The sequence below is a fragment of the Ictidomys tridecemlineatus genome, chromosome 1, assembly GCF_052094955.1.
Source record: "Ictidomys tridecemlineatus isolate mIctTri1 chromosome 1, mIctTri1.hap1, whole genome shotgun sequence".
In the NCBI taxonomy this organism is placed as follows: Eukaryota; Metazoa; Chordata; class Mammalia; order Rodentia; family Sciuridae; genus Ictidomys; species Ictidomys tridecemlineatus.
In genome coordinates, this window is record NC_135477.1 from 220690962 (window position 1) to 220812857 (window position 121896).

General features: G+C 39.5%; 1 protein-coding gene and 1 long non-coding RNA gene across 5 annotated transcripts; one reads left to right on the forward strand and one right to left on the reverse strand.

Annotated features, from left to right (window-relative positions):
* The first annotated feature begins 5958 nt into the window (after nucleotides 1-5958).
* On the forward strand, nucleotides 5959-103420 carry Ankrd55 (ankyrin repeat domain 55). Of its 3 annotated transcripts, XM_021722515.3 has the most exons (12): nucleotides 5961-6111; nucleotides 6326-6484; nucleotides 28682-28804; nucleotides 35387-35517; nucleotides 39055-39164; nucleotides 47873-47933; nucleotides 58407-58535; nucleotides 78622-78806; nucleotides 87064-87231; nucleotides 91308-91972; nucleotides 100579-100671; nucleotides 102920-103420. In XM_021722515.3, the coding sequence occupies exons 2-12, from the start codon at nucleotides 6409-6411 to the stop codon at nucleotides 103039-103041; spliced, it is 1863 nt and encodes a 620-aa protein (XP_021578190.2). In that variant the 5' UTR covers nucleotides 5961-6111; nucleotides 6326-6408; the 3' UTR covers nucleotides 103042-103420. The 3 variants fall into 3 exon arrangements, with proteins under 3 accessions (XP_040128396.2, XP_040128395.2, XP_021578190.2); XM_040272461.2 differs by lacking the exon at nucleotides 87064-87231 and having other exon boundaries at nucleotides 5960-6111; XM_040272462.2 differs by lacking the exons at nucleotides 87064-87231; nucleotides 91308-91972; nucleotides 100579-100671; nucleotides 102920-103420 and adding an exon at nucleotides 84152-85635 and having other exon boundaries at nucleotides 5959-6111.
* On the reverse strand, nucleotides 75024-98781 carry LOC144365237 (uncharacterized). 2 transcript variants are annotated; one of them, XR_013423565.1, is made up of 3 exons: nucleotides 98308-98781; nucleotides 96460-96565; nucleotides 75024-75273 (listed from the first exon to the last, which is right to left on the reverse strand). It is a non-coding gene; the product is annotated as an uncharacterized LOC144365237 (long non-coding RNA). The 2 variants fall into 2 exon arrangements; XR_013423564.1 differs by lacking the exons at nucleotides 96460-96565; nucleotides 98308-98781 and adding an exon at nucleotides 75578-78625.
* Nucleotides 103421-121896: the final 18476 nt, after the last annotated feature.

Below are 121896 nucleotides of genomic sequence, written 5' to 3' on the forward strand. Positions count from 1 at the left end.
TTGGAGGTTCCAGTCCAGGACTGTTTGGCCCTTTTACTTTTAGGTCGGTATCAAAGAAGCACATTCTGGTAGTAGACCATCATGGCATAAACCAGGCAGTCATGGCTGAGAAGCAAAAAAGAGAGACAGAGAAGAGGTTCAGAGTCACACAATTCCCTTCAAGGACATATCCTCAGTGACCTGAGGACCTCCCACTAGTCCACCCCTCTTAAGAGGGGTTCAAGGCACTGGGGGCCAAGCCTTGAACACACAGACCTTTGGGAACACTGAAGTTCCAAACTATAGCAATAGTTAGGGAAGTAGCAATTAATAACCTACCAAGCTCTTTTAGGTACCAGGTACTTTATATTTGGCAATGTGGTGGTAAATCCAATCTCAAAGAAGAAAGGAAGGGAGGGAGGGATAAAGAAAAGAACAGAACAGAAAAAGACATGTCCCTGACTTGTAGTACTTTCTATGATGTAAATCTTCCACTGAGCTGATTCTAAGCTACCAAGACTAAACCCAAGCAGGGGCACATCACCATTTGTCATCCCATTTTATCTTCACAACCACCTTTGGGGGAGCTATTATTATCTCTAGCATGTATATTAAGAGAAATATTTAGAGAGATTTATAATTTGGCCACGTGTGTGGAGCTAGAATGGTGCAGAATTCTAAGGGAAGCTTCAATACATACGACTCTGATAACATCTAGGCCCAGGACAACTCCATTTTTACTCATTAAAATAGCTGCAGAAGTTCAGGGCAGTAATATTTCCCACTCATTAGCCAATCTCCATCTCTGGCTAACTTCTGATACAGATTTGTTTTTTGAGGCCCTTTGAGGGCTTAGTTTATATTTCTGTGTTTTTACTGTTCCATAGTTAAATTGTCCCTAAAGCAGGGGAAGGGAGTGGGTAGTAAAATACCATATCGTGAATACCCTCTCTCTGTTCCCAAAAACCTAGCCAAGTTTGGGGAACAAGAGGGCAGGCCTAGATAAAAAAAAAAAAATTCAGATACATATCACAGGATTTCTCTCATGCACACTGGGAACTAGAGCAAGTTAGTGTTATCTGTAGAAAGCTACTTTTTTACATATCTACCAGGCTGGTTGCTCCTTGGGATGCTGGTCAAATTAAGCAAGCTAATGCTAATGACGTCACTGCTTCTGCAGCATAACATATAAGCCCCTCTCTTACTGGGGATGGAAGCAGAACTGAAGACACTACGGAAAGGATGCATGTCATTCATCTAGCCAGCCATCAATGGACATCAGACCTTAGGGAGAGGGGACACTGCTTGGCAAAGTATCTTGAGGGATGGAGGTGCTATCTGTCAGCCTGTTGCCACTGGCAGACTTCTTTGGGCAGTCTCCATTTCTTACAAGCTTTTCCTAATAAACCATGTTTTCCATGCTGTCTCTGGACACTTTATTTGGCTTTCCCACTACCTACACCACTGCGCTGGCACAACTGGGTTGTGACAAGACAGTAGTAAGCCTCTTTATAAAAATGAGCATAGTTTTTACCTTTGAAAAACATTCTAGCTGTTTACAACACCCAGAATAAAACAACTACCTGCAATAGTCTGGGCATTTGATAGAAATTTAGAATCTCTGGCACCCTACCCAGATCTATTAAATCAAAATATGCATCATAAGTTGGCCCCCAGCTAATATGTGCACCCATTACAATTTCAGAAGTGGAACTGGGGTTGTAGCTCAGGGGTAGAGCAGTTGCCTAACATATGTGAGGCACTGGGGTCATTTTCAGTGCATATAAATAAATGAATAAAATAAAGAGGTCCATCAACAACTAAAAATATATTTTAAAATTTTCAGAAGCATTGCTTTAACCTACAATGATCAAATTGGGGCTCTTGTATACCAAGAATGTCTCACATTGTAAGTTGTTCTTGCAGTTGGCAGGGATTGGCACTGAAGCAACAAAACATTCAATGTTATGTTCCCTTTGTGGCAGGAAGTGGTATAGTCTATGGTCACAAAAGAGAGCAACTCTTCAGAGTGAAACTTTTGCCTCCTTAGCAACTAATTTAAGCAGTCAAACAGCCACAGGCTTCTCTTCCATTAACCTCCTTGGCAACTCCATACTTTTCTTCTCTAACTCTACAAGGAACTTTGAGGAGCCAAGCTCAATTAGACTCCTCTCAAGGACTTCCTCTCAAAAAATTAATGCAAAGAAACATTCTCCTAAACACTCCAGAGGCTGCCAGGAAGGAACAGAGGGGAGGAGTGAGATCACTGGAGCCAGACCTCTATGAAGTGATAACTTAATTCAAACCGCAGAACTTCATTTGAGCTGATCATTCACAAGTTAAAAATAGAAGTAGCCAATATGTGGTCAAAGTCTGAACTTCTTAAAAACACTTCTGAGATGTTGGCAAATTCTCCATCCAGGCAGATATCTAAAAGCATGGTGGGTTGCTTTTGTTGTTCTGCTTTTTGTATTTTACCCAATCCATTGGTTTGCTGAGGAAGTGGCCACCATCCAGATGCAATTGAATGCAAATCCCCAAGGTTTCCAGCTGAGATGGGAATGTAGTAATGAAACAAATGCATTTCAGAGAAACAGAAAAGTTTGCAAAGATATCTGTTTGGGATTTTTAAACGAAGGTCAAATTATTCTGAGTTTTGACAAAAGCAAAGCCTAGCAAAAATATGAGCCTGAATATATCCAAGTATGGGAACAGGGTGAGAAATCCTTTCTGTATTTCATCTGGGCAAGGAAGCCTAGCAAACATGCAGCAACAGCATCAATTATCGACAGAGTAGAAAGATATGAAGAGGCTCATCTTTCTGCCCTGGTAAGGGAAGGGTTTCTGTATTCTTATGAGACAGGGGCAAAGGACAGATAGCTGATTATCAAAGAAAAGAAAAGAAATAGCACTTGCCCATCAACCAGTTGCTAACATCTCCAGGGGAGGGGAAGGATCCCACTTTCTAACACAAATAATTACCCCCTGGGGCTACTCTTTCCTTCCTTTTGGGCTTATGGACAGAAAGATAGGTGGTGGGGGTCCATAAAAATGCAAGACACCACCAATCCCAGGGATACCAACTATGGGTCCCCTTCCCTTCTTGGAGAAGTCTGTTTCTGTTCTATTTAAATAGAATTTGTTTTCTTGCCTTGGCATTTCTCAGGTGTTTAATCTTCAATACTTGGGAATGAGGACCCCATCCTTATCTGCAAGACCGGTATAATTTATAGAAGATGGTTATTTGGAGAATTCCCCTTAGGTCTCTGGAGACCAAGAATTTACCCAAGAATTCATGCTCCACATGCAAGGGGACAGCATGCAAGGGACTCCAGAGACCTTCTGGAGTGGTAGAAGTATTCTACATTTTGAATGTGGTTCTGGCTACACACCCTGCATTCAAAATGCACTGCAAGATACAACTAAATATTATCTTACATTGGGCTTTGGTTGGAAAGAAAGATCTCTCGGTTTGAGCCCAGGAAGTGGACTGAACAATTACCACAGTCAATTCACAAGAAGTTAGGGATGGAGTTCTTACACCACTGATTAAGACACTGTAGCTTGCCCAAATCACACTAACAAAAAACAAACTCAAGCTCATGTCTTTTCCATTCAATTTGACTATCTTTGACCCCAAAGCAGTCCTTTTACAAACATGGACATGTCTCTACATTTTAATTTGGTTTGGGTAATGATAAATGCTCATAGAAATGTAATAGTTTTGGAGATTTTTACTTATAAGTGTTGGGTGTCTCTCTCAGTTTCAATTTCCTGAAGCCACTGTAACAAATTATCACAAACTTGGTGAATTCAGACAACAGAAAAGATTTTCTCTCCCAGTTTAGGAGACCAAAAACTCAAAGCCAAGGTGTTGGCAGAGTCTCACTCCCACCAAAGGTTCTCAAGGACAGTCCTTTCCTTATCTCTTCCTGCTTCTGATGGCTACCAGTATTTCTTGGTTCATGGCTGGATCGAATCTCTGTCTCTGTGTTCCCATGGCCTCCTCTCTTCTCTATGTGTGTCTCTTGCAGGGACACTTGTCATTGGATGCAGGGTCCACCCAGAGAACTCAGGAAGGTTTTAGCTTGAGCTCTGTTTTATGCAGGTTTTGCATCACTGCGATCAAAAAACCTGACAGGAACAATTTAGAGAAGAAAAAGTTTCTTTTGGCTCACAGTCTCAGAGATTCAGTCCATGGTCAGCCGCCCCTATAGCTCTAGAAGGGAGACAAGCAGGACATCATGGTGGAAGGGAGTGGCAGAGATAAGAAGTTCAGGACATTGCAACCAGGCAGCAGAGAAAGCAAGGAGCCAGGGAGAAAAATATAAACCCCAAAGTCACAATGTCAGTGACTTTTTAGTCCAATCACGTCCTACCTGCCTACAGTAACCACTCAGTTATGCCACTCACTCAACTGGTTTAATCCACAGATTAGGTTACATCTCTGTTAGTCTAGTTATTTCTCCTCTGAATATTCTTGCATTGTCTCACACATGAACTTTGGGGGGATACCCACATACCCAAACCATAATAAACTCCTTAACTTACATGTGAGAAAACCCTTTTGCCAAATAAAGTCACATTCACCAGTTCTGAGGTTTTAAAACTGAACGTAACTTTTTGTGGACCATTCCACAAACCATGAGGTAAGACATACAAAAGGAACTTACCTATCAAAGAACACAAATGAGAAATCACATCAGTCCAGATCAAAACAAATGAGGTGAGGGTTAGGGATGTAGTTTGGAAGTAATGTGCTTGACTAGCATGGGGGATCCATCCCCAGGATCAGAAAAACAATAAATAAATAAAAGTGTATAAATAAAAGTATATATATGCAGAGAAAATGCTTTCTGATTTTATTTCCAAATTCATGCACTAATTAGTTAAGAAAACAGCTCTTTAACATTATCAGCAGCATTTATGAGAACAGCTACCATATGGCTGTTTGACACATCCAAAAATATGATTGTGTCTAGAATGTAGAGTCTGGTTCATTTAAATTTATTATATTAGGCTGGGCGCAGTGGTGCATGCCTGTAATCCCAGAGGCTCGGGAAGCTGAGACAGAAGGACTGGGAGTTCAAAGCCAGTCTCAGCAACTTAGTGAGGCACTAAGCAACTCAGTGAGACACTGTCGCTAAACAAAATACAAAATAGAGCTGGGGATGTGGCTCAGTGGTTGAATGCCCTTGAGATTAATTTCCAGTACAAAATATGTATGTGTGTGTGTGTGTGTGTGTGTGCACACACACATACATATATATATATATGCATATATATATACATATAGAGAGATATATTGATACATAGATTAGATTCGATTTGTGTTGCAAATATTAAAAACATACTTGTTATAATAAGCCAAAAAATACAGAGATTGATAAAGAGCAGGTAATTGCAATCTCCTGAGGTAATCAATATCAACAGTTTAGTATGTGTCTTTCTCAGTGTTTCTCTAAATGTATATAAACACTTATAATGCAATGAGTGGTCACTGGTTTTATAAAAACACAACCAAATAAAATATGTAATTTGTTTGCTTCATTTAACAATAGATTAGTGACATCACAAGCTGAATGTATGTAGATTTACTTACCTTCCACTTTCAATCTAAAGTATAAATGTACTGCCATTTACTCAGCTGCTCCTCAAGTGATATACATTTGAGTGATTTTTCAGGTTTTACCACGCAATGCTGCAATATACACCCTTGTGACTGCAGATTGTTTTAATTTTTGTCATCAAAAATTCTTGAGCCTAGAAACATAACATTTCCAATGCTTCTTCTAAATCCCAACGTCCCTGTCAATCAGAGACCAGTGCTGAAGGGAGCCTGAAGTCAGGTGCTAAAATGGGTAATTATTCCGCACAGCACATGGCCAGCAGACGTCTGCTACAATATTTACGTCCTATTCCATTGAGATGGCACTCTCTGCTCACATGACCCAAATGCAGTTCTCACTCCACCAGGAACACTGCCGAATGCAGTCTGCATCGGAAGCTTTGCACATGCTCTGTCTGGCCCTGTGAATCCTCACTCACCCATTGAGATTTCTGATGGTTTAAAGCTACATTCCAGCTGCTGAAGCTCTGTGACCTGCTGCGGTTTCCTGGCCTGGATCCAAGGCAGGTGGCCTCCGCAGATACTGTTTTTTTAAAAATTTGGGCTGTTTTATTGATCTGTTTGGGGAAGAGGGTGCATAATACTTACACACAAGTATAGCCAGTGAATGAGGCTGTAAGAGTAACTCTTTTCCTGGCAGGAGGAATATTAACCTATTTTCATCATTTTGCCTTGATAACAACCTGCAGCTCTGATGTATCCTCAATTCTCCAATAGGGGTCTTGGCCAGCGATACCACATCTCACTGTTGTGTTGACTGCAATGTGCGAGATGGTGTTTTCTACTCTCTAGAGACCTGGATGTTTTTTGCCACTCTGATGATGAGACAGGCTACCATGGATTTCAGCACCTCTTCTGTGTTCGATCAGCAAAAAGGTAAAATACTGCTTTAATACATTCTTTGGTTCTTAGCATCTTTAGTTTGTGGTTGCAAGGAGGGAGGTGTGTGTGTGTGTGTGTGTGTGTGTGTGTGTGTGTGTGTGTGTGTGTGTGTAGAGCATTTCACCAAGAAAACAAACCTGCTCTGAATGATCACTTCTAATTTGAAGCATTTAGAAGAAAAAAAGAAGCTTATGGTCTGTCTTATTGAAGTATTCCTACCACAAATTTTAAAAATTGGGTTTCAAGCATACTGTTTCAGATAGTGTCATCTTCATTCTGTTTTTTTTTAAAAAATCCTTAAAAAAATATGTTAGAGAAAGTAATATAAGGAGAATACATCACATCTCTCTTTCCTATCTGTTAACCTCATGTCTTATTGCTATAGCTTCATAAGCACCTTTTGATTCCCTTCAGGAACAGAGGTCACCCACACATACTTTGGGTTGATACAATATCGCCTCTGAGATTACACCCTGACTTGTCACTATGTCATTACTTGCAATGACAGAGTGTAACTTCCTTACTCATAATTTCCAGATTGGAGATAATTTTCTACATGAAAAGGTTGCTATGAAATTAACTCCCCCTTATGATAAGCATGTATGTAGCCATATGGTCTATAGAAGTCCATTTTGTATACATAGTATGCATTTATATATGTTATGTGTAATTATATATCTGTTCTATGTATGTGTAGGAAATTTCCCTTCTTTAAATTTAATAAATATAGTTTAGAATCTTTTTTAAGTATCTGATATCTAAATCCCTTTCTACAATCCCTGAGTATTCTTCAAGGTCCTAAATTCCTTTGGTGATTTCACTGTTTTTGCCACAACAGGAAATGGTGGTTTGTGAAAGCCTCATTAAGAAAAGTCATTGCTTCTTTTCCCCATTAGCTGCCCAGGCTATACTGTCTACTACCCCTCAATCTATAGCTAGATTCAGGGGTGAATTATTTGAACTCAGTGAGTATCTCAAATAATTTATATTTGGATTTCAGGGTTAACAAATGTATGTCTACATATAGTGTATTCCCAACTCATTTGAATAGTGTGTGTGTGTGTGTGTGTGTCTACATTCAAAGTGTGCTAGTTCCCATTGCGTTTGGATATAAGCACCATAGAAAAAGGGATTATTACGGCTCTGCCAACACCACCCTTTCTCCTTTGTACATTTTGTACCACTGATGGCAATCAGCAAAAGTGAAAATCTCCTTAGAACCAAAACACTCACACTGGCTAAAAAAAATGACGTTGTTGAGCCATGTAATCCAAAGTAACACAATAGGTTTATTTTTGAAAAGTAATTTGAGGAAACTGGGACTGACTGCAGAAGAGCTAGCCCTTTATTATGAATTCATGTGCTCCAGTGCAGTACCTTCTAACAGCAATGAGCTCAAAACGCAGCTAAAATATTAATTTGGAATATTTATTTTCTTATAACTTCTCATATGAGCAGTTCACAGCAATTCCTCCACCTTAGGCCTGATTGACTCCCACGAAAGTTAACCCTTTCCTTGCTATCTCTATTTCTATTTCTTAATCCTTTCTCTCTTTCTAAAGATAGGGTGAAAATAGCAGGGGCTTCTAAATCCTACAGACATAGGTCAGAATGGCAGATAGCTACTACTTCTTAGCTGTGTAATCTTGGCAAGTTACCTAACCTCTTTGGTCCTTAGTTTCCTCAACAATCAAATGAAAGAAATGATTCCTAGGTATCAGAATTGCTGTGAGGTTCTCCAATAATACATAAGAAGCCCCTGTCACATTGTCTGATGTGCAGTAAGTATTTCCAATTCATGCTGGAGCTGTTGTTACATTACCACCTCGGACAGGGAGTCTCTCAAATGCAAAATACTGTACACCTCCTGCTTCCATTTAGCAGTCCTCAGCCCTAAGTTAGTGCTAGGTGGCTAGGTTACATTAATTATTTTTTTCAGAACCCCAGGGTACCATTTAGAGCAAGCTCTAGAGTAATAATCAACAAAATGATACCTGAATAGTTTCATTATTTCATTAATCCTTCCTCTGTCTTATTTATTTTGAAAATTATACATAATACTGGATCCCTTTTGCCATATTTATACATGCACATAACATAATTTGACCAATCGCAAGTTATGAATTTTGAGTACCTTTCCTTTTCCTCCCCTCTTCCCTTCCCCATCCACTTGCTCTACTGATCTCCCTTCTATTGTTGTTATTGTTATTTTAACTAGTGCATTATAATTTCAGATACATATGTGTGTATATATATATATTATATAAATATATGCATACAACACATATATACATGAAATGAATATTATAAGAATATTACACAATAAGTAATACATACATATGTATTATTCATTGTGGTATATTTGTAATAAGCATAGCCTAATTTGGTAGATTTTATTCCCTAATAATTCCCCATGCCCTTCCCTCCTCTCTTCCTCTCAATTCCCTTCCTCTACTCTATTGAAAATTCCTTTCTATTTTCCTGAAATTTCCCCACCACCACCACTCTTCTTTTCTTTTTTCTTTCTCTTTTCATAATCCTGTACCCTCCCTCTCTCTAGCTTCTACATACAATAGAAGACAATTGACTCTTGACTTTCTGAATCTGTCTTATTTCACATAACATGGTGTTTTCCCAGCCCATCCATTGACCAGCAAAGGACATAATTCAATTCTTCTTTATAGCTTAGTAAAATTCCATTATGCATGTTATTACATGTTTTTGATATTGAGCTCTAGCCCATGTCCCGCATGGGTTACGGAACCAGGGTCACTAGGGTGAATTGGGCTGGCATGACAAACCACGCATTCACTGAAAATACCTTTTTCAGGGTGTTCCAAGATGGCTCCTCCACCTCAGCTGTAAGCGCTCACGAGGGGGGCAAGAGTAAAACAAGAGAGGCAGGCAAAAGACAGCGAGCATGCCTGGAACCCTGGTTTTTATTGGGGAGAGATGTTCAATAGAACATTCCATCCAAATAAGGTAAAAGCATAGTGTTACAAGAGAACAGGAGGGCAGCCCACTCCCAGAGCTACACTCCCCTGTCGAGCAATGGTGAAGTCCACCTGAAGTCCACCTGCTTTCACGCTGAGCAGAAGCCAGTTCCACACCTTCATTACTCAAGGCTAAGGGTACATGCTCAGCTCCTACATAGCAGCCTCCAACATTCAGCCATTGGTGGGCACCTCGGCTAATCCTTTCTCATTCTTAAAAGCTTGAAAACTCATATTCCATAGGTTCAGACCACTGAATAGATTTCAAATATTATATCATTAGGCAAACCACAGTGAAGTGACTTTCTCTGGAAAAGTTGAGTGTAGAGCTTTAGTGGAGAATTTTTCATGAATTCTTAATTTCTGAAGAATTGAAACTTTGGTGGCCCTGGGCTCACATGCAGATGTTGACAGAAGACATCTGGAAGAACCTTAGAAAGGCATGGGATCCACTGGTTTTCAAACCTGGCTGCACATAGGAATCATCTGGGGACGTTTGGAAAATGTGGATACCAGGTCCCACCATGGAGATTCCAATGTAACTGGTGAAAGGTATGGCCTGACAGATGCCCCACAGGATGTTCTGAGATGCAGCAAAGATTGAGGACCAGTCATCTGCTTCACTCCCTGACATTTCAGATGGGAGAACTGAAGCAAGAGGTTCTGGGTGGACCCTTTGAAGTAAGAATAATCATACCCCACTATTACTAACAGAGGGGACCAAGACTTTGACATTCTCCACCCAGACAACAGACCAACAGGATACTTCCTATTCATAGGCAATCTCTGACCCCCAAAACTGCTCTGGGATGGGAGTAGGCCTGGACTTGGTTCATGGTTGTCCAGAGGATGCTGGAGCAATGTGATGCAGAACAACCTGCAGGGCCCTAACAAGTGGGTTTGGTAAATTGGAATCCTGCCTGCTGCACTTTTCTGTATCTCCATTTAGCTAGAAGCATCAAGACATCTTCATGTCAGGGTCTTGGTGGCAGATTGACATTTACCTAGTTTTTTCTTAGCCCTCTTCCATTTGCAAGAACTTGAACAAACTGATCTCCTCTGCTTCAGTCTTCTGTAGAATGTGGTTGATATTATGCATCCACAGAGTTGCTGAAAGCTCAAAGATCAGGTTATCTGACAGGCCAGGGGGTCAGGGCCATGCTTCTGGCCTGCTTTATGAACTTGAGGGAATGAAGCCTGGGTCTTCAATGCTCCCCACCCCCTGTCTTGTGTTTTCTGCTTTCACCATAGCAACAGCTCTCTGTTCCCATGTGCTCTTCTTGGCTGTCTTCCCTCTCAAAGCCCACATGCAGGAAAGGACCTGTAGTAAAATCATTTACTATAGAACACAGAGGTTCTTGCTGAAGTCAACATATTATATAACTGAAGATTTTTCCATTTTAAGCTTTGCCACTACTTGTAGAAAGAAAAGCTCTGCTGTGCCTGAAGGCATCCCAGGCCTCAGAGAAACAAGGGTGGTCCCAAAGGCTAGCCCTCCATGTGGCTGAATGAGGAAGGCCAGGCCCTGCATTGGTTCTATAAGGAAACTTGTTTGATGAGGCATCATGGAGTGTTTGCAGACACCTGGGGGACTCTGGGCACCTAGTTGTTTCAATGAGAGGAAAGGTCTGTCTCCCAGCCCAGGTTGATACAGTGCTTTATGTCACAGGCTGCTATAACAAATTACTACCAGCTGGGATACTTAACACAACATAATTTTACTTTCCTATGGTTCTGGAGACTACAACTCTGAAATCAAGATATCAATAGGGTCCATACTCCTCCTAGAACATGAGGAAAGAATCTTTCCTTGCTTCAGTCTACTGTGGCCTCATCACTACAATCTCTGTCCCCATCTTCATGTGGCTTATTCTGTGTGTCTGTCTCTCCGTGTGCATGTCTCAAATTCCTTCTGCCCCAGATGATCCAGGATAAATTCCTCAAGATCTTTGAGTTAACTGCATTTGCTCTCACACCTAATGTAATTTTCATTCTTTTGCCATAAAAAGTAAGACAAAGGTCTGAGGAATTAGGACACGGACATATCTTTACAGCCAATATTTGACCCACCATGTGAAGTAAGAAGTTAACTCTTAGAAAACAACAACAACAAAAAAAGCACATAATTCTCATACCTTGATTTTAGGTAAAATCCATTCTCCTTTAAGTAAGAAGGAAAGCCATCATATAAGAGGTGGGAGGGGTAATCTATTGGTGCAGACTCTGTGCAGGCACTTTCATGGATAATTTAATGCTTAGAGATGTTTATTGAGCGTTGAGCAGAGCCAGGCTTCTGTCCTGAGGACTATACTTAGCTCAATCAGATAATCCTCGTATTCGCCCCATGGTTTTTACCACCTTTTACCCATGAGGCAGTTCATAAAGTTTGTCCTACCCAACATTACCACAGAAAAACTGCAAAGCCAGGATTCCAGCTTAAACCTGTTTGACTTCAAGGGCCATGTTCTTCCCAGCACAGTATGTTTCTTCCTCGGCCAACTATAAAGTTTAATTTAAACAAAACAAAAGACATCAACAAAAAGTCGAGTTCATGAAACATTTATTTTCACAGTCAAGCTGGTATCCCTTTGTGTTTTAGATTTTTAAAGCTCAGACACACAGATGTGCTGGTTTTAAATTCTAGACTCTCATTTTAAAAAATGGAATGGTAAACAAAAAGATGTGTACTTTGCTGAAAAAGCAAAAGTTAAAAATCACAGCATGAAAACCAGATGCCTTGAAAGGAAGAATAAGCAAATTTTTATAGTTTTGGGAAAAGAACAGAGATTAGATAGGAATACCATAGGAAGCAGGAAGGAGAGGAGCATGATTTGTTTCCAGTTGATTTCAGACTCAGAGACCCTGAATGGGAGCCTGGAATGAAACCCAGCCACAAGGAGGAGAATTTTGTGATTGGTTTTTCAGAACTGTGATTGACAGTTCAGATTCAGAAAGATTAGCTGATTTATAGTCAGATGATCTATTCCCTCTGAGTAGATGTTCAGCCTTCTCCCTCTTTTAGCTAAGAAAGAGGAGCATAGAAAAGAAGGGTCGAAGAAGAATCTTTGTTTCCAACGTTTCTGCCCACTCAAGATGAAGATTAGGTGGCGGTCTCCCGCTCCTTTCTCTGCCTCTTCCTTAGTAGAGTACCTTCTCTTTTCCCATCAACCAATACCTGGGAAAGACTGTGGCAGATCAGTCCATTCTGGATCAGTCCATTCTGGAATCTCTCCTCAGTTAGCAGCTGGGACAGGCTCGGCCTCCAATAACCTGAGTGCGCCTCTCCTTCCACCCTTCCCAGATCCTTTTAGGGACATAGAAAGAAGCTCTGGCTGAACTTTTCCAAACTCTTTAGTGTTCTAATTCTTTTAAAACTTTTTGTTTGAAAATGATTTCAAACTTACAGAAATGTAAGATTAAGAACAGTATAGAGAATACTTGGATCTCTTCTACATAGATTCACTTAATGATAACATTTTGCTCCATTTGCTTTAACATTTGCTCTATCTATGTCTGTGTACCCTCTCCCTTTCCTGTAGAATGTTTTCCCAGTAAGGAATCCAGTCTAGGATTAGATTTTACATTAGTTATCATGCCTCTTTAGTCTCTTTCAATGTGGAACATTTCTACAGACTTTCTTTGTGTTTTATGTTATCAACATTTTTTAAAATCATCGTCTCTCTCTTCTGTTAAATATCAAGTTCTTCTTTTTGAGTTTATCTGAGACTTCCTTGTTATTCAAATTGGAGTTTGCATTCCCTGCCAGAATATTGCATAGGTGATGTTGTGTCTGTCTCAATTTATCACAGAATTGTTTAAATCCTTTATAATCATCATCTGGGGATAGAGATGTTGCAGTATTAGGTGTCAACTGTTTCTAGCAGAGTTAAATATTTTTTTTCTAATTGTGAAGTTGATATAACTGTCTAGCACTACAAGAATGAATATAGTATATAAAGCCTTGTATTACCTCAACTAACAAAGGACTGTGTTCTTCCCTGCTTCTCACCAGTAAGATGGATCCATGGCAACTCATGCTTCTTACTAGGGCTGGGGAGTAATTCCCAAAGAGAAACAGATCAGGCCAAGAGTATTAACCAGAACTCAGAAGAACAACTACTCTGGTTTATTAAGCAGCTCCCATATGCTGGCTCCCATATACTGTGCTGAATTCTTCATTACTACTGCCTCATTTAATCCTTACTATAGCCTCAAAGATAGGTTCCATTTTTGGTCCATATGATGTTACATGACTTGCCCAAACCACAAAGAACAAGGGGCAAAGCTGCCATGCTAACTTGGGCTTCTGACCCTCAATCCCCCTCATATTCCCCTTCATACCAAGCTACACCTCTGGATTCTACCAGCCTACCACATCGGTCTCTTCTTGACATTTAGAATGAGAAGGGGAAAAAAAGGTGAGGTTGCTAGAGTTCTCAGCTGAGAGCCCAATTCCCTCTCTCATTTGCTCAAGCTGGGCCAGCTGTGGCCCCCCTGGTCTGGGCTTCCCTCTGCTGGGAGCTCTACCAACAGGCCTGGGCTCACTATCACAGCCTGCCTTGGGAGCAAAGAATAGCCTCAGCATTTGAGGAGGACAGTTCAGGTGACACTGGAATATGACCAGTGGATGTAAGGTGATGAGAACAGGGACCTGCAAGGTGAGGACTTGGCTTGCCAGCACAGAAGCTTCCATGAGTGGGCTCTTTATCATTCTCCTACTTAGTCTGTTCTGCACAGAGACAAGATGATGTTTCTCCAAGTAAACAAGGTCACATGAACACAGCAGTTGGTTTTTAAAAAAAGAAAAAAGTAAAAAGAATTCTTACAACCATGGCATTCTATACTTTGGTCATGGTTTCACCAACTTTACCAGACTGCATCTTTGATCTTTTGTTCACCAAGGTGAACAGGACACGGTCTGCTTTTTAAATTTATTTTTTAATCTCATTTAAAAGAAAAAAAACTGTGAGAGGGGCACCTGAAATTCACCCCAAATGGCACTTGCATCCTTCTGGTTACACAATGTTACCCTAGAGTTTGGACTATAAGTAGACTGCCTTGCAGGGACCACTGAATAAAAGAAGAGTTGAGATGGGTGCATAGGTATTTGGTTTCAGGTGGCCACAGAAGAAACCAATCTTAGGATGGATCCTGGAGGTGCTTTGCCTTAGAATAGTAGTACTTTTAAAGTTGGAAGGTAGTGAGAATATAATCCAACTCCCTCACTCTTTACAAAGGGGGATTTACAGTGCCCTGAACCGTATGGTCCTGGAACTGTCACATTACTGTGGGAGCCAGCTGTTTAACATCTCTGCTCTTTGCTTTCCTCCCCTTGTAAGTTGAGATGATGACACTACAGAGGATTGCAATAGACTAAATTAATTGATAAATACAAAGCACCTGGATCTGCACCCAGCGCGCAGTAATTGCCCACTTATAAGGATATAGGGTGGTTATAAAGAGGGTTCTAACAATCCTCTGAGGATTGATGAAGTAATGCATACAAGGTCCTTGGAACTGTGCCTTTTCCAGAGTAATCACCGAGTAAGTGCTAGTGATTATTATAAGTGACTCACTTAAGGTCGTGTGGACAAGAGAATAGCCCACCCTTCAAGCTGCCTCCTCCTCCACAATGAATTCATGGCAAAACACCCATTTTTACTTGGAAGGGGAAAAATTAGCCTGAGAAGGAAAAATCTCATCAGAAGGTAACTAATCTGCTCTGGGGTTGTGGCTCAGTGGCAGCGTGCTTGCCTAGCATGTATAAGGCACTGGGTTCGATTCTTAGCACCGCTATGTAAATAAATAAGGGTCCGTCACTATCAAAAAAAAAAAAAAGTTAATTCTGCTGGGAAGTTCATTGACTTCAGGGTATCATCACTTTCCCTCTCAGTCTCCACTCTTCTGTACTCTGAGTCTAGGATGCCTTTTAGGTCAAACTCTGCCCTCTGCCCTTGGCTCAAAAGCCAGTCCAGCTGCTAGCTTCCACCTTCCACGTGACTGCCACACACTTTTCTGAGCTTCATGCTGCTCTCATAACCTCTCTAGTTTTTAGGCTGAACCCCCTTATTTTAATTATTACAGTTTTATAATGTACTGTTTACTAGAAGAAATCTTCTTCAATATTGTTTTTGTCAATTACGTTGGATATTCTTACCTATGTTTTGAATCTCCTTTTTCTGTTTCTTTTTGCTTTTGAAATGGTAATGTAATCTCACACTTTCAAGATCTAAAACGTGTCCAATCAATACTTCACCCACTCCCCTCTTTCTAGCCACCCAGCTCCTCTATCTGGAAGAAAACCAATGTAACCAGTATTTTTTTTTTTGAGTACTGATAATCAAATACTTGACTATATTCTTTTTTCTTCTTTGAAACATACCCTTGTCCACATATTGCTACAAACAAAAGCTAATATCTTCCTGACCTCAACTTCTTCCCAAATTGTAGGGAATTCGATTGAAGTTAAGACATTAAACATAAAAGGATATGGTAATAATTAATTTTTTCTTATACTATTTAGCCTTCCTAACTAGGAAAATAGTATATATTTTCATAAATTCTATTCTTATATATCTTGCAATAAAGTTACATAGTTTTCTTTACTTGAATTATGAATATCTTAGAGGGGTATATTCCTATGTATTTTGTATTTTCATTGTAATGGGTTATTTTTCTCCTAATATTATTTAATGTAGACTGTGTACTTTTATACTTACTTTTAAATTCCAACTTTGTTAATTGTTTTAATCATATTGTATTAATTCTTTTGTTGACTCCCTTGTGCTGCCTGATGGGTAAATTCCATGAATCTCCTTATCCTTAATCTTCATTCTAAGACCCCAAGGGGATGCTGAAACCACAGACAATACCAAACCCTACCTGTACTGTTTCTTCCTATACATAGATATCTAGAGTAAAGTTTAATTTGAAGGAGTAGACTCAGCAAGAGATTACCAATGGTAAATGATAATAACATGGAACAATTATGGCAATATCCTTTAATTAAAGTTACATAAATGTGGTCTATCCTTCTCACATGCACACACTATCTCTTTCTCCCTCTGTCTCTCTCAAATATCTTAGTATACTTTCGCCTTTTCACTTAAATGTAGCACTTGATGGCTCCTCTTTGGCATATCTGAAGTGGCAGCACCAGTACTCTTGCCCTTTGGGGCCACTATTGGGTAAAATAACACTTAATAATATAAAATTTACATTATTAAGTAAAAAAAAACATTATTTGAAAACAAGCACTGAAATACAGTGACAGTCAACCTCATAAGCAAACTGGCTTCTGAGTGACAAATGAGTAGGTAGCATATAGAGAGAGCTTGGAGACACTGGTCCGAGAGATGATCCATTACCCATGTGGGACAGAATGGAACTACAAAAAAATTTGTAATGCTACTGGAAATGGGGCATAATTTAAAACTAAAAGAAATTATTTATTTCTGGAATTTTTTATTTGATATTTTCAGACTGCTGTGTACTGTGGGGAGCTGAAACTGGATAAGGGTGAACTACTGTAAATTGTTCAAATGAGGAGGGGAAGTGCTACATAGTGGGTGAGAATCCTGGCTGCAGGTCAGATGAACTGGTTTCTAGCCCCACTCTACCACTTAATAACAGTGAAACTTCCCCCCAAAAAGTAATTAAATCCTTCTTTGCTTCAATTTCCTCATTTACCAACTTCATAAAGTTGTTCAGACAAATAAATGGCCTAAGAGAAATTGTTAGGAAAGTGACTGAAACATAAGTCACCTATAAAAATTTGCGATTACTAAGTTATGATTGCTTTGATCTTGCTTCATGATTATCATATCCCACTTCTTCTTTGCTTATCTTATAATATCACTTCAAATGTGTCATATACCTTTCATTCTACATTGTTTCACTATTAGGTATGATGTTTGCAATTAGTTTGAAATAAATATACTTAATCATATTAAAGAATATAATCTATTGCTAAAAACAGCTTTTTAGGAACAGATACCAAATAGTATAAAATGCTATTATGGTCTTTGCTCATCTCATTGTGCTTTGTCCCTCTGGTATGATATATTTTATTAATGGATACCCTAAAATCAAAGTATCTTTAGTTCTGGAATAAACTCCATTTGGCCATGTTATATTGTTCTTTTAACCCAAATGAATTTGATCCAGTAGAAGTTAATTTACAACTTAGAATTTTGTGTTTTCAGATTGAATTGGCCAATAGGTGCCTTTGTGTGTGTGTGTGTGTGTGTGTGTGTGTGTGTGTGTGTGTGTGTGTTGTCTTTACCAGTTAGGCTAACCACAGAAAATAAAGTAGAAAATTTTCATTCTTCTTCTGTGTTTCAGTCTGAGAATTATTTCTTCCTCAGTCATTTGACATTTTTCTCAACATATTAAAAGAATTCACTCTTCCCCACTGTACAACCTTTCTATCATTGTCGGTAACTGTAGCTCTTCCCCTCCATTTGTATAGCCAACTCTCCACAACTATGCTCCCATCTCTGGGTTATGTGTCAAACTCATTTTTCTACAGTGAGTGTAAACTCTAGTGTGAATCCTAGTGAGGTTGCATGAAGGGCAGGTTGGATTTTATTCTATGCCTTTTATCAAGCAACAATGAAACCAAGGTGGGTACCCAGAAATTATCCCCATGTCATGAGAAGAAATTCCATTTCAGTTGCTTGTAAGCATCTTTAGGAACCCACAATACAGTCTTCAAGGAACTACTGTCAGTCTGTGACTGTAGACAGAAAGCACACTTTGGGAGATCAGTGAAATTTTAAAGAAAATTAAGAAATCCTGTCCAAACTGAAAATGCTTCACTGATGAGAGGGAGAAAAGAGAATTCAGATAGTGAGAACACCATAGAAGTCCCTCTGACAGAACACAGCTACAGTAGAGCTTCATGGACAAGGCAAAGCTCAAGAATCATAGAATGATATAGACTTGTTCAAATTTGGGCGGTTGAGCCAGCCACCTAACTTATACTTGGTTTTGTAAAATTATTTCCAGAAGACCAAGGCACTAGGGACAGTTTTATAAGCAGCACAGAGGACGGCCCAGGAGGATGCCCTTTACTACATCCAAGGAAGACCTCTTTCTCCAATTCTTTCCCAGCCCAACAGTCATTGTTCTTGCAATGATAGGTGATTCACCATTTGGCTCTCCACCCATGTTCATTAGGTACATTGATGTTCTCATTAATCATGCATGGAAACTTAGGGGTCCACTTGCTACTCAATATTAGTGTCTCTTTGAGAACTTTCCCAGGATACATTTGGCCAGAACCTGTTAACCAGGGTAGTGGAGAGGAACACACTAGATCACAAGATATCCTTCTGCTTCTGAACATCTCTGGTTATTCAGAGTCTCATTTATTCTAGTTTGTACCCACCAGAACTAGTTTTGGATCTGTAGAAAATAATCCTAAAATCTCCTTCCCGGGTTTTCAATATGTACCTGTCACGTTCCACTGAGTCTGCTTGGCTCCAAACTACATGAACCCTGCTTCTGTATCCACCTGTCACTACCACCCCAACCCCACAGTCTCCAGTTAAAATAGCAAATATGTGACTCCAACTCTTGCCCCTTCTAAAAAGCAGAAGAGGTAGGTGGAGTCATATAGTCTACTCAGAAGTTAGAAAAGGAGATTGGAGAAAGGACGGTTGACATAACACCACTCAGTTTACTTTTCAGTATCCAAAAGCCAGCTAGGCTAGCACAATCAATTTAAGATGTATACCTCCTAATTGCCAAAGAACATTCTGACACAATGCTTCAACATCAAAAATATTTCCACAAAATTTTAGTGGTTGAGAAAACTCATTTGAGTAGAACATACAGACTAAGTGGAGCAACCAATACAGTTACCCGACTCGGAATGTTCTGTAAATTAAAGACAGTCTTTTTAAGAATTGGTGTTATTAAAGTGCATTCTATACAAAGGCATTCCAGAAGTCAGAAAATCCAGAAAGTTCTCAAAGAGACACTAATATTGAGGCATCATTACTGAAGGACAACACAGACAAACTTCCTAAAACAGAAAAGTCCATTTTCAAGGCTCCTATCTGTGCAGGAGATAGACTAAAAATGGTAAAACATCCACAGGTCAGAAGAGCACCCCCAGGAACACAGGGATGCAGAGATTCAAAGAAACAGTATCACATGATAAATCTGGTTACAGAGAAAGGCCTGTGTTGGCCAGATATTACTCCTGAGATAATAATGTTGCAAGACTCTCCTCCACTCAGGATGAAATCCCTTCTTTCCCACGCCACGTCACCAAATTTGTTTTGCCTCTTTCTTCTCTCAGTTGGTAACTGCAGGAAGTTTGGAGTTATTTTCCTTTAAAATGTTGAAACAAAAAAAACTTTTTCTCTTCTTCCCCCATGACTGACAATTTATAAGAGAATGCACACTGAGGGAATGGAGAAGAAAATGTGAAATAGCAAACTGCTTCAGTTCACCAAGTCACGACAGCCTGCTGAGAGCATCTCTTTAGTGACAAAGAAGAGACAGGTGCCTATCTATATCAAAGTAGAAATGTGGATAAGCATGTTAATTAACACACTTGGAACACATACTCAGTGCCAGGCATTGCTCTCAACACTTGGTGTGAATGAACTCTTAGCCGTCTGGACGGCTCTGTGAGGCAGGCATTATTCTTATCCCATTTGACAAGAGAAGAACAGGCATAGAAAGGTTAAGCAATTTAACTGAGATCTCACAGCTAGTGGGTAAGTGGCAGTGCCAGGATTCTACCCCTGGCAGTCAAATCCCAGAGTCTGTGTCCCTAGCATTGTTCTTTTCTTTTCTTTTAAGAGAGAGAGAGAGAGAGAGAGAGAGAGAGAGAGAGAGAGAGAGAGAATTTTTTTAATTTATTTTTTAGTTTTTCGTTGGACACAACATCTTTGTATGTAGTGCTGAGGATCGAACCCGGGCTGCACGCATGCCAGGCAAGCGCGCTACCGCTTGAGCCACATCCCCAGACCCCCTAGCATTTTTCTATTGCCCCGTATGTGTGTGTGCTGCATGTCACGTGCTGTGATAAGAGTCACAGAAGGCTAATTGTGATTCAGTGGTGGCCAACTGTATCAGTGACCTTCAACTTGTTCCTGCCTGGACAGAGAGTTCCAGACTGCCTCTTAATCCTACCTAGCAGCACAGGCACCATCCTGGCTCAAAGCCCAGGTCAAGGCCCCACACAGGCTTTCCATCACCAGTGGGTGGCAATGTTGTCACACGAAGGCATCAGGGTGCAGTGAAAGCACGGCCCCCCCCCCCGCCCTCAAGGTGGAAAGGCCTCACATTCTCATGAACAGACTACTCTGGGTGGCCCTGAGAATGCCATTTCTCCACTGCCCCCACAGCATCCAGGATAATTCTACAGGAGAAAAGAGAGATTTAAATTAGGAAAATGCACAGGAAGCCATTATTTAAGTGATTCCTCCCTATCCTGCCATATTGTTCCCAGTGTTTTAATGATAAATTAGACATTTTTCTTCCCACTAGGGCATGTCATATTGCTCTTAGGGACAGGGATTCTACCACTTTTGTTCTCACACTTTTACTAGTCTATGCTAGAAGCTGAGTAAATGGATGAATGAAAAATTGTACGTTCTTTGGAGGCACTCGGCTCTATTCCAAGGAATAACCCAAGAAAGTCGTGCATCCTCTATAGTTGCCCCAAATAAATCCAGACTTCATGGGTGACTCTAGGGTAGGTTCAGTCACCCAAGGAACCACAGAATAGAATAAACAAAAGAAAGCCTCTCAAACCATCTGGATTGGACTCTTGAAATTGCATTACCCAACCTGCCCTTACATCAACCTGGCCTTTCCACAAAAGGGTCACAACTTAAGCAGAACAAGTGTCAAGCTGACCTCTAGATAACTTGGAAATAATGGGCCTAGTAATTGATGCAGTTGAGGGCTTTCCCAAGGAATTCAACAGAACCTCAGGGCAGAGCCACTATATGAAGCTCTAAAAAAGGGGCCCACGTTGGTGTAAAATCTGAGACACTCTGAAGACCCATAGCAATGCTAACAGGCTGTCATACATCTGAAAACCCAGCATTAACACTAGGCCCTTGGGATCAGGTAGAATTTATGATACACAGAAACCAGTGAGTTTTTTGATCATGAAAAATGAAGGAAAGAGATGATTTCAAGAACGTCTATCCTCCTGTTGGTAAAATTTTATAACAATTTAAAACATTTAACCAATTTAAAAAAAAACAAACTACTAGGGTACTTTTAAGGGTCAGAATTAGAAAAACAGATTTATTCCTGGTTTGAGAAATTTGTGAAATATCAAGGACTTGTTAGGTATGTATATCCTAGGCTCTGTCTCTTCTTTAAATAGTAGCATATTACTATAAAGCTAAGAAGCCACACTCCTCATTCAATATCTAAGGAAAAAAATAACTTGGTTAACTTTGATTAATATTAACAAATGCAAATTTATCATAAAGAATTTAGAAAGTATAGAAAGTTCAAAAGAATATCCAAGATAGTCTAATTTTTGATGCATGTTCTTTCAGTCTTTTATACATCATATATATATATCATATATAATTGCTTACAAAATGTAATCTACATTTTTTCACATGTGACCTTCTTCTTATTTCTTCATGTCTCTCTCATTCTCTCCACTGTCAGTCTCTCTTCCTCTGTGTACATTCTGGAATCCCTCTCTTCACCTCTCTTCTCCCCTTCCTTTTCCCTCCCCCACCCCATCTCTCTCTCTCTCTCTCTCTCTCTCTCTTTCTCTCTCTCTCTGGTCTCGACATGTTGTCCAGGCTGGACTCTAATACATAGGCTCAGGTGATCCTCCCACCTCGGCTTCCCAAGTAGTTGGGACTGCAATGTTTCAACCCACCAGCCCTGAAATCTCTCTTTATGCCCCTCAATGTCTGTTTAGCTTTCACCCAAAGAGGCGAGAGCCATCCAAAACATGCTCCATGGAAACAAAGATAGCCATATGATGAATAGGTGACAAATGGGTAGACAGTCATTGTTTAATCACATAGATCACTTGGATATCTTAAGTGCTTCTGTGACCTTCGGTGGAAAAGATTTTTTTCCTGCCCCCACTTTTTAGATTCCATAAGAACCATCAATTGACCTTCTCTTTGAACCTGCTGTTTCTACACCACCCATTCTCATTTCTCCAGAGATTCTTTGTACCATTGTCAAGGTTAGGCCTGGTTATTTGCATTGACCACATTTTTTACCCGCTGTTTCTACACAACTTCTAGGGAAGCTCCCTCATTTCCTATTTCCTAATCACTCTGTGGTTTAGAATCATATCCAGGGATAAAAGTAGCTCTGAAGTACATTCTGTTCTGCTTCTCAGGTCTTCCTTCTCCCTCCCCTGTGCTTCGCTCTGAGTTCCTACTATGCACGCTTCCTCGGTGGTCATCTAGCCATGACCGGCCATTTTCAATGACAGGAAGTTTATTACCCCTTGCAGTGACCTGGAACATTTTTTACAAAGCTGTAACAATTAAAATACCTTTCTGTCACTCACCCACTGCTATTTCTAACTGCTGAAGTTTCACAGAACAACTTAACCACAAAGCTGATTGCATAAAAGTCCTTTGAAAAACAATCCTATTTACAATAGCATCAAAAAGAATAAAATACTTTGAAATAAGCAAGCAAGGAGGCAAAAGACATACACTGGAAACTACAAAAAAAAAATTGCTGAAAGAAATTAAAGAAGTTACCAATGAATGAAAAGAACCCTATGAAAAGAACCTGAATGAGAAGACTTAATGTATTTTTTATTAAAGCATTATAGTTGCACATAGTAGTTGGGTTCATCTCAACAAAATCATACATGCATGGAATTTAAGTTCCCATTGGCCCTCTTTTCCTTCCCCTCCTCCTTCCTCCATCCTCCTTCTTTTACTGATGTTCTTTCACTCGTCTATTTATTTCTAATTGATTCTTTCTACATATTCATAAAGATGAAATTCCCTGTGGTATATTTATATATGCACATAGCATGATTTTAGACTTAATATTGTTAAGATGTCAATACTACCCAAAGCAATCTGTACATCCAATACTATTCACAATGCCCGTCATGCATTTAAAGAAGTAAAAAAAAAGTCCACCCCAAAATTCATATAAAATCTCAAAAGACCTCAAATAGCCAAAACAATTTTACAAAAAAAAAAAGTTGGAGTACTTACACTTCTTGTTTTCAAAACTTACTGCAAAGCTATACTAATCAAAACGAGTGATACTGGCATAAGCACAGGCATACAGATCAATGGTACAGAACTGCGACCTCAGAAAGAATCCCATACATCTATGGTTAACTGCTTTTCAACAAAGGCACCAAGACCACTCAGTAGGGAAAGAATAGTCTTTTCAACATATAGTGCTTGAGCAACTAGAGAGTCACATGGAAAATAACGTACTTGGGCTCTTACCTCATACCATATTTAAAAATTAACTAAAAATGGATGGAAGACTGAAACATAAGACCTAGAATTCTTAGAAGAAAGTAGAGGGGGGCAATTAAGGAAGCTGAGGCAGGAGGATAAGTTCAACACCAGCCTCAGCAACTGAGGCCCTAAGCAACTTAGTAAGACTCTGTCTAAAAATAAAAATAAAAAAGTCTGGAGATGTGGCCCAATGGTAAAGCACCTCTAGGTTTAATCCTCAGTACCAAAAAATAAAAGAAGGAGGAGGAGGAGGAGGAGGAGAAGGAAAAGGAGGAGAAGAAGAAGAAGAAGAAGGAAGAATAGGTGGAAAGCTTTGTTGACCCTGGATTTAGCAATTATTTCTTAGATATGGCACTAAAATCATGGTTATCAAAAGAAAAAATAGTCAAACTGAACTCTATGAAAATGTAAAACTTTTGTTCACCAAAAGATAACATCAACAATGTGAAAAGACATCACAGAATGGAAGAAAATACTTGTAAATCATATATCTGATAAAGTTTTAATATCCATACATATAAAGATCTCCTATAGTCGGGCATGATGGCACATGCTTGAAACAGGCGGCTCCGGAGGCTGAGGCAGGAGGATAATAAGGTCAAAGCCAGCCTCAGCAAAATCGAGGTGCTAAGCAATTCAGTGAGCCCCTGTCTCTAAATAAAAATACAAAATAGGGCTGAGGATGGATGTGGCTCAGTGGTTGAGTGCCCCTGAGTTTAATCCCCAGTACCCCCCCCCCAAAAAAAATCTCCTATAAACTCAACAACAAAAAAACAAATAATCCAATATAAAAGTAGGCAAAGGATTTGAGCAGACATTTCTCCCAAATTTAAGGGGAGATGACCAATAACACATGAAAACATATTCTACAATCATGTATACTTCATACTCATTAAGATGACTATTATCAAAAAACAAAAGCCATATACACACATAATAAAAAATATACAGAGGTGAAGACATGAGGAAATTGGAGCCCGTGTGTACCATTGGTGAGAATATAAAGTAGTGTAGCTGCTATGAAGAACAGTATGGTGGTCCCCCCCTCCCCGAAATTAAAATGGATCATCATATGATCCAGCAATTCTCTTTCTAAGTATATACCCCAATGAATTAAAAGCAATGTCTCAAAGGGACTTGAACACCTGTGTATATGGCAGCAAATTCACAATAGCCACAAGGCAAAAATAACCCAAGTGTTCATCTGCAGATAAGTGAATAAACACCATCTGGTACATACATACAGTGGAATGTTCAGCTTTGAAAGGAACGAAAATCAATATTACAACATTCCAGTGTGGATGAACCTTGCTGACATTATGCTAAGCAAAATCAGCTAACACAAAAAGACAAATATTGATGACTCTACAAATGTAAGATACCTAGAGTAGTCAAATTCACAGACTCAGAAAGTGGAATGGTGCTTTCCAAGGGCTGCGGGCAGGAAAAAGTAAGAAGTTATTGTTTAATGGGTAGAGAGTCTTGGAGACTCTCTGGAGTCAGGTGGTTGTGATGGTCACACAACAATGTGAATGTACATAATGCCACTGAACTCAACGCTTAAAAATAACTAACGTGGCATTGCCATTTTATGCTATGCATATTTTATATACCTAAAGGCTACTATCATGACCTCACAGAATAATAATAATCTCCAGAGAAAACACATTTATTTCCTTCAACTCTTTCTCATGTCACATGAAGGAAGTTCATTCATACCTCATTGTGTTCACTCTGAATGCTCTCTAGCTACCTGTAGCCCCATTTACCCTACCGATTATAAACTGCAGTATGACACTGACTGGTATCACCTTCCTCAATGTGATACCTAGACTGTCAATAATGGAGCCAGTGTTTCTTCTAGTTTATTAAAACATCACTAATTCTTATGGAGCTAACTATCCAACTAAAACCATAAGTTCCTTTCTAATGTGCCACCACTAAAACCTCTTATTGGTTGGAACTCTCTCAGTGACTAAAAAGAAAACCAAAACATACACACAAGATCATACAAATTGACTTCAGCAAAAAAAATAATAATAATTGATTGGCACATGTAAATGTTCTAGAGATGATGCCGACGTGGGATGCAGCTTGATTCAGAAGTTTAAATTATGTCACCAGGTCTCGACTCTTTTCTTCTCTTGAGCCCTGTCTATTCATCTCCTTGTTTTAGTTTTCGTTCTTCTTAGGCAGGCTTTCCATCCATAAAATGTCACCAAGTTGGTGGAACAAAGTTAGAGTGTTGTTCCCAAAAATAAGACAAATATGTTTGCTTCTGGTGGACTCTAACTGGGTTACATCCCTGTATCAGTCTCTGCCCAAGATAATGCAAATATTGAGTGGCTTTGATTCAGGTCCCATGTTTCATCCCCTGAATCCAGTCAATCCAACTGAATTAGCCCATGGGCTGAATGTGGAACAGAGCTGGTCCCCAGAGAACAATCAGGTTCAGGTTAACAGCAGGGTGAGGGAAGCTTGAGCAACAAAACCCACAGGTTCAACCACCCTTCACTGTTTTGTGTGGACTGACATATGCTACCCTCTGCTTATCCCTATTAAATATGATCTATCTAACTACTCTGGCAAGATATTTTGTGCATCCTGATTCTGCAAGGCAGCTCCACAGTGTGATGAATTTGCCTTTGCATGTGTTATTGCAATCAGTCATATGCAGGTGGTAAGTACATTAGCATATTTTACATAAGCACATTACGTATAGACTCTGAAGACCCACAGTTCTAATGTCACCTTCAGCAGCTCCTTGGCCCACCATGACGATCTTCCTTCTGAGACGATGTTGCTAGCATCTTTGGATGTGCACATATAACCAGACACCAGGCCCATCTTTATCCTTAAGTCTGGGCCCTATTTCTTGTACCCAAAGATATTGGGAGCCATGTTAATAAAAGGTCTAGACTCCTGGGAAAGTCTTTAATAATGAGTTAATGTTCTAGGCAACATATAGATTCATTATTAGCATCATCAACAAGAAATATTTTTCTCTACATGACCCAGATTTTTCATCCTGTCTAAAAAAGAGCCCTCACCCCTCAAAAAAAAAGTAGCACTAGTAGTAGCAAAGTGCATACAGTGTTTATTAAAAGCTGGATCCTATTCTAAAAGCACATAGGATTAAATATTAACTCATTATCTTCCTCACTACACCCTGATGTGATACGGAGTCATCATCATCATCATCATCTCCATTTTAAAGATAAGAAAACTAAGACCCAGAGAGGGTAACTGGACCACATTCACACAGGTAGTCAGTACAAGCAGAACTTGTATCCAAATTGGCTCCAGAATTCTCACACTTATCACAAAAGTGGCCCTCAGCCTGAACACCCCTCACCTCCCACTTCCAGCCCCCACACAAACGTACAGGTGAGTCCACTTTTGGAAAAAAAAATACCATGGAAAAATTAGAGCACTACCACCATACTTTACAAAACAGTGAATCATTTTCAGTAACAAGTTGCTCCTGGTACAGGTTAACTGGTTAAAAATCATTAGTGAATTCTTAGAAATACTGGGACAGAAACCCAAACCAAAGGTTAGAAACCCTGCCAACTAAAGATCAATTCAAACTGAAAAGCATCTCTGGTATAATGTCCACATTAGGAGAAAAATACAACTTAAAAAAAAAAAACACCTTTAATTTCACTCCAATGTTTTCTTCAGACAATGGCTATGCTTGAGGGGAAGAACATGCCTGGGAGAGAGTGCATAGGGGAGCTCAGCATAGCTTCTCACTAGGGGTCTCCTTAATAGAAAAGCTTGCTTCCCAGACCTTCCTGTGCTCCCTGGGGTCAGGTGACCCATGATTCTATTGTCACCTTTGTAGTCATTGGTTCAATCATGCACAACAGTATAATACAGGTGGTGACTCAACTCAAAGGAGATGCATACCACCCTATTTCTTCTGGAACAAACCATCTCATGAAACTCCAGGGATGACAGGAAGGGCCTTTCATGAAGGTACAACACTCAGAGATGAAACAGGGTCCCAAGGAAATGCGCCAAAAGTGAACAGGTGAATACCAGCAGGAAGCCGTTACCTAGGTCACAGCTGAAGGAGAATGAGAAGGGATGGTTGTCATGGAGCCCAGAGAGAGCTGGCTCTGCAGAGGAAGAACTCCTGGCAGGAGGGACACTGCTACTGCGAGAGGCACTGGACTGGGCAGGGGGGAGAATTGCCCTACCTCTCTGTCTCTTCTTCCATCCCCGCCCGTCTCCCCCCAGTGCCTCCCCTGGACAAGCCAGAGTGTGAGAGGTCTGGGGATAGTCAGTCCTCGGGCTGCAGAGCCAGACAGGGAAGCATTCTGAGCGCACCTAAAAGACAGAGGATGAGACGCACAATGCCTCTCTCAAAGCTGGGTAAACTGAGTCACTGAGTAGCCAAGTAACATGCTTCAGATCAAAAATGAAACACAGAGCCAACATGAGGGCCCCCTTCCCCCTCTGGTCTTCACCGATTTTGAGAAACCCGAATGCCTGGAAAGAACCACAAAATCTCAAAGAACGTCTGATCCCTCGGTTTCCTTTCCAACACACAGTGGTGTTCCACTAGCCCACCCTCCTCCAGAAGTGGTGAAGGTGCAGTGATCAGGATGACTCAGCTGCCTGCCCAGATTCACTAGAGAGGTTTAATGAATCACTCGTGTGGGTGACGACTTAGGTGGTTATTCTTTGAACAAACTCACTCCACACACTCACGGGTGTCGGTTTGATTCATAAAGGTGACTCATCTGAAGAAGTTGACCTGACCATGGTCTATCAGGCAGCGTCTAACGGAGATGTCAATGCTCTGACCGCGGTGATCCGGGAAGACCCCTCCATCCTAGAGTGCTGTGACAGCGAAGGTGAGATCTTTACACACTTTGAATCTAGGCGGTTATGTTTCATCCTTGTGAGATGATGTTTTGAGATGATTATGATTTTTAAAATTACTTGTGACAGTACACTTTGGGACTGCAGGATGTATTTATTACCTGTGGCTATGTGCAAATACTGCAATATTTCTTTTAAAAAAAAAAGGTGTTAGGAAGCTTCAAATTCTTTTACATCATCAGTTAGAATAAAGTCAGCTCATTTTTTTTTTAATTTTTTTATTTATTTTCTTTTAGCTATCGGCAGGCACAACATCTTTGTTTGTATGTGGTGCTGAGGATTAGAACCTGGGCCGCACGCATGCAGGCGAGCGCACTACCGCTTGAGCCACATCCCCAGCCCCGAGTCCGCTCGTTTATTTCCTTTATCTTCATATGAGTGAGCAAAGCAGGGAGGCCAGGCAGTTCTAACAGGGTCATGGAGAGAGTAGGTTACCTTTCGTGGCAATGGATGTTGGAAAAGTGTAACTCTTAGAGAGCAAGGACTTGGGCTTCTGGGAAGAGGGAGTGGATGTGCTTTTCCCTCTATCCTTTCTGGTAAGTACAACTAAAGACCTTGGACGTTATAAAATTGTATAAAATCAACATAAGAAAAACTCTGGAAGATGGAGAGAAAAATGACAGACTGGCTAAGACCTTGGAGCCCAAGGAATGACACGGTGGTAAGTACTCTGGGTTTCCTTTTGCCTGGTACATTCCAGAGTTGGAGTTGAAGAAACTGGCAACCCAGAAATGTCAACAGACACAGACAAAAATGTCCCAACAAAAATTTGCATTTTCTAGCCAAACCACCAGGAAAGAAACAGCTTAGGAAGACAGAAAACTTTTCAGACAATGATGGTTCTATTCCAGCCATCACCACCCCCCCCCCACACACACACCCACTGTGACCCCAGGCAACTCCCTCTAGCAATGACCTAGTGGGGAGCCTGCACCTCCACTCCCACCTGGCATTCAGATCCCCCTTCCCTTACCTGCAGTATGATGTCAGAGGGGGGCCTTGCTGAAAGTTAGGACCTCAAACAGCACCCAGCGATAATCAAGAGTCCTCTTCAGATTTCAATGGAAGCCAAGCAGGAAATCTGGGTTTATAATCCCACTTTGCCATAATGAGATGTCACCCCCTTTTCTTCCTTTCTTTGAGCAGTGTCTAAGGAAGCCTGCTAAAATAGAGTGAATCGAGAATCACATAATATCCAATAGACCAATATATGTAAATTATTTGTCCTACGAAGAAACAGAAAGATCTCAAATCAAATGAACAATCAATAAATGCCAATGAATCAAACAATGTTAAGAGGGAACTTTATACACTAAAACAGATACATATGTTAGAAAAGAGAGGAAACCTCAATCATTAATTAATCTAAGCTCTCACCACCACAAGAGCTTAGAAAAAGAAGAGCAAAATGGTTTAAACCCAAAACAAGCAGAAGGAAAAAATAACAAAGAGAAAAGCTGAAACTGAAAACAGAGAAACAGAGAAAATCAGTAAAATAAAGGACTGATTCTTTGAAAGATAAAGTTGACAAACTTCTAGCAATACTGCCAAACAAAAAGTGGAAGAAGACACAAATTACTACCTTCAGGAATGCAAAATCAGGAGATCACTTGAAACCCTGCCAGACATCTAAATGGAAGAAGGAAATACAACAAACAACTACACACATAAACTTGGCAATTTAGTTAAATGGATCAATTCCTCCAAAAATAACAAACTGGGTAGAAAAATGAAGATTGGATTTGATTAGTGCATGTTCTATGCATGTTTGGAAATATCACACTGAGCCTCATTACTATGTACAATTAATATGTGCTAACAAAATTTTCACAATAATGCAACCAGTAGAAAATTGGTGATTTGAATATTTCTTTGTAAACTCTTTAGGAAATTGAATTTACAATTTTTAATTTCCCCAAAAAGTATATCTTTAGGCCAAGATGGTCTTACTGGAGATATCTACAAACTTCTAAAGAACACTCTGCATGAATTCTACAGAATGGCTTCCAGAAAACAGAATAAGGGAACAATACAATTTGTCAGTTATATTTATGAGCTAATATTACCTTTAAATCAAAACCAGACAAAGACTGTATTTAAAAAATTCTACAGACCAATAGTTCTCATGAATGTGAATTCAAAACTCCTTAATAAAATCAGGGTAAACCAAATTCAGTAATATATGAGAAGAATTATACACAATGATGGGAAGAGGGCAGAGTTCCTAGAGCTATAAGTCTGGCTCAATGTTTATTTATTTATTTATTTATTCTTTTTTATTGGTTGTTCAAAACATTACAAAGCTCTTGACATATCATATTTCATACATTTGATTCAAGTGGGTTATGAACTCCCATTTTTACCCTGTATACAGATTGCAGAATCACATCAGTTACACATCCACATTTTTACATATTGCCATACTCGTGTCTGTTGTATTCTGCTATCTTTCCTATCCTCTACTATCCCCCCTCCCCTCCCCTCCCATCTTCTCTCTCTACCCCATCTACTGTAATTCATTTCTCTCCCTTGATTTTTTTCCCTTTCCCCTCACATCCTCTTATATGTAATTTTGTGTAACAATGAGGGTCTCCTTCCATTTCCATGCAATTTCCCTTTTCTCTTCTTTTCCCTCCCACCTCATGTCTCTGTTTAATGTTAACCTTTTCCTCTTGCTCTTCCTCCCTGCTCTGTTCTTAGTTGCTCTCATTATATCAAAGAAGACATTTGGCATTTGTTTTTTAGGGATTGGCTAGCTTCACTTAGCATAATCTGCTCTAATGCCATTCATTTCCCTGCAAATGCCATGATTTTGTCATTTTTTAGTGCTGTGTAATGCTCCATTGTGTATAAATGCCACATTTTTTTTTTTTTATCCATTCATCTATTGAAGGGCATCTGGGTTGGTTCCACAGTCTAGCTATTGTGAATTGTGCTGCTATGAACATCGATGTGGCAGTATCCCTGTAGTACGCTCTTTTAAGGTCTTCAGGGAATAGTCCGAGAAGGGCAATAGCTGGGTCAAATGGTGGTTCCATTCCCAGCTTTCCCAGGAATCTCCATACTGCTTTCCAAGTCGCTGGCTCAGTATTTAAATGTCATCGTAATCAACCAAGTTAACCAAATAAAGAAGAAAAAGCATGTATTCACTTCCATTGATACAGAAGAAGCTTTTGACAAAACTTAGTAACATTCATAATTTAAAATCTCAGAAAAATAGGAAGAGGTGAGAACTTTCTCAATATGATAAAGATTATCTACAAAGCCAGGTGTGGTTGAATGAGACCATGAACCAGCTACTCAGGAGGCTGAGGTAGGAGGATAATGGTTTCAAAGTTAGGGTGAGAAATATAGCAAGATCTTGTCTCTTATTTAAAAAAAAAAATCTACAAAAATCCCAGAGCTAATATTTTACTTTGTGGTAAAAGTCAAATGCTTTGATCCCCAAATCAGGAACAAGGCATAAATTTTCACCTCAGGCATGAATGTCCACTTTCACCTCTCAAGTCCAGCCTAGTGCAATACAAGCATCAAAAGGCAGTCCAAAAAGTTAATGAAATGAAATGAAAGACACATACATTGAAAAGAAAAATGCAACCCTCATGTATTTGTGAGGTAATTTTTATATGTTCGTTGGTTTGTGTTTTCTCTTTTGTGAATTGCTTGTATATATATATGTGTATGTGTCTGACTTTTTCTTCTCTTAGGTTGTTGAATTGTTGACTTGTTCTTTATTAACTTTAGCAAACAATCTTTTCTTGGTTTTATAAATTAAAATATCTTCTCCCAATATGTGGCCTTTTCATTTTGTTAATGGCACCTTATATAGAAGGTACCAGAATTTTCTTATGTAGAAATTTTAAATTTGAATATAATAGAATTTAATAAAATTTCCTGGGCTGAAGCTGTGGCTCAGTGGTGGAGCACTTGCTTAGCCTGTGTGAGGCACTGGGTTTCATTCTCAGCACCACATATAAATAAATGAATAAAATAAAGGTCCATCAACGTCTAAAAAAGTATTTTCCTTGCAGTTTATGATTTTTACGTCTTCTTCAGTAAAGCCTTGCCAATCTTGAGGTTAGAAAGATAAGATTCTATATTTTCTTTTAGAAATTTGTTATATTTTGCTTTTCATATTTAGTCTCTAATCCATCTGGACTATGTTAGTATATGGTATGAAGTCTGGATTTTATTTTAACTTATCCCTCTGTATCACCAGGTGGTCAGCACCATTTATTAAATAACTTTTTTCTTTCTGATTTGTATTGTCTTTTAGTCACACACTGAGTTCCTTTGTAGGTTGGAATGTTCCTGGGCTCACTTTTCTGCTCTGTTGGTCTATTCATTGTTTCAGCAATCAAAACTTTATAATAATTCTTGTCAGTGAATAAGGCAATTTCCCTCCCTTTGTTTTACTTTTAAAGTCCTGGGGATGGGGGGGGAGGGGCTTTTGTTGTTGTTGTTGTAGTTACTTTACTCTTCGAGATAAATTTTAAGATTTTTTTTTTCAGGTTTCACAAAAGCTTTGTTGAATTTTTACTGCAGTTGCACCAAATTTATAGGTTCAGTTCCATGAAATGGATATTGAGTTTTCCCTTGGTAAACACTGTATATCTTTCCATGTTTAGTTCTTCTTTTATATCATCTAATAAGTTTAATGATTTTGTCTACACATCTTGGTCTTATTCTGTGAGATCTATTCCTAAAAATCTTATTTTTTTGGTTGCTTGCTTTGTTAGTTTTCCCATTGCTTTTGTTTATAGGAATTCCTTTAATATGTTTTTAATTTTATATACAGCATCAATGATGTACTCTCTTATTTGTTCTATTTTGAGTTTGTATGTTGTTGTTTGTGTGTGTGTGTGTGTGTGTGTGTCTGTATTTTTGTATTATCAACAAGGACAGTCAGGAATGTCAACTTAAAATAAATTTTGGAGTCCATTTGGAAATGAATCTTCCATCAATTCTCTCTAAACCTCAGCGATAACTCAGTAAGATTATCTTAAAATAAGAAATGTTCAGTAATCATTCAGCTATTCATTTGTTAACATCTTCTATGCACTAGGTGTAGTGGTTGGCTCCCAGGACATAGTGATGAGCTCAAGGGATGAGGTTCCTTCCCTTTAGAACTTACAACTCAGAGGATGATTACCCCCCAAAAATGCATACTTACAAAGTGTTAAAAGAGTTATGGAAGAAAAATAAAGCATGATAAGAGCCTGTAACTTGAGACCTAGTTGGAGGGGTTCTTTAAGGAAATTTATATTTAATCTAGGATCTCAAGATAGATAGAGCTGGGTGTGGTGGTACACACCTACAATCCCAGGGACTAGAAGGGTGAGGCAGGAGGTTCACAAGTTCAAGGCCAGTCCTGGCAACTTAGTGAGACCCTGTTGCAACAAAAAATAAAAAGGACCAGAGATGTAGCTCAGTGGCAGAAAGCCCCTGGGTTTGATCCTCAATATTTGGGATAGAAATAAACAAATAAAAACATTAGCTAGACAAGGAACGTAATTTTTTGAAAATAATATTCAGGAATTCTTTAGTTTTATATACTGACTATTTCAGATTCAAAATGCTTCAATAATTTCCTTTTCAACATGTTCTTTTTTGTCCCAGTAGTTATAACTAACACTTGTTGACAGGAACAAGGGAGGAAGGGAGGGAAGAAAGGAAGCTCACCACTATTTTAAGACACAGCATTTCGTTGCTGTTTCCACCCAGCACAGATGCCTGAAAGAGTTTGGAAGGGAGAGATTTAGGAAGAAATGGGTTGCTGGATGCAATCTTTCTGTGAGAACATCCTGGGCTATTCCTGCCCTCGGGGGTCTCTGAGGGTCAAAGCTTGCAGTTCATCCAGGGAAGAATCACAATTCACCATGAATCTTGCCAAAAGTCATCTGAACAAGTCTGAGTTGGAGGAGTGCCTGTGTCTGGTGTTTGGTTTCTTCGCTTAAAGGAATGTGACGCACCTGGATTCCACCTCACTAGCTGGCTGGTTCCAACAGCCCTGCAAAGTTCATCAAAATGTGGAATTTCATCTCTGTTTTTACTCAGGAAGAAAATATACTTAAAAATCAAATACTGTTGGCTATATTGGTTCTGAAAACAGAGAAGTATTCAGTACAAGTAGATCCTTTTAGTTAAAATTTCTATAACCTAAGGCTGAGATTCCATCACTACCTTCAATAGAAGTATACCTGGCTGAAGCTGCTTTCTACACATTTCCAGATTCTGCATTGTCCAAGCCAAGTCAGGATAAACCTGCCTATTTGATTCCAAATTATGTGGATCCCTGGAACAACAATAAGTAATTTTTCTCATTGTCCTCAAATGTTTTAATCAATTATGCAAAATTACAGAAGATTGAAAAAAAAAGTCAGAAAGAATAGTTTACATAAATGTAGCAATAATCCTCTTCATCTCTCTTCAATCCCACACAGTTCAACAGCTGGGTTTGTGTTACAAAGAGCAAAACAGAGAGGCAAATAAAATATGCTCATTAATTTCATAAGTCGGACATTTTTAAAGGACGTTGAAATGTCTCATTGCAGGATGTACACCCTTGATGCATGCGGTTTCTGGACGCCAAGTGGACACGGTGAAGCTGCTTCTGAAGATGGGAGCCAACATTAATATGCAGGATGCTTATGGCCGTACAAGTTTATGCCTGGCAACCTACCTGGTATGGACTCGAGTGGGTCAAAAGGGCTGAGGAACAGGGTGTGGATTAATGCAATAGAACTTGAAGCTTTATCTTAATCATCTTCAACGTGGATATCACCACTTTGAGTTCTTTCATGGATTTAATTCATTGAGGATCCTCCAAATGTTAAGATAAAAGGAATGTTATAGAAGTAATGTCACCGCTTGAGAACATTTCTTTCTGTTTTAACAATATCAGAATCTCTCTTGGGACATTCTGGATACTTCTAAAAACAGTGTCCATAAACAACCCGGAAAAGGTGGTATTGTTTTGAAGATCCAGTTAGCATCTGTGGGGTAGGATTAATTGAGTGGAGGCTCCAGGCTAAGGAATGTGAGAACTGGGATGAATGAGGGAGTAGCAAGCAAGGGGTGTACCAGACTTATAAGGGGCAACACAGAGTTCACAGTCAGCGCTCAAGTTAGAGGCTGTGTGATGCCAATTTGAGAGATTTCCGTTCAGCATTTCCCGACATTAGAGCAAGCTTGGTTAAGACTCAATGAAAATCTCCAAACCCTCTCCTCTCAAATCCTCCCTGTGGTTCTTCTGGGAGGCCCCAGGGCTGACCTAAGTCCATGTCAAACAAGTTCTCATCACCATGCAGGGGATATCATTCTTCTTCCTCTCGGACAAGGTACCTAGGGACCTTCATCATGACCACCATCTCCTTGCATCTGCTGCCTCTTGCACTTGCTATTGCTGCCTGTTGCTGGTGATGCTTTCCCTCTGGATGAATTCCACTGAAGGTTCCCTACTTGAAATAAAACATGTCCCTTCCCCCCAACATACACCACCCCTTCCTGCCATGATCTAGCCTAGATTGCAATGATGTGTTGCCCAATTCTCAGAGGTTTTCTTCTGCACCCAATTTTTCTATGTGCATGCCCTCTTTATCTTGGAGTCACAAACAAATCTGGGAAGATTTTTTAAAGTGAGGTCCACAGATCTGTTGTGTCCACATCCCTTGGAGTGTTTTGTCAAATGCAGTTTCCTCTGGTACAACCAAGACCTCCCTGGACTCCAGGAACAGGATTATGGTGGGGAGACAGGGTCTGCACATTGAACAACTTCCTAACAATTTTTGTGTCCTCTCAAGTTTGAAAAGCACTGCTCTGTGTGTGCTAGCTGATGTCCAATATCACAGACAGATGCATGACTGTCTCCCCAGTCCCCTCTTTTCTAGCACATTCCCTAGTACGTCTCTTACTGCAGATGTTTTTGATATTTGAACTGAGGAAAATGGAAAATTTGGGTGAAGATGTCAAGACAGGGGCAGAGGTGGTATCTACAGTTGACTGCCATTAGCCTACAGAATATTGTGGGTAAAACTGTATTTGTTTGGAAATTCTAAAATTCAAAATTTCCAATTTCTTTGGCTGAGCTGCTATGCAAGGGACTGAAGGAAGGAAGTACTACCCTAGTCAGTGAATTATGAGGGGTACTCACCCTTTAAACCTAGAAAGGTGACACCTAAGGACCTATGCATGGTCTCTGTGTGACTCCCCAGGGCATGTCCTCTCCCTGGCCCTGCTGAAAGGAGGTGCCTTGGGAGTACACCATGAAGCCCACCACCCATTCCTGGCAATGTTTCAATTCAAGTATCAAAGAGAAACTTGGCAAAGTTTCAGCTCTAAACTCAGTATACAGAATACACGTATAGGTGTGTAACCTCGGACAAACCACTTCACCTCTCTTGTGCCACTTTCCTCATTTGTAAAGTGTAGCAAAATAATAACCTAAGTTTATCAGAGCTGAAGGAGAAGGTCACATGAAATCGGCACATACTAGGTACAAAACTCATTTGTTAGTTCAGAATAGTGACAAAGGTTTCAGGTATATTCAATAGTGTTCTGATTTTTTATTTTTTTAAAGGACGAAACACACACACACACACACACACACACACACACAGTTGCAGGAAATATTGCAAAATGATTTTTTTAAAAAAACTGTTTCAAATCTTCCCCCACAAAAAGATCTGCTTTTCAAAAACTGTAAATATTAGGCAACCCTAAAATTTGTCCAGCATGCCTTTCTTTTGGATCTTCTGATCTTTTTTCCTCCTTCTAATTAGAGAACTTGATGACTTAGACATTAGCCACTAAAAACAGATTGAATGTATTAGTAAACTCTGAGTCAAAACTGACGATACCAGAAAAATGTTCGCTTCTACTTAAGATTTACATAGTATTGGTCCATTCTATAGTACCATGTTCAGTATTATAACAGGACTTTGGGTATGCTTTTGTTGACAGACATTTCCCAGACTTTTCAAAACCAAAAGGTTCTTTTCTTATCATTGTCTTCCTTCTTCTTCATGCATTCATTAATATTTTGGGTTTTTATGATTCCACTATTGTGATGTTAAGGGGGAAATTCTTCAGTTATCTTTCTCGTCTAAGAAATCTTAAAGCTGAACTACACAAGAATGAAGGAAGCCAGGAAGCTTGCTTCTGAACAAAAGAGAGAGTTGTCACATTTTTTCTTCATGATAATAGTTTCATCTACTTATTAGTCTACTTATAACCCAAGTGGTTCTAGATAAATGTAAGTCTACATACTCCTCAGCATGAAGCTAACCCTGGTTATCAAAGATTTAGCTCAGTTAAAGTAATATGGAGAGAGAGAGAGAGAGAGAGAGAGAGAGAGAGGGAGGACTAGCCTAGGATGACTCCTGAGATGGGAGAGTGAGAAAATGACCCAGCTGTGTTGGCCAAGCAGGGGACAAGCATGTGATGCAGCAATACAAGTTCTCCATCTGCACAATTAGTAGACAGCAGGGAGTTCCCACAGCGTCTTTGGGAACTCACTGGTGAGTGAAACAGAAATGAGGAGCCCTTGGCAAGTGCTGAAGAGACTCCCCTATTTAGGGATTCAGGCTGTAATCATCTGAGTCCCAGCCATTGGAGTGGGATTCGGGTTAGGCTTTTGGGCACTGAGGGGGTGAGTAGAAGAAGCAAGATGCTGTCTGTGTGGTTACTAGAAAAGGAAACTGGACTAGTGGACCAAGGCCTATTTATCAGACATAGATAGACTGGGGTGCAGAATGGAGGCTGAGACTCAAAAATGGTGTAGAAGTCCAGTTGTTAGAATTGGACCATGACCTGTAAGTCAGAGCATTGGCAAGCATGATCAGGAGTCACGTCCACAGAATGAGAGCCCCAGGCTGGCTCATTACCCTCATCACATGCTGCCTGTGGCCCTAGGAACTGGTGCAACGTGAGCATATCAGTGTAACATCGGTGAATGACTCCGGAAATGGGGAGGAGGAGGCAAAGGAGAGAGTCTAGAATCAGTCTGCATCTGATGGGGTAAAGGGCAGAAAGCTTGGGAATTTTTACTTCAAGACCTTCAGATTTCTATTGAGGTGTCTAAGTTGGAGTCGTGGTCTTTAACTACTACAAGTCAAATACACCTTTAGCCAAACCAAAGAAGGGGGGAAACGTAGAGAAAGCCTGTTGGCATATGTTATGAGAGTTTGTGTTATATAATGACGTGGTTGCTCCTGCATTTCAGGGTTGGCTGGAAGGCTGTGTGAGTCTGCTCAGAAATGGTGCCAAGCACAATATTCCAGATAAAAATGGCCGTTTGCCACTGCACGCTGCCACTGCAGAGCCAGATGTGAGGTAAGCAGCCAGGTTCAGAGGACACACAAGTTGGGAGGGATCCAACTTGCCTTAGAAACTCATCTAATCATCTAATCCCTCTATCCACTCTAACTGATAATAACAAAACCCATCCTTTTTTTTTTTTTTTTAAGTTGCAACAGACAAGGGCGCAACAAAATATACCCTGGAATAATCTTCAATTCTAATTTTATTCTTTCCCCTCCTCCTCTGTTAAAACCTTTTGTTCCTTGATTTTGATTTAAGAAGATATTGCTATTTGACATCAATAGAATTCATGTTTTTATTCATTCAAAATTAGTCAGGCAATTATTAATTGAAAAACTATTTAACTGAGCACTTATTATGGACCAAAGATGGCTCTAGTCCCTCACAGACCCATAGGAAGCAAGACAGAGTCTCTGACTTTCCAGAGCCGACAGTCTATTAAAGGAATTCATTGGCATACTGATAAACAAAGGAATGAAATAATACCTAATAATGAAAGGCATGAGATAATTTCTAATAATGACAAGTGCTTTGAAGGAAGTCAAGCAGGGTAAATGAGCTCTGACTGAGCAGAAGCTTAACGTCCAAACCGAGTCTAATGCATGTACAGCAGTTGTAAGGAAGCAATGAAGCCTGAGACAGGGAGGCCAGGGGGCTAGAAGAAAGACCAGAAGTGTGTGTTCCTGGAAGCCAGATGAAGAGACAGACTTCGAAGAAAGGGGATGATGAAAAAGGCCACATTAAGACACCAAGGAAAAAGGTTTGTCTGGACCAAAGGTAGCTTTCTCATTCCTCTGTGTCTAAATGGCCTCTGTCCCCATTCTTTTGAAAGGCCCCCACAGCCACTGGCAACAGCATTTCCTACTAGGGAATAGTAACATTGTGGGCTCTTCCTTGGCCTCTGCTGTACGAAACATGCCTCTGACAGGAATCTAGCATTCCCCAGTCCTCAGCCACAGGCCAACACCACAGCCACAGGGAGTGTATTCTGCATGCCTCATCCTCCACACCAGTGTCCAGAACCAAAACCTAAGGCTCTGCAGAGCTGCAGAGAACCAGGCCTTAACCTTCCAGGCTGAGAGACAACAAGGTTCTTCATTTCAATTACTTTAACAGGAATGTAAAAAGGGCCTGGGAATTTCCAGGACTATCCCCAAGACTTGCCTGTTATTATCTTGGACTATATCCAGAAACAACAGAAACTAGGATTTACCCCAAACCCAACAAAGCAAGGAAATTTAGAGAAGAAATAGCAAGCCCAGACAGCCAACAATCAATAAATATCCAATGTAAGGAAGGGGGTGACTCTGTTTTGATTTATTTAGGGGAAAAAGATAAAAACAAGAGGGCCTTTTTAAGACAACCCACACAAATATTTAGTCACAAAATTATATCATTTTTCCAAGCATGGTCTTTAGAAAATAAGTTTAAGATCTACCTTTTAATATAATTTTGCCTTAATTTACCGCACTTACATGCCTTTCTCAGAATTATCACTTAAAATCTACTAAAATCTATTAACTATTTCTAGAAGAAAAAAGCCTACTTAATAGTACAGCTATTGTAACAAAACCCAAAACTTCAACCTTTTAACACTATGAAAATTTATTTCTCTTCTTGGACGTGTAATGGCTCTGTGTGGATGTTCTTGGATGGTGGGTTGTTTTCCTCCACATGATCAGGGACCCAAGCCTCCCCCGTCACCTGGCTCCGCATCCTCTAAGATTACAGAATACTCTCCTCTCAGTCTTTTGTGAGTGGGAAAGAGGAGTAAGGAGAAGCCTCATTTATTGCTGCAAAACCTTTAGCTGCAAACGACACAATTCACTTCTTTTCACATTTTACTAAGAAGAACAAGCCATTCAAACGTACCTGGGTGTAATGAGCTTCAGGGAATGCAGTGCCTAGCCAGGAATTGACTTTCCATCTGTAATTCTCATCTATGAAGGGGTACATGGGTTTTGGTGACAAGTTAGCTAACTCTGCCATCACCCCATTGCACATGAGGGCTGAACTAAGCCTGGTCCGTCAAAATCATATTTGAGGTTAACTAGGCCAATCAATCAGGTTCATCCTCTGCAATCACTGCAGTAATAATCCAAGTCCACTTCCTCTTTGATGGACCTCTGTGTCTGTTTCTTACAAGGACCAAAATTGCCTCTGGAAACTCCAAGATTTACATTTATATTGCTATAACTGGGAAAGCAGAATTGCAGCTTCCCCTTCTCTTAAGATTGTATCTAATGACACAGCCACCACTCTTGGATGAATTGAAGAAAAACAAAAATTCCCCGTGTGCTGATGACATAGTTATATTGTCCTAAAGGGACACTTGGTTCTGAAAGATAAAATCCAGCTTTAGTTACGATACTACCAGCTGCCTTAACTAATAAAACCCAGAAGTTGAGATTAACTATTCCAAAACCAAAATCGTTATTTCTAATAACTGTTCTCCAAAAATTAATTGAGTTAAACTCTAACAACCCCTATAGCAAATCAACCAGTTAAATTACCTACAGAACATTTGGAAACCACCTTGCCTTAAAGGAATTACATTGCTAAAAATTAGATATTTTATGGTAGTTTTGTTGAGAAATTTTATGGTCATGGTAGGTTTTAATAACATTTGCATTAAATGTTTAAAGTAGAAAGTACCCAAGCCATCCTCTCTGCAGAGCTGGCTATAGTCACCATTTGAGTATCAGCATAAACATAGAATTGTTTTCTGAGAAAAAAAAGAAATGGTACAGGACTGGGGTTGTAGCTCAATGGAAGAGCACTTACCTAGCACGTGTGAGGCACTAGCTTCGATTCTCAGTACCACATACAAATTAAAAAAAAAAAAAAAGGTTCACCAACAACTAAAATTATATACTAAAAAATAAAAGAAGAAATGGTTCAGCTTGTAGGTACTTCATAATCCTACAACCAAAATGAGGGAGGCAGAAACCTTCCACTAGGTCAAGTGAGTCTGCATGACTTTAGGCCATCTTGGCTGACCACTTAAGTGTACAAGTCTGTTCTTAATTTATGACAATAAGGAGGAGGTAGAGAAAGATGACTGGTTAATACCATGCCATGAGCAAAATTCTAAGTGCTTTCTATATTCTTCCTCATTTGATCTTTACCACTCCTCAATGCAGTAGGAAACATTTCTATCACCATTTCATAGATGAGGAAACTGAGGCAGGCACAGGAAAGCTAATGAATTGCTCACTGCATGTGTGAAGATAACCTGCCCAATGGGTATGCTGTGCTTCTGGGACTTGTTACTATGGAACTTGTAGAATTTATTATGACCATATTTTGCTAAATAAGCACTTGGCCTTATAAGAAACAGCCTTACTGGCTCATTGTCAGGACATATTTTATTCATTAAAGCATCTAAAAAATCCTATACAAGAAACCACAAGGAAAAAATATTCTACTAAAGGAGGAATTGATGTGCTTCTCCAGAGAAATGATTTTTATTATATGGACACTGAATTATGATTGTGTTTTTTTTCTATGTTTAGAATATTGAAACTCCAATTTGAGTTTCACCCCTGGCTGTAGGACTATAGATTACGTCCTTATTCTGCCCTTGTTTTCTTTTTGTCTTCTTTTTTCGATTTTCTTGTATTACTCCATGTAACTGAAAGCCACTTAAAAGCTCGTTGGGTTGAGGTCAAGGGTGACCAGGAGTCGACATTCCTCTCTTGCCAATCATTTTATCCTGAGGGATTTAATGTATCATGGCTAAACTAGCTTTATTTCCTAGAAAGTAGGCAGAATGTAACCCTTACCTTATAGGAAACCAGGGAGAAGTAACTAAGAAAAATGTACAGAAACTGCTGAACACAGCCCCCAGTACACTGCCATGTTCAGAAAGTATTGGTGATGATGAGAAGGGTGATGATATTGATGATATGGATGACAATAATGATGATGATGATGATGATGATGATGATGATGATGATGGAAAGAAATAAATACTACAGATCATCAGTAAAGAATGGAACCCTTTTAACTGCCACTCTACCGGTTCCTACCCTGACCTTCACCTTGGACTTTCACATGGTCCACAAAAAAATATGTACCTGTACATAGATCTGTGTACGTGCAGTCCCACATCCCAGTGGTATGCACACACATCGACTGCAAAAGATGTTGGAGTATTGTCTTGCCCTGGGGACATGGACTGCTGCTACATTCCAGACCCAATGAACATTAAATTCAACCATTCAACTCCCCCAAACCTCTTTTGCTTCCTTTGTCAGTGCAGATACATCTGCATTTTCCTCCTAACAGTAAGCGTGCATGGCCTTGTACAAAGTGTTTATATTGGTTTCAAAATCTGCTGACCCTTAGAATTCCAAACAGCAAGCTCCTACTTGGCACTCGCTGGAAGTTATTCAAAGGGAAGCTTCAAACTGAAGCTGCCTATAAACAAGTCAGAGGGATACTTCAATTAGCCCTCTGCCTGTAGAGGTTCTCTGATGGAAACAACCCTGTCCTAAACCAATCAGTCCCATCCATATGCTTAGCTGAATTCCACTGCAATGAAGATTGAAGCAGATACAGGGATAAGTGGTTTACAATTATGACAAGAAGGCACATTGGGTTGATAAAAGCAAAAGAGCACAGGTTTCAGATCATAAGTCCCCTTGCTGCTTTGGACACTCTGCTTTCTCAGCAGGTCCAAGTTTTCTGCCTTTCAGCTCCCCAGGACTTTTCTTGCTCCCTTGGCCTGGACATTCAGAGGGCGCCTGTGTGAAAGAGGGGGCATGATCATTAAGACAAAGCTCCAAAGAGAACAGAGTTGTGTTTGTACAATGCTGCACATGCTAGTGTTGGAAGGCAAGCAGCAATTTCCTCTGAAAGCAGCCACAGGATTCTCTGAAGGCCTTTTTCATGGTCTCTATGGTTACCAGCAGGTTCTACCACCTCCCTCCCCCCTCCCCCAGCTCCAGCAGCTCTGCCTCTTTTCAACACTCTTGAATACAACCAGAGGGAGGAAGGAAATCATTTCCTTGGGGTCCTGTTCTCTAGTTACCAAGTGATGTGCCCTAACCTGCGGCAGACCAGACGTTTCACTATAGCATGCTCTCACATCCTGCTTCAGGGGCCGGAAGGGGAGACCACTGGCATAAAAACCATTTCCCCCAATCATCCCTGGGCTAGCTAGCACCAGGGAGCCTGAGAGGCTGGCAAAACAGAAACTTTTACAGAAGTAATTGCCCATAGGATACTTCTAACTGATACCCTTACCCCTATGAATTACCTAATGGTGACCAGGGAGGACCTAGAAAAGACAAGCTAAGAGCTTTTAAAAATAGTAATCATTATAATAGAACATACAGTGGCACGTAAAAGCTATTCTAAGTGCTTTTCATAACTTAAGTCATAGCAAATTTTTAGGCATTGATACTATTTTATAGATAAGAAAATGTAGTTTTTCTCCATTTTTGCAGATAAGAAAATGTGGGCCTTAAGAGTTTGCCCAAGGTCCTTGATGGTTGTCAGGGACTAAAGATTCTGACAGGCAGGTTAAGCTGACCCCACCTCCATGCTCTTGTCACTCACATACTGAAGATCAAGCCTGCTGTCTTAGAGATCAAGAGCAGGTGGGAGTTTGAAGTGGTGCTAATGAGAGTTATGGGCAAAACTACTCCTGGTCACCATAGCACAAAATGGGAGCTCTGGGAAAACAAGACAAAGAGGTCTGCAAGCTGTCTGGTAATTACAATTGATGCGAGCAAGTTCTTGCAGATTACCTTCATAACCCAGAATAGCAAGGAAGCACCACACCTAGCTTCTGGTTCAGGCGGGATCACCAAGGCATCCTGTGGTGGCCTTAACAAGTTATGAGGGCCTCAAGTTCTTTGCTTTCATAAAGAGAGAGAGAGAGAGAGAGAGAGAGAGAGAGAGAGAGAGAGAGAGAGAGAGACTGACTTCCTCAGTAAATTTGTGTCAAGCTTTAAAGATCAATGAGTTTTAGAGACTTGGACATCAGATGGAGCCAGGCCACACAGATTAGCATATATCAATCAGGGTCATGGCAGTGAAGACAGGGGATGTTGAAAGATGGCAACTGAGGAATGTCCAATGAAAGACTATTTAACAATAACCACAAAAGATGATAATGTAACTCCTCATTCACCTCACCTCCCCCAAAAAAGCAGGAAAATGTCTCAACCACCATGACCCAAAGGGATAAGGTAAGGCTCTAAGGGACCCTCTTAGGACCCTCTAAGGGACCCTCTTTCCCTCTCTAATATCAGGGGAAATAGGATTAGCTTTCTTTCTTTTTTTTTTTTTTTTGTATGCTTGTGAGAGGTAGGTACAGGCAACTAAGTTATTTTGGTTACTAAAATATGGGTTCAGTCATACCATACAGAATCACCAATGTGAAGTTCTGCTGCAGTTGAGTCTTTTTTTTTTTAAATTTTTTTTTATTGGTTGTTCACAACATTACAAAGCTCTTGACATATCATATTTCATACATTAGATTGAAGTGGGTTATGAACTCCCAATTTTACCCCAAATGCAGATTGCATTCTTTCCTGACCAGCAGATTTATCTATCTTTGAGTCACACCCACCCCAGGAACAAAGTAATCTGGACCAGAAAATGGAGGATCTACCCTAAAGGGACATTCAACTCTTAGAGGTGTGGCTGTGGGAGAGGACTTTGATAGTGGAAAGCAACCACTAGGGGAGTGGCTTTCTCCCCCTGCGAGTGTTTCTACTGTGAAACCCAATGGGAAGTCAGAGGTGAGAGGACCTGGTTGATGCCATCCTTCAAGGTCAGCCTCAGAACAGGTCATTGCAGAGTGGAGAATGAATTTGAGAGGCAAAAAAAGAAACATCCAGGTACAGGGTTCATCCCACAACCTTTGGAGGCCCACCCAAATATGACAAGAGATCTTGCTCTGCTCACCCTCATTCTAATCTAGAGAGAGCTTGTCACCTCAATAATATCGCTCTGTGCTGGAGGAGCCAGGAAGATCCTGTCTGGCTATGGATAAAATCAGTCTGCTTGGGATTAGTGGAGGATAACCATCCTGGACCACAGCTCATCTCCTACCTTCCCCTCCAACCTCCCCCAGTACTTCAGACCAGTGGGCCCTGAGATTAAGTAATGGCCAGAGAGAGAGAGAGAGAGAGAGAGAGAGAGAGAGAGAATGGAGATTGTTACCAGTTAAGCCCTGGTCCCCATGCATAAGCAGCCATATGGGATCATTCCACCTATGTGTGGCTCTATTCTCTACACTCCTGATGTTATGCCCTCTGTTGTACACATGAGGATACAGAAGCTCAGAGGTCACTCAACAGTGAGGCCCAGAATTAAATCTCATAGCCTCTTGGCTCCCCACAAATGACCAGGATTAGACTAGATTCCAACTATAGACTTCCTATTTCACCCCCACAACAAATAACAAGAATTCCATTCCCATTTATCACATTTACTGTGAAGGCAATATGATTAGTCCATCTTTTTTCTATTGTGAGTAGCAATTTAATAGGTAGGTCTTTAGATGTCATCTAAGATGAGAGATAATAAAAATTGGATCTAGGATGAGACTAAACTGGGCTGGGTATATAGCTCAGTTGGTAAAGTCCTTGTCTTGCATGCACAAGGCCCTGGATTTGATCCCCAGCACCAAGGAAAAGAAAAAAAAAAAAGGAAAAGATAGAAAGAGACTTAACAATTTTACTTTTCAAAAAATAATTTTTTCAAAATAACTTTGAATATCTTTTATAGGCTACCCATACATTATTCTTCATCCTCTTGATGGTGTCCATTGATTAACTCATTCAGTACCTTTCTCAAGGGTTTCCAAACTTGAATGTTCCCAGAATATTCTGAACCACTTTTTAATTTTTTTATTTTTTATTATTATTTTTTAAATTTTATTTTTTTTAAAAAGCTACACATGACATTACAATGATCTTGGCAATCTGAACCACTTTTTTAAACTGTAGAAGCTAAACTTCTCCCAGATCTAGGGGGTTAGAAACCCTGTGTATAGAGTCCAGGCATCTGTGGTTTTAAAATTTTCCCCTGGTTATTCTGAAACAGGCCAAAGCTCAAACTTCAAGGGTTAAGAGTTCCAGAAATAACACTTTCTGTTTTCCAGGCATTCTTTTGATGCTTTATGCATATTAACTCATGTACTCCTCATATTGAGCTGTAAAATTGGTATTTATTGCTCCTCATCACAGAGGAAGAAGCCTATACAAAGAAGTTAATAACTTGCCTGGAGTCACTGAGCTAAATAGTGGCAGGGTTCAGGAAGGGGCAAACTAAATGCTGACTACCTCCCAGCATAATCTATGCATCTAAAAAGCATGACATATAGGTAGCCAGGAGTGAAGAAGTTTTGAAAGTCCTGGGTGAATATACGTGAAATTAATAGAATAAGCACTGGATGGTTTGGGTTCTTGAAGTGCATGCCTAGGTGACATAAAGTGGGCCTGGGGAATAAGTTGAACCTGAAGACCCATCTTCTCCATCCCCTTTCAGGGACACCAAATGGGGAGAAGGTGGGAGAAGAAGGGGGATTTGTCTCAGGTATCTTCTTACTTACTACACTTCTTTCTCTTCTCAGATAAGTGGAAAGACCCTCATCTTCATTTGGAGATTTGCAACTGTCTATATGTCTAATGTCATGTTTTTATACCAATTCTAAGAGCCCTGTGACTCTTCTCCTGAGCCCCTTCTGTTTTTCCTTCCAGACTCTTGACAGTCCTGCTGCAGCAGTCCAATCCCAGTGAGATCAATCACCAGGACAATGAGGTGAGTCACCTTCAGGCCACAGGTGGCCCATTTGCCTGCTAGGGTGGAGGGAAGGGCTTTTCTGAACCCTGGTTCTTCCTCTCACAAAGGAGGAAATGGAGCACATTTTTGTGTTCCTACTCTGAAAGGGTAGGTGTCTCCATTGTTAATTCTCAGGAGGAAATGTGGGTGTGAGTAGTTCTAACAGGGAAGGGCTTTATTGCATTAAGTACATTAGCATTAATCATATGACTGAAATTTTGTAATTTCCCTCTGGACATTGAGAAATAAATACTGCTCTCTCTCCTGTCTTCTCGAGTCCCTGAAACATAGATGATAAATGATGGCTCCAGATGTGTTCTCTCTGAGCAAAAGAGGACCGAGAGTGAGTCATTCCAGGCTACCTACTCCAGAGGCCACATAATTAATCTCAGTGATCTTGCAAAGGCAATATCATGGAAAGCTTCCCCAAAGTGGGATGCCCGCACCCCTCTGCCCTTGAGTAAAGTTCTTAAGAGATGGTGGGTCGGACACTACATAGCTGCCCTGGAACAGCTTAGGTCTTGTTATGTATCCGTAACACTTTTAAAAAGCAGCATTGATTTTCACTAGTTGGCCCAATTTAACAAGCTTCTTAAAACCAATTTAAATACCTGGTGTTTGGTGGAATTTCTTTATAAATTTGTGCTTGGTTTGGCTGCACTTCCCCCAAGAAGTTCTGGTAGTATTAAGAAGACTTTAAAACATTAAAAATGCATTTATACAAGGTGCCACACTACATTCTTTTTCAAGAAAGCCAGCTGGCCAGACAATAGGGTGGGGGTGGAGCCCCCAAGAGTTTCCTCGTGGACTGGACCTCCATCTGTTTTGAGCCTTTTGGTGAAAGGCCTCCTCCTGACCAGCATTAATGACCACAGCAAAAAGTCCCTGCTTGCAGCCTGGGTCTGAGGTTGGACGCCTCCCTGTCTCGGATCACACAACGCTTTCACTCCCCAAATGTTCAGTGGTTTGAAGCCAAACCTCAGAGGACAGAAGATTGCACTGTTTTAAACTTCTGCTTTAAAAATGAGAACCAGGGATGAGACAGTCCCCCTGATCACTCTCTGCCCATGGTATGAAAGCAGGACACTTGAGTGGTCAGCAGATCGGGAACTTCTATATCTGAGGCCAGTTACCAAACACTTCCTCCACCTCCAATCCCGGCTGTCACCTGCCTACCATGATTCTTATTTAGGAAGGTGACCAGTCATCCATACCCTAAAGCTAAAGTCCACTTACAGACTTCCAACACTGCCCACCCCTCAGTTGAACTACGGCCCCTCAGCAAGGCACAGTTCTTATTTCTCCCCACCCTGAGAGGCTCTAGGCTGGTGAACAATGATAGCAGAAGCAGATCTCTTGAAGAATACTCATTGTAATACCTTGCAGATAAAAGGTGGTAAAGTCCTTGATTTTTCCTCATGCAAAGTGGCCTCTGTGAAAAAGACTCCTCCTGCTATTACACCAGCATTTGGACTCCCCGGGTTTTAAGCTCAGAGAGCAGCAGCCTCAAAAGAAACACTTTCTTTTCGATGTCACAGCTTCCTCTTCAGACTTTGTCACAGCAGGTCTGAAACCCGTCTAAAACCAAGTGTTAATGCTTGCCTGTGTTTTTCATAATATGTATGTATTTAATACACAGTTATCCCTCTGTATCCATGGGGGATTAGTTCCTGGACCCCCTTATGATTCCAAAACCTAAAGATGCTCAAATCCCTTATATTGAATGGTGTAGGCGGTGCAGTGGCACATAGCTATAAACCCAGCAACTCTGTAATTTGAGGCAGGAGGATTGCAAAGTGGAGGTTGCATCACAATTTTGCATCCCTTGAAATAAAAAATAAAAAGGGACTTCAGACTTACCTCAACAGTAACATGCTCCTGAATTTAATCCCAGGACCGCTAAATAAATAAATAAAGTCAAATAAAATAAATAAAAGGATGTAGTATCTATAAATAACCTATACAACCCCCCATACACTTTAAATCATCTGTTTTGAGCCTTTTGGTAAAAGGCCTTCTCCTGACCAGCATTAATGACCACAGCAAAAAGCCCCTGCTTGCAGTCTGGGTCTGAGGTTGGACGCCTCCCTGTCTCGGATCACACAACACTTTCACTCCCCTCTAGATGACTTATAAGACCTAAAACAATGTAAATGCTATGTAAATAGTTGATATACGTTTAAGGAATAATAATAAGAAAAAGTCTGTACATGTTTAGCACTGACACAATTTTGTTTCCCAAATATTTTCTAACAGCAGTTGATTGAACCCATAGATATGAAGGCCACAGATATGGAGAAAGAGATGCATGTGTACACAGACATGTACTCATATGTGTGTATATTACATATATATGCATATATATGTATATGTAGTTGCTAATATGAGCCAATTAGTACATATTTGCAAAGGTGGAAGGGGGAGATGATTAAGAAGTAGAGAGAACACAGCTCAGGCTTTTCATTACTTTCATTTCATATTTCTCTTCTCAACGTTTTGAACAAACACTCTTCTTTCCTTCCAATCAGTTTTCAATGAGCTCCAAGTACGAGGTAACTTACAAATTGTATATGGGGGGATGCAGGGATAACATTTAACATCTGTTGATAGACCCACCCTACATCTGCTAAACGCCCAGAAGCAAAAACAACAAGGCCAGAAGCAACAAGGAAGAGGGTAAGTTAGTGCTGGTGCAGCATTCCAGTTTCCTGGTGACAAGAGCACCGAGCAGTCATGGCATCTTCCAAGTTTAAAGTAGTTATTTTCCAGAAATGACTGAAGGAACACAAGCTTATCAACATAAGGGTTAAGGGCTAAATAATCAATTAGTAGAAATCTGACATGATTAACAGATTACTAGATTAAAAACTGAAATTGAAGAATGGAGAGACAAAAAGAGAAAGAAAAAAATAATTTCTGAAACCATCCTGTGACTGCTCACATAAAACGAAACTTGATGCCATTTTATTTCCGGGTAGTGAATGTCACTTTAGAGGTCGTCCTGATCTGAACTCAATGACTATTTTTTTTTCCATACCCACCCTTGCTTTTTAAAAATTTAAATATTATTACCAGTAATGCTAGAAAGTCCTTGATTACTTCTACCTGCCACCTTTGCCCTCTGGTAGGCACTGTCTGATATCTCTTTCCCAATCTTTTATATATATTTACAGAAACAATGGAGTATCGCATAAAAGATATCACACTCTCTGTTGTTCTACAACTTTGATTTTTTTTTAACTTAAGAATATATCTAGGGGCTGGGGTTATGGCTCAGCGGTAGATCACTCGCCTAGCAAGTGTGAGGCCCTGGGTTCGATCCTCAGCACCACATAAAAATAACTAAATAGAATAAAGATATTATGTCCAACTATAACTAAGAAATAAATAAATAAAAAGAATATATCTAAGTCATGAGATTGAGACATGAGGATCGCAAGTTCAAAGCCAGCCTCAGCAATGGCAAGGCGCTAAGCACCTCAGTGAGATTCTGTCTCTAAATAAAATACAAAAAAGGGCTGAAGATGTGGCTCAGTGGCCAAGTAGCCTGAGTTCAATCCCTGGTACCTCCCCCCAAAAAAGAATGTCTTAGAACTCCATCCATGTTAATAGGTAGAGCCTATTAATAGTTTTGCGGTGGTCCATACTACGAAATGCTTCTGTTTAGCCATTCCCCTGTGAATGAATATTGAGGTTGTCTCCCGTTTTTCACCATCATAAACACTATTACAGAGTTGTCTTTTAGGCATTTCCTAAAAGTATTTCTCTAGAATCGTCAGGTAGCAGAGAGTGTACGTTTCTATTTTATTACACGCTGCCTAGTATTCCCCCACACAGCTGCATCAGTTGATAGTTCGACAAGCAGTACCCTTTTCAGTTCATCACTGTGTTTTCTTGTTTACTTGCACCATCCTGGCTAAAGAGTTTGCACCTCATTTCATTGGTATAATTGTCTGTTTTATGTTTTCTTTTCAGACTTGCCTGTTCACATCCTTTGTCCATTAACCTATTGGATTATTCCTCATTTTCTTATAGATTCACAGGAGTTTGATTTTATAATCAAAATAGTAATCCTTTGCCTACAGTTGAGTTTAAAATATTTTTTCACAGTCTGTTCCTTACTTTGGAACTGTTCATAGTCTTTTCTTATAGAGAAATTTTAAAATATGATGTAATCAAAATGATCATTTTTTTTCTGTTACTGCTTTTGCTCTTGGTGTCTTTTTAAAGAATGCCTTCCCTACCCCTGAGAACTTAATTACAGTAAATGCTAAATTTTCTTTTAGTTTGTTACAAGATTTTTAAAAAATTTGTGCTTTCCTTTCCCAACGCTTTATTCTGTTCCAATGATCCGTTTGCTTTTCTTGTTTCATTAACCACATTGCTTAATTGTGAAGTGACTTCTTTAAATGCTATCCAACCACACTGCAGAGTTTAACACTGTAGGAAAGGTGGGATGGGTCAGATGGTCCTTTGTACTTTTGTTCTAATCAGGACCTCATGAGAATCATTGACACAGACGCTTGCCTGTTGCAGCTACAGTTAGCAAATCTCTAAACAACTGAAGCCTAACCTCCTCTGCTCTTATTTTAGCTTTGACAGGAAGAGTACTGCATCAAAAGAGGCTCTAAGAGTTGGGAACATAAGTCAGTGGCAGAGCACTTGCCTAGTGTATGAGCAGCCCTGAATTCAAGCCCTAATACTGGGTGACAGAGGGAGAAAAATAAAAAAAAAACTAAAGTGACTGTGAGCTGTTAGCATCTGAGTTAGAACTTTGAATGCATTTATCTAGAGAAGTGCCATTATACATAGTATTTAGAATATATTGTTGATTCCATGCACATTCTTCTGTTAGTAAATTTTTATGAGCAGCCTGACAATCCCTACTTCAATTACAACAGCACTCTGAGAAAATAAGTCCAAGTTGCAAAACCAGATGTGAGCTTTTGGACATAATCTTAGTACCAGTTCCATTTACTACATTCCTAAGATATAATCACAAGCAGACATTTTGAGCTCCAAAGGCAAAATCAGGAGAAAGAGACCCTGACTCTAAATATATTCTCACTTTAGCAAAAGGTAAAATAATAAAGCAAATGTTTTTAAATGCACCCAAATTTTTATCCTAAAACTGAATGTCTCTTTTAAAAAGTAGAATAAGGTCAGTATGACTTAGGACTTCCCGCTCTCCCCCGCCCCAACCCCATGAATGTCTAGAGGCAGACCACTGATTTCCCATCTTTGTATCCCTAGAATCTAGTTTGGTAACTTACACATGGTGAGACTCAAAAAATATTATACATTTATATATATATGGATGGATGGATAGATAAATAGATAGATTTAATCCTGGGATTAAATTCAAGAAAAATCCATGTTATTTTGTTTTATGACCCTTTCTCCTTTTGTTTTATCGACTCAACTTAATTACCCATTTTATCTACCAGACCTAACTCCAGATCAAATAATGTTAGTTATTTCCAAAATCTACTCCCCCAAAATAAGATTTTATGTCATTTTAAAAAATATTTATTTTTTAGTTGTAGGTGGACACAATATTGTTATTTCATTTTTATGTGATGCTTAGGATTGAACCCAGTGCCTCACATGTGCTAGGTAACCACTCTACCACTGAGCCACAGCCCCATCCCCAAGATTTTATATTATTTATGGTCTTTGAAAAAAATGTCCTGCAAACTGTCATGTGTTGTTGAAGCCTAGGGACCCAGTCTCTGATATTCTTCAGAAACTGTCTAAAATTACATTAAAGAAATATATAGGATCACAAAGATCACTTATACTAAAATAGAGTCATTAAAATGTTTTAAAGCATAGCCAGGCACAGTGGCACACATCTTTAATCCCAGTGGCTCAATAGGCTGAGGCAGGAGGATCCTGAGTTCAAAGTCAGACTTAGGAATTTAGCAAGATCCTGAGCAACTCAATGAGACCCTGTCTCTAAATAATGAACAAAAGTAAAGGGCAGGACTGGGGATGTGGCTCTGTGGTTGAGGGTCCCTGGATTCAATCCCAGTACCAAATAGATATATTCTAAAGCACAAATTTATTTTAATAAATATAATTGATGCACTTTTAAATTTACATCATTCATTCCACTTTTCTGAGGAAGGTTTTCTATAATTTTTGTGGGGAATGGTCATCAGTGGCTAGGGGATTATTAGTATATGAATTTTTTATGTCAACCAGAACCAACAAGGTTGTGAAATTCTAGATCCTTCAGAGGATGTGGAATGGTTTTGCTGAACCCTCGGCCACCTGCTATAATTCTGTCCCCTGGTGCACCAAGACAGGTGGGTACCCAACACCCAAGCCTAGCAAAGTTTCTCTGTGCCTTTTGGGGCTGGCTGGAGTTGGGTTAAAGCGTAGTTCTGAAACATGAAACCTGCTAAACATTAAATCAGATTTCTGACTCAGAAAATAGAAAAGTTGTGGTGGTTTGCAGGGGGGGGATGAATATTCTGAGAAGCTGATAAAACTTGTAAGCTCATAACTGAAATTGTAGTGGCTCAGGCTTGGGGCACAGAATCACTCATTTGAGCAAGAACGCTGTTCCAGAGCAACCTTACTGTGCACCCAACAGTTACAAGGTGCAATTAGTCTTCTCAGCGATCTAAAAACAGATCCTAAGTCAACTGAAGTTTAGCACTTCCCTTCAAAACATTCAGTTATATTCATAACTGAATGAGAATTATGCTTCACTCTGAGCCAATGCTTTTTATTTTTTAAAAGAAATGGGACTTTGCTGTCAAAGTCCCAAGGCCATCTGGGTGTTGTTGCAACATATCTGCAAGTGACTCCTAGATTTTCAACTCCTAGTTGCTTTCAAGGTCCAATTGAGTCTCCAGTGAAGCTCTAGGGACCTGGTAGGAAAGGTCTCCACAGTTTAAACACAGGGGGCTGTCTTTCTCGCATCCAACAGACTGATTTTGTTCTCCCATATGTTCAAGAAACCTTGATAATGTGCAATTCACTAGTTATTTCTAGTGAACATTTCTTGAACACCTAGTGTATGCTCAGTGCCAGGGACATTCCAGGGTGAATACACCACAACATCTGCCTTGACCTGTGTCAGAGCTTCATTGTGATTTCTGTCATTGCTGACTGATGGCACCAGTCACCAAGCCTGAAGTCCACCTTGAAAATGGTCAACAACTACAATGCCTATAGCATCAATAGAAGCTGAAGAAAGGAGAAGGAGGCAGTTGTAGGAAACTGTTCCTAAAGAAAGAGTGTTGTGCAATACCAACCGCTGCCCATGAGCTGATTTTGAAAGTTTTGGTTTTCATATTATTAACTCTAAGAGGATTTATTTTTATTTCTCATTACTCAACTGAAAAAAAAAATAGGCAACAGCAGGAAATTTCTCTTGGGTGAATGTTCACAAATTGTTTATATTGTGATAGCATTTAGAGAAGTAGTAAAGTAATTCAAGTCTCAATATGGGACCATTTAAAGGACTGCCATTCATTTCTAAAGGCACTGGAATTCAGCTCCTGATTCAAAATCACAAAGAAAAGAATTTTCTAGCACCTGAGCTTATTTCCAAAGAATATCAGGGTAAGGTGTAGAAAGAACATTTTTCTCCAGAGTCGGAGAACCCTGAATTTGAATCTCAGACCTACTCTGTACTTGATCAGGGCCTTAAGCAAGTTAGTTACTGTTCCAATTTCCTAATATGTGAAATGGGTCTAAAAATACCCATCTTTATATAGGATCATTGGAAAGATTCAATGAGATAGATTGATATGATATGAAGATACGAAGTTCTTGGCACCACGTGGGTGTATCAAAAATAGCAGTAGTTTTGTCATCCCATTCCTTTACCAAGACATGCAAGAAAATTGGTATTTGAAGGAGTTTTGTTGTTGCTTTAAGAGAATAACTCTGAAAAGTCTGGCAATTGTGTTTAGGTGACTACATAATTACAATTTAATTCACAACTACATTTTCTTACTGAATTCTCACATCCCTGAGTCGTGTTTCTGAATATAGTCATTGCTGTCTATCTCATCTTTGACAGCAGGACAAAGGACAAGATTACTTGTCAAAAAAAATTCTACTATCAACTGATAAGTTGGTATCAATGATCATATTTGACTAATTCTTTTGCTGTAAAAAACGCAAAGCCAAATTTTATAGAAGCAAGAAATCCAATCACTAAGAGTGAGAAGTTATTCATCCATTTAATAAGTAGTATTTACAGCTTCTACAATGTGCCTGCCACTATTCTAGACTTTAGGGATTTAGACAGTCCGACAAGGGCCCAGATCTCATGACTTGAAAATTGACTCAGTCTTTAGTCCTGAATATTGTTGGCACTTAGTGATGAATCCAATGACTCTGAAGCAAATGGAATTTAGAACTGAGAAAGGAGTGAGCCATGCAAAATAAAAATAAAAAATCTGATTCTCTCAAGTTTAAATTCCAATGGGTCCAGTTGAAAATGAAGAGGACCTATTAAAATGCACTGAGCTACTCAGCATTCCCCAAGTAAAACTTCAGCTGTTGGAATAAGAGCAAGACTTTCCACAGCATTCTTTTCCACAAGGAACCAATTTTTTGAAAAAGCCTCAAGAATATCTCTAGAGGCTCAGTATTATATGACATTTGAAACTTGAAACCTGAAAGTGTACTATAATTTAAGGATTTAAAATATGGAACTAGTTGAGGGGATTTAGCATTCTAATCCCAGGGCCCCACAAACCTCAAACCCAACATTCAGTTCCGTGCCTACTTGCAGACTTGGGAACTTCTCTAGAGTTCAGTTTCCTCTTCTATAAAATGAGGACAATTGCACCTGTCAGAGTTGACTGTCTGCAATAGCAAACCAAAATCTCAGTGGCCTGACACAAGAAAAACTTATTTCTTGCCTACATTATGGTCCAAAACTAGTTGGCAGGATGAACTGGTTTGCCCTCATCAGTCAGGACTCAGATTTTTCAGTTACATAGTTCCATCATCTTCTAGGACCTTGTCTTTTCTCTGAATTCAGTTGTTGGATGAATAAAGAGAGAAGGTAGAGAGGAATACATGGTCTCTTTTCTGGGCCAGGCTGTAGGGTTTTTCCTCCCTTCTGTCTACATTTGAAAAATCAGGACTCAGTCACCTGACGACTACACCTGTCTGCAGGAACTTTGGAATGTAGTCTGACTATGTGCCTTGGAAGAAGAAATAGAATTTGGTGAACACAGAGTAGACCTCAACACAACAGAGAGGTGGTTTGGAGGATTAAGTAAGATTATATATAAAAGAACTCAGAAAGGTCTCTTGGTCAATAAGTACTAACTCTGGACTGTTATTACTGCATTCCTAACTAGGCAAGGTCTGTCTTCTCCACTCAGCTTATACTGGATGGAGCAGAGAAGGCCAAGGCAATGTCTCGTATCTGCAGGGATGACTATAAGGAAAAAAACAAAAAAGAAAGAGAGAGACCTTTAAAGGTGTTCATGCCCTTTGCCTCCTTTAAAGGCATCTTATTCCCAATTCATTTTGGATGCATTTTATGTAATAGAGAAGCGTGGGCAAGGAGAAATGGCTGTCTTTCAGAGTATACTTCCAAATCATACCAGTTCTTTGGGGCCATAATTTTCCAGCATAAACTCATTACTATTAAGTTATTCCTTACCTATATGAAATTCTGAAAGAAGCTGAGGTTCACCAGATTGACTCTCCCAGCTTCCATAGTTTCTTTGCAACAGTATAAATAGGATCATACCAACATCTGCTATATCCTCCACTGTCTTTCCATTGAATTTAGAATTAAATCCAAATGGTTTATACAGCATCAGTATCTACCCTCCAAATTTCCCAGAATCAGCCCCTGCCTCCCTCTCCAACTTCATCTTGTTTTATTCTGTCTCCTGCTCCATGCATGCATTCATTCAACAGCTATGCACACAGTCTCTATTCTAAGCTCTGCAAACACAGCAGTCAGAAACATCCCTGCCCTTGTGCTGGGGGTTTGCATTCTAACATGATTCAGTCTTAGGGGACTTCCTTAAACATACTCTCTTCCTCTGTGGCTTGGTGCTAGATGTCTTCTCCCCTCAATTCTTTTTATGTAAGTCTATTTAGAACAAGCCTGATCCCTTGGCTTACTCTCTAACACAGAACCTTGTGCACATACTTAACAGCATTTACCAATCTACAAAATCCTCTGGCTTGTTTGCATGCATTTATTGTCTTTCTTTACCACCGTGCAACACCCATGAGGGAAAGGTCTTGTTTATCTTACTCACTTTTGTATCCTCAATACCTATTTGCCCGGCAAAAAAACAGAAGCTCAACAAATATCTGTTGGGTGAATTATTTAACCAATGAATGAACAAGCAGTAACCAGCCCAACTGCCCAGTTCAGGGAGAAAGCACCAGCCCTGATTTCCTTCCTGGGAGCCTGAGCTCATCTGTGTCCCTCTGATTGTTGTTTTGCAGGGAATGACGCCACTCCACTGGGCAGCTTTCCACAACCGACCTCAACACACCCAAATGCTGTTAAAGAAGGGGGCAGACCCCACCCTTGTGGATAAGGACTTCAAAACAGCTCTCCACTGGGCAGTTCAGGTGAGAGATTGACCAGTAGGCCCATCTCTAGTTTATATGTATAAAATAATATTAAAGATTTTCTAAGCAGGTCGAACGTGAAGGATGGAATTATCACAGGCACAAGGCCTGGTGTGGATATGACAGAGCAAGTAGGATGTACTCTGTCCTTCTCCGCTTCTTTTAAATCCAGAGAGGCAACAAATCTGTCACTTTAGAGCCTCTGCCTTGCTGTCTGTCTGTCTGCCGGCTCCCCACCCCCCTGCCCCGTCATACACAAACACACACACACACACACACACATACACACCCCACCCTCTCTTTCTTCATCTCAGTGCTTGCTGCTGGCTTAACAGTAACCTTCAAAGGATTACTGGGACAACCCCTTCAGTGTCTTTGAATCATGACTCCGACTCTCTTTCTTCTATTAGAGTCCTGCACAGAGGCCTCATTGCAGGTGATCCTAAACTCTATTCTGAACAGTGAAAATAGTGGCCCTTGATCACAGAAGGGGGTCAATGCCAAAACACAGAACCAAATGTAAAAAGACAGAAATCAGAGTAGACCTGCAAAGTCTTGAGTCCAAAGAGGGTAAAACAGAATGAGGGAAAGAATGGCAGCTAATGTGTACAGCAGTGCCTTCCATTTTCAAGGGGAATGATTACCTGGTGTAATAAATTAACCAAGAAGTTATCTGTTCCCTCCTTCAAGGAGCACAGAGTGCAGTCCTATGCTTCCTTTAACAGACGTGTGAGACCACTCTGTCTCTGGATGCGTAAACACAGACTTCCCTGCTGTTATTTCCATTGACCCAGTAAAAGCACCCTTTCAAAACTGCTGCCAGCATCCTTGTGAGAGTCGTTTCTGTGGTCCTGACTCTGGTTTCACTCATTGTTTTCATATGCCAAGCGCAGCAGAGGTTGGCACCTGGGACTTTCAGGACTGACACATGTGCCTGGTTAAGGGGAAACAGAAGTGATTTGGAAACTGCTGTTTTTGTCCCTCCAAACTTGGCTTCAGTTACTCTGCACCAGAGCCAACCTCAGGCTAAATTGCAAAGTGAGCAAGACTTGTTTTTGTCATTTCCACCTGCCCTTAGCACCCTCCCACATACTTTCAGTATCTAATCACCCCCCAGGCCCGCCCTCCCTGCCAGTCTGTGCCCAGGGTCCCCAGAGCTGGCGTCTAGCTAATCACAGGCCACCACTGTAGCAGTGGCCTCAGAACCTGGCTGACTCTCAAAAAAGTGCCCCATGATGTTGGTTCTCAGCTAAGGTGAAAGTGGCATCAGGATCAAGCATTTTCTGTATGGTCACCCTCAATACCTCTGCATTCTGATTCCATAGTTCTGGCATGTATGTGCATTTTGGAAAATTTCCCCCAGGTAATTCTGACTGACAGACCTCTCCCTCCCTCTCCTCCAGCCCCAATTTAGAGCTGCTGTCCTAGACCTGGCCTTGCAAGGAAATCACTAACAGTACTTGTGACATTACAGATTCCCCGACCCCAACTCCAGACCTTTTGAGTCTAATTCTGTGGGGATAGGACCACTGTTCTGATCCTCTGAAAACCAGTTTTGCAAAACTAAAAGGACAGCATATTCAATTCAGAAGATATGAGTTTGTATTGACAGACTTGGGTTTAATCTGAGGAGAGTCACCAATGCCTGCTTGGCTTAACTATCTAGGTATCTTTGGGGGGTATGAATGAGGCCAGGCATATGGAAGTGATATGGAATGTGATATGGAATTGGAAGAGCTAATTATTTTATTCCTGATTTCTTCCCTAAAATTGTGGTTGTCGTACCCATGCCTTCATATCCTGTCTCTCTACTAAATGATACATCTTTCAACCTGCTACTTTCATTAGAAGTCACCTGAACAGCTTTTAAACAAGACTGGTGCTCAGGACCCAAATATTTAAGATTCTCATTCAGTTGTTCTGAGGGAGAGCTCAGGCATCAATATTTTTTAGAGCTCTCTCCTCTGAAAATTATAATGTATAGCTAGGATTGAGAACGACTATGACAAATGAATCAAATTAATACCTTATCCACTTCTAACCATGATGTTTACAATTTGTCCATGAGTGTATAAACGTAATACCGCCCTCATTTATTTATTCAATCACTTAATAAATATTTCTTGAGCATCTACTGTGTTTCTGGCACTGGTGGTGAAATTATTAACAAGACAGGTACCTTTCTGTACTTCCACAATTGTATGCAATATCGTATGTGTAGTTGTGTGAGTATGTTTGCGTTCATTTTAATGAGGAAGGAGTCCACTCCTTTTTTTTTTTTTTTTTTCAGTTACTCAGTGAGAATCAGTGACTATCCCTGAAAGGTTAAGGATCATGGCTTTGCTCCACCCTCTTTGCTCCCTTCTCTGTGGTTAGCAGTGAAATTCAGAAGCATTCATTCTGCTCTTCACATGGCAAAGACAAAGGGTAATTCCAAATGTCAGTTGAAATCATGATTACACTCGCTTTCTTTAGACTTCTTGTTCATTTATAACACAGGACAGCATTGTACTCCTTACAGTTTTTCCACATGAATGATTCTATTTCCCATTGTCATTTATTCCTTTTGATGAACTTCCTGTTTTTCTGTTGAACTATATAATGAGATCCTATTTAAAGCTATAGTACCTTGAAATAATAAAGCCTTTGTATTTAGCCCAGTTAACCAAAGCAGTAAATCATTAAAACATCAGGTTCAGAAATATGCTGGTTAGACTTCTTGCTCCCGTGTCTTAGGTCCCTTGGTAGCTGGTGATCCCCTTCAAGAGGCCCATCACTGTCTTTCTCACTCCCCTAACTGCTGAGAAGATGCCACTGCTTGACTGTACCTGGGCTAACAATGACCAGGGTTACATCCTCCCCATGACAATCACCCCAAATGGCATCTAGTTCCTTAGGGATATGTCCCTTATCTACCTATGATGACACCAACTTATCAGGAGTCTAGCCTGGTATCTCCCTGCCTCATCTCCCTTTCATTCCTTAACTAGACATAAGTTTATTCCTGAGTTCCTTTCCCACTGTTCCTAGGAGAGCTTATCAGCTCCTGTGGCATCAACTACCATACAGTTCTGAAGAGTCTCAGACAATAACTCCAGCTATGACCTCTCCTAACCAGAGACCCACATTTCCAGCTCTCCTGAGCATCTCCCCACAATTTCCCAGATACTTCAAACTCAATATAGTCAAACTGAATCTTTAATCCTACCTTCCTGTCACACATCTTCATCCTCCCAGTAGCCCAAGCTGAAGACCTCTATATACTATATATACGAATACCATTTCCTTATCACCCTTCACATCCAGTTGGTTATCAAAACCTCTCAATTCTATCTCCCCTCAACTTTTCCCCCTCCTTTCTATCCTCACTGTTCAGGTCAAGGTCCCAGTAGGAAAGAGATGGAACACTCAGATGTGGATCATTGAGGAGAGCATCATGAAGAGACTATTGGCACATAAAATATGAGCAGGTTGTCATTAGTTCATATGGGCCTAAAGAGCATGGAAAAGAGGGATTGGCTATGAAGACTTTTTATTTTTATTTTTAGGGGATTAATTTGACTCACAGTTTCAGAGGTTCAGTCAATGGTGGGCCAACTCCACCATCTGAGGTGAGGTGAGGCAGAACATTAGGGTAGAGGGCATGGCAGAGGAAAGCAGCTCAAGACATAGCAACAGGAAGTAGAGAGAGGACTCCACTCACCTGGGAAAAAATATTAACCCAAAGGCACGTCCCCAGTAACCTGCTTCTTCCAGTCACACCCCACCTGCCTACAGTTACCACCAGTTAATCTGTATGAGTGGATTAATCTACTGATTGGGTGACAGCTCTCATAATCTAATCATTTCACTTGTAAACATTCTTGCATTGCCTCATGCATGAGCTTTTGGAGTCACCTCATATCTAAACCATAATATTTTGCCCCTATACTCCCAAAACTCATGCCCATCTCACAATGCAAAATACATTTAATAAATTTCTAAGCGGTCCCAAAGTATTAATAGTTTCAGCATTAGCCCAAAGTTAAAAGTCTAAAATCTCATCGGAGATTCAAAACAAACTCTTCAACCGTGAGTCAAGATCAAAAGCAAGTTACATATATCCAATCTATTATGGCACAGACTAAACATTTCCTTTCCACAAGGAAAAACAGCAGCATAAAAGAAGGGATGGAATCAAAGCAAGAACAAAATTCCACAGAGCAAATAAGTCTTGTAGTTCCACATCTGGCATCTGGAGCACACGGCATTGTTACCTCAAAAGGGTAGCTCACCCCTGTGGCCTTGCTGACTTTAGCCCATATGGCCTCTTTCTTGGCCTGTCTCTGTTCAATTCCTGCAGCTTTCTATGGTAGACATTCCATGTTACTGGCATCTCTTAATTTCAGGGGTCTCTACTGCATCTTAGGTTTCCTTCGTACATCTTGACACATTGCCCTCACAGGGGTTATTGGCAGAGATTATTCTTCACATCCAGTTGGTTATCAGAACCTCTCAATTCTACCTCCTCTCAAGTCTCTCCCCTCCTTTCTATCCTCACTGTTCAGGTCAAGGTCCCAGTAAGAAAGAGATGGAACGTCAACTCTGCTCCACTTTTCCTGCCTCTCATGCTTTCCTTTGAAACCTTGGTGGAAACCTCCATGACCCCATGACTTTAGGATTCCTGAATTTCTGTAGAACCTACATCATGTGATTTCACAAGCCAAGGTCTTGTGCAATCTTGAGCAGTATCCGAGCATCCTGGGGCCACAACTGCAGCAACCTCTGAGTGCCGGGTGACTAAGCATAAGGAAACAAATCCTTGCACCACTCCCTCTTTCCATGGTACCCCCATGGTCTTTCTCAAAGGAATTTTTACTTTTACACCCTTGAGCCTGAGTAGATTTGGTATTGCCAATTTCTGAGATTCCCTCAAGCCATCTTTCTTATTGTTTCTGAGTAAAATACTTAGTATTTCTTTATAGGCTGTAATCTCTTTAATAACCACAGCTCCTTAGCCCCAGTTTTACTTGCACTTTTCTGGCCAGACTGCAAGTCTTTCAAATCTTTCTGCCTCTTATTATCACAGTAAACTTTGCAAAAAGTCACCAGCAATATCCATGCCACCCTCAAATGATGTGCTGCCTTGAGATTTCCTCTGACAGTTTAATTAGTCCATCACCTTTAAATTCAGCCCCACAGAAATTCTCAGGACATGAAAAATAGGCAGTTTCTTTATCAAAATGAAACATGAATGGCCTCTAGTCTAATTTTCAGGAAAGTCCTCCTTCTCCTCTGAAACCTCATGAACACAGTCTTTACTATCCCTAGTTCTATAGGCATTCTGGTGTTTTGAGCTTTCATCAGAATTGATCATTAAGCTCCACTTAGAATATTTTAAAGATTTTCCAGCTTGCATCTCTAAAAACATCTCTAAACTTTTCAAAAATTCTTCCCTCTCTTAAACTAGCTCCAAAGTCTTTTGAACCACATGGTCAAGTTAGTCACAGCAATTAACCTTAGTCCCAATTTCTGTTTTAGTTAGCTTTTTATCACTATGACCAAGAGACTGACAAGGACAACTTAGAGGAGGAAAAGGTTTATTTTGGCTCATGGTTTCAGAGTTTCAGTCCATGGATGACTGACTCCATAGCTCTAGGCCCAAGGTGAGGCAGAACATTGTGGCAGAAGGAAGTGGTGGAGAGAAGCAGCTCAGAACATGGCAACCAGGATACCAAGAGTGTCTACAAAGTCTCATTCTATTTTGGGCTGCTTTAACAGAATACCAGACAATGGGTAACTTATTTTTAAAGGAATTATTTCTCACAGTTCTCAAGACTCAGAAGTCCAACATCAAGAAACCTGCATCTTGTGAAGGCCTTAATGCTGAATTATTCCATGGCAGAAGGCAGAAGGACAAGAGAATATACATGAGAGAGCAGATGGAGGGAGTTGAGCTCATTCTTTATAAGGATGTCATTCCCACCACGATGAGACTATTCCTGAGATAGCAGCATTAATCTATTTATGAGAGCAGAGCCCTCATGACCTAATCATCAATCTACTTCTCAATATTGTTGCATTGAGGATTATGTTTATGTTTTTTTTTTTTCTTTTTGGTACTGGGGATTGAACCCAGAAGGATTCACTTAACTACTGAGCCACATCCCCAGACCTTTTTATATTTTTATTTAGAGCAAGGTCTCACTAAATTGCTGAGGCTGGCTTTGAAATGGAATTGCATTTTCTGGAATTACAGGCATGTGTCACTCTGCCCAACCTGAGATTATGTTTCTAACACATGAACCTTAAGGGATACATTCAAATCATAGCTCTAAGACATAACAAAAGCTATAGCTATAATAATGCACCTTAACAGAAACTGTAGCCCTTGGTAGAACAACAAAACTAGTTTAGCAGGAAGAGAATTGAGGGATAAATACTCCAATCTCTCTTTCCTCCTACACCCACCTTCAGTCAATGCCACCCACTTGCCAAATCCAACCAGACGCCAAAGGCCAAGGAGACATTCTGATGCAATTCACAGATACTGGACGGTGGACCCAAATGAGAAAAGAATATATGGAAACAATTTAGCACACTTCCATAGACCACGCTTGTACCTTCTCTCTTCTGAACAGTTACAATAACTGGTATTCCTACTTTCATCACATCCCTTCTCTATATATTCTTATATTGTTATTGAATGTTTTCCAATTAACCAAAAAGACACCAATATAACTGTTAGTTTAGAAAAACAGTTATGATGACTGTTGGTCATTGGCTCAAAAATCCTCACTGAATTAATTTTGTAGTAAAGGGCAAACTCCTTAAGTCAGTACTTAACTGCTATAAACAACACCTCCACACTCTACCTCAGCCACCCACAAACCCTCCTTTTCATTCTATATAGTCTTATCCAATCACACTGAGTTATCATTAACCCCCCAGTCCATCATAGAGATCCTTTCTATCTCCCCTCCCCCAATTATTCTCTTTTCTTTGGGTGAAGTGCTTCTTTCTTTTTACATTCCTCACATCATCTCTTCTACCTGTAGAATTACAGAATTTCTGCTCACTCTTTATTATTCCTCAAAGCCCAACTAAATGTCATTTTCTCTGTAAAGTTTCCTATCAGAGTTTTCCCATCCATGTTGTCTGACCAGCACTGTCTGGCACCTAGGGCTTGTGTTGCACTTAGGGAGGGATCTGTGTCTTCCCTTTTAGACCTTGTGCCTAAGAGCCCTGTGCCTTATTCATCTAACTGCCACTCAAGACCCAAAGCAGAGCTTTCTGAAGCTTAAGTCTCCAAAGATGTATTCACTGAATTCAGTCCCAAGAACAAATCCATGTCAAACTAGTGGGTTAATGGTTCATTGGGTTATATGTGTGGATATAATTTTAATTTAAAGATTATTTAAATTTTAATTATTTAAAGGTTATTTAAACTTAAAAAATTATTTTTAGAGGAGTTTTAGATTTGCAAAACTTGAGAAGAATGTACAGAGCAATTCTTCATATCCCCTGTACCCCATATGATATGCACAGCCTCATCCATTATAATATCTCTTACTAGAGTGGCATATTTGTTACAATTGATCAACCTATATTAGCACCCCAAATCCATAGTTTACATAAGGGTTCATTCTTGGCACACAGCCACCATTATAATACCATATACTGTAGTTTCACTGTCCTAAAAATTCTCTGCACTTTCTTTATTCTTCCCACTGTCTCCCCCAAGCCCTGATCTCCATATTTTTATTTTTTCATTTATGTTTCCTCCATGTCTTTTCATTTATTGTAGTGCCAACTAATATTCCATTGTCTGGATGTATCACAGTTTATTTGCCTGTTTAAAGACATCCTGGTTGCTTCCAAGTTTTGCCATTTATGAATAATGCATCTATAAATATTCATGTTCTGGTTATTTTTTAATATTTATTTTTTAGTTATAGATGGATGCAATATCTTTATTTTATTTTTATGAGGTGCTGAGGATCGAACTCAGTGCCTCACACATAGTAGGCGAGCGCTCTACCCCTGAGCCACAACCCCAGCCCGTGCTGGTTCTTATATAGACATAAGTTTTCAACTTCATTGGGTAAATACCCAGAAGCAAAATTGTTGAATTATAGGATAAGAGTATGTTTATTTTTGTAAGAAACCAATAAACTCTCTTCCAAAGTAACTGTACCATTTTACAGTCTCTCTAGCATTTTACATACCCTGTTGCTCCACACCCTTGCCAGAATTTGATGTTGGTGTTCTGGATTTTGATCATTCTTATAGGTGTGTAGTGGTATTTTTGTTTTAATTTGCATTTCCCTGAAGACTTCTGATTTGGAGCATCTTTTTATATATTTGTTTGACATTTGTATATCTTCTTCAGCGAGGTGTCTATTAAGGACTTTGGTGCATTCTAATTGCATTATTTGTTTCTTATTAGTAAATTTCACAGGTTCTCTGAATATTTTGGACAACATTCCTTTATCAGATGTGCCTTTGGCAAGTATTTTCATTCATCTTGTGTCTTGTTTTTTCACTGTTCTGACAGTGTCTTTACAAAGCAGACATTTTAAATTTTAATGAAGTGAACTTTATCAATTCTTTCATGAATTATACTTTTGTTACCATATCTAAAAAGATATCATCAATCCCAGCATCATTTATGTTTTGTCCTATGTAACCTGAACGTTTTATAGTTTCATGTTTTATGTTTAGGTCTCTGATCCATTTTGTGTCAATGTCTCTGAAGGACACAGGTCTCCTGTGTCTAGATTCATTTGTTTGCATGTAGATGTCCAATTGTTCCAGCATCATTTGTTGAAATGACTATCTTTTGTCCATTCTATTGCCTTTACTCCTTTATGTAAAGATTAGTTAACTACACACACACACACAAAGATTTTTTAATATATCTATTGAATATACATGCATATATTTAAATACATTGGGGCTGGAGATGTGGCTCAAGCGGTAGCACGCTCACCTGGCATGCGTGCGGCCCGGGTTCGATCCTCAGTACCACATACAAACAAAGATGTTGTGACTGCCGATAACTAAAAAATAAATATTAAAAAAATTATATCTCTCTCTCTCTCTGTCTGTCTCTGTCTCTCTCTTTAAAAAAATAAAATAAATAAATACATATGTATACGTGTATACTTTTTATTCTTTTCCATTAATCTATTTGTCTATTCTTTTGCCAATACCATATTGTTTTAATGACTATAACCTTATAATAAGCCTAAGAGTCAGTCCTCCAACTTAATTCTTCTTCTTTAATATTTTTTTGGTTGTTCTGAGTTTTCTTCCTCTCCATGTAAATTTTAGAACCAGAACAATATCCACAGAACAATTTCCTGGCATATTTATTGGAAATGCATTTAATCTATATATTGAGGTGGAAAGGACTGACATTTTGACAATATTGGATTTTACTAACCATGAGCATGGAATATTTCTCCACTCATTTCCTCATAATGCTCTTATACATATTTTGTTAGACGTATACCTGCATATTTTATTTTAGGGGTGCTTATGTAAATGGTATATACATTTTTGCCTTAATGCATTTCCTGTTACTATAATAATATCTGAGACTTAGTAATTAATTCTAAGGAAAAAATGGTTTATTTAGCCATAGTTCTGGAAGTCCATGAGCATAGTGCTTGGCTTCTAGTGAGGGTCTGTTGCTACTCCAGGAAGGGCATAGAATCAGAAGGCAGTGAAGCATGTGCAAAGAGACGGGGAGGGGGGAAAGAAGCTGACTCATTTTATTACAACCCACTCTTGAAATAACTAACCCTTTCTCATGGGAACTACATTTATCCTTTCATAAGGATGAACCAACCCGTCACATGACTTAAGTACCTCTTGAAGATGCCACCTCTCAATGCAATTACATTAGAAATTAAATTTCACTATGAGCTTTGGAAGGAACAACCACATCCAAATGACAGTAGGTTTTATTACAAACTCGAATTGTTCATTGGGGCTGTATAGGAAAATAATTGACTTTTGCATATTAATCTTGTAACCTGTGAATTTACTAAACTTGCTTCTTATTCAGGGAGTTTTATTTTGCTTTAGTTTTGTAGTTACTTCTTGTCTATCTTTCCAGGTTTTCTGTATAGACAACCCCATTGTCTGCAAAGAGAGATACCTCTTCCTTCATAATCAATGTGTGTGTGTGTGTGTGTGTGTTTTTAATTTCCTTTCCTTATCTTATTACAATAAGCTAGAACTTTGAGTACAATGTTAAAAAGGAGTAGTGAGTGGGAACATTCTTGCCATGATCCTGATCCTAATTGGAAAGTTTCTAATTCTTTACCACTAAACATGATGTTAAATGTGGGTCATCAGCCTGGGGATATAGCTCAGCTGGTAAGAGTGTTTGCCTCACATGCATAAGGCCCTGGGTTCGACCCCCAGCACCACATAGGTCATTTATGAATTTTTTTAAATTATTTTTTTAGTTATGCATGGACACAATATTTTATGTCATTTATTGATTTTTGTGGTGCTGAGGATCGAACCCTGTGCCTCACCTGTACGAGGCAAGCACTCTACCACTTAGTCACAACCCCAGCCCTCTATGAATCTTTTTTATAAGTTGAGGAAGTTCCTCTGTATTTCTAGTTTGTAATGAATTTATATCATGAAGATGTATTAGGATCCTAATACATCTTCATGATATTCTACATCTATTGATATGATCATGTGGTTTTTTTTAATACCTTAGCCCTTGGTGTGATGGATTACTCTCATTTATTTTCAAATGTTAAACCAGTTTTTTCATACTTGGAGCAAATCATACTTGGTCAGGGTGTACAATTCTTTTTATACATTGTTGTATTCAATTTACTATTTTTTTTTAGTATTTTTTCATATTTGTTCATTAGAGTTATTATTCGATAGTTTTCTTTTCTTGTAATGCCTTTGTCTAGTTTTACTATTAGGGTGATACTAGTTCACAGAATGAAGTAGGAAGTATTCCCTAAGCCTTTATATTCTGAAAGAGGTTGTGGAGAATTGGTGTAATTTCTTCCTCGAATGTTTGGTAGAATTTACTGATGGCTCCATTGGTTCCTGCAGCTTTCTCTTTTGGAATGAATTATTATCTAATGAATTATTGATTAAATTTATTTAACATATATAGGTCTATTCATATTTTCTGTTTCTTTCTGTGTGTATTTGTCAGGTTGTATATCAAGGAATTGGTCTATTACAAAAAGATTATCAAGTTGTGAACATAACATTCTTCATAGTATTTATTATAATTTTTATGACCATGGGAGCTATAGTGATACTCGTTCTTTCATTTCTGTCCTCTTTATTTCCTTAGTCTGATCAGAGGCTTCTAAATTTTATTGATCTTTTCAGTAAACTAGTTTTTGGGTTCATCAATTTCCTCTGTTCATTTCCTGTTTTCAATTTCATTGATTTATGTCCTAATTTTCATTTTTCTTTTCTCCTGCTTACTTTGGATTTAAAAAAAAAAACTTCTTTTTATAGTTTTAGAAAGTGGAAACTTGAATAATTGGTTTTTAGATCTTTTTTTCTTGCATTCAATGCTATAAATTCCCCTCTAAGCATTTCTTTTCCTGCATCCCACAATTTTTGGTAAGTTTTGATTTAATTAAAAATATTTTCAAAATTTCTCTTGATATTTTTTTTCTACATATGTGTTATTTAAAAGTATACTATATATGTGTTATTTAAAAGTATACTATTTATGAATTTTTCAGTTTTCTTTTTGCTATTGATATATAGTTTAATTCTCCTGTTTTCTAAGAGCATCCATTATAATTTATATTGTCTTGTCTTTACTTTAGGTTTGTTTTATGTCCTAGAATCTGGTTTGTCTTGGTGAATGTTCCAAGTGAGATTGTTAAGAGTGTGTTTGGGAGTTGGAGGTATAGCTCAGGGACAGAGCACTTTGCCTAACATACATGAAAACCTGGGTTCAATCCTAAGTACCATGAAAAAAAATATGTATTTTTGTTGTGCTGGATGAAGTGGGCCATACATATCAATTATATGCAATTCATTTCAACCATGTCCTAACTTATTTTCCGCTTGCTGGATTTGTCCTTTTCTGAAAGAGGTGTTGAAGTCACCAACTATAATAGTAAATATATCTACTTCTTCTTTCAGTCCTATTAATTTTTGCTTCATGTATTTTAAGGCCCTGTTGTTGGGTGCATAAGGATTATTTTATCTTCTTGGAGAACTAACCCCTTTATCACTTTATAATGTCCTTGTTTATCCTCAATAACTTGCCTTTCTTTGAAATTGGTTCTGCCTCAAATTAATATAGTGACTCCTGCTTTCTCTGGATTAGTGTTTTCATGGTAGATTTTTCTCCATTCATTTACTTTTAATCTATATGTATTTTTACATGTAAAGTGAGTTTCTGTGGACAACATATAATTGGGTCTTATATTTTGATCCACTCTGACAATCCTGTCTTAATTGATACATTTGGGTAATTCATGTTCAAAGTGGTTATTGATATATTTAGATTAATATTTGCAATCCTGTTTTCTATTTGCTACTTTTTTCCTTGGTTTTTGTCTTTCACCTTTTTTCTACCTTTTGTGCTTTTAATTAGTATCTTACACAATTCCATATTCTCGCCTGTCTTAACATATTAGTTGTAATTCTTCACTTTTTTCAGTGGAAGCCTTTTACAACAAATCCAAGTGCACTTTCAATTAACACTGTACCACTTCACAGTTGGTGTGAGTACTTTATAATAACAACAACAAAAAAATCTCAGTTCCTTCCACTCATCTCTTGTATTGTTGTTTTCATCCATTTCATTCATTTTTAAGCATAGATCAATAAATATATGTATCTATATAAAGATATATACATAATGATACATAATTGACTACTGTATTGCTATTATGATTTTGAACAAACTGTTATCTGTTAGGCCAGTTAACAATAAGAAGATTTAAAGTTTTTATTTTACTTCCGTTTAGTTCTTCTTCTGTGTTCTTCTTTCCTTTGTGTAAATCAGAACTTCTGGTTTATATTTTCTCTTCTAAGGAAATTCTTTTAAAGTTTACTGCAAAGCAAATTTACCAGCAGCAACAAATTCTTCAATTTTATTTGTCTGGGAAAGTATTTATGTCTTATTTGTTTTTAAAGGAAAATTTCACATAGTACAGATTTCCAGATTGGTAGGGGTTTTTTCTTCTCTCAGCTTTAAATATTTCACTCCATTTTTTTCCTTCTTGCATTGTTTCTGAGAAGTCTGATGTAATTCTTATCTTTGCTTCTCTATAGGGAAGGGTTTTTCCACCTGTTGACTTCTTTCAGGATTTTTTTTTTGTCTTTGATGTTCTGTGGTTGAAAAATACATGCCTAGGTATAGGTTTTCTTTATGTCTGTCCTTCTTAGTGTTTTCTGAGCTTTGGCATCAAACATTAATTTTAGGAAGTTTTCAGTCATTATTAATGTTTCCGTGACTTCTCCTCTTCCTATCTCTCTTTCTTCTCCTGGTATTCCAGGAGAATACCTGTATGTTATAGCCTTGATGTTGACCCACATTTCTTTGACATTCTGTTCTGCTTTTTACAGTCTCTGTTTTTCTATTTCAGAAGTTTCTGTGGAGAGATTCTTAAACTTACAGATCCTTTACTCAGTTATGTTCAGTCCACTAAATTCCATAAAAGGCATTCTTCATTTCTGTTAGTGGTTTTGATCTCTAGCATTCCCCTTTGACTCTTCTTTAGGAATTCCATCACTCTTCTTACTTGCCCATATGTTTTTGCATGCTATCATCTATTTTATCATTAGGGCCCTTAGCCTATTAATTATAGTTTCTTTAAACTCCCAATCTGATAATTCCAACATTTCTGGTCCTGATGTTTGCTCTGTCTCTTCAAATTGTTTTGGCTTGTTTGTTTTGTTTGTTGTTTTCCTTCTGGTATGCTCCATAATTTTTCTTGTTTGCAAACATGAGATGATGTTGTGGGTAAAAATAAAAGCTGCAAAGAGGCTTTCAGTTGTACCTCTGGACTGTGAATTTTACAAGAATATGTTGGGTTTGTTGTTTTTTTCCTATGTTTTTAGGTGGAACAGGAGGACTACAGTGGGCTAAAGCCAGGCATTTCCCTTCCCCAAGGTCAGTTAGGCTCTGATAAAACCATGGAAGGTGAGGCTCTGAGACTCTAATTATCTAGCTTCTCTTTAGTGCCCTGCTGTGTTTCAAAATGATTCCTTTCCTTCCCCCAACCAGAAGCCCATGGGAATTTTTCTCTGATATTTACTTTCAGAACCTAGTCAAGTTCCTGGAGGTAAAACTGACAAAAGTACAGGGCTCCCAGTCTGTCTGGGTCCCTCTGAAGTTTATAACTCTCTCATTTGTCCACTCGAAGCCAACAACCGTTCATCAACTGCAGTTCAGGGTTCCCTACCCCAGCACTGTCCTCACAGAGGCCTCTGTTCTGAGATGTCATGATTCCCTGTATATGCCTGTCTGCCTCTCCAAGTTGGGGGTCTGCAGTTAGCCCTGTGACCTTACTTTTTTTATGCATCTGAGTTCTGGGATAGCATTTTCAGCTTAACCAAGCATCCCAGGGTTATAGTGTTTTAACACATGGATTTTTGATAACAACAATATCAGGGCAGGGCAGTTTAGAGGGGCAAGTATCTACTGCCCCTCAAATTTCACCACTAATTCCCTTCCCGACTTACTAGAAAATAAGCTTATTTAAGATATCCCTAAGTTGAGCCGTTCTTTCAGCATACTATGCAAGGGAGGATGGAAAGAAAAGAACTGCACCAATGTAAATGACTATTTTATGATTGTTTATTCAGTATGTGGTGATGTGGTTAAGAAGTTTTAACACACACACACACACACACACACACACACACGGGGTGGGGGAGGGAGAGCTGATCTGTGCCAACTATTTGAACTGTGTCAAAATTCTGTAAATATAATTTAACTCCAAGTAAATTCATAATGCCAAAGGATAATTATAAATGTAATATGTCAGTGATCCAATTTTTAAGGTGAAAGAATGTTCAAGAGGGAAGGGACTACATAGTCACTTAAGTCCAACCCTTCAACTCCTATGTGGAGAAACTTGGGCACAGATAGATCATCACTTACCCAAGTGCACATAGTGCCCTTGAAGGAACTCAGGCCATAGGACTTCCAGTGCTTGATAAGAGAATGACTACAAAGTCACATGAGCTCAGGGTAAACAAGGAGAAAGTCAAGTTTACAAAATCCATCCTGATTACCCTGGGGGCAGACTCTGACCTGTGGTATTAACCAGAATTCCATCATTGTGACAAAATATCTGATATATGCAACTAAAAAGGAAGACAGTTTTTCAGAGATTTCAGGCCATGGTCAGCTAACTCTGCTACTTTTGCACCCGTGGCAAGGCAGACTGTCATGGCAAGAAGTATGTGGTAGAGCAAAACTAACTAACACATGGTGGCCAGGAAGCAAACAGAGAGAGGAAGGGCAGGGTCCTGGGATCCCCTTCAAAGCATGTCCCCAGTGAATCAACCTCCTTCCACCACTTCTCAGAAGTGCCACAGGCTGGCAATCAAACCCTTAAACATGAGCCTTTGGGGGATATTTCGGATTCAAACCATAACACCTTTTGGGGAAGCAGAAGGCTTCAAGGGCAAACTAAGCTGACCATATCCGCTCCCCCATGCTCACTTGTAGAGAGGAAGTGAATGGAGTGGAGTGAGGAAAACAAAGACTGGCCTGGGAATAAAAAAAAAAAAAAAAAGTGGAGAAAAGATTGAGAAAAGGGGACGGGACAAAGAGAAGAAAGAGAAGCCCAAAAGTACGGGTAAAATTCAATTCTGTTTGATTTTCCCTTTAGTTTATGAGGATTGTTTTACCCGTTTATTTATTCATTGCTCAGTGCATATTTACTAGGACTTAATCTTTGCTAAGCTTCATTTCAGCAGAAAGTTCCTAGTCACAGTTTGGCACGGACTATACTACTCTCCAGTTCTGGAGATTTCATCTTGCTGGGCAGACAGACCTTTTCCATACACTAACACTGCAAGAAAGAAGTTTGTTTTCCATGCTAAGTATTCGTACCACCATTTCTGTCTTCCGCATTCTCTCCAGGAGAGTCAGCCCCAGGCTTTTGGGTTCAGTAGCCTCTGGAATCCAGGCCACGCAAAAAGCCTGAATCCAAAGGAATTAACCATGAGTATGGTGCAAACTCTATACCAGGGATCTTGAGTACCTTTCTGCCTCTTGTTAGCCCCAAACCTCTAAGTCTCAAACATTCAGGAGGCACAGATTTGCATATTCCCATTCCAGTCTAACATGTCTGACTCCTGCTGAACTTGGCCAGAGTGGTCTTTTTACAACCCAAAACCACCCAATCTTTTAAGAAGAACATAGGACTAAAATACTAGCCTCTGCTTTATACCGTCACCATCACAAGACAAGCAATGCAAACATCCCATCATTCAAGACAAGAAAGATGAGAGTTCCCTCCAAAGGAAGTTACCATGGAATTTATTCACCAGACATACATATGGTAACAAATAACTAACTAGTCCCAAAACTTTCCACTTAAGACTTTTTTCAGAGGTTACCTAGAATAAAAAGATACAAAATCAGGATTTTTGCAATCTTATTTTTGATTTTGATCCATCTTTCTGGAACAAAATGGTAATACATTAATTTCACTTTCTCCTTGATAAGGCTTCTTCTGAGTCAGGCTTTCCCATCTCTCTTCCTCCTTGAAACCTAAAAGAAAACAGCTAGAACTCAGATAGTTCTGGAACAACAGTTTTCAGAGTACATAAGGTAACATTATGGATTACCTATGGACAAAACCAAAGAGAATAAATCCAACAAAAACAAATCCACAATCCTGGGCTGGCTGCCCCATGCAGAATTATGGAACTCTACCCCTATTAAATAACCTTCCCACCAATGTAAACTCATTCTCCATTCTTCCCAAGGGCTCATCTGGGCAACATTCCCATTTCTTCTTCTTGGCATTTCCTGGTCTCTGTGACCCTCCCTGGCCTCCCAGGTCTGAGCATACCTTTGGCTGACACCCAGCCCAGACTGCTAAGAAGGGAATTCTGTCACCAGGAGACCGTCATCAGGGACTTGGCTTACAAACCAGTGCTGTCCAGGGCTCCTTCAAATTCTCATGAGGGTGTACCATGGTAACCTTCCTAGGAGAAACTTTTAAAGTCCCTCCTATTTAACTTTAAAGAAGCCTTCAGTTGGCAAGGTATGCATCCCTGCCACTGATGTTGCAAGCTGAAACATCCGTTCCACTTTAGTTCCACCAGTATGAACAGGCAGAATTTAAAAAAAAAAAAAAAAAAAGTGACCACTCCTTTCATCAGAAACAGAATGAGGTAAAGCACAAAGACACTACAGAGTCCATCCTGGCTCAGTTAATTCACAGCTGTCACCTTGGGCAAGTTACTTAATCCCTCTGGGCCTTCCTTCTCTAACCTCTGCAATATGGGGATAATAATAGTGTGTTCCTCATGGGATTGTTGTCAGGATTAAACGAGTTCATGGGCTGGCTTAGAAAGGTGCCAAGCACAGAGCATTCGCTCAGTAAATGCAGCTATCACTGTTATTTCTGGGAGAATCCTAAGGAAAAGAAAAATACAAATGATAATGCTATAAGTGAGATCCAGGTGTGGAGGTAAGCCAACTAAATGGAGGGGCTGGGGTTGTAGCTCAGTGGCAGAGTGCTTGCCTAACACGTGTGAGGCCCTGGGTTCAATCCTCAGCATTATCATAAGATAAATAAATAAAAGATAAAGGTATTGTGTCCATCTGCAACTACAACAAAAAATTTTTTTTTAAAAAAAGAACTTTCTGGAAAATTCAGGACAAAAGCCATTTTGGAGGAAAAGTATAAATGGGGGTTAGGGGTTTTCTTCACTTACCCAGAGAGGTGATCTACAGTTTTGCAGCTCCCAAGACACTTGCTGCTTGGGACTGGCTGGCTACGATCCAGAAAGAACAAATTCAGGGGTCATTAGCCCCTATTTCAGCTGCACACTTTCAAGTGACTCTTCCCAAGGTGAGAAGGGGAGGAGGAGAGAGGTGAGGAGTGTTTCTGTTTTTCTCCATATGTTCTTAATGCTCCCTCTCCCACAAAGAGGGGAAACTCTTTGTGGGAGAGGGAGCTACTTCCTTACTGGGTGTTTTGCCCTTTGAGTCACCTTGGCAGCCTGAATTCTTTGGCTCTTCCAGGAAATTTTAAACAAAATGAATTTACTGAGCTGGCATTCCTTTTGATTTTTCCTTCTTCAGTGGCTAGCTAGTGCTTTTCAAGAAAAAACCGCCTCTTATTGCCTAAAATGTATTTCAGACCTTTGACCTATATTTAGTAACATCAAGTGAAATAATCTTGGAAAAGTTGATAAAGCAAGCGTGAAAACCCAGCTCTGTTCAGTGCATCAGACTTCTGATGACAGGTACCCCGTGGAACATAAACAGTTGGTCAAGTTTACTTAAAAGTCCTTGTAGGAAAAGGAAAACTGGAGGGAAAAGAAGACACGAGGGAAGACAAGAGGAAGAGAAGTTTGTAGGCAAGGATCATTTTATGGGTACATGTCCAGTGCACTGATAGAGGGCCCAGTGCTCAGAAGAGAACCCTATGCTCAGGTACAGTGCTCTGGGCTCACCGTCTAGAAATCCTCAATTTATTTTGTAAAAATCCAGTAAGACAAAATCTGATAGGACCTGGGTCTGAGGCTCAGTGCCCTGCTTCCTTGGTTCCCACCCAACAGCAGCTGCTGCTTCCCTCTGCTTGTGACCTTGGCCTGGTCATAAACCCTGGGAGGCCCAGGCTGGATCATGTGCACAGGCATAAGGCAGTCCCAGGCACCCTCAAGGGTCTGCATTTATGATAAGAATTCCTAGCACAAGGAATACCACAGTAAATAGAATATAAAAATCACTATAACAAGGCGAGAGACACCATGGTTGAAAGGAACTATTTTTTTTCCCTGCATGGTGGGGCCACAGTTGGTACTCACCACTTTTTTTTAACATTAAAAATTATAGCCAGGCTCAGTGGCATATGTCTGAGGCTACTTGGGAGGCTGAGTCGGGAAGATTCCTTGAGATTAGGAATTCCAGACCCAGCCTAGACCACAGAGTGAGACCCCAGCTCAAAATTAATCAATTAATTAAATTGAATCGACTCTTCCAGTTCCTAGTAGTCAACCTCAACAGTAAAAGAGGAAAATAAAATGACAGACCTGTCAAACAAGTTGTTATCTAAGTGGCCCAAACATCAAGCCAGGTCTGATGTCACTCATTTACACTCATTTATAGAATTGAGGTCTATCCTTAGTTCACTGATTATAGAAGACAATTTCACTCTTATGGGAGACAAAAAAATAATAATAATCCTTGCAGAAATTTGGGACAAGTGCAAAATTGTTGGAGATATTCAATAAAATTTGTAGGAAGCCACTATCTTGAACCAGGTTCCAACACTGAGCCCCAACAAAACTTTAAAAAATAAAAATGGCATCAGCTTTGCTTAAGTTCCATGGCACCAAAGCAAAATTATTATCTGACTTTCAGCGAAAGTAGGAGAAATAAAGCTGTATTTCCTAAATAGACCAACCATCACGAAAATGAAGTCCCTTCTTCTTTAATTCTTATGTCCTTTTAATCTTTAGAAAAAGAAATCTGAAATCATCTAGTATTAATGTTATATTTCTACTGTTCTGTCTCAATTTGCTTTTTGTTCTTTGTTTCTGTTTTCGTTTGTTTGTTTGTTTGTTTGTTTTCAACCCTTTTCTCTCAATAAAACCAAACTCCTTTGCTTAGCCTTTTGGGGCACATATTCTATATTTTATAGAATGAAGTCTTTTCTAGTTTTAGAATAAAAAATAAAAGCAATTAAAACCTTTAAATCGTAGTAAATTTGTCCCTTGAGATATAATTTGTATAGAACATATTTTGCTTCCATGTTTTCTTTTCTCTCCATGGATTGTTTTGTGTTGTTGTTGTTTTGTTTTTTCACTCTGTATTTTTATCTTAACAGCGATACACAGCACTGGATTGTTCATACGGGCATTCTCTGACTCTGCTTTTCAGAGTGGAAACAGAATCCTGTGTTCCATCATTCTGAGCCATCATCAGGGTCCATCCATAATCAACTACGACGATGAGAGTGGGAAGACGTGTGTACACATCGCGGCGGCTGCAGGCTTCAGTGACATCATTAACGAACTGGCAAGGGTCCCCGAGTGTAACCTGCAGGCTCTAGATGTGGATGACAGGTATCCATGGCAGAAAGTGCTGGGAACTATCAGACGTCTTCCCTGAATGCAAATCATAAAATAAACATGTTCAAGGAGTTATCCTAGACGATTACATCCTTCTTGCCTGTAATACACATTGTGTCTATGACAATAAAATTTGCTCTATTTTAGTAAGAGAAGGAAACATCGTTGTTGTGGAGAGAAATACCGTGACTAGGTATTGTCAGATTTTCCACTTTTGGCTAAATGTTTTCAGTGTTCTCAGAAGGCTTTTGGTAGATCAGTTTCCTGTTCTGTGTCCTTTTCTCAGCTGTAGGTTTTATTTTCTTTATTCCTGGATTATGTCATAACATCAACAAGTTCTTATTACCCAGAGATGAGCATAAGTGAGGCTTTGTATTCAGAATTACTGGGCTTCTAGAACCGGAGGGACCTTCTTAGGTTTTGTTCAATCATTGAAATGTGTTGGTTGAAAAGGAAGCTGAGTCCAGGAAGGTGAAGAGTCTCATTCTCAGAGCGAGTTGCCAACTCAATAAAGATTTGTACCCCTGTCTTCTAGATTTACAGCTTTTCATCTACACTGTCTTAACTTTCATTTTCCTTTGGCACTGAGTTGATGGAAATGTAAAGAAATATTATATATATATAACCACAAACAAGACTATTGGAAATAAGTAGAAGTTTTGTATACTATAGTTTTTTATTCTTTTCTACTGAAGTGCAGAATTACTCATCCACTTATCATGACGTTAGATGTCCCAAAAAAGCACTTCCCTTCACACCAGGAATTCTTACAACAGGGAAACAATTTGGGGGTTCCACATAGGTCTCAGAAGCTCAAAGTGGCTGACATGATGGGTTTGATTGAAATGAAGGCATAAATCCTTGAAAATAGACTTTTTTTTTTCCTCCTAAGAGTAGGCAATGATCCTGAGCAGGTAAAAAAGTAGAGGCATGTTAGTTGCATGAGGAGAAAAGGTGAATTATCCATAAAGAAAAGAAAGGAACAAATTTCGGAAAGGAGGGCTGGAAGGACGTTTTCCCAGTTTAAAACACTCTTAGAACCATCTCTGAACAGACTATTTCCCCTTTTGCAGTACTATGCAATTAGCAAAGAAAATTCAATTCCCTGGGAAAAAACTAAACCAAGGGGAGGAAAAACAGTACAAAAAGTCCAAGGAACCTTAAGGTAAGTTCAGAGGAAGGACAGCCCCAAGGAAAGCCCAGTTTTTCTGCTCCAAAGCTCAATTCCTTGTGCACAAATCAAGTCATTTGATGCCTCCGTTTTGTTTTGTGTTTTTTGCCACTGAATGTGTGAAGGTGCCTCACGCTAAGACTAGAAGTTTCTGTGAGTAGTTGAAGTTTTCAAAATTTTCACCGGCTTCAGTGTTTTAACTATTTATAGTCATTATGAATTCCCTTCCCTTTTCTTTGCTTCCCTAATGAGAATCTTATCAAAAGAAATTTTTTTGTGTGTGTGAAAAGGGAGGAAAATAAAGTAGCAACTAAAAAAATTAAAAAGAGAAAAAATACAGAGAATTAGTCCTCCTTAATATTTAAGTACTTCCTAAATCTACAGTATTTAAGATATTGTGGTACTCACCTAAGATTCATGGCACTGAAGCATAATCTATAACCAGTGCGTGTATTTTAAATGTCCCAAATTATCATTTTCTGAGGTCACAAGTTCCTTTCATAAGGAGCTCATTTATCTTTTTTTTTATTGGTTGTTCAAAACATTACAAAGCTCTTGACATATCATATTTCATACATTAGATTCAAGTGGGTTATGAACTCCCATTTTTACCCCGTATACAGATTCAGAATCAAATCGGTTACACATCCACATTTTTACATAATGCCATATTAGTAACTGTTGTATTCTTTCCTATCCTCTACTACCCTCTCCCCTCCCCTCCCATCTTCTCTCTCTATTCCATCTGCTGTAATTTAATTCTCTCCCTTGTTTTTTTTCCCTTTCCCCTCACAACCTCTAATATGTAATTTTGTATAACAATGAGGGTCTCCTTCCATTTCCATGCAATTTCCCTTTTCTCTTCTTTTCCCTCCCACCTCATGTCTCTGTTTAATGTTAATCTTTTCCTCTTGTTCTTCCTCCCTGCTCTGTTCTTAGTTGCTCTCATTATATCAAAGAAGACATTTGGCATTTGTTTTTTAGGGATTGGCTAGCTTCACTTAGCATAATCTGCTGTAATGCCATCCATTTCCCTGCAAATGCCATGATTTTGTCATTTTTTAGTGCTGTGTAATACTCCATTGTGTATAAATGCCACATTTTTTTATCCATTCATCTATTGAAGGGCATCTGGGTTGGTTCCACAGTCTAGCTATTGTGAATTGTGCTGCTATGAACATCGATGTGGCAGTATCCCTGTAGTACGCTCTTTTAAGGTCTTCAGGGAATAGTCCGAGAAGGGCAATAGCTGGGTCAAATGGTGGTTCCATTCCCAGCTTTCCCAGGAATCTCCATACTGCTTTCCAAATTGGCTGCACCAATTTGCAGTCCCACCAGCAACGTACAAGTGTACCCTTTTCCCCACATTCTCGCCAGCACTTGTTGTTGTTTGACTTCATAATGGCTGCCAATCTTACTGGAGTGAGATGGTATCTTAGGGTGGTTTTGATTTGCATTTCTCTGACTGCTAGAGATGGTGAGCATTTTTTCATGTACTTGTTGATTGATTGTATGTCCTCCTCTGAGAAGTATCTGTTCAGGTCCTTGGCCCATTTGTTGATTGGGTTATTTGTTATCTTATTGTTTAATTTTTTGAGTTCTTTGTATACTCTGGATATTAGGGCTCTATCTGAAGTGTGAGGAGTAAAGATTTGTTCCCAGGATGTAGGCTTCCTATTTACCTCTCTTATTGTTTCTCTTGCTGAGAAAAAAACTTTTTAGTTCGAGTAATTCCCATTTGTTTATTCTAGTTATTAACTCTTGTGCTATGGGCGTCCTATTAAGGAATTTGGAGCCCGACCCCACAATATGTAGATCGGAGCCAACTTTTTCTTCTATCAGATGCCGAGTCTCTGATTGGACATTCTTCTACCAAGTTCTCCTTCCTGCATATGTCATATTCTCTGGGGAATGTTCACATGTTTTATAACCCATCTCTTGGCTATTGATACTCCAACCAATGCTACATCCTTACACTCATCATCTCTTGCCATCCAGAGACCACTATATCAGTCCAATGATTTTCTCTGATGAATTTCTTCTAGATCATAGGCCCTGACCTTCAGTTCCCACTATGATAAGTGGAACAGTGTGCTATGTTTGCAGGACTGCCCTGAAGCTTAGAGATAAGAAAGGAACTATAGCTTAGATGATTTGAAATCAGGTGATACAGGTTTGCCACAAAGACCCTTGGTATATTTATCAGAAGTTTTCTGTGTGTACCCCTCATTTATTATCAAAACAAGGTTAGTTTTCCACCCTATTCTTCTGGACTTCTTCCATGGTAATGATCAGAGGAATTAAAACAATCCTGTCTTTGCAATTATTGTAAGGAATATTTCACAAAACTTCCAAGTGAATTTTCACATGTTGGTAAACCTGAGTAGATCAATGTCCAACTCTTCAACTGCTGAATTTATTGACAATATATTCTTTAGATAGGAGGTGCCTCAGCTTGTTTTAAAATAAATATTGTCTGGAGACCTCTCACACATAGAATGGGACAAATCATATCTGCCTCATTCAAATACACAAAATTATTGATCACTGAATATGTGGCCCTACTAAGTATTATACAATTGCTACTATAGCATAACAAGAAGGGGGGGTGTTTAGTTGAGAGCATGATCTATTTTGGGGAGCTATGGGACTATCTTGTATACATGAATGCTCTCCAAACATTCTAATCCAGACCCCTTGACAGATACCCGACTGTAAGTACTTTTCTGCCCAGCCAGCAGTCTAATATTATTAATAGACTAACAATATTATTAGTCTAATTTTACCATCCATGCCAGAGAGGGCACTTGGGTCTCTCAGAAGTGCCCTTCAGCCCAGGGCTGGGATCTTAGCCCAAGGCCTCCCATCTCCTCCTTTCCTTACCCAGGATTGGCCCATTTCCAGGGTGAATGACAGGAGGGATAACCATTCTCTTCATGGGAGACCCCATTCATAAGGATGTCATTTTTCCCTTTGCCTCTCTCCATCCTGCCCCATACCCCCCAGAAAAAAAAAATCAGAGCACGCTGGTATAACACCAGGATGTCAGCCCAAATATGGTTTACTCAATCCCGAACAAGCCAAGTATAGAACTGAATGTCCAGATCCTCCTCACAGTATTTTTCAGAATGGCCTGGTGACTAAGGTTATTCATCTTCTTCCATCTTCAGGGTCTTCTCTGATCTCCTGGTGACAACTTCCAAGCAATTGCAGGTCCATAGTTTCCAAAGATAGTAACATATAGGCACAGAGCATCATAGAACTACACTGAAGACACATTTCTTCAGAGTAAATATAATCTGCAAAGAAGCAACTCTCTTCCAACAGGTTGACTTTCTATATGCTTCAGAATTAAGACACAGCCTCTCAAACTTCTCTTTCAGATAAAAGTATTTGCTGAACATTAGAAACACTTAAAAACCCACTGGGATAGGTACAAAATCAAGTAGTCTAAATTCTCATTTCCACTTATAGAAAAATGTTTTTAAAAAATTAGTCTAATATTACCCAGAATTATTGTGTCATTAGTATAATACAAAAAGCATTATCATCAATATTTCCCTTTATTGACTATTTTTAATGAGCTCCGAAATATGCCAGGCAATGTGCTAGGTGCTAGAAGCAACACCTTGTGAAATGCTCCCATTTCCTTCCCTTAGGGAGTTTATTGTATATAGAAGAGGAAAGGATGAGCAAAATGTTGTGGCTCATGCCTGAAATCCCAGAGACTCTGGAGATGAAGGCAGGAGAATCTCAGGAATTTAGTGAGGCCCCAAGCAACTCAGCGAAATCCTGTCTCAAAATAAAAAATCAATAGGGCTGATGATGGGATGTAGCTCAGTGATAGAGTGCCCCTGGTTCAATCCCAGTACCCTCCTCCCTCACCAACAGAAAGGGAAAGGATTGCATATTTACTATGCCAAGTATTAATATTATGCTTCGACGACCCAGATTTTAGAAAATTATACTGATTGTTATCATCTGTAAATTAACCTAACTTCTAGTTTTGAATCATCTCAGTAGAGTGCTGGTAAACCCAATTCACCTCCCTCTTTTTCAGGCCCCACTTTTCCTTATTGTGCCATGGTTCTGGAATTTGGGGGGAGTACCAAGATGCACAGGGACAGAGGTGGATGTTACACCTCATCTTTTGCCCTTGTTCTTTCAGGTCTGATGACATTCAGCTGTTACCACGCTGTGCTTGACAGTACAGTGACCTTGGGCTGCCAAGGATCCCACTGCCGAGACACACCAGAGTCACGCTGGGCCATCCCTCCCAGGGCCTCCACCAAGGAAATGACACTCTGGCCCCAGTTGCCCTGGAATCCCAAAGTCCTTCATGCTCTTATCACACCGTCTTGTCACACAGCTGAGGGGGGGTTCTCTTTCCAGCCATCTCTCTTTATAGGTTCAGCTAAATATTTTGTCTTCGCTCCAGATCTGCAGTTAGTTTTGAACTTGACTTTTGGAAACTGACTTCTCTTTTCTACCCCATCACATCCCTCCCCTGAGGTTAAGTACAAAGTCAATCATCCCCTTAAACAAGGGAAAGAGAAAGGATAGAAAGCTATGAGTATAGTTCTGTATCTCAAAATATGATACTACCTCATTAATAAGTGATGTTCAGAAAAGTGGGCCACATATTGGAAAAACAGTTTGACTCCAAACCTCATTGCACATGCCAAAACATGCATATAGAAGCACACACTTTTTATTTTTAGTCCAAATATATCTAGAAAAAAATCCTGGTTTTCTTCTTATATCCATCCAGAAAAATTTACTCTCTTTTTAAATGTATGAATCTATAAATTTTAACATGAATAGATTCATATAACTACCACAAACAAATTTCAAAACAAACGCCATCAACTCCAACATAAACTCATGTTGATCACTATAAAAGTTGTCCTTTTATAGTTAGTTCCTCTCCCATCCTAAGCCTTGGCAACCACTGATAAGTTCTCTGTCCCTATAATTTTGTCTTTCCCAGAATGTCATATATATGGAAATACAGGTTATATATCCCTTAGCCAAAATGCTGAGGATCAGAAGTGTTTCAGATTTCTGATTATGATTTTTTTTTTAATTTTGGAATACTTACCTATATATAGTAAGATATCTTGGGATGGGATTCAAATCTAAACTCACAAATTTGTTTATATTTCTTTATTTATTTGGCACCAAGAATTGAACAAATGGGTACTTAACCACTAAGTAACATCCCCAGCCTTTGTTTGTTTGTTTGTTTGTTTTTTAAAGACAAGCTCTCACTAAGTTGCTTAGGGAGTTGCTTAGGGCCTCTCTAAGTTGCTGAGCTAGCTTTGAACTTGTGATCCTCCTGCCTCAGCCTCCCAAGCCACTGGGACTATAGGCATGCACCACTCTGTGAATGCCTGTAATTTGTTAATTTTTATACATCCAGGCTGAAAGTAATTTTAGTGCACCTGCATTATGACCATAACCTTTCAGATGGAATCAGGTATGGAAATGTCCATTTGGGGCATCATAATGGTGCTCAGAAAATTGCAGAGTTTGAAGCATTTCATATTTGAGATTTTTGAATGAGGGAAGCTCAACATACATACACTATTTAACTTTTTGAGATCAATTTAAGTCACCCAGCAGAACACATTAAAATTCATCTATATTGTTGCACATATCAGTAGTGTGTTCTTTATAACTGAGCCACATTTTTTTTTTTTTTACCCATGGATTTCCTGAAGGACATTGGATTGTTTCCAGCTTTTGACAATTAGGATAAAGCTGCTATAAACATTAAGAATGGGTTTTTGATTAATGTAAATTTTCATTTCTCTAAATCAGCATGTGGAAGTGGGATTTCTGATTCATAGGATCAGTATATGCTTAACTTTAGAAGGGACTGCCAGACTGTTTTCCAGAGTGCTGTTAACCATTTTACATTTCCACTAGAAATGAATCAAATTTCCAGTTGCTCCACATCTTCACCTGCGATTGTCAGGCTTTGTTTTGTTATTATTTGGTTTTCCTTATTTTAGCCATTTTAATAGGTGTGTAACAGAATCTCATTGTGGCTTTAATTTGCATCTTTCTAATGATAAATGATATTGAGCGCTTCTTCATGTGCTTATTTACTATCCAGACATCTTCTTTGATTTGTCTTTTGAAAATGGGTTTGTTTTCTTATTGTTCAGTTCTGAAAGATTTTGCCCTAATTACAAAGCCCTTTGTTGTAATATGATTTGCAAAGACTTTTTCCTAGTTTCTGGCTTTTCTGTTTATTTTCTTAAGAAAATGTTAGTTTTGCTATCTAATAACTGTTTAAATACTGTTGAATATCTACCTTCTAGCTAATAAAGCTCTTTCTAAGCATAATATCATGCGAGATACAAAAAAAATTAAAAAGTAACTAAATATGATTGTTTTAAAAAATACTTTTTGGAAAAATCAAAGCTTAAGTAACAAATTCAAGAAAATATATGCATAAGAATAATCTGTAAAAGATCAGTGTCTTTAACATATAAAGAGCCCATACAAATTAGTAAGAAAAACATGAATTTACCAATAGAAAACTGGACGAAGGGCATTAAGAGTCCCCTCAATGAAAAAATTCAAATAGCACAAAAGCATATTTCAAAAGTTCAAACTTACTATTAGATGAGTGCAAAAGAAAACAACAGGAAAGCATCATTTTGCCCCCCAATCTGGCAAAAAAAAAAAAAAAAAGTTAAACATGGTGATAAGAAGAGGAAAAGGTCCTGCTGTGAGAGGGGACACTGCAGCCAGTCTTCCTGGAAGGCAGTTGGGCACCGTGTAAGAGCCTGAAGACGGTGCCTAACCTTTGACCCGCTACTTCCTCCTCCAGGAAATTCTCAGAAAGGCCAGAGGAGAGGGAAAGCCAATGTTTGGAGCTTGAGGAGAGGCTCCTGCGGGTACACCCATCATCCTCAGCACCCGGTTCACGCATACTATTTCCATACTCTAAATAGCAACAGGATTTTGCTCCTTCAACCTGAGTTGGGGTAGGGGCTGCTGCAGGCCCACAGCCTGTTCCATTCTTGAGCTCAGACACTTGTGCTTTCCCCCGTGTGGTTCCTCCAGGACACCCCTGCACTGGGCTGCAGCGGCAGGCAAGGCAGAATGTGTCCAGTCGCTGCTGGAGTTGGGCATGGACAGCAACCTGCGGGACATCAACGAGAGCACGCCGCTGGCCTACGCCCTGCACTGTGGTCACACGGCCTGTGTCAGGCTCCTCTCCCAGGAGAGCAGGTGCGCATCCGTGGGCACTCCTCTGCTTCCTCCTCTCAAAGGTTTATGAAGTTGATGAGTTTTCTAATGGCTTAATATTATTATAATAATATAATAGTTAATAATAATAAACAATCAAGTTTACTGTTATTTGATAATAGAGTGAAACGGTCTCCATTAGGTGGAACAAAACAGAAGTAATAAGTCTGAACCCATCAGCCTAATGCTAATGGACCTTGACTCTTCTTTCTTTTTCCTCTTCCCTTGATGCTTTCTCCTTTTAATCCTCCTTTTACCTAAACTAGCACTTCTCAAACTTTCTGTTCTCAAGAACTTTATATATCTTCAAAAATTGTTGAGGACCCCAAAGAGGTTTGGTTTATGTGAGCTACACCTATCAGTATTTATGGCATTAAAAATTAAAACAGGCCAGGAGTGGTGCCTGTAATCCCAGCAGCTGGGGAGGTTGAGGCAAGAGGATCGAAAGTTCAAAGCCAGCTTCAGCAACTTAGCCAGGCCCTAAGCAATTTAGCACCACTCTGTCTCGAAATTAAAAATAAACAAAAGTCTGGGACTGTGGCTCACTGGCTAAGTGCCCTTGGGTTTAATTCAAAAAATTAAAACCAATTTTTAGCAATTGGTTTTATTTAGTAATTCATTTAAAGTAATAAACAACCCATGGCATTTACATGTTAACACAAATGCAAATTTTAGTTAAAAACATTTATTTTTTCTAATTTCCAAATATTCTATTTTTTTAAATAAGAGGAGCAACATTTTTTCACATTTTTAGCCAATTTCTTTGATATCTTAATAAAAACCTAGTAGAATACAGCTGGGTTACCACATCTACTTCTGCATTCAATCTGATATGATATGATGTTTTGGTTGAAGTATTTTTTTTCTTTTTTTTTGGTACTGGGGACTGAACCCAGGGGCACTTACCCACTGAGCCTCACCCCTTTTTTATATTTTATTTAGAGGCAGGATATCACTGAGTTGCTTAGGGCCTCACTAAGTTGCTGAGGCTGGCTTTGAACACACAATCCTCCTGCCTCAGCCTCTGGTTGAAATATTTAAAGACAATCTGGCCTCACATAGATAAGTCAATGGAAAGGGAGGAGTATTTCAATAGCCTTTTAGATCATTGTGAATATTTTTCTTTGATATTATAGCAGAACTTGACAAGTAGTTGTATCCTAATGGTTAGCTACAATAGGGACTCTATCAGCATATTAATGAATTTTTTTATACTTTATTACATTAGAATCTATTACTATATTTGGCGCTTACACTTTAATGGTTCTTATACCCAAGCATGATTTATAGCCTCTTAAATTGTTTATTTGGAAAATATTGGTTCACTTAGTTATGAAGAACTTTTTAAATGACATATTTAATTAGACAATATCAAAAAGTCATATTTGTTAGTACCACTAATGATCTCATCATAAAAGCCTATATATATTGAAATGCCATCAAGCTTACAGAATGAATACAAGTTTCCCAAAATCCTAATTTTTACTTAAAAACTAGACTTTTGTCATTGGCAACAATAATAGCCAGTTCTTTACCTTGAATTACAAGTTCCCTTTGTGCATTGTGCATTTTTAATGTATCCTTATTGTATACTTAAGGTATATAATATGATGTTTAATATGCATATTTATAGTACAGTTAACTACTGGTCAAGTCACTTAACATATCCTTCATTTTACAGTTACCTTATGTGTGTGTGTGTGTGTGTGTGTGTGTGTGTGTACGTGGTAAGAATACCTAAATTCTATTCTCTTAGCACATTTCCACGATATAATACAAAAATATTGCTATAGTTTGAATCTTGAATGTACCCTGAAGGTCCTATGTTTTGAAGACTTGGTCCCCAGACCATGGTGCTGTTGGGAGGTGGTGGAACTTTAAGGAGGTAGGTCTTAGTGGAAGGAAGTTAGCTCACTAGGAACATGGTCTTGAAGGAGATATTGGGAACCCAGCCTCTTCCTCTCTCTTTGCATACTAGCCATCATGAAGTGATCAGTTTCCTCTATCACGTACTGTTCCCATGATGTACTATGCCATCACAGACTCAAAGCAACAAAGTAAAGTGACTGTGTACTGAAACATCTAAAATAATGGCCAAAATAAACCTTTCCTCCTTTTAACATGTTTATGTCAGGTATTTCATCACAGTCACAGAAAGCTACATAAATATTATTAGCTATAGTCCTCATGGTAAACTTTAGATCTCTAGATTTATTAATTATACATACTCTAAACTTTGTACCCATTGGCCTGTATCTCCCCATCCCTACCCTGGACTCCACCCTCACCTCTGATTTCCACATTTCTATTCTCTGTTTCTATGTATTTCACTTTATTTTTTTGTTGGAGAAAATATCAGAAAATACCCAACATCAATAGGACAATACTAAATTAAATGGCTTTCTATTTTTAACTGCATTGATGTCACTGTTGTCCTGATTTGTGCTAAGGTGCCCACAGCTTTACCCACAACCTCCATTGCTCCATAGGTATACAGGCAGTTAAAAAGGTAAATGACCTGACATGTTGGTATTATTACTAATGTAGTGTAACCTGCATGGAAACTCCCAAAGATTCTTGGGGACACCTCCCCTGGGTTTCAGTGGACCATACTTTGAGACTTGCTGGCCTGAAGCACAGCCTATAACAAGAGAAAGAGGTGGTTGTAGGAGATACTAAAATAGCATTAATTAGTAAAGGAATCTATTCTGTGTGGGAGCATATAGAGAATGTCAGAGATCCCAGGACTTCTTCTGTTTGTATCAGGAATTCAGAACCTATGCTCAATATTTCAAAACGCATATTGGAAGGTGAAAGAATGGAAATAAAAATACACCATGGGAACAATGATTGAATCAGGTACTATGTGACCTGTAAGAAAAGCATTGATATATGCACCCAAAATAAGTGGTGATGTTTTTCAAATTATAGATTACAATATGTCACTCCAAAGAGTCATGCTGCAATCTGACTCTTAGGAGCCATGTGTGTGGGCCAGGTTTCATCATTCATTCATACTGCAGAAAGCAATAACTCTTGCGGCCTCAAAAGAGAATAACAATTTTCCAAGGAACAAAAACAGAATAGTGCCTCCATGAAACTCTTGCCATAAGTAGAGCCATCAACAATTGCCGACCTTTTTCCTTTAGAATTTGCCTGCCCACAGGTATTGTTCACTATTCTTCTACTATCACACCCAACCCCTGACATGCACATTTCCTCTTTAGCTGGAGCTCAGACTAAGGTTGCTCTCCTGTCTCCTTTAGTACACTTTTTAAAGTGTTTTAGTATTTCCAACAGCAAATTTAGCAAAAAGTGAAAGAAACAAAAAGAAAAGAAAATACAAATAGCATAAAATGGGCAAAGTTTCTGGGGTGCATAAGGTTGGTGCTCTGTCCAGATTCCCTGGGATCCTCTTCACAGAAAGAGGAAAAGCACATTCTCCCCACCTCTGCAACTTTCACCTTCTGCGAGGTGAGGCCTGAATTAAGCCCCTGGCCTTTATCTCTTCACTTACAGCTTGTCTGTCCATTTTTTTTTTTTTTTTTTTTTTTTTTACACTGGGGATTAAACCCAGGGGTGCTTTACCACTGAGCCACATCCCCAGCCCTTTTTGTTTTTCATTCTGAGACAGGGTCTTACCAAGTGCTTAGAGCCTGGCTAAATTGCTGAGGCTGGCCTTGAACTTGCAATTCTCCTACAGGCATGTGCCACCACACTGGGCAAAGCTGTTCTGCTATTGAACAGTTAAGACTTGAAGCTGTTTCCCGCTTAATTTATCTCCTAGTGAAAACAGATTACCTAGGGTGGATTTCATAAGGGTGTTCCATGAAGGAGCAAGCAGGGGACTGAAGTGACAAGGAACCCCTTCTGCAAGGGGGTTTAAAGGCTGAGGGTTCTTGCATAGCACCTTTTACTTGAGAGGTCTTTGGGGGTATCCGTGGATGATCACAAACAATCTGACCAAGCAGATGGAATAGTGGAGGTCAGTATTTTGATCAACAATATTTCCACTTCCTGTCCTCACATACCATCCTTATCCTTTGATATTTCCGTAGAGCAGAGCCTGCTCGACCCCTTCCCTCCCAGAGCAGTCACCCCCAGAAGAAGGAGGGACGGTTCAGCATGCTCAACCAAATCTTCTGCAAAAACAAGAAAGAAGATCCGAAAGCCCATCAGAAGGATCACAGCAGGGACCGACACAGGGGGGAGGACACCTCGGAAGTCGATGACATCATCACCACCTTTGACAGCATCGGGGATACTAACTGCCAAGAACAGCCTGGTGACCAGGTAGCAATGGTTGACTTCAAGAAGAGGACCTCAGAGAATTCAAAGTATCTCTTGCCAGAAAAGAAACCTCTGGTCCGTAAAGGGCTTCCACCAATCAGAACACAGAGTCTGCCACCTATCACACTGGGCAATAACTTCCTGACCGCATCCCATGGAACCACTTCCCACGTTGGCCTGAGCTCTGGCACTCAGCACACCACCCACCGATCACAGAAAAGCCGAAGCGAACAGGATTTACTAAATAACAAGACTGGCTGCCAGCTGTTGTTAGATAACCCCTGGAGAGGTGACTCTAATCAGGTGTTCTCCTACAAAGCGTGGACTGTGTCTTCCTCGGATAAGCTGCTGGACAGGCTGCTCGCTGGCCGGCCTGGTCACCAGGAGCAATCTGGGCCTACACACCTTCCTCATCTACACAACCCTTCACCAGGTAATGTCCTTGATTTCATCCTCTTCATTCCTGGCAGTCTCTACACAGGAAGTATCTGTGCAGTTCTAGGTTAGGAATTACAAACTCGGTAGCCAAGAAGGCAGGTCAAGAGTAAAACGCTGGAGATTTATAGGTTATGAAAATATTCTGCTTTTCCACCCTGACAGCAATCAAGGAAAAAATGTGTTTTGTGCATTTTTATCTTCCCAACAAATACGTGTGAGGTCTGCCAGATTGGAGCAGAAGTAGTACCCTTTCCATTAAAAAGGATTCTTAGCTGGGCACAGTGGCGCACACATCTAATCCCAGCAGCTTTGGAGACTGGAGGCAGGAGGATGGAGAGTTCAAAGCCAGCCTCAGCAAAAGCAAGGAGCTAAGCAACTCAGTGAGACTCTGTCTCTAAATAAAATACAGACTAGGGCTAGGCTCAGGTGTTGAATGCCTGTGAGTTCAATCCTCACTACTCCCCCCTACCCCCGCCCGCAAAAAAAAAAAAAAAAGGATTTTTAACGCCAATATGTGGCAAAATCACCTATGAGAGGATGATTCACATGATTTTCTGTTTTAAAATTAGGTACTGAATCCCCACCCCAGACCTACTAAACCAAAATCTTGGCGAGGGGGGAGAGGAAAGGCAATGCCTTGTTTGTATGCATGAAGAAATGTAACACATTTGCACATTTATGGTTAAGTCTCAGAGTACCAAAGGATTACACAAAAGTTCTCCTCTCTGCCTCTTCCCTCAGCTACCCAGTGCCCCTCATCCAAAGCTACCAATATCATTAATGTTTTATCTTTCCAGAAATATTTTGCACACATACATATCTGCATTTACATACAAAATGTGTTCATACCCTTTTAAAAATATGACATATCACACTTAAAATTTTTTATTTTTATACACAAATAAATGAGTACGTTTCCCTCCTCATAAATAAATACATCACACTAAGTAATTTATTTTTTATTCCATAGGTGATTCTGATGCACCCTAGAGGCTAGGAACTTTGGGTGCTGCAAAAATAGCTTTCAAAATCTGTTCAGTTACATAATGCCTTGTTGAGTTTTAAATGAATTAATGGTCAATATTTAAAACTTAGGACATTTTACATAAAAACTGAAAATTTCTAGTTTCTCTTAAGAAATATAAAAAATATGACAGCACTGAATACAAATTCCCATGTGGTAATAATTGGTTGGATCCAAGTAACCACTGTACCCTCGGATTCCACTGACCCCAGTTCAATTCGGTCTGCACCATTTACTCCTTATCATTATGTTACTGTTGTTATAGTAGGGTTAAGAAAGAAAATGATGTGTTTCTTGGACCCGTATTTCTGTCAAATGTAGAAAAACAAGACACAAAGAGAGCAATGTATTTTAAAAAGTAGTGGAGGCCCACATTTCTTTTAGGATGAGGAACATTCTTCCCTGTTTAATATACAGCATGTTTAACTCTCATTGACATATGGCTAGTGCATGAAGACTTTGAAGCAGAATATGCTTCCCCTCATATATATTGCTACATATTTAAAAGCAGGATAAATATGGATTAGCACATAAAGGTTATTTCCTATATCTGGGAAAAACTCCACTCAAGGTTTTGCTTCCTCTGCAAAACACTAAAGGATTTGGCTGGTGACATGGGTAATATTTTTGCTTTTTTTTTTTTTTCTGCAGAAGGATGAGGAAGGGAACACATAGTTTTGCCACCTTTTAACACTTTAGTGGCCTCTAGGGCATAACCCAACCTGCTTTCTTGAGTTAGTCATATCCTGAGCAAGCTAATAACTTCTCTTTTTAAAAATCTTTTGAGATTTTTAAGGTCTTGTTCTCCTTCTGTTCCAAGGACAGCTTTAAACTGTCTTTTCTATCAATTTAGGATTGGGTTTAGCTACCTATAGCAGAGACCCAGTCATAGTGGGTTAAATATATAGAAGTTTATTGCATTTGTTACCAAATCAGGCACATTTTCCCCAATGCACAGTATGCCAATCACTGAAACAAGTGCAAAAGAGAACTTATCCACAAGACAGCCAAGCATAGAGGAATTAAGAAACTGAAATCTCAAATCCGCCACCCTGAGAATAGGGTTTGGGGATATTTATGGGGTAAAGAAGCAGGCTGATTTGAGACATGGGGAAAAGTGATTGGAGGTAAAGTCACACAATCTGCCTGTGCACAATCAAACTTCATGGCTCTTCATGGGACACATGTATAGAAAATTGTGGCATTAGCATGATCTAAAGGTGGAGTTTTGGGCCTTGTGACATCAAAACGTCACCCATCAAATACCTGCATAGGCCTAAATGAAGTCAGTGGTTTCAACAAAAGCAGCCTTCAAGTCCCTAAAAAGCAACCTGGACAACCATTATCATAAACCACACAAGAGAGGTGTCAGCATAGCTAATGGGAGACTACTAATATATTGCTCAACTACATGAACTGCATGGACTTCAAAATTAGTGATTGAAAAACATCAGCTAAGAGCAAGGGAAAGCCCAAGGGCTTAGAGAGAGGTAAGAATGCAGTTTTTGTTGTTTTTGATCTTGAACTCTTGAACTGTTGCCACAGCTTCTGGCATACACAACAACAACTATGGTAAACTGTGCTTAGTGTGAGACTAGGGAAGCTGTGTTTGTGGACTTGTAATTACCAAAGTTAGGATTCTGTCCTCCCATGGAGTCTTGGAGACTGAGGCCTTATTCTTTTGGTGGTTACATTCTTGCAACTGGCCCTAGGGTCCTTGAAGGATGCTTCTATACTTACTTACAATTGCAAGATGGCCAGGCAAAAGGTGAGGTCTATGGAACAAAGGCTGGGGTTACGTTCCTGTGAAAGAAGTATGAAGTATGGTATGCGTTTTGCAGATTTTTGGTGACTGCATGTTCCACAGCCTAACATATGGCTTCTACCCTCCAGATCACTTCCCAGTCAATAGCTGATGATGCAGGAAGAAGTAAGGGTAGGGGAACACATGTCCCCCAACTAAACCAGCTCCCATTATGAAGTGTCATAAGGCTCACACTGCTATTTGCATTTAATTGGCCAACCTTCCCTCACATTGCAAAGAAGACTGAGAATTGTAGTATTTTAGCTGGGCACCTCACTGTCTCCCCCAAAATGGATTTCTGTGTAGTGTTTTTTGGTTTTGTTTTGCACAGCTGGGGTTGAAGTCAGATTCTCACACATGCTAGGCAAGACCTCTACTGCTGAGCTATATCCCCAGTCCTTATTTTTGCAAGGTCTTTCTAAGTTTCCCAGACTGATTTCAAACTTGCAATTTTCCTGCCTCAACCTTCTGAATTACAGGAGTAATTTCAGCTGGAATTACAGGTGTGCACCACCATGTCTGGCTGAATTTGGTTTTTAAGGGAGAAGGAGTAGAGATTGGATAGAAACTAATAGAGAGATTTTGCCTCATGTGTCATCCAAAAGTTTCTGTGTTATTTGAAATAAATGGACATTTGATAAATTTGGTTGAAGATTTGCTTGGTCTCCAACAAAGTAACTAGAAAAGTCCCAGAGCAGAGGACTGGCACAAAGGAGAAGTGAAAGTTTCCAAGGCTTTCTTAAGAAATCATTTGTGCTTATTTATCCTACAGAATTAATGTCAGCATATTATAGAGATACATTCATACCCATGGTTAGCGCAGCACAATTTACAATAACAGAATTATGGAACCAGCCTAGGTGCCCATCAACAGACCAAAGAATAAAGAAAGTGTGATATGTATACACAATGGAGTTTTATTCAGCCATAAAGAAGAATGAAATTATATCATTTGCAGGAAAATTGATGAAACTTGAGAACATTATATTAAGCAAAAAAAAAAAAAGCCAAACTCAGGAATCAAGGGTCTTTTATTTTCTCTCATATGTGGAAGAGGGGGAAAAAGGTAGAAAAAAGTGGCAGGTCTCAGGAAAATCAAAGGGAGATCAGTAGAGTAGAGGAAAGGGGCCAGGAATGAGGGGAAAGAAAAGGGAAGTACTGGGGAATGATAATGGCCAAATTATGTTGTTATGTCATGTACATATACAAATATGTAATAACAAACTACACTGTTATGTGTAATTATAATTCACCAATAAAAATAGAGAGATAAAAAATGAAATTAGCTGTGTTTATATCAAAGTGTTTATTTTTACAGCCAGGATTTAAAAATCTATTTATTTATTTATGCTAATTATGACTAGGAAGCATTCAAGAAAACTGAGTCATGATAAGAGAACTCTCCCAAGAGTCTTCAGCCTATATATGAGCTTTCAAGGATATGGATTTGCTAACATGATTGTAAAACTGGCTTTTTATTTTTGTGGAGGGAGGGACTAGGGACCAAATCCCCGGGCCTCATGATGCTAGAAAAGTAGTCTACCACTGAGCTGTAAATTGACTTTTGTCTTAGACACTAATCATACATAACAGTTTTTAAATGCAAGGGGTCTTAGTTATCTAATCACACATTAAATGATTATTGAGTGTTTACCTGATGCAATAACACATGCCTGTGCACTCACATACTTGGGAGACCGAGGAGGAGGATCCCATGAGTCCAACAATTTGAAGCCAGCCTGTTCAACATACCAACCCTCCTGTCAAAATAAATAAAATAAAAAGAAAGAGGAGGAAGGAAAACTTTGTACCAACTTTGTGTCTTCCTCCTTTTCTGCTGTTGAGAGAACTATGCCTCTAGCCCCCCCCCCCCCCCTTGCCAGGTAGTTTCTAGATAGTTTTGGCCAATAGAAGACACTGGCAGAAAATAAAGAATAGAAAAAGAAAACCAGTTGTCTCAGGCAGCATTCGTTTTCTATGGAATCTCCAATAGGCTCACCTCCTCCAGCTCTCTCTACACAGCCTGTCACTCTGGGGTTCTGGCTTCTACTAGCTTCTGGGCCTTGGTAATACCATCTTCTCCCATTATCCCTCCAGCCCGGAGATGGCTTTCTGCCATGGCTGCTCTCTAGATTGTTCTGTCACCCTGTCCTTGTGTTTGGCTTCCTAGATTTTCCAATATAACGAATATTCTTATGAACTTCCCTCTGTATAAATGAAGTAAAGAAGTCTCTTTTTCTTGATTAAGCTTGACTCACAAAACAAGAAATTTTGCCTCATGAGGCCTTTTCCAGTTACAATTAACATGCCCTAGAAAGTTGAACAAAAAGTTCAATGATTTGCTCCAAACTCTCAGTTAATTAGTGATATATTCAGAGCTTGATCCAAGAGCTACTAAATAGAAAGGTATCACCACAGTGACCATGTGTTCTTCTCTTTAAATCTCAAAGTTCCTTTTGTTGATTTGCATACCAATTACCTACCATGTAATTTTCTTATCAATTACATTGTCTTCCCCAAAATGAAGGTTCCCTGCCTTATGGATTTTGTTTTTGTGGACATTTTCAGACCCATTTGATTTGTGATTCTTAGAATTGCTGAGGCTTCTGCATTACAATCAAAGTGTTCACTTAAGTGGTTGTCAGTCTAAACAGGTTGAAATTTAGCTGATTTCTATATTGAGATTCTATATTTTCTGTGAAAATACTGTGGTAAAGCAATTGGATACTGTAAATCATATCATTTTTCCACTGTCTTGAGCTTGGATAGTCCTTTTATCTTTGGATCTTTTCCTTTCCTGTTCCAGGTTCACTAGAAATAGCATGGGCTAGCAGTGCTACTATTTGAATTCTGGGCAGCTGCTATCCTGTGCTGATATCAGCAACCCTGAACATTTAGCTGTAATGATGATTACTTAACCTGCATTGAGCCCTGTCCATGGGCTAGACGTAGAGAGATTCAGGATGAAGCACTTATCTTAATGAGTCAGAATTTGGAGCAACTCAGCTTAATTCATTGTGAGCAGTTTTCGGAGAAAATGGAACAGAAAACTCTGTGGTGTTTTCTACCAGCCTGGTTATTTATAAGCCATCACAAGAAAACTAAGAAAGTGCTCACTTCCTTTCTCCCTCTAGGGAGAACTTCCTTCTCCAGAATTTTCTAGATTATCCCAGGAGCAATGCACTCTTCTTGTTGGGCAGGTTGATTTTGTAGCCCCTTTGTTTAAAATCAGCAGCAGCTTTGCATGTTTCCAGGACAAAATCCAAATTCCTAAACTGAGCACACAAAGCCCTTATCATGGCCTGGCTTCCCATTCTCAACTCACCCCTCCCATCTCAGATCCCCTACCCATCCTCTTTTGCAGTTCCTTGAATATCTCTCAGTTCCCTGATAACCTGCTACCTTTCCATTGTATGACGTCTTCTTCTGTGTTATCTTAGCTCCTCCCTGCTGTGCGTGTGACTGGTTCCTGCAATCTTTTAAGAGCCAGCTCAAAACTCACCTGTATTTGAAGGTCACCCTGATCCCTGGAGAGAGGTGGTGACTCTTCCTTACTTTTCATAATAAAAATAGCTCCACCTTGTTGGGTATTTCCCCTTCCACTGCACTTCAAAAGAAGGACTTTTATTCCCATTTTATGGATGAAGAGATTGAGATTTGCAGAAACTAGCTGACTGAGACCTGAGGAGGTAGCAGAGCAGACATACAAGCAAGGGCTATGGGATTCGAGAACACATGGACCTTAGTGCACCTTCTATTCTATTGTGACGCCCTCACATACTCAGAGCACTATTCGTGGGGCTTCAGAACTCCAAGTTTACCTGTTTCAAGAGAGCTCTGGGCTGTGCAGGGCTCCACCCTGTCTCTCACAACCAAGCAAAACACCAGCGTGACATGAAGTTGAACTCTCCTCCCAGCTCCCAAATTGCTGCCAAGGCCCCTCTTTCCACTTCTCCCATCCTAAGAATATTGCTTGACTCCTAGGGAAGCAGAACATTATGGGTTTTAGCATCAGACAGACCTGGCCTGGAGTCTAGGCTCTGACACTTCCCAGCATGTGAACTTGAGCACATTTTAGAACTCCTCCGAACCACAGGGTCTTCCTCATTTACAAAATGGGGAAGAGATTAGTACCTATCTCACAAGGAAAGCTGGTTGTCAGAATTAAATAAGATGATGCCTATAGCAATTAACCTACTTCCTGATAATAGTAAATGTTCACTTAATAAACATCATACATAATTAGCAACATCTCATTTCTTAGCCTTGCAAATATCTGCTCATGCATTCATGGACAATTAAGGTATGAGCCGATTTGGGTTTTAATATAATTCTACTCAAGAAGGTTTTCTTTATAAATTATGGCTCCTGCAGTAATTTGACTCCCAAAATTAAAGGAATAAAGTATAATGGAAAAATATCCACCAATGTAACTGGAAATTTTCCTCAGTCTCCAACAAATGACACTGTTTAGGTGGCTGCCCCTACACAATCTACCACTGGATTCGCATAAGTAGATGAAGACAGATCTCGGCTAATATTTTCTTTTTATTGCCTTTCTTATAATAAGGACTACTTAAATTCCATGAGCATTGCTATGATGATTCAGGTTCCTTCTTACTAGACTACTAGGCAAAAGGTCAACTTGTCCTTTTTTGCTAATGTTGATGGAATGCTTTACCTTGTACATGGTTTTACACCTGTCCTTCCAATCTTCTTGACAACTGGAAAAAGCTACAATTATTTTCACCATTTCAGATTTGAGGAAATCGGAGATTAGAGAGGTTAGTCACCCAAGATGATACAGCTGAAACCGGGCAAGCAGGGAATGCAGCTTAAGCCTGTCTGACCTCAGAGCCAAAGCTCCTATTCATTATAGGATTTGAACGACTTTTAAAATGGACTTCAACAACTTTTGTATGTTCCCTTCTATTTTCAGACATCTGGGATACCCATCTCTCATAGTCAGTACTGAGTGTTGAATTTTTAACAACTGACTCTCCAGGAGAAAAATCAGTGCTTTCTTATTTTCATGGTAGAAATAACTTGCACTTGATGGCCAAGTTTAAAACACCAGAATAGTATCAACCAGCTCACAAAATTCCTGAAAGTGTAACCATTATCTCTCAGGAATAGGTTCAAATGGCACATACAGCTCCAGGACACCCCTGCCAACCATCAGAGTTGGAGAATAATGATTTCCTAAGCACTTTACCCAACTGTCTTCTAGGTCAGTGATTCACAATCCTGGTGGAACATTTGCGTCACCAGAGAGCTAATGACAATCCAACGCCCTACCTCCAGAGATTCTGATTTCATTGACCTGGGGTATAGCCAGGGCAGCAGTAATTTTATTAAAACTCAAATCATTCGGAGGTACAACCAGGGTTGAGAAACACTGCTCTGGGGAGAAAATATCCTTCTTATCATTCATTCATAAAAGATACAATGAAAATGTGGTATTCTATATCAAATCTATATTTCCTTCACCTTTTCTAACTTAAGTTTTATAGAGAAACTGACCAGCTATGCTTGTTTATAAGGTTTTATTTAACCTAGTTTATTCAAGAAATGATTTCCAATGTATTTTCATCTAAACAGTGAGTGGCATGTAGCAGAAATGCAATGGAGTGTGGTCATTATTATTTTCATTGTTATTATACCTTGAATTTAGTGATCTCTTAACAAACTCTTATGATTCTCTCCTCCACTGATTTTATAACTTGCTCTTGGTTGAGACTCAAATAATTAATGCAATTATGTTTTCCCCCAGGACAAAATTTTCAACATCTCTCCCCAAACAGACCCAAAATCAGGGATCTACCTTTCTCTCGAAACAACCTAGCTCCCCTACCAGATCAAAAATGTAAGTACCATGGCTCTTCCTATTCTTCCTTTGCAAGTGTTAACATGTCTAGATGCAACCAATGTTATTTCACCTTATTTTCATTTTGAGAAAGAACATCAGCTACTAACACTTGTGAATTAAAGGAAAACAAAAAGTTCCATAAAGATGAGTAATTCTTATTTTGGATAAAAACTTAAAAAAAGAGTATTCCCTCCCTTCAGAAATGTTTGTGTTTGAACTCTAAAATCAAACCAGAAGTTTATTTTGCTTAACATCTTTAAGAAGGTACTTTCAAAATTCTTCTTGATTTTTATTTCCTTACTGGATAAGACAAAGAGAAATGTGCTTCGCTTTTAAACTCATAGTGCACATACTCCTAACAAAAGGAATGCTGTTCATCAAGATCATTTGATGTATTTATTTGGCATTCTTGATACATTTGATAGTGTTTTACACAAAAAAACCCCACTAATATAAAATATTAATATATACTATGGGCCAGTGATCTTCAAATTTGAGTGTCTAAATATTACCTGGTATACCTACCATAAAGTAGATTACTAGGCATAACACCTATTGATTCTGAATTTATGTAGCCTTATACTGGACTTTAAGGCCAGTTATATTATTATTCCCATCATATAAATGGTAAAACCAAGTTCAGAAGAGTTACATGACTTCCCCAACAACACCCAGGTTGTAAATAGCAGAGCCAGGAGCAAAACTGCAGGATCCTAAGTCAGTTCCCTTTCCTCACAAAAAAAGCAACACACTGGATTCTAATTTCCTTCCTTCTTTGTCTTCCTGCCCCACCCTGTCCTGTTTCTCTCTCATATGCCTGCTGTCTCACTCCGTCTTCCCCCCACCTCACCCCCCCACAGGCCATTCATATCTTAATTGTCAGATTATTTAAGAACTGTCCTAACCATTTCAGACAAGTTCCTTAACCTTTTTGTATTTCACTTTCCAAACTGTGGCTATAACAAGGGTAGAGCCTGATAAAATGGTTGGAAGGACTAAATAAAATAACATATTGATGTACGTAAAACACTTGGCACACGTTTGCACAGAGCAAACAGGCCAGTATGTCCTCTTTCCCTCAGGCTACATTTTGCAGGAGACCAGTCAAGAGTTCTAGAACTCTTTAGGTAAAAACAATAAACTATGTGGTCTTAGTACAACTTCATTTTTTTTGTAGATGAGGAACTAAGGAGTAGTGGAGTATTTTATTCAAAGTCACACAGAGTTAAGAAGCAGAAGACTAGAACCTGACAGGTCAGCTCTTCTGCCCTTCCTAATTTGTGTGAAATCCAAGTATTGGATCAGTCAGAGTTCCGGTTTTGTGTCCTTTTTTATTATTGCATCAAATTCAAACCTGAGCCCATCTTTAAGAAGAACTGTAGCCACAAAGACATCTGGTTAAGAAGTCAGTCTTGAATCCTGGTGGGGCTTGGAAAAGCCAAAGAGGTTTCCTTTGGCTGAGCCCAGAAGTTTGTTTTCACAATTAACTTTCAAGAGAGAAGCCAAAGATCTCTGACCAATTTAACTCGAGGAAAAAGAAATACAAGATCCCAGCGGCTCGGGAGGCTGGACAGGAGGATCATAAGTTCAAAGCCAGCCTCAGCAAAAAGTGAGGCACTAAGCAACTCAGTGAGACCTTGTCTCTAAATAAAATACAAAATAGGGCTGGGGATGTGGCTCAGTGGTCAAGTGCCCCTGAGTTCAATCCCCGGCAACCCCACCCCCCTCACCCCCACCCACCCCCCCCAAAAAAAAGAAAGAAAAAGAAATACAAGGGCATACTGAGCTCTTCCTAAAAGTAGCCTCCCAACTACTCAGGAGGCTGAGGCAGGTATATTGCAAGTTTGAGGCAGCATTGGCAATTTAGCCAGGGTATTGTCTCAAAAAAAAAAAAAGAAAAAGAAAGAAACCTGAGACCTTTGGAGGTTTGTTTAAAAGTCTTAGGGCTTGTTTAGAGCCTTGCTCTCACCCTAAGCTGCCTCACCCTAAGGAAGAGTTCTGACAGGCACACAGAGCCCAATCATGTTTTGCTCAAACTTGGCAATCTTGTATTTGTGCATATTTGACATCTCTGACTACATATGGTAGGCCTGAATAGATATGCATACCCAGCATTCCTCCACAGTCCAGCTCTGGCCAACATCTTCTTAGAAATGCCTCCACTCCTTAAGAAATAGCATACTCCCTTGTGAGCCCAGGAGGAAGCAGTTCTTGACCATTTCTTTCTGTTTTTTTTTCTCTGCAGTTCTATCTGGAGAACCACTAAGGACAAACCGAGTGCTTCCTGCGATTCCAAGTCAAAGGGGACACAGCACACCACTTGGAGAAAGCGATTGCCCTGCCAATACCACCAACACTCCCAACTAACTGGGGGACCCTGACTGCAGGAACACAGATAGCATATATTTTTAACTCCCAAAGGACGAGATTACTCTAGTTTGTAAGAACAAAGACTAATTTAGTGAACTGCACTCTATAAGCCATTCACAGTTTTTTTATAACTCAGAATTCCTTATTCCAAATAAAGACAGTTCCTAAATAAGCACTTAGAATCTTTGAGTGTGCATATATTTAAGTCTGTAAGTTTCTGTGACCTCTACTTGCCAAATTTTTAAAAATGTGTTATTAGTAGGGAAACTTAGCTGTGTTTGATTTGCTTTGTGACATGTTTGCTGTTTTGACTGCTGAATGATTTCATGTGTTTTTGTTTTATAATGCTTTGCTAAATAAAAAACCAAAAAAGATATCCCAGACTTGTTCTTCGCATTTATTATAGTTCTACCTTGGACTGACAAAACATAATGAAAATTTAAGTAATAAATTCCCATAAGCATCACAGTCTATGACTTTTAAATGTATGATCTTCTGCAAAATATTTTCTAATATTGTCAGTTCCTGGCTGCAGCCCAAATCACTTGACATTGTCTGTGTCCCGTCTTTGTTATTTGATGATTTCCACCTACTGTTTTGTTCAGATATGATTGATTATTCCAAAAGTAGAAGGTCATGTGAGTTGGCAAAGTGTACATCCTGGCCTACCATAATTGAATAGGCATTTCTCACACATTCCTCAAATACTCTACATAATTAATAGTTCTTTTTTTTTCTGTTTCAAAATAATGGTTTCTGCCTACTCAAGGCCTTCTCAAATCTATGACTTAGTAAGGTTTTGAAAGACTACTTCTAACTGCAGACCTCTTTACTAAGATGTTTATGTGCTGTTTGGATTTATTTTGGCTAGAGTCCTGTATAAAGTTCAAGGCTTAGCCACATAAGATGATGATTACTCCCTGTTATTTCTGAGCTTGCATGTTATTTTGTAAATATCTCAACTATAGGATTTACTACTTTATATTAGTATTATTCATTTAAAAAGAACAGACTCTCCCATTAGCTACATAGAAGCTCCTTTAGGGCCAAATTGCAGTTCTTTGACTTTGCCCTTCTAGAAATTTGTGCCGAGCCTGGCACAAAGTAAACACTGGGTCATTTAATATTTATCAGGAAGGAACAGAAGTAGACAGGGAGTTGTCAAGAGCAGGAATTGTAGGAAGTGATAATGAAGAAGTCACAATCCCATTTTGACAATGGTAGTTGTCTTAATCAGACGTTTTTAACTTAAAGTCTATGGATCAACCTCCAAGCTGTACCACAGCTAGAAAGAAGGAAAATTCTGGTACAAATAGAAGAACTCTCAGGACTCATATTCTGAAGGTTTTTTTTTTTTGTTGTTGTTGTTGTCTTGTTTGCGGGTTGCATTTTTCTTTGAAGAAGAATGCTTTGTTCGATGTGCCACCAGGCTACTTCTGAAGCCATGTCCCTGAGTTAGACATCTTGTCAAATACTACCTATAGGCTAGCTTCTGCTTCAATAATAAACAACCCCAAAAATCTCATTGGCTAACACAATTTGTTTCTCATCCACAATACATGTCCCACACCAGCTTGCAGAGTTGGATTGACATAGATTCCTTATTGCCATGTGCTTCCTTGGTGACCAAGGCAGAGGAAATGAGACATGTGTCTCATAATTTCCTTTAGCATTTCATTAGCCAAATCAAATCATGTGGACATGACTAACTTCAAAGAGGGAGGGAAAGGAGTACAGAAATGTAATCCTTGCATATGTCTGGAAAGGAGAAAAATAGAATACTTATGAATTATCAAAAGAGGACTGCACTAACGAAAACTCAGGTCCTAAGTGATCATTTAAGGACACTGGTATGATCCTCCTCTGAGTGAATAATTAAAGAGGTCAAAGTAATTTAAAAAACAAAATGCATATTGCTATGGGAAAAGCCACTATCCCCTAATGTCTTCACTTCTTTATATACACATACACACAAAGAATCTTCTGATGTCAGGACTTTCTTTCCAATTTAGTTTAGGAATTGTTTTATGCTATGAAGAAATAAAATGCTGCTCACTTCCACCTCTTTCAGCTAAAGTTGCTTACTGGGCAGATTCATCCTTGGCTAATATTTTACTGACCAAATCAGATATTAAGCACTAGAGTTTGGAAATATCTCCAAACTAAAATATCTCCCAAAGCCCATGTGTTCAAGTCCCCAGCTTGATGTTCTTGGAGAAGGTGAGATATTTAAGAGGTGGGACCAAATATAGGTTTTTCTATTATTTTGAGCATACCCTTGAAGGGGACAGTGGGACTCTGGCCCCTTCCACTCTCTCCTTTTTTAAAATTCTGGTCATGAGGTAAGTAGGTTGTTCTACCTTGTGCTCCTGCACTATGTGCTGCTTCACCCAAAATCCAGATTCAATGGAGCCAACTAGTCATGGACTAAAAAAATCTCCAGAACTCTGAGTCAAAAATCACCCTTTTCTCTTTATAGATTATCTGATGTATTTTGTTTCAGTGATGGAAAGCTGACTAACACATTGAGCATTCTCTAACTAGTACCTGACTTTTAAAATTTTCAGGCAACCTTTTCTTCTCAAATGACTTTTCCTTCTTTTATCACTTATATTTGCCTTCATTGCGAAGAATATATTATTCATTTACACATGTAAAAATCATAACTCTGCATATATTATTTCATTTGAATCATTACATCAACTTATAAAAGAGGCCCTGTCACCAGACAATTCAAGGCAGAAAAAGAAATTAAGTGGATTTCCCCAAGTCATCCAGCTAATAAATGGAAGAGAAGGGCTTTGAATTAAAGTTTCTTTAGTTTCATCACCCACACACAGAATACCCAAACCATTGTTTTCTGGTTCCAGAAAATTCATTCTCATTTCATAGAATGACATACTTTGGGCAAAAAATCCTTTCTGATTTGTACAGTAGAGCAGAGCTGCTGTTGTGATTTGAGGAAAATGCCTACCAACTCAGTATTTCGTGCTAAACCATATAGGGTTGTTGGTTTTTTTCCATTTTTTTAGTTTCCTTTGGTAATCACCTGGTTTAACACAGGTATTATTTCTTCCAGTAAACACTTGATCCGATATTCTCATTTTCCTGGAATTGAGCCAGTACAAATAGATTTATATAACTCTGATTTATTATCCTTTCCAACTTTACCAGAGCATATAGCTTGACATTCCATATGATTTTAGAAAATTCTACCGAGTGACTGATTACAAAGATAGTGACTTCCAGAAATACAAACATAACCATTAATTTTGCTTTTGCCTCTACCTTTAGAAATTTATCAGTGCACACCTCTAAGCAAATGCTACCTTGCCCTTGAAATGTACTCTTTTGAAAACAACCTTTGGAATTCACCAAAGGACTAAATGGGATAGCTTAGAATAAGCATATTTGACCGTAGCATAACACCCAAGTCAACAACCAAATAATAAAGGAGTATGATAATGTTATGGGCCAGGCTCATGCGCAATGACCAAGCAGACTCCATTTTGCCCTCAGACTCCACATCATTAAGAAATGCTTCTCCCATGGAAAGCCCCACCTCTATACCCATCAATAGTTGCTTAGCATAGCATGTTTGGCAACACAAAATGGCAATTCTTATACAATGTAAAAGTGTTCTCTCTTTGGTTCCCATTTTTCTTGGACAATGTACCCTGTCAGAGACTGATTGTCCAGATGTTCGTAACCATTCTTTAACTTGTGCTCAACTAGGGACATTTTTGCCCACTCCCTTTTCTGCTTATGATTTTAGATCTCATGATGTGTGTTTATGGTTTTGAATGATAGCAACAGCCACTTATGCTTTAATATGGTTTTGGACTATAAAAGGTGTGCTTAAACCCCAGAAGGGGATTGGAGGGTATAAACTTCAGCCTACCCCTTGGCCCACCAGCTGGTGGATCCAGACCGCTAACTGGTGAATAAAGTTTCCATCTCCTACTTTAAGATGGACTCAGTTGATTTATTGCAATCTCACCTTAACAATAACAATTCTCACATGTAGTAGTTAGGCCTTATCATTGTCTCCCTGGGGAAAATTACATTTTTAAATGAAGAAATTCTATCAGAATCACATATTTCCTAGACATTGACATAGAAATGTTAATACATGTGGATTAAAACTATTAATAAATGATAAGTTCATATCAAAACTATAGCCTTTCAAAGAAAATGCTTTCAATTCTGACCTCTATTCTCTCCCACCTCTTGTTTTGGGGGTTTGCTGAGTGAGTTTTCAGCTACCATTTTACACTAGCAAAACCGTCACTAGAGGGATAAGAGTAGTTATAATGTTGATAAATGTAAAACAGGAAATAACTTGTTGATCATTAAATCCCTACTAAAAAGAAAAAATAAATCATTGGGATTGAGCTCAGGGAAGCTTTACCACTGAGCTACATCACAGTGCTTTTGTGGTTTTTAATTTTGAGAAAGGTCCCACTAAGTTGCTTAGGTCCTCGCTAAGTTGCTAAGGCTGACCTTGATCTTGAAATCCCCCTACCTCAGCCTCCCAAGCTGCTAGGATTATAGACATGAACCACCATACCCAGCAAAAAAAAAAAAAAAAAAATTATTAATGGCGAATGGTAAAACACCTTGCAATTTCTAGTAAGACCAATGAAAGCAAAAGTCCCTTTAGGAGGATCAGGTAGAATCTAAGTGGTTGACAGGAAAGATAGGAAGCTGAAGTTTTTGGAGACTGAGGTCTGCTGTAAAATGAGAAGGTGGGGTGGAAGACGGAGTAGATGGTAATTGGCCCTACACAGGCAGAAATCCAAGAACTGAACCCAGATATAAACAGATGGCCATGAGCAACATCTCTGCTGCTCCAAAAGTGAACCTGGGCCAGAGACATAACAGTGATTGATATAGAAGGAGGAAGGAAATTATTTCCATTGCTTCTATGCATGTGACATAAAAGTACTTCCAAAAGCTATTAAGGGAAGCTACTTAGACACTGATAATAAGAAAGACAGGTTATGAGAAAACAAAACCACATCTTAGAGCCAGAAAATTTTCCTCTGCAATGAGCAAGCCAAGGCCCAGTCTCAGCCTCAGAAAAAGGAGCTCTATTTCTCTTGACAAACACCTCAGACATTGCTCATAGAGCTCTTGGAAGATTCCAACTGCACCTTCTATTTACTTCACTAGGACTCAAGAGATAGATTTAATCAGGTCCTACCTATAAGAAAGATACTGGGCTACAAGTATTAATGTTCCTTCATCAGATTAAAAAGGAAGCTCAAGACCCTAAAAATGGCCAGATGCAGTGGCCCACACCTGTAATCCCAGTGGGAGGCTGAAGGAACTTTGGATAGGGCAAAGCAGGGGAGGGTAAGGAGGAGTATGGGGATAAAAAAAGATGGTGGAATGAGATGGACCCCAGGTACATGTATGATATCATGAATATTGTGACTCTACTTTGTGTACAGAGACATGAAACTATCATGCTTTGTTTGTATACTATGAATCAAAATGCATTCTGCTGTCATATATAACTAGAATAAATAAATAAATTTTAAAAGAAATTAAAACAAAAAAAGAAAGAGGTGATGGGAGGGGAGGGGAGGGGGGAATAGGAAGGGTAGCACAATACAATAGACACTAGTATGGCCCTGTGTATAAATGTAGCTGTATAATCAATGTCATCCTGCAATCTGTACACATGGAAAAATAAGATTACATACCCCATTTGAATCAAATGTATGATATGTCAGGATCATTATAATGTTTTGAGCAACTAATAAAAATTTCTTTAAAAAAAGAAATTAAACCAAAAAAGGATCACAAGTTCAAAGCCAGCCTCAGCAAAAGCAAGGCACTAAGCAACTCAGTGAGATGCTGTCTCTAAATAAAATACAAAAAAGGGCTGGGGATGTGGCTTAGTATTTAAGTGCCCATGGGTTCAATTCCCAGAGGAAAAAAAAAATCTAAAAATGGACTTTAGGTGGATTACTGCTGGGTCAAACTACATTTGAAAATTCTTCTTCAGGCTGCTAAACTAAATGAGAAAAGCAGAGTTTCTGGAAGTATGTAAGGGAATAACAATAAGTGGAGGTGAAGTCAACCAGCCTAAGATTCTACAATTAGAGAAAAGCCACTAGAGGAACTTTCTCAAACATACATGAAAAATGAATACAGGAAAAAGTAAATACCAAGGCAATGCTTTTACAAGTCCAATGACTCATTCTAGGATATCTATACCAATGTTCTCTGAACAAGTGATTTAGGGGCAGCAGGGGTGTAGAAGAATAAAAACTTGAAAAGATATAAGGAACCAGGTGAGGTGGCACATACCTGTAATCCCAGTAATTCATAAGGCTGAGGCAGGAGGATGATGGCAAGTTCAAGGCCAGTCTCAGCAATTTAGCAAGACCCTGTCTCAAAATAAAAAAACATAACAGACTAGGGATGTAGCTCAGTGGTAAACCATCCCTGAGTTCAATACCCAGTACATAAACAAAAAGACACGAGGAATCACCTCTCCCTAGAATCTTTACCTATTCAGTCTTCACAGTCCGGGTTGGGTGAACCTGTCTCTGTAAGCACCACCTCCCCTTTGCCACAGTCAACCAAGGATGAAGATTGGAAACGTCCTAATACCCTTTGTATTATTAGATTTTATTGTGTGGGGTGTGTTGGAGCCAGCTCCCAACAGCTTGCAAGAGTTCATTGTTAAATGCAATATTCAGGGATTTTATGAACTTTTTAAATCATTAGTAAATTGAAATCAGCCATGTTGGGAATATTTGCACCATGGAAATCTTCAGGGCTTTTTAAAAAAATTTATATCCTGCACATCACTGGTTGAGACTTTTTTTAAAAAAAATTGAATTATAAACATTTTAAATTAAATACTATATTTTAAAAGATGTTCCTTTGATAACACTGATAGTACAGAATCTGTTCTTAAAGGGTGATCATGACACGCCTAGGTTTTACCATATTAGATTGCAATATTTCTTGGAATACGATTTAATCCTGTGATTAATAAAGCCCATATAATATATGCATGTATGATTCAGCGCTGCACCCAGAATGGGATTTCCCCTAAGACCTTACCATGAGCCAAACGTGCCTTAATGAGTATTCACCAGGACAGCGTTTGGCCCTGGAATCCTGCAGGCCTAGGAACAGCTGCAGCTCAGGTTACTCGGTTTTCCTGTGGGCTTCAAGTCTGATCTCCTTACCACCCCACACCCTGTTCACGTGCAGGAAATGAAGGTGTGCCCCCTCACCCCCACCTTCAGCTCTCCTTGTAGCCAAGAAATAAACACCAAAGCAGCAAAGGAGTCAAAGTCAAGCAGAAAATGGAAGCGACAGTGTCTCTCCTGGTGCCAGCTCTTCCAGAATTAAGGGGATTGCTGTAGTTTAGAAATTGTCTGAGTATGTGTCCCCCCAGGGGCCCATGTGTTCAATTCAATCCCCTTTGGGAGGTATTAAGAGGGTGGAAATTTAAACAGACTATGGTATTTTCAGGTAGAGCCTTTGAGAGGCGATTAGAACCAGAGAAGGTCCTGAGGGCAGAGGCCCCAGATTGAATACTGGGGTTTCATAAGAGGAAGAGAAACCTGAGAAGACAGACGCACATGTACGCATGTATACACGCAGGCACATGCACACGGGCACCTGTATTTCCTGTCTCCTGCCACGTATCACTCTGTGCTGTCCCAGACTCTGCCAACAAGAAGGCCATCACCAGATGTGGCTCCTCTACCTTGAACTTCTAAAGCTATGAGCCAAAATCAACCTCTTTTTATTTAAAATTTTCTTGGTCTGCTGAATTGTGTAATTGGCCATGGAAAATGGACTAAAGTAGATTCTACAGCCAGGCAAAATGCACATATTCTTTTGTGCAGAAATGGATATATATGGATCTGAATTAACTTAGCTAATTGCATAACCAATTAGTATTTGTTAATAAAGAGAAAAGTTAGTTTAAGTTGCATGGCTCCAAAACTCAGACCTCCCTAAATAGAAGGAAGGCCTCTTAGGCATTCAGTCGTAAGGTCAAGATCTGGAAATTATCTCTTTTTATGCTGCCTATGTTCTGGACTTGGCTTAGCTGGTTCAGGACAAACAAGATGATTGTAGTACATTTGTGCATTATTCATTATTCCAACAAATATTTATTGCTTGCACTGTGGTAGATGCTGCAGGAAAAAAAACATAAACTAGAAAGGATATAACCAATTTATGAGTTTAAGTTATGTGGGTTTTCTTAAGTGTTTTAAAGAAAAAAAGTTACTAAGCCATATAGTCTCTGTTTGGTTCTTTATTTATTATGTAAGGCCAATAGATTACCTTTTAATAAAACCAAATATTAAGTCTCAAAATTGCTTTTCTGCTTTTATTCTTCCACTTGTAGTCATGGAGTCTACCAGAGTCACAGTTTCAGAGCCTTAATACAAAAGACTCTAGAATAAATTTTGATAATTCAAAATGTTAACATCGTAACTCCTCAAGATTCTGAAAGCTCAGAGACAGGGCCTTTTTTTTTTTTTTTTCTTGGTACTAAGGATTGAACTCAGGGGCACTTGACCACTGAGCCACATCCCCAGCCCTATTTAATTTAGAGACAGGATCTCACTGAGTTTCTTAGGGCCTCACTTTTGCTGAGGCTGGCTTGAACTTGGGATTCTCCTGCCTCAGCCTCCTGAGCTGCTGGGATTATAGGTGTAAAGAGTCTTTTCATAGCTGATTCATGGTCAGAATGTGAGGAAAACTGCACTGGTTCCTATAAATGGTCACCGTACTGTGTAAGAGGAACCTTAGCATATTGACAAAGCTGCCACCATCTCATAAGTGTTGACATCCCTGACTTTTTCTTTCTCAAAATGATGCCCATGATTACTAAACCTCATTTCTTCATCAGCTGATTGATAGGAAGGGAAAGCCTGCTGGTGAGCCTGTAGGAAGTGGGGAAGAGAGTGGGCGCATTGAGAGCCCTTTCATTAGTAGGTCCCTCACCTGGCCAAAGCTCTTTGACATCAACCCAACATGGATCAATTCTTCAGGGTGAAGGATCACCAGGATCAGAATCCAGCAACTTTCCCTGATGGTAATGACCCCAGAAGAAAGTACAGCAGTATTCACGATCTTCCCGGGCTCAGCACTTTAATGGATTATCTATTACTTCAACTTTCTTCACACAGACCTTTTAACACAATTGCTTTCAAGAGGCAAAACAAACTGATTTTCATGTTCCTATTTTTCTTAACCACTCATGCATCCTGTGGGTGTGCTCATGAACTCTAGAAGGTGGAGAAGGAAGGAAAGAGGAAGACCTGTCAGCTCTCCATGAAGCCCCTGCATGTTGGAGAATTGGCTGTGTGCAGCATGAGCCCAAATGTATGTGGATACAAAGACACAGAGCATCACGTAAAAGAAGACATTTCTTACGGTGATTTTAATATGAGGCTGGGTTTCATGAAAAAAGCACACAGAAAAATATAAACAAGCCTCTTAAGCATGTTCAACATTTGCAGCTCAATTTTACAGACCACTTTAAAATCAAAATTAATAGAGTTATACTTTGCTCATGATTGTTTTTGTTACTTTAAGATTTCACCCACATGAACATATGAGTAATTGTCTTTATTTGATTACACTTAAGCTGGAAAATGTGGCTCCTTGAAAATTTTTCAAAAGAAAAATGAATAAGTTGGAAGAAGAATTGCCATTCAGATCCTGAAGACTTACATTCTTATAAAATATGCTAGCCTTCCAACATCGCTAATGTCCTTTTTGATGCAAAGAAAAATAATTGATAATGATAATGATGACTTTAATCCTTTACTTTAAAATACCATTAAAAGTAGGGTGGTGAACATCAGGAGAAACAATGTAAGCAAACTTTAATAAATCTGTTCCTTTGCTCTCATTCATCAGTTCCAATCTTTTGCTAACTTCCTTTTTCCAAGTAAAGATTCATTAAGCAAACAGTTGTGAATACCTACTATGTGCACTGGTCTCGGTGAGAGAGTGACAGTTATTAATAAAACAAGATGCCTACTTTCATAAAACTCCTGTCACGAGCCAATTAAAATTCTCTAGATTTTGTGTACAGATAAGAATTACAAAAACTGTTCATTATCTCAGGTTCTATTTTTCATTTTGTTCCATTGAGATCCCAGAGATTCCATCAAACCCGATTCCCAGTTACTAGGATTGCTGCTGCTAATGGCTCTGATTCCCCTGGGTTGTATTTCCTGTGAAAATGATAGAGAGTAAGGGAAGAAACAGAAAATCAGAAGAGAACACTCCACTTAATTCAGAGAGATTCTTTAAATGTGCATTAAGACAAGATTTCATTAAGAGGAAGTTTCTGGGGGCATTTGATATAGGAAGGAAACGGAGGCCACAGAGTAGGGCCTAAATAAAAAGGGACTTTTATAGCCAGAGGGTACATAATGGAGAAGAGAGAAATAAAAACCAGGAATGGAAACAGACATCCAAACTTGTGGGAAAGAGGAAAGTAGGAAAGAAAAGGAAAAGCAGATGAAGAGAGATCAGTGGAGGGCCCTGAACACTAGAAAATAGTGTTTTTAGATGAAGATGTCAATAAAGAAAAGGAGTAACAATAGCTATTATTACACAAAATGTTATTGGGGCTATTGGTTTGGCCTGAGCTCCTGCACTAGGCCCAACAGACCAAACCAAAATGGAGTCACTTTTGCTAATCATCTATGCTACCAAGCCCAAATTTAAGTTGTCTACCTTCAAAGAAATCAGAAGAGAGAGAGAGGTGACAGCCAAATTTCCAAGTGAGCCAGTTGAGGTTGCTTTTAAAGACCTCTGCAAGGAAATTAACTCTGCAACAACAAATCTGTCTTTGTTTTGAGCTTCTGCTTTCCTCAGCCCTGATTGTCAATAAAACCAACCTTCTCTGCTTGGCTCTTGGGAACAGTCATTCTATGTTATGGAAGAGGTGTGTTACCCTATTCTAGAACCACCAATAAGATCCTTTACGTAAATTTGAGTAAATTTTATCTTTTGACAGAGCAAATGTTTTCCTGTGTCAGACCTGGGCTAGGCACTTCACATTCATTAATAAGAACTAATATTTCATAGGTATTTAAAATGTGCAGCCACAGTTCTGAGTTCAGTACTTAACTCCGTCATCAGTAAACACCATACTGTACCCAATTTACTGTGTAAATTGTACAGTGTAAGAATCACACAGTTATGAAGTAGTGGGGCCAGGATTTTAGCCCAAGAAGTCTGGCTCTGACCCTGGCCACTTAATTCCCTGCACACACTGATTCCCCCGGAAAGGTTTGCTGCTGCGGACAAGGCTGGTGCTTACTAGAGCTGTTGCTCTTCTTCTTCCTGGGGCAAGTGCTTCCCCTAGCCCCTTGCAGGGAGGTGAGGTGTGGGCTGATTCTGTATGTGACTGTCTGTGCTGTGCCTATCTTGCCTAAAGCCCCTGGCAGGGTCCTTTATATACTTTCTATTCTCTTGCCAGAAATCAGATACAGAGGACCCAAGAAAGGATTCTAGTGTCCTTGAAGATGGCAAAAATACTAGACAGAAGCTGTCTCAATCCAGTTGCCACGCACCTAATTGGACTTTAATAGTTTGGGGGAATAACCTGTCAAGTATTAAAACACTGAAACTTTGGAATTATTACAATAATTATTATTTACACTGCTTCCCTGATTAATACAATGGACAAGGTCAAAAATGACTATCAAAAAGCTATTCTTATCAGCATAATTTAAAGGAAAAATATGAGAAATAAGAGTCATCTGTAAATGTTGAGGAGGCTCTCAGCAAAATAAAAGAATGATTATTGGTCTTGCCTCCTTGAGAACTTGGTGATAAGCAACCTAGGCTAATGAGGAAGTTGCACACTCTGGAAGGCTAAGGAGACATTTAGCTCAGAGTTGAAACAAAGGTGAGTCTCCTAATACAGTCCGTCTGAAACTGAGCTGGCGATCCCTCAGACTGAAGCAGACATCTTTGTGTTGAATCCTTATTCTCCTTATCCTCCTAGTTACAAAGAGGTTGATGAAAGTCTGGGCTCCTGGGTTCAAGCCACGCACGTTTCTCAAGAGATTTCTCAATCCCAAATTCCACACCCCCCTCACTGCCTTCAGTGTCTGTATAAATATCCAAGACCCTGACATACTCATAGCTCCAGACAGTTGCCTCTCAACTTTGATTTTTGAACCACTCAATTACACCTGCTATTGGGGCCCATGATCATCAGGGGCATATAACAGAAGAGGTATGGGATTGAGATAAATAAGTATCTTCAGTGCTTCATCAACCATGAAATGCTTGCCAGATACTCCTCTCTTCCCATCAATATCAAGCCATAAGAGAAGGGTACAGAGAAAGACCCATCCATGAATTTAGAAGGGATCTAAGGAGCAAGGTGCAAGAGTGCATAATTCCTGGGGCCCAAACAGGAGTCAGTGTTATCTTGAAATGAATCTTGCCAAAGACAACTCCTGAGAGCAGAGAAAGGGGCCCACAAAATCACCATAATTCACAGGATAATTGACAAGTGAGTGGTAAGGGAGAGGTGATTTATGATGTCAATTGGAGAGCTCAGAAGGAGAAAGAAAAGGGGGAAAAAAGGAGATGAATGGAATATGGCCTCCTTCTCTGCTCTCCTGCCTAGATCCTTGACAGATCATTCTGGATTTTCCTCTGTCATGAGGGGTGAGAAGGAAAAACCAGGGATGCAAAGCCAAGCCTATATGAAACGACCAATGTTCTAGAAGCCTGCTGACCTAAATTTCAGGACAAGAAAGGACCCAAATGTTCTCTGAAGGTGATCTTGTCTAAAACAAGGAGAATCTTTAAATTCTTAGTGCTGAGCCTCCCAGGCTTGGCTCCTGATCAAGCACTGCGGTTATTTAGGCTGCCAGGTCCTCCACTGAAGAAGGAGAAGGAGATATCAACCTTTTCCTGCAGAAGCAATGAGCCAACTAATAGTATCCTGAGTGCCTAACCAGCACTTGACTCTGTTTTGAGACAGTCTAATGTATGCCCCTAAAAGTATGATTTATTTTACTATCTTCTGAGTAGCTGTCAATACCATTAAGTCATATAATTTTGAAACTTCCTTTACTTCATTTATAAAATGAATATGTTGGACTAGAATAGCTCTAAATATTCTAGCAGCTGTCAAAGTCTTTGTGCACACACATGTGTGTGTGTGTGTGGTGTGTGTGTGTCTGTGTGTGTGTGGCAGATGCACTTGGCACATACACATAAAAGGAGGCCATAAAGTATCAAGTTGTGTGAGTTTTTAAATAAACATTCCAAAATGTATACACAACCCATTTTTTGAAGAAGTTAATCTCAACAGAATGTGAATATGAAAGCAATTTTAATCTTTCTCATCCCATTATAATAAGCTGACTCTGTGGACCATTTTTCCAGGCTGAAGATAAAATCTCAGGCAAGTCCTGTAATTTTCCAGGTCCCAGAGCATTCTGTCATTTTTAAAGTTCAGAGAAGCCAGGTATGGTGGCATATGCCAGTAATCCTAGAGACTCAAGAGGCTGAGGCAGGCGGATCACAAGTTCAAGGCCACCATGGACAACTTAAGATCCTGTCTCAAAAAATAAAAATAAAAAAATAAAAAGGGCTGGGGATGTAGCTCAGTGCCAGAGAGTCCCAGGGTACAGGGTTCTCTAGTACCCCCATCCCCACATACCCATACACAAAGCTCAGAGAATTTTGGAACTAGGGTAGAGCACTTGCCTAACATGCATAGGGCCCTGGGTTTAATACCCAGCACACACACACACACACACACCACCACCACCACCACCACCACCAAAAAATAAAAATAAAAGAGAGAGAGAGAGAGAGAGAGAGAGAGAGAGAGAGAGAAGAGAAGAAAGGAAAAGAAGAGAAAAGAAAAGAAAAGAAAAAAGTCCCATCAGTTTAATATCAAAACTTCAACCTTATTTTCATCTGCGTTTCTAGCCAGTGTCTGTTTCGTGCTTGGAGCCTGCAGAGTGTGCTAACTCCTTCTCTCCTCCTTTGTCAACCTCCTTTCCAACTTCTTAGCCAATGCTTTAGACCTCCTAGGGTCACCCAGGGAGAGGGGAGGAGTGGGGAGAAGGCAGCACAGCTGTCTCTGTCTCTGATGGTGCTATTTCTCCCCTGCTGGGAACAATTTCTCTGGATGGCAGCTTTGGTCTCTCACCAACACCTAGATTCCAACTGCTCACTCTTTGGTTGGGGCCCTTTCTGTGTCTAGAAGGTTCTCTTGGGCAATGTCCATTTCAAGATGACATGGGTTCCTTTTGGGGAGTCAGACTCTTGCAGCTTGCTCCCAAGACACTCCCTTCACTTATGGGTGGGTCTCTCTCTGAAACTGTTCCTTGGTGCTTGACATGGGGCGAGCACTCTCCTCTGTAGCCTTCTTATGGAGAATATGGAAGAATGACCACAGCTCTCTAACTTCTCCAGCACATTCTGTCCATCTGCAAACTTCTCCAACTTCCCATCCTCACAACTAGTCCAGAAGAGATGATGGGCTAATTCTGAATCAGTTCACACCTATTACAATGTCTTGCTCGAGGGCTGGGGATGTGGCTCAAGCGGTAGCGCGCTCGCCTGGCATGTGTGCGGCCCGGGTTCGATCCTCAGCACCACATACAAACAGGATGTTGTGTCCGCCGAAGGCTAAAAGATAAATATTTAAAAATTCTCTCTCTCTCTCTCTCTCTCTCTCTCTCTCTCTCTCTTAAAAAAAATAAAAAAATAAAATGTCTTGCTCGAAGTCTCTAGCACCTCAGTTTAGGATGAGGGGACATTTGATATCTATTCTTTGGTTCTAGACCAAATTCATGAACTACTGAGCATCTGAGGCCTGGATAAATTAAAATTCCTGACGGGTCATTTCTCTTCAGTCATAACTAGTATTTCACATAAAACAACTCTCTCGTTCAAATTCTATTTAAGAAACACTTATATATTTGGATTTTACTCCCATTCAAATATTTACAGGAAAAAAAAATAAGTTTGATGATCCAATTCTGAGTTTATCTGATTTCACCAAATGAGTTTTTCAGTTTTAGAAGAAAAAGTAACTAAGATCTAATAAAATAAAATAAAATAAAAATAATATTTTGACTTGGCTCAGGAAATTAATTCTGTTTATTCAACTTTCAGTTCATAATTCAGTTCAGATTCTGACTATAGCCCTGACCTTATTGACTTCTTTCCTTCTCAGCCTGAATGGTGGTTTAAGGAAGCATTAAATGGTACAATTTCCTCTCTGTGAAGATGGAAATGGAATAACTTAATCCAGGGAACCCTGTTTTCCTGCTAGTTTTCTGCAAAACGTTCTGTAACAAGTATGGACAAGGGGATCTCAGATGGCAATTGCAAAAGTCAGATATGTGTGATACAATATTATTTATAGCCTCTGCTAGATAGTCACAAAATATCAGACATGTAAACATGTTTGCTCCAAGAAACCGTTGAAAGTTCCACTAACTCACAAATAATGACTTCACTGTGCCTCACAATGACCTCCTTTCACCCAGTACATATTAGCAATTGCATTCCTAAAAGCTAACCAAAAGTCCACTTATTAGTTTATTGTTCATTTACTAGAGATGGGAAGCAAGTGGTCCTGCTTACCAAATTTAAATACAATCTTAAGCACATTGTGAAACACTGTTTTTTTGTTTTTTTGTTTTTTGGCTTTAACATTTGCAGACACTGAATGATCAGCTGGCTACATATGGTCAACATATATCAAGGATAACCAGGAAATCTACATCTTTGAGGTCAATGTTGCTCAATGTTAGAGATTAGTCCTTGGGGGACTTTTATACAACAAGCCCTAGAGTGGCGATTTCACTTTTTTTTTTTAAAAGAGAGAGAGAGAGAGAATTTTTAAATATTTATTATTTAGTTTTTCAGCGGACACAACATCTTTGTTTGCATGTGGTGCTGAGGATCGAACCTGGGCCGCACACATGCCAGGCGAGCGCGCTACCGCTTGAGCCACATCCCCAGCCCCTGATTTCTCTTTTTAATCACCACTTAAATAAAAGGTTAAAAAAAATAAAAGTGACTTTATTTAAATATCATTTCAATGGAAAAATGAGGAAGTGGTTTTGGCTTCTTTCCCTCCCCTTATAAAATAGTATGACCCACAGTAAGTGCTCCGTGAACATCATTCCCAATGACAAAAGAAGCATGATGACAATTTCAACATTCTCAGGACAGGACATGTCATTGAACCACTTCTTCCCACAACCATTGGTTGGAATCACAGTTACTCATTCAGTAACTATTTGTGCCAGCATTGTGCAAAGTATTAAAAGTGATACAGTCCACTCAACTGGGTCCTGACCCTGAGAGGCATATGTGTGGTAAGATGTTTGGTGGCGGTGCTATTGGCTCTGAGAGCTCTTAAATATCAGGAGAGGTTTTAAGGGTTTCACATTTTTAACCTAGAATCTAAGATATGTTTGAATTATCTAGAAAGAAAAGAGAAAAATTTCAGGAACTTTACATACAAAGACTGGAAAATGGGAAGGAGTGTTTAGAAGCGTGCAATTGCTCAGTACAGGAACAGATTGGGTGTGAGGGTGATGGAAAAAAAAAAAAAACAGAGAGGAACAAAAGCAAGAAAAGAACAAAGACAGAGATCCCTGAAGGCCATGTTGTGAAATGTAGACTGTGCTAAGGATTACTGTCCATCAAAGGGTTTGTGTAAATAAGGGGTGGGTGATGTGCTCAGATGAGAATGTTTAAGAACACGGGCTGCTGTAAGAAGAATGGAAAGGAAGGGAGCAAAAATGGACTCAGGAAGACTAGTGGGGGAGTCTTAAACTTAGCAACAAGGCTAGGCATGATGGTGCGTGCCTGCAATCCCAGTGACTCAGCAGGCTGAAGCAGGAGGATTGCAAGTTTGAGGCCAGCCTCAAATTAGTAAGACCCTCTCTCAAATAAAAGGGAGGAGGGTGGTTCTGGGAATGTAGCTCAGTGATAGAGTGCTCCTGGGTTCAATCCCCAGTACAGCAAAAACAAAAACAAAAATTTAGCAACAAGGTTATTGGTGATTTGGGTAGGACCCGTGTCAGAAGAATGTTGGAGCAGAAGCCAGATTTTAAGGAGAATTTCAGAGTGAGAGCAAGTACGTGGTGATGATGAGTCCAGACACCTGCTTCAATAAACTTGACTGTAACCAAAACAATTTAGATAAGGCAGGGGTAGAAAGGGGTGTAGAAACAAGAGAGGGCAGTATTTTAAAGATGGGGGGAAATGGGCTTGTTTAAATGCTGGTAGGAATGGAATCAGTAGCAAGTAAACCAAAGCAGAGAGAAGGAATCTACAATGGAGCAAAGTTGATCAACCTGTAAGAGAGATTTAGGGCCTTGGAACAGACCTTGGCAATGAGAAATCTCTTCAACTATAATAGAGAGAGGAGGACATGGTGAGTTGTGTTGCAGGTAAGTTTGTGGCAAGGACCTGAGGAAGCTCCTTTCTGGTGGCTTTTATTTTCTCTTATAAAGTAGAAGGAAAATTCCCCAACAGAAGACTGGTTTAAAAATATATATATACGTGCCAGCTTTACAATCACAAGTTTTCTCCGATTAGGGTTTCATTTATGAGTAAAAACAAAACTTACTGAAATCATTTCCGTCCTTCTTTTAACAGGCAAGACATAAATACAAGCCACCAACTGTGGTCCCAAGAGTTACATAAGATAAGATCCAGTGAGCAGTACAGGGAGCCCCTCAGATACTGATGAACTCTGAGCATAACTCTGGGTCATGGGTTGGATTGCTGTGGGCTCAGTTAGCCTTCATTCACTGGACCATTGGGGAAGGACAGTAAAGCCCTCCTGGGAAAGGATTATTGAAAGCAGAGGCAAACCTTAGAAAAAAAGTGAAGGAGAAGGAAGAATAGAACCTAAAGGTAAAAGTCCAGAAATGTCCACTGCAGTCCACTCTAGATGACCATAATCAACTTCCCAAGGCCCTCACTGCAGGGTCTACAGAACTGAAAGATGTTAACTAGTATAGATAGTCTCTCTCTCTCTCTCTCTCTCTCTCTCTCTCTCTCTCTCTCTCTCTCTCCCTCTCTCTCTTCCTCTCCCTCCTCCATTTTCCCTGCCTGCCCCCCAAAGCCTTTCCCTCCCCTCTCAATTTTATATTTGTTTTTATGATTCTTTATATGCCTGTTTCTATATCCACTAACTTCAGTAAAACGCCAAGGAGCTATAAAGCCCAGTGATTATTCCCTGTTACTTGCCTATTTTCCTAATATACTCCAGAAAACTGAAGGTGACTCCCACGCCCCTTTGTTTCTGTAGCTTTTCACAATGAGGGGAGTATCCAACCTCACAGAAAACCCGAAGGCTGTAGGTGTCTCTACATGCTCAGGCGATCCAGACCTTATCCCAGTGTGCTTCAGTAGGACTCTCAATTAAAAGTAGTTTTCAGAATCACAGGTCCTGGCTTTCCTTGCTATTCTCAGCAACCTGCTTTTCATACCAACAAAATGATTTTGAGGACAAAACAGAGAAGCTCTCCTGCTCCCCGCCCTCTGGCCCCATTCTGGGGATCAGGTTTTGTGTGGCATAAGGCAGAAGGGTCCTTGAGAAGATGTTTGATTTGTCACCAGCAGCTCTCCAAGACAGACAGACAGACAGACAGACAGACAGACAGACACACACACACACACACACACACACACACACACACACACATACACTCTAAGCTGTTGCAAAAAAGAAAGACTCAGACCAATGTAGCAAAACTTCTGGAGAAAAAGGTTTCATAACCTTCTGGCAGTGACTATTTCAAAACCAAATAACACTCTAATTTTGCCAGA

Excerpts from the sequence above, each read along its gene's own strand:
- Ankrd55 (XM_021722515.3), top strand. The coding sequence starts at position 6,409 with ATGTTTTTTGCCACTCTGATGATGAGACAGGCTACCATGGATTTCAGC. Across the intron at positions 58,536-78,621 it reads CTCTCCACTGGGCAGTTCAG|AGTGGAAACAGAATCCTGTG; the intron begins GTGAGAGATTGA and ends TCTGCTTTTCAG. Across the intron at positions 100,672-102,919 it reads TCCCCTACCAGATCAAAAAT|TTCTATCTGGAGAACCACTA; the intron begins GTAAGTACCATG and ends TTTTCTCTGCAG.